General features: G+C 39.9%; 13 protein-coding genes across 19 annotated transcripts; 8 read left to right on the top strand and 5 right to left on the bottom strand.

The window, feature by feature from the left end:
• Window positions 1–9096: 9096 nt before the first annotated feature.
• Window positions 9097–10880, top strand: LOC111946698 (vascular cell adhesion protein 1-like; the record flags this gene model as incomplete). The annotated part of the gene is made up of 3 exons (XM_023950432.1): window positions 9097–9415; window positions 9481–9741; window positions 10867–10880. Coding segments are annotated over 3 exons (594 nt in total), but the record flags the coding sequence as incomplete, so codon positions are not given.
• An 8594-nt stretch (window positions 10881–19474) lies between these two features.
• Window positions 19475–22228, top strand: LOC105356725 (vascular cell adhesion protein 1-like). Its single transcript, XM_023950383.1, has 5 exons — window positions 19475–19746; window positions 19812–20072; window positions 20155–20233; window positions 20364–20421; window positions 21321–22228. The coding sequence occupies exons 1-5, from the start codon at window positions 19503–19505 to the stop codon at window positions 21474–21476; spliced, it is 798 nt and encodes a 265-aa protein (XP_023806151.1). The 5' UTR covers window positions 19475–19502; the 3' UTR covers window positions 21477–22228.
• Window positions 22229–27302: 5074 nt separating this feature from the next.
• On the top strand, window positions 27303–28971 carry LOC101158146 (myeloid cell surface antigen CD33-like). Its single transcript, XM_023950384.1, has 2 exons — window positions 27303–27884; window positions 28541–28971. Exons 1-2 carry the CDS (start codon window positions 27437–27439, stop codon window positions 28852–28854), a joined length of 762 nt encoding a protein of 253 aa, XP_023806152.1. The 5' UTR covers window positions 27303–27436; the 3' UTR covers window positions 28855–28971.
• A 6774-nt stretch (window positions 28972–35745) lies between these two features.
• pck2 (phosphoenolpyruvate carboxykinase 2, mitochondrial) lies at window positions 35746–43934 on the bottom strand. Its single transcript, XM_004080957.3, has 11 exons — window positions 43903–43934; window positions 40220–40426; window positions 39959–40143; window positions 38902–38972; window positions 38639–38774; window positions 38381–38568; window positions 38137–38299; window positions 37844–38059; window positions 37262–37399; window positions 36985–37080; window positions 35746–36884 (listed from the first exon to the last, which is right to left on the bottom strand). Exons 1-11 carry the CDS (start codon window positions 43932–43934, stop codon window positions 36415–36417), a joined length of 1902 nt encoding a protein of 633 aa, XP_004081005.1. The 3' UTR covers window positions 35746–36414.
• Window positions 43935–48964: 5030 nt separating this feature from the next.
• On the top strand, window positions 48965–52779 carry psme1 (proteasome activator subunit 1). Its single transcript, XM_004080955.3, has 11 exons — window positions 48965–49216; window positions 49505–49537; window positions 49621–49683; window positions 49779–49880; window positions 50693–50750; window positions 50884–50981; window positions 51074–51142; window positions 51719–51786; window positions 51921–51975; window positions 52101–52187; window positions 52553–52779. The coding sequence occupies exons 1-11, from the start codon at window positions 49178–49180 to the stop codon at window positions 52631–52633; spliced, it is 753 nt and encodes a 250-aa protein (XP_004081003.1). The 5' UTR covers window positions 48965–49177; the 3' UTR covers window positions 52634–52779.
• A 7-nt stretch (window positions 52780–52786) lies between these two features.
• LOC101157894 (fat storage-inducing transmembrane protein 1) lies at window positions 52787–55203 on the bottom strand. The gene is made up of 2 exons (XM_004081211.4): window positions 54788–55203; window positions 52787–53490 (listed from the first exon to the last, which is right to left on the bottom strand). The coding sequence occupies exons 1-2, from the start codon at window positions 55066–55068 to the stop codon at window positions 52812–52814; spliced, it is 960 nt and encodes a 319-aa protein (XP_004081259.1). The 5' UTR covers window positions 55069–55203; the 3' UTR covers window positions 52787–52811.
• Window positions 55204–55845: 642 nt separating this feature from the next.
• Window positions 55846–67409, bottom strand: dcaf11 (DDB1 and CUL4 associated factor 11). Of its 2 annotated transcripts, none has more exons than XM_004080954.4 (15): window positions 67216–67409; window positions 66722–66937; window positions 65449–65576; window positions 64784–64902; window positions 64599–64663; window positions 64357–64457; window positions 63490–63636; window positions 61360–61414; window positions 60981–61049; window positions 60775–60832; window positions 59247–59432; window positions 58936–59089; window positions 57964–58116; window positions 57768–57874; window positions 55846–56788 (listed from the first exon to the last, which is right to left on the bottom strand). In XM_004080954.4, the coding sequence occupies exons 2-15, from the start codon at window positions 66922–66924 to the stop codon at window positions 56705–56707; spliced, it is 1629 nt and encodes a 542-aa protein (XP_004081002.1). In that variant the 5' UTR covers window positions 66925–66937; window positions 67216–67409; the 3' UTR covers window positions 55846–56704. The 2 variants fall into 2 exon arrangements, with proteins under 2 accessions (XP_004081002.1, XP_011487106.1); XM_011488804.3 differs by having other exon boundaries at window positions 67072–67222.
• Window positions 67410–71522: 4113 nt separating this feature from the next.
• thtpa (thiamine triphosphatase) lies at window positions 71523–74548 on the bottom strand. Its single transcript, XM_011488802.3, has 4 exons — window positions 74422–74548; window positions 72742–72811; window positions 72012–72494; window positions 71523–71902 (listed from the first exon to the last, which is right to left on the bottom strand). The coding sequence occupies exons 2-4, from the start codon at window positions 72809–72811 to the stop codon at window positions 71802–71804; spliced, it is 654 nt and encodes a 217-aa protein (XP_011487104.1). The 5' UTR covers window positions 74422–74548; the 3' UTR covers window positions 71523–71801.
• Window positions 74549–74652: 104 nt separating this feature from the next.
• On the top strand, window positions 74653–88626 carry LOC101157653 (zinc finger homeobox protein 4). Of its 3 annotated transcripts, none has more exons than XM_011488801.3 (5): window positions 74653–75205; window positions 77938–78096; window positions 80319–80379; window positions 80536–84563; window positions 85673–88626. In XM_011488801.3, the coding sequence occupies exons 1-5, from the start codon at window positions 75200–75202 to the stop codon at window positions 86105–86107; spliced, it is 4689 nt and encodes a 1562-aa protein (XP_011487103.1). In that variant the 5' UTR covers window positions 74653–75199; the 3' UTR covers window positions 86108–88626. The 3 variants fall into 3 exon arrangements, with proteins under 3 accessions (XP_011487103.1, XP_011487102.1, XP_004081258.1); XM_011488800.3 differs by lacking the exon at window positions 74653–75205 and adding an exon at window positions 75222–75780; XM_004081210.4 differs by lacking the exon at window positions 74653–75205 and adding an exon at window positions 75803–76107.
• Window positions 88627–90544: 1918 nt separating this feature from the next.
• On the top strand, window positions 90545–103064 carry pabpn1 (poly(A) binding protein nuclear 1). 3 transcript variants are annotated; one of them, XM_023950076.1, is made up of 7 exons: window positions 90545–91041; window positions 93953–94061; window positions 96122–96189; window positions 96499–96605; window positions 96794–96881; window positions 96993–97144; window positions 102379–103064. In XM_023950076.1, the coding sequence occupies exons 1-7, from the start codon at window positions 90907–90909 to the stop codon at window positions 102572–102574; spliced, it is 855 nt and encodes a 284-aa protein (XP_023805844.1). In that variant the 5' UTR covers window positions 90545–90906; the 3' UTR covers window positions 102575–103064. The 3 variants fall into 3 exon arrangements, with proteins under 3 accessions (XP_023805844.1, XP_023805845.1, XP_023805846.1); XM_023950077.1 differs by having other exon boundaries at window positions 101423–102949; XM_023950078.1 differs by lacking the exon at window positions 90545–91041 and adding an exon at window positions 91327–91474.
• Window positions 103065–104361: 1297 nt separating this feature from the next.
• Window positions 104362–106592, bottom strand: ngdn (neuroguidin). Its single transcript, XM_004080952.4, has 11 exons — window positions 106526–106592; window positions 106213–106272; window positions 106017–106088; window positions 105757–105894; window positions 105588–105672; window positions 105460–105512; window positions 105270–105384; window positions 105020–105194; window positions 104706–104859; window positions 104573–104636; window positions 104362–104494 (listed from the first exon to the last, which is right to left on the bottom strand). The coding sequence occupies exons 1-11, from the start codon at window positions 106544–106546 to the stop codon at window positions 104475–104477; spliced, it is 957 nt and encodes a 318-aa protein (XP_004081000.1). The 5' UTR covers window positions 106547–106592; the 3' UTR covers window positions 104362–104474.
• A 677-nt stretch (window positions 106593–107269) lies between these two features.
• Window positions 107270–110210, top strand: LOC101156536 (CCAAT/enhancer-binding protein beta). The gene is made up of 3 exons (XM_004080951.4): window positions 107270–107414; window positions 108872–109165; window positions 109250–110210. Exons 1-3 carry the CDS (start codon window positions 107343–107345, stop codon window positions 109553–109555), a joined length of 672 nt encoding a protein of 223 aa, XP_004080999.2. The 5' UTR covers window positions 107270–107342; the 3' UTR covers window positions 109556–110210.
• A 5591-nt stretch (window positions 110211–115801) lies between these two features.
• Window positions 115802–133551, top strand: slc22a17 (solute carrier family 22 member 17). 2 transcript variants are annotated; one of them, XM_004081209.4, is made up of 10 exons: window positions 115802–116271; window positions 119192–119692; window positions 124945–125048; window positions 126223–126377; window positions 126867–127032; window positions 128347–128471; window positions 128807–128912; window positions 129049–129272; window positions 130389–130500; window positions 131907–133551. In XM_004081209.4, exons 2-10 carry the CDS (start codon window positions 119222–119224, stop codon window positions 132181–132183), a joined length of 1740 nt encoding a protein of 579 aa, XP_004081257.1. In that variant the 5' UTR covers window positions 115802–116271; window positions 119192–119221; the 3' UTR covers window positions 132184–133551. The 2 variants fall into 2 exon arrangements, with proteins under 2 accessions (XP_004081257.1, XP_011487099.1); XM_011488797.3 differs by having other exon boundaries at window positions 119189–119692.
• Window positions 133552–140181: the final 6630 nt, after the last annotated feature.

The raw sequence follows: 140181 nt of genomic DNA, 5'->3' as shown, positions 1-140181 counted from the left end.
TCCTTAGGTATCAATGAATCACATGACAAAGATGAACTTCTTAATAATTATGTAAAAATAGACATAAGTATTTTAGAAATGGATGGATGGATGATGACTTTATTAATCCCACAATGGGGAAATTTCATATATCTGTGGCAGCAAAAAAACGACATTCAGAAATAATCTATATAACATCAAAAAAAGGACATAAAAAATGACATTCATATTAAAGTATTAAGAATATTAAATTATCAAAAATTATAATTACAACTATTATTGAGATTATTATCGAAAATGAGATTCATAATAAATAAATAAATAAATAAATATTCAATACTACTACTACTAATAATAATAATAATCACAATAATAAAAATAAAATATATACAAAAAATATGTGGTCAACTGCAAATGCTCGATTCCTTATGCAACCCGACGTCAATTTTTTTTTTTTTAATTGTAAATTGTACAAATTGTAAAAACAGCAACAACTGCAACAAAAGTAAATGAATCAATGAGTAAAAGAAAGAAATACACCCCTGGGACTGTGGAGTCACTTTGACACGGTGTTGTACAGTCTGATGGCTGTGGGGAGGAATGACCTGCGGTAGCGCTCCTTCTTACACTGAGGGTGCAACATTCTTGTGCTGAAGGAGCTGGTCAGCGCCTCTAGAGTTTGGTGTAGGGGTTGGGAGGGGTTGTCCACCACCTCCTCGATGGACTCAAGTGTGCAGCCCAGGACAGAGCCGGCCTTCTTTTTTTTTAACCCAAGGTATTTTTATTGAGTTTTACATTATACAAACACAATTACAGAGTTCTGTAAGTCTGAAAGACAAATTACTAAAAGAAGTGTTTATAATAAAGCTAAGGAAAGGGAACAAAAAAACAAAACAAAAAAACCAAACATAATAATACGTAAAAATAATAAATAAAATTAACAAAATACCCCATACCATTCCCTGTCACTGCCACCGTCAAGCCATCACTCCATCACGCACGACCAGGACTATATACTACCACATGCAGCTAAGCTGCTGTAGGCTTCTATGACTAAAAAACTGGAAATGTTCTCAAAAAGGGACCCCATAAATCTTCAAATATGTCAAGAGACTTTTGGAGTGAACATCTAATTTTCTCCAGTTTTAAACAGGACATGATATCCTGTAGCCACTGTGAATGAGACGGGGGAGAGGCATCTTTCCATTTAAGCAGTATAGCACGTCGTGCCAGGAGTGATGCAAAGGCTATACAGTGTTTTTTGGCAGTACCTGAAACAGCTTGGTCCATCACAACCCCAAAAATGGCTGTTAATGGATTTGGTTTTAAATCAGTGTTAAATACACGAGACATTGTGTCAAAAATTGTCCTCCAATATACATTCAAATGTGGGCATGAAAAGAACATATGATGCAGAGAGGCATCTGTAAGATTACATCTTGTGCATAGTGAACTAACTGTGGGGTACATAGAGGCCAGCTTTACCCTGGAAATATGGACCCGATGTACCACGTTGAACTGAATTAGTTGGTGTCGAGCACAAAATGAAGATGAGTTTACCAGTTTAAGAGCAGAAACCCAAGTATCATCTGAGATAGGGAGGCCCATATCTTTTTCCCAAGCCATCTTAAATTTATCCACAGAGGAATATTTAAGGTTCAACATAATGTTATATAGTTTAGAAATATGACCCCTCCTGGATGGATCTAGTGAAAAAATGTTGTCAGTTATTTCTGTTTCTGTGGTAGTTGAGAATTGTGGTAGTTGTGAAACAAAGAAATTACGTACTTGAAGGTAACGAAAGAAATCGGAGTTTAAAAGATCAAATTTCTCTTTCAGTTGAGCAAATGAGGCAAAGGTATCCTCTATAAGTAGATCTTTAAAGCGAGTGATACCGCTGTGATGCCACCGCAGGAAACCTGAATCCATAGTAGATGGCTTAAAAAGGTGATTCATGGCAATAGGACTCCAAATGGAGAAACTGTGCAGGCCAAACTGTTTTCTAAATTGAGACCATATCTTCAGTGTGTGTTTAACTACAGGGTTGTTAAGAGATGCAATAAAACGTAAAGGCAAACTAGAGCCAACAAAGGTCAGAGGCGAGAGATTGTTGTCTTGGCAGAGCTCGAGCGCTATCCAGTTAGGACAATCCGAGTGGTCATGGTAGAAAGACCAATTCACATTGTTTCTTATATTGGATGCCCAGTAATAGAAGCGAAAATTCGGCAGGGCAAGCCCCCCTTCTATTTTAGTTTTTGGAGGTAGATTTTATTTAGACGAGGTCGTTTACCCTGCCATATATAGGAAGATATAAGAGAGTCTAGTTGCTGGAAAAAAAGAGCCAGGAATGCATATTGGAAGAGTTTGGAAAAGATACAGAAGTTTAGGCAGTATAACCATTTTAAAAGAGTTCACTCGTCCAACTAAGGACATTGATAGGGAAGACCACTGCCGGACTATCAGTTTGATTTGGTTTAAATAAATTGCAAAATTTTCTTTGAATAAATCTTTATATTTTTGGGTAACTGTGACTCCAAGGTAAGTAAATCTACTGCGCACGACTTTCAGAGTGAAACCATTAAAGTCTAGGTTCCGTGCTGCTTCGTTAACTGGAAAGAGCTCACTCTTATTAATAATCACCTTATAGCCTGAAAAACTGCCAAAATGACTGAGCAATGCCAGGGCAGAGGGAAGGGACTGAGCTGGATTGGAGACATAGAGCAACAGGTCATCTGCATATAAGGAGACTCTGTGCTCCACACCTCTTCTCTTGATACCGGATAGGTCTTTACAACTGCGAAGTGCTATGGCAAGAGGTCAATTGCTAAGTTGAAGAGCATAGGGCTCAAAGGGCAGCCCTGTCTGGTCCCACGGTACAGGTTGAAAGGGGTTGATATTTGGGAGTTAGTGCGAATCCTTGCAGTGGGCTCAGAATAAAGTAACTTGATCCATAGATTAAAGGCAGGCCCAAAACCAAATTTTTCCAGTACAGCCAGCAGATAAGGCCACTCGACCCGATCGAATGCCTTTTCTGCATCAATAGTAATCACACATTCAGGTACGTCTTCAGGGGCAGAATAAATTATGTTAAAGAGCTATCTAATATTATAATATGCCTGTCTTCCTTTGATGAAGCCAGTCTGATCCTTGGAAATAATGGTAGCGAGGACGCTCTCCAATCTATGAGCTAGGACTTTTGCTAAGATATTAGCGTCCGTATTCAAAAGTGAGATGGGTCTATATGATGTGCAATCTGTAGGATCCTTGTCTTTCTTTGCAATAAGTGTAATGCAGGCCTCAGTAAAGGACTGGGGTAATCGATCCAATTTGCAAGATTCTAAAAAGACTGAACAGAGTATCGGTGAGAATAACCTGGAAAACCTTTTAAAAAATTCTGTAGGGAAGCCATCTGGACCAGGGCACTTGTTTGACTGCATTGACTTGATGGCCGCAACTATTTCTGCCTCCAATATGGGCTCTTCCAATTTTTTCCGTGACTCCTCTGAAATAGCAGGAATATCAAGATTGCTGAAAAAGTTATGGATGTCACTGGCATCCCCATGGGACTCTGAGGTGTACAGTTTAGTGTAGAATTCTTTAAACGTCGCATTGATTTCTGAAAGGTCAGTTGTAGTTCGGCCAGCACCTACTTGTATTTTGGAGATAGCCTGCTTTGCTTTAAAGCCTTTGAGTTGGTTGGCTAGTACTTTGTCAGACTTATCTCCATAGCTATAAAACATGGTCCTGTTTTTTAGAAGCAGACGCTCAGTATGGTGAGTAGTTAGCAAGTCAAATCTGGATTTCAGTTCAACTCGTTTCTTGTACAGTGCTGGGCACTTGCTTTGGGCATATTGACTATCGATTAGTCCAATTTGTATGGAGTTAATTCAGTCTCAATAATCAGAAATGCACACAACCGGTTTTACAAATACACACGCTCCGATTCCCAAATGTCATTTAACCCCATAAATTTGGTGAATGAGCTCATTTCTTTCTCTATTTGTTTTGCGCTTCAGGCGAGCAGTATACGAAATAATCTGTCCCGGTAGGTAAGCTTTGAGGGCATCCCACAGAATAAGATAGGATATCTGTGGATCAACATTAGTGTCTATAAAAAAAGTAATTTCCTTTTCAATAAACTTAGTAAAATTAGTGTCCGATAGAAGAACAGAATTAAATCGCCACTGCCTGCTTCCAGAGATAGATAGATAGATGACTTTATTAATCCCACAATGGGGAAATTTCATTTCTGTGGCAGCAACACGACATTCAGAAATAATCTATATAATATAACATCAATAAAGGACATCACAAATGACATTTATATTAGATAATTAAAAATATTACTAAAATTATTATGAAAAATTATTATCAAAAATGAGATTCTTATTAAATAAAGAAATAAATATTAAATATTAAATAAATACAGCTGCAAAAGTGTAAAAAACATGCGGTCTGCAAAACATGTAAACTGTAAAAAAACATTACAAATTTTTTCAAAATACAGAAATAACTAATGAAGTTCACACCAAAAACAAAATCAAACAACTGTTGAGGAATAAAAAAACAATTTAAAATTGAAAAACAACAACTACAACAAAAGTAAATGAATCAATGACTAAACAGAAAAACACCCTGGGACCGTGGAGTGTCACTTTGACACGGTGTTGTACAGTCTGATGGCTGTGGGCAGGAATGACCTGCGGTAGCGCTCCTTCTTACACTGAGGGTGCAACAGTCTTGTGCTGAAGGAGCTGGTCAGCGCCTCTACAGTTTGGTGTAGGGGGTGGGAGGGGTTATCCATGATGGATGTCAGCTTAGCTAACATCCTCCTGTCCGCCTCCTCCTCGATGGACTCAAGTGTGCAGCCCAGGACAGAGCCGGCCTTCCTAACCAGTTTGTTAAGCCTCTTCAAGTCTCTGCCTGCACTGCCCCCCGCCCAGCACACAACTCCATAAAGGACCACTGAGGCCACCACAGTGTCGTAAAAGGTCCTCAGCAGCTGTCTGCACACGCCAAAGGACCTCAGTCTCCTCAGCAGGTGAAGGCGACTCTGGCCCCTCCTGTACAGAGCATCCGTGTTGTTGGACCAGTCCAGTCTGTTGTTCAGGTGAACACCCAGGTTTTTAAAAGTGTCCACAACCTCAATGTCTGAACCCTGGATGTTCACCAGTGAGTGTGGTGTAGGGGACCTCCTGAAGTCCAGGATCAGCTCCTTTGTCTTGCTGGTGTTTAGCAGCAGGTGGTTAATTTCACACCAGCCAACAAAGTCGGAGATGACCCCCCTGTACTCCTGCTCGTCCCCCCCTTATTCACAGCCCACAATGGCACTGTCATCTGAGAACTTCTGCAGATTACAGTGGTGGGAGTCGTAGATGAAGTCTGATGTGTACAGGGTAAACAGGAATGGGGAGAGCACAGTCCCTTGAGGTGCCCCCGTGCTGCAGACCACCATATCAGACACACAGTCACACAGCCTCACAAACTGTGGCCTGTCTGTGAGGTAGTTGATGGTGCAGCCAGATGTTTGTCCACACCTGCAACCTCCAGCTTCCTCCTCAGCAGTGATGGCTGAATTGTGTTGAAAGCACTGGAGAAATCAAAAAACATGACTCTCACAGTGCTCCCAGGGGCCTCCAGGTGAGACAGGGCCCGATGCTGCAGGTAGATGATGGCGTCATCCACCCCGATGCCTGTTCGACATGCAAACTGCAGCGGGTCCAGTGCTGAGCTCACCTGGGTGCGGAGATGGCTGAGGATGATCCTCTCCATAGTCTTCATCAGGTGGGAGGTTAAGGCGACAGGTCTGAAGTGGTTCGGTTCCGTAGGACGAGGTACCTTTGGAACCGGAACCAGGCAGGAAGTCCTCCAGAGGACTGGTACCTTCTCCAGTCTGAGTCTCATATTAAATATGAACAGCATCACCACACAGAGCTGGTCTGCACACTCCCTGAGGAGCCTGGAGGTGATGCTGTCAGGGCCTGTTGCCTTCCTGGCCTTTGTTCTCCTTAACTCCATCCTAACCTGATTCAGGGTGAGGCAGAGGGGGGTTGGAGGATGGGTGGGCGGTGGCTGGTCTGGTGCTATGAGTCGTTGGGGGGGTCTGGGAGGAGACGCCTGAGCTGGAAAGGTGTGAAGAGGGGGCCGTGTGGATGGAGACTGGTGGCTGAGCAGAATCAAATCTGTTGAAGAACAGATTCAGTTCATTTGCCCAGGCTTGGTCACCTGTGACCTGGCGACCATTTCCAGCCTCACCGTGGCCCGTGATGTGTTTCAGACCTCTCCACACATCACGGATGTTGTTCTGTTCCAGGCGCTGCTCCAGCTTCTTCCTGTAGCAGTCCTTGCACCTCCTGATCTTGTATTTCAGGTCCCTCTGTACTCTGCGTAGCTCCTCCTTGTCCCCAGAGAGAAAAGCCCTCTTCTTTTCATTTAGGAGGGTCTTCAGCTGAGGAGTGACCCAGGGCTTATTGTTGGAAAAACACTGCACTGATTTTGTTTGCGCTGTGTTTTCCACACAAAAATTGACATGGTAAATGGCGTATACTTACATAGCGCCTCTCTTCCTACAAGGACAAAGCGCTTTACAGTCACAGACCCATTCACCCAGTCACACACACATTCACACACTGGTGGCGGCTCCGCTGCCAAACACAGGCGCCCGCCTACCACCAGAGGCAAGGTGGGGTTCAAGGACACTTCGACTCATGGGCATGCAAGGCGGGAATCGAACCTGCAATACTACGATCATGGGTCGACCGCCCCACCAATTCACCACGGCCGCCCCGGACATAGTCTGTGATGAAGTCAGGCAGACTGTCAATGTCCTTCCTGTGTGGACTGCAGAGAACGTCCCAGTCTGTGGTGCTAAAACAGTCCCTAAGTCGCTCTGTTACCTCTTCAGTCCAGATCTTCACTGTTTTAACCTGTGGTTTATGCTGTTTCACCCCTGGAGTCAACTGGAATCAACACGGCAAATGTAGATCAGTTATCTAAAACATATACAGATTATATTCATTAGAAAAATCATGTACATGATTAAAAAAATAATACTATATCAGAAAAATAGACATAACACTGTTTCAAAAATCTTCATAGCATAAATTGATCAAGTATCAAAAGTTAAAAATTTGTGCAAATTAAGTTTCATTAGGAAAAATCATGAATTAAATTTGTAGCAAATGAAATAATATCATTAGAAATCATTAATTTTAACCATCTTTTTAACTTTATTTTCTTTATAATTTTTTCATAATAAGTTAGTGCTGTGAAATGAAATAAAAAAAATAAGAAAAAAGTGTCCATATTCTGTCGAGTGACCAAGATTGGAATTCCATCTTCTGCTCATTGACAGCTGTCCATCTGAGTTTATAGTTCACTTCACTGTAAAAATTAGATAATGGTCCGTGTTTTAGAGAAAGAATAGTACTCAATATGTGCATTAATCCAGGCCTCTACCACATCACTGAAATGGAGGGAATTTAACTGGAAAAATCTTGTGCGCTTCTTTATTACACCTTCAATTAAAAGCAAACAATCAGCAGATCCACAGACATGTTGGAGACAGTGTGATACAGTAAATGCAAATCATTCTCATATCTTCTGGAGCTGTTCGCGAATAGGATCATTTTGGCATCCCATTCATCGTGTTTTAACAAATTTTCTGCGCTACACGATCCCCTTCACTCGGGTAGTGTTACATCTGGGTAAAATTTCTGAAACAGTCATAGCTCAAGATCAGTACCTGGTGAAAACATTGCTAATTGCAGCAAGGAAAGCAACAACCAGAAGATGGCTTAAGCCAGAACCACCAAACCTTACAGATTGGACTGAAATAGTGGAGGAAATCTACATCATGGAAAGTATGACTTCTGTTTTAAGATTGACAGAAGGAAAATTTAAGAAAAAATGGGACTGATGGACTGTATACAAAAACTCTCTGGCCATTGCATGACTTGTTAACATTTCTGGAACGGCGGCTGTCATGCCTTATTTTTCTACTTTTATTTATTTATTTATTTTACCTCCTCACTTGTTTTTGTACATTTCTTCCTTTTGTTTGTGAGACTTATTTTGTTTGATGTCATGTACATTTGTGTTATGTCTTGCTTAAAAAATGAAAAATAAAATTTAAGTTAAAAAAATAGATAAAGGTCCGTATCCTTCTGCTGCTGTTGTCAGTGGCGCTGAAAGTTGAGGTCAAGTTGTCTGCAGTTAAGAACTTCAAAAATCAGGGTCACTTCAGACTTAGAGAAAGCGATGAATCCAGGCGCCATATTTCTTGAAATAATACTTGACTCTTGATTTAAACTGCATGTTGGTTCAGACGTCCGTGATCAAACACTTCTCAAAATCCTTCATGGTGTTCACAACCTTGGCATATTTTATTATGAATACTGTCAAGACCTATTTTCTTTATTATGAGCCCCTTAATTATTGAATTTATTTCCAGCTAATAAAAGGAAAAAAATTCAATTATGTTTTTGCTTTTGAATAGATCCTACATTTAGGTCATCTTAGAGCCGAAGTGGTTTGTTGCATTTTTGGCGACAACAGGGTTTAAGGTGTTAGTCCATAGACTTCCTGATCTTGTTTGTTCAGGGTTCCACTGGAGGAACTGGGTGGGTGGAGTGAGGAATCTGGTGAGGGAGGGGTCCCATCTGTGTGTGATTGTCCTGTGTTTTCTATTTTTAATCATTTTCATTTTTTTCTTTGATTTTATCTGCTGTTATGTTAAGCGCTTTGTGTTTTTAACTGAAATGAAATGCGCTATATAAATAAATAAAGTTTGAGTTTTAATTTGAATAAAAATGTTCTCTTCCTGCATGTAGTCATTCATAACAGCTCCTCCTCTTCCTCAGCAGTCATACCTTTGAGCACCATCACTACAAAAAACACAATTGTGCCTGTGTCAAATTCATAAATGATTAAAAATATATGTTTCCATCTTAAAAAAATAAAAATGGTTAATCTGCAGTCATTTTTAGTCATGTAAATAATAGTCATTTGTGCTACAATCCAATCCAGGGGAATTTCTGTGTTGCATTTAACTCACAGGAATGAGGATTTAGTTTGACAATCTTTCCTTATATATTTAAACATGTTTGAACTGTTTGATGTGAAACCACAGATTCTGCTTGGAGTCCCACCGTTGAAATTCCAGCTGATCTGAAGGAGGAGGAGTCTGTCACTGTCACCTGCTCAGCTCTCACTCCCTGCCCTCAATATCCTCCTGAACTCACCTGGAATCTTTCAAAATACTCTCAAAGACAAATTGAGGAAAACACAAATGGAAGCTTTACAACTAAAATCCAGAAGAACATCACTTTGTCAGACTCTGACGATGGATTCACCATCAACTGCTCTGTCAGATATCCTGTGAACAAAGGAGAAAATGTGAAGACAGCAGAGACACAACAAACTCTCAGTGTTTCACGTAAGTGATCATCTTCATCACGGTTCAGCTTTTCTGATCAAATAATCAGAGTTTCCATTCCTCAGATTCTCCTAAGAACACCTCAGTGTCCATCAGTCCGTCAGGTTTGGTGTCAGTAGGTAGCTGGGTGAACCTGACCTGCTCCAGCAGAGCCAAACCTCCTGTCAGCAGCTTCAGCTGGTTCAGGATCAGCAAAGATGGAGACATCAAAGTAGCTGATGGAGACTTTTACAGCTTTAATGTGACAGAAAATGCAGAGTATCGCTGCACTGCAACAAACCGTATGGGAAATCAGACATCAGAAGTTATAGTTCTTCGTATAAAAGGTAAATCCTTAATAATACAGAAACACCAAGCCATAGCACTTGCTATTTTAGCTCAGTTCTACACAATGTTTGTGTCACTAAGGTCCATCTGATGGGTCTTTACCCTGGGAGGCAATTCTTGGAGGAGGAGTTGTTCTCATTTGTCTGATTATATGCTCTTTGTAAGTATAAAATGAATTGAGCTTCTGTGTTGTTTATGCCACTTAAACATTGATTACAAGTGTATTTTTGCATAAACTTCTCTGGCACAAATGCTAATTCTGGCTCATCTATGATAACAAATCCCCACAGAGCTCTGTTGTGCTGGACACGGAAGAACTCTACAAACTCAGCTGCACAACAACACGAGGTCAGCGGAACGCCAAACTGTGCAAATTTAAAAATGCATCCATTCATTTTTACAGATTTGAATCTTAGCAAATGTCTACTTGGAAAATGTCTGTCAGACCACATGAAATTAATCTACATAACCTTAAAAAAGCCTTTTTTCATTTCTGTCAAGCTATGGACACTCAGAGCATGTGACACGTGTTCAGGAAAACACTAAACAAGGGTTCTTGAACACACCCTAAGCCCATGACGTTTACTCTGGACAAGCAAGGCGGGGCTTCTTCTTCTTTTGCTACGGTTTACTGGCGTATGTCCACCACCTACAGTTGGGAGAAGCTTGGTGCAAAATGTCAGAGTGGTGCAAATCTCACAAATAATGCTGCAGGCTTTTTATGACATGATATATGATGAAAGACTTTGCGTCATAGAATTCCAAAAAGTGCAATTATTAATTTCTCCTCCATGATCAATTTTCAAACAGTTGGCACTTCTAGAAATGAAAGGAGATGCCATCCGTATGTCATTAATAAATACCAGTTCCTAATTGGTTAAAGTTCAACCTAGTTTAACCTTTGATGCATGTACAACGTTTTGTACTTACAGCCCAAAAATTATCTCTAAATGTGTGTAGCTACACGAGTTTTCAATGTGGAAGCCCGAATCACGTGTTACACAGAGACCCTGCATTGGAAGAGGTCGCTGGGATGTGCGTTGCTAAGGGTGATGTGAATGTAGTTTCACTGTTGAGGTGATCCTAAAGAATATTTTTGTTTAAAGAGATTTTTGTGTTTTCAGGCTCAAACAAGTGAAAGTGTTACCACTGAACCCGAATCAACAACAGAAGAAAACATCCATTATGTGGAAATAAAATTCACCAAGAAGGCGTCAACTAGCTCGGCACAGACATGATGGCACAACGGGGGGGAGGTGGATACTATATATGCACTGGTTAAGGTGTGAGCCAACACACACACAAAGAGCCTTTTTACTTTTAAACATTTAAAATGTTAATCAGCTCTCTCAAAACTGAACTCTTTTTGCTTTAAGGCCTAAATTTGTTGAAAAAAATTGTTTTTTATCCATTGATACTTGAAGGTAAAAAAAAAATTGATTCACATCTGAATGTTTGACTTCTTGTATAAAGATTATACAAGTTATGTAAGTCAGAGATCTGACTTTACTGCAATAAAATGAAATACTAAATAATAAATAAAACTAAATCATTTTAACTTCAAGGGGTAAAATTTAGATGTTTCTAGGGCAGCATGTGGCCTTTGGACTGGAATTGGTCTGTGCTTGGATTAGGGTTCACCGTAGATATATAACCAGTAGATCAATAATTTAACAAATTGAAAATCAAACTGAACTGATTGGAACAGCATAGTTTTGAAAAACATCTATAATATTGCTCAAATTAAAGCTCTAATGAAAGAAGAACAGCTGCTTTTAACAGCCCCTACCTCAAAGCATTGAATTAATAGAAGCACAAAGGATTTTGGTCTAGATTTGGACTTTTTAACATGGAAGTTAATGGGAATGTACTCCCTTTGAAACCAGCCTGTAGTGGTCGATTAAGGAACTGCAGCCTTTGTTAAAACAAACATTCTACATAGAAGATTGAGAGGATTTCATGGGTCCAAAGAAAATTTTCTCTGTATTTAAAAGGTTTAGGCTAAAGATCAGCTCAAATATTTCCCACGTGTGTGTTTTCATTGTGTAACATTTACTATAGTCTCTATATCAACCTTTAAGATTATATCACATTTTTGATAAATGTAGTTTCTTTTGTTTGTGTAAAGACCCCAAACATCACAGAAATGAGATTCTTTACTGAAGATTAGCCTTATGGACAGCATTAAGAGGTTTTTATTATATTAACATTCATAAGATGGTAAAGTGAAACTTGCCTTTGTAGTTTCTGTTTTGGATTATTAAAAGAAAGAAAGAATTTATGAAGATCTATAATTTCTCAGACCATTTCAGAATTCAGAAAACTGTTAAATTAATTCACAAATTCTTATATTGTACCCTTTGTAGAACATAAATTTGTAACTGTTTTGCTACACATCTAAACATGGATGAATTAAATACTCACTTTTGGTTTTTAATTAAGTTCAATTTTTATCATTTTCTGTATTTGTAAAAAAATAATTCTGATCAGCGCTGACTGGACACAAGCTGGATCATTCAATTACGAGTTACATTCATTAACGATGTTAAACACAGTTCATTTTTATTTCATATTCTTGTGTCATTTAGACGTTTGGTTTCCCAGCATGCTTTACTGATCACTATAAATAAAATGTGATTTTTTTTTTTACCCACCTTTCCCATTTAAGTTATTACTTCTTATTTATACATATTTATGGTTTTTACTGGAAAATAAGTAAAATTTGGCGAATGCACCAACAGTCAAACTAGTACGGGCTAAGATTTTTAAGCAGACAAATAAAACACATGAAAGGTTCTTTTTTAGCCCATAGAAAAGAAAGAAAGAAACATTTACACGGTGGAGTCGTGGTTTCAAGTCATTATGTTGTTCTTCGTGCTGTTGTATTTGAATGAATTGATGAAGATGAAGAAACAATCAATTCTAGAATATGTGTGATGAACTTGTGAGAAGAATGAATAGTCTCTGCCTGTGAGATGCAAAATTCTCCAAATATCATTAATACCAAACTCAGCAAGAAAGTCACAAACCAGACTGGCCGACCTACTAGCCACGCTGGGGTTGTTAGAAGAGCGAAACCCAATGGGATCTAGCCAACAGTTAAGGTCCCCACCTAGAAAAAGGCAGGATGTATTTACATACAGAATCTACAGAATCTACAGAATGAAGAAACTTGTGAGGAATTTAGGCAGAAGTTGAGGCAGGTCCTGGGTGGTCAGGATGAGCTTCCAGAGGACTGGGAAACTACAGCAGAGATTATCAGGGAAACAGGTAGGAAGGTGCTAGGTGTGTCATCTGGAAAGAGGAAAGACGGTAAAGAGACTTGGTGGTGGAATGAGGAAGTACAGGAATGCGTCCAGAGGAAGAGGTTGGCTAAAAGGAAGTGGGATGTAGAAAGGACTGAGGAAGGTAGACAGGAGTACAAGGAAGCGCAGCGTAGAGTGAAGAGAGAGGTGGCAAAGGCCAAACAGAAAGCTTACGATGAGCTTTATGACAGGTTAGACACAAAGGAAGGAGAGAAGGACTTGTACAGGCTAGCCAGACAGAGAGACAGAGATGGGAAGGACGTGCAACAGATAAGGGTGATTAAGGACAGAGATGGAAAGGTGCTAACAACCCAGGAGAGTGTACAGAAAAGATGGAAGGAGTATTTTGAGGAGCTGATGAACGAGGAAAATGACAGGGAAAGAAGGGAGGAAGATGTGGTTGTTGTGGAGCAGGAAGTAGCAGAGATTGGAAAGGATGAGGTTAGGAAGGCTCTGAAAAGGATGAAGAGCGGAAAGGCCGTTGGTCCTGATGACGTACCTGTGGAGGTATGGAAGTGCCTAGGAGAGACAGCAGTGGAATTTCTAACAAGGTTGTTCAATAGGATTTTAGAGAGTGAGAAGATGCCTGAGGAATGGAGGAGAAGCGTTCTGGTCCCGATCTTTAAAAACAAGGGTGACATGCAGAACTGCAGCAACTATAGAGGAATAAAGTTGATGAGCCACACAATGAAGCTGTGGGAAAGAGTAGTGGAAGCCAGGCTTAGGAAGAAGGTGGAGATCTGTGAGCAGCAGTATGGTTTCATGCCCCGTAAGAGCACCACTGATGCCATTTTTGCTTTGAGAATGTTGATGGAAAAGTACAGAGAAGGTCAGAAGGAGCTGCATTGTGTGTTCGTAGATTTAGAGAAGGCGTATGACAGGGTGCCGAGGGAGGAGCTGTGGTACTGTATGAGGTCGTCTGGAGTGGCAGAGAAGTATGTCAGAGTAGTTCAGGACATGTATGAGAGAAGTATGACGGTGGTGAGATGTGCTGTAGGTCAGACAGAGGAGTTCAAGGTGGAGGTGGGACTACACCAAGGATCAGCTTTGAGTCCTTTTTTGTTTGCTATGCTGATGGACAGGCTGACAGACGAGGTAAGACAGGAATCTCCCTGGACAATGATGTTTGCGGATGACATTGTAATTTGCAGTGAGAGTAGAGAGCAGGTGGAGGAACAGCTAGAGAGGTGGAGGTTTGCTCTGGAAAGAAGAGGCATGAAGGTCAGTCGTAGTAAGACAGAATACATGTGTCTGAACGAGAGGGATCAAGGTAGAAGCGTTAGGTTACAGGGGGCTGAGGTGAAGAAGGTGCAGGATTTTAAGTACTTGGGGTCAACAGTTCAGTGTGATGGGGATTGTGGAAAAGAGGTGAAGAGGCGAGTGCAGGCAGGTTGGAGCGGTTGGAGGAAAGTGTCAGGAGTGTTGTGTGACAGAAAAGTGCCAGCAAGACTCAAAGGAAAGGTGTACAAGACAGTGGTGAGACCAGCTCTGCTCTATGGGTTAGAGACGGTAGCAGTGAGACAGAGACAAGAGGCTGAGATGGAGGTAGCAGAGATGAAGATGTTGAGGTTCTCCTTAGGAGTGACCAGGTTAGACAGGATAAGGAACGAGTACATCAGAGGGACGGCTCATGTTGCCTGTGTTAGCGACAAAGTCAGAGAAGCCAGACTGAGATGGTTTGGACATGTTCAGAGGAGGGATAGTGGATATATTGGTAGAAGGATGTTGGAGATGGAGCTGCCTGGCAGGAGGGCAAGAGGACGGCCAAAGAGGAGATACATGGATGTCTTAACAGAGGACATGAAGTTGGCTAACGTTAGGGTAGAAGATGTTCATGATAGAGTGAGGTGGAAAAGGATGATTCGCTGTGGCGACCCCTGATGGGAAAAGCCGAAAGAGAAAGAAGAAGTATTTAAATCAGGCTGTAAAGAAAATAGCCTTTTAAAAATTTCTGCATCATCCACGTTTGGACTAAAACAACTAGGGTATTGTATAATCTGCCAGAAACAATCACATACTGTCCACATTTATCTGAAACCACAATACGAAACTCAGATGGGACATCATGACTAATAAACATTGAGACCCCTCGTGCCTTCCCATCAAAACCTGAATGAAAGCGTCGACCAGACCAACGTGACAAAAGCCGATTGGAATCCGTGCCACGAACAAGGGTTCATTGTAAAAAAAAAATCCATTTTGGCCTTGAGGTGTTTGAGATGGGAGGAAACCTTTCTCCTCTTGACAGGATGGTTTAAACCATTAACGGTCCAGCTTGTAAAGTTGAGATAGTTAGTTATACTGCATAATTAGAAAGGTGTTGTTACGGCTGTGGCCGTAATATTGTTTTGTTTGCACTTTTGGAGAGTTTCTCTGCATCTGTTTTCTGTTTTCTGTTGCAGTGGGAAGTTCTGTCTTTCCTTTTATTCCCCTCCTACAGTTGTGTGCAGATTGGATCCCAGAGCACCTTATTGGGTGTAGACATCCAGCATGGGTTTAAATACTGCAACATCATGTGTTGGACCACCCCCGACCAAAACACATACACGCACACACTCGCACACACAGCTGGCAGCAGCAGAGCTTACTGTACTTTGATTGATTCTGTTTGAGGCTTTGGTCCTTGTATCTAGGTTTTGTGTTTTTTGTGTAGTTTTGAGTTTTTCCCTGTAAACAAATACTCAGCCTGGGTGTTTGTGAGAGTTTTTGAGTCGTTGGTGTATTTAGTTTTTCCTTTTACCTTTATCTGACATCCTATTACAAGCCCCTACACAGGGGCTGTTGCAGGTGTGGTGAAGAGATAACTAAATAAATAAATCGCGAAGACCCAGTAAGTGGAGCAACAGGATCATGTAATCTGGTATTTTTTCCCCCAGACTATTAAAGATCACTGTGGCATTATAAATCCATCCTCCCCACCCTCCCCAACCAAGACAGCTAAACCAAACAGCAGCAAACTCTGTAGAATAACCATCTCACAACAAGTCCTCTTCCGAGTTACCAGAAAAATAAAAACAACAAACCATTAAAAGCCAATGTCCAGGCCCATAGGAAGAAAGACAGCACCTCAAAAAGAAAAGAAAAATCCCCCTGAATGGCGCTGATGGCAGAAGAGGCAGCAGTCATTATTGCAGAAGTAATCCTTGACCCGCCTTATGTCAACACATCCTTCAAACAGGACCAAATAGTTCAGGATGCTCATTGATATATTTTTGTGCTTCTTCAATAGTGTTGATCCACTTTCTGGCTCCACTGGGTAATGTCATGTGGAGACGGGCTGGGCACAGCAGAGCCAGCTTTCCAGTGGTCGGCTAGCGATCTGCGGTCTTTGTCTATTTCAGGGATTGATGGAAGCATTTCCTTCCTGTATAAATGTTGAAGTAGTTGGGAGAAAAACGCAGTGAGATTACAGCTCTTAGTAACTTCTACCAATGCGCACATTTTGACGGCGACTAAGATTCTCCAGATTAGCAGCCTTAGCCTTTAGCTTAACCATCTCATCCTGGAGAAAAGAGCTATTCTCCAAATCCATAACACGTTGGCTTAGATGATCAGTGGCTAGCTCCAGTAAAGAGATGCACTGGTCATGATCATCTAATACAACTTTATTTTGGTCTGATTTGGAGTCAGTCGTATCAAAGAACGACATGAATTCTGCGGACAGCTTTTCAGTGTTCTTCAAGTAGCGCTTTAATGACGTGAAAATGACAGTTTTTCATGAATAATAGTGATGTTCCTACCAGTCTCAGCCATTAGACCTTAGCTCTATCTTACACTAAGCTGTGAGTACGTCATCTTAATAATTTACCATAGATTTTAACACCCTGCTGTTCTTTGACCAAAAATAGGAAATGGGTTGCAGGGTGGAAATCACCTATAGGGTCCAAAGACTTCCTGCCTCTCGTGTTCAGCTGCTGATCAACGTTTTCAAAAACGAACAGATCTCCTTGAGATTGTTGTTTTATTCACAGCTGATGCTTTTGGTGAGAAATATTTAAACTGACCATATTTTGAAGATTTTCATAGATTTTCAAAACATTTTGAATCTAATTGTAGTATCTAGTGAAATAAATACTCTTTGTTTCTCAGCTGATTGCAGGAATCTGATGGCAGCTCTGTATTTGAACCTGCTGACAGTCAACAGTTTCTTCTTTCTTTCAGGTGAGCAGCTTTTTCTGATTCAGCACTTAAAACATTTAAAATATTTGGTTATGATAAAATTTAAATAAAAACATTTGTTCAAGTTGCAAACAAATTCAAGCTGAGCTGTAGGCAAAGAGTACAACAGTGTCAGCTGGTTCTATGTGTTGCTCTCTAAATGAAAGGGGATGCTGTGGTGGGATACCCAAAAGGACAAAAGGAGATAAAAGCAAGACTAGAATTTTCTGAAACTTTAATGATTTGGTTTTGGAATTGGTTTAATTGAAGCAATTAAACAAAACATACAAAAAAAGAGACATGTACACTCACTGGGCGCCCTAAAGACACACCTGTCAAACTGCTCGTTATTGCAAACCAACCAATCACAGCGACTCAGTGCATTTAGGCATGTACACATTGTCAAGATGACCTGCTGCAGTTCATACCGAGCATCAGAATGGAGAAGAAAGGTGGTTTAAGTGACTTTGAAAGTGGCATGGTTGATGGTGCTGGTCTAAAGATTTCAGAAACTGCTGATCTACTGGGATTTTCACCCACAACCATCTCCAGGGTTTACAAAGAATGGTCAGAAAAAGAGAAAATATCCAGTGAGCAGCAGTTCTGTGGGTGGAAATGCCTTGTTGATGCTACAGGTCAGGGGAGAATGGCCATACTGGTTCCAGCTGAGAGAAAGACAACAGGAACTCAAATAACCACTGGTTACAACCGAGGTCTGCAGAAGAGCATCTCTGAACACACAACACATCCAACCTTGAGGCAGATGGACTACAGCAGCAGAAGACCACACCAGGTGCCACTGCTGTCAGCTAAGAACAGAAACTGAGACTCACCAAAACTGGACAATAGAAGATTGGAAAAACAATGCCTGGTCTGATGAGTCTCTATTTCTGCTGCAACATTCAGACGGATGGCTCAGAATTCACATCAACAGCATGAAAGCATGAATTCTTCCTGCATTGTATCAATGGTTCAAGCTGGTGGTGGTGGTGTAATGGTGTGGGGGAAATTTTCTTGGGCCTCTTTGTACCACATTAGCATTGATTTCTCAAGTTTTTTGCAGTGCAAAATAATAATAATAATAATAATATTCCAATGCAATTGCAATCATTTTCCAACAAACTTGCAAGGAAGCCAATATTTTGGGCTGTGGATGTAGATGCAAAATAGACTTTTGAAATAGTTGCAACTGGAATAATTTTCCGACACCCTTGCAAGGGAGCTGTGATTGTAGATGCAAAATACATTGCTTGATTTACGGTTATACAAAAGGTAATAAAACAGCACAAACTGCAACATTTACCATCATGTATAACCTTATTATATACTTGGATTTAAGAGCATGTTTCCTTTTATTCATTATTACAGGGCTCTGTAATAATGAACCACATCTCTACATCACTGCACCAGAGACGATGGAAGCGCTGAGTGGATCCTGTTTGCAAATTCCATGCAGCTTCACACCCCGTGAAAGTAAAGAAAAGTTTGATGAAAGACAAGAAATATATGAAGTGTGGATCAAGAGTTCTGCTGGATTTTCCAATAATCCAAACAATGTTGTTTTCAACAGAAGTAAACCTGTGAACCTTTATGAAATTAGATTGATTGGAAACCTAACACAGAAAAACTGCACCACTGTGTTCAATAATTTACACAGAAATCACACAAACAAGTACTTTTTCAGAATTGAGAATGGACTATTTAAGGCAACTGCTCATTGTAATCCCATTCAAATAACAGTACAAGGTAAGAAAGGGTTGTTTTTATTATAATTATAATAAGCACTAAGGTTTTTAAGTTGAAATGGTTCAAAAACTGGGGCTAAAATTAATATTTACTGTCCAACAGTGCAGTGAAGTGGGGGACGGCACCCCCCCTTCAGATGTGTGTCTATCAGAAAGTCAGCCTGTTGGTACTATCTTTCAGCCTTTGAATTATTGATATTATTCATTAGTTTTTTGTGTGATTATTTGACCTATAATTAGAAATATATTGTAGCTGCTTTGACAATCTTGTCATTTGCAGCCTCTAATCTGGAGTCATTTTTAGTCATGTAAATAATAGTCATTTGTGCTACAATCCAATCCAGGGGAATTTCTGTGTTGCATTTAACTCACAGGAATGAGGTTATAGTTTGATAATCTTTCTTTATATATTTAAACATGTTTTAACTATTTGATGTGAAACCACAGATTCTGCTTGGAGTCCCACCGTTGAAATTCCAGCTGATCTGAAGGAGGAGGAGTCTGTCACTGTCACCTCAGCGCTTCCATCGTCTCTGGTGCAGTGATGTAGGGATGTGGTTCATTATTACAGAGCCCTGCCCTCAATCTCCTCCTGAACTCACCTGGAATCTCCAAACAGACTCTCAAAGACACATTGAGGAAAACACAAATGGAAACTTTACAACTAAAATCCAGAAGAACATCACTTTGTCAGACTCTGATGATGGATTCACTATCAACTGCTCCGTCAGATATCCTGTGAACAAAGGAGAAAATGTGAAGACAGCAGAGACACAACAAACTCTCAGAGTTTCATGTAAGTGATCATCTTCATCACGGTTCAGCTTTTCTGATCAAATAATCAGAGTTTCCATTCCTCAGATTCTCCTAAGAACACCTCAGTGTCCATCAGTCCATCAGGTTTGGTGTCAGTAGGTAGCTGGGTGAACCTGACCTGCTCCAGCAGAGCCAAACCTCCTGTCAGCAGCTTCAGCTGGTTCAGGATCAGCAAAGATGGAGACATCAAAGTAGCTGATGGAGACTTTTACAGCTTTAATGTGACAGAAAATGCAGAGTATCGCTGCACTGCAACAAATCGTATTGGAAATCAGACATCAGAAGTTATAGTTCTTCGTATAAAAGGTAAATCCTTAATAATACAGAAACACCAAGCCAAAGCACTTGCTATTTTAGCTCAGTTCTACACGATGTTTGTGTCACTAAGGTCCATCTGATGGGTCTTTACCCTGGGAGGCAATTCTTGGAGGAGGAGTTGTTCTCATCTGTCTGATTATATGCTCTTTGTAAGTATAAAATGAATTGAGCCTCTGTGTTGTTTATGCCACTTAAACATTGATTACAAGTGTATTTCTGCATAAACTTCTCTGGCACAAATGCTAATTCTGGCTCATCTTTGATAACATATCCCCACAGAGCTCTGTTGTGCTGGAGACGGAAGAACTCTACAAACTCAACTGTACATCAAAACCAGGTAAACGAAACAGCAAACTGTGATAGTAAATTTTACGTTGATTATTTCTATGATGTATTTTGATTTTAATGTATTTTTCTGTTTTGTGAAGCACCTTGAATTACTTTGTGTACGAATTGTGCTATACAAATAAACTTGCCTTGCCTTGATAGAGATTTAAAAATGGATCCATTTATTTTTGCAGATTTTAAAAATACCAAATACTTGGAAAATGTCTATCAGACCACATCCCATTAATCTACAGAACCTTTAAAAAAGCCTTTTTTCATTTCTGTCAAGCTATGGACACTCCGAGCATGTGACACGTGTTCAGGAAAACGCTAAACAAGGGTTCTTGAACGCACCTTAAACCCATGACGTTTATTCTGGACAAGCAGGGCGGGGCTTCTTCTTCTTTTGCTATGGTTTACTGGCGTATGTCCACCACCTACAGTAGGGAGAAGCTTGGTGCAAAATGTCAGAGTGGTGCAAATCTCACAAATCTTTCTCCAGGCTTTTCTTTCACAGCTCTATTCTGATATATGAAAGACTTTGTGTTATAGCATTCTACAAACTGCAATTATTATATATTTTCTCCATGATCAATTTTCAAACAGTTGGCACTTCCAGGAATGAAAGGAGATGCCATCCGCATGTCATTAATAAATATGAGTCCCTAATTGGTCAAAGTTTAAGCTAGAGTAACTTTTGATGTGTTCAAAAACGTTTTGTACTTACAGCCCAAAAATCCTCTTTAAATGTGCGTAGCTACAAGTGAAGCCTGAAACGCGTGTTATACATAGACCTTTCATGGAAGAGGTTGCTGGGATGTGCGTTGCCAAGGGTGATGTTAACGTAGCTTCACTGTTGAGGTGATCCTAAAGGTGATTTTAGTTTAAAGAGATTTTTTGTGTTTTCAGGCTCAAACAATTGAAAGTCTCAGCACTGAACCAGAATCAACAACAGAAGAAAACATCCATTACGGAGAAATAAAATTCACCAAGAAGGCGTCAACTAGCTCGGCACAGATCAACGGGGGGGAGGTGGATACCGTATATGCACCGGTTAAGATGTGAGCCAACACACACTATTCTGCGGAAGACAGTGGGACAGCACATGACCTGGTTTCTAATGTTATTATTGTTCATAAGACAGTAAACTAAACTTTGCCTTTAAAGTTTTTTTTTGCATTAATAAAAGAAAGAAAGAATTTATCAAGATCTATGATTTCTCAGAATTCAGAAATCTGTCAAAGGAAGTCCCTAATTCTTTTTTTGGTTTTCTTACTAGAACATAAACGCCCCATCAAAGGGTTAAAAAAGGTTTGGTTTGTGTTTTGGTGAGATTGGTTTTAAGTTGATTACACCATAAATAAAAGTGTTTATACAGCAGTAAATATTGAATCAATGTAACATTTCTGCTACACGTCAAAACATGGATGAATCAAATACTCTTTTTTTTATTAAGTTTTTAAATTTATCATTTTCTGTATTCATTAAAAAAAATGTTTAAAAAAATTCTTATTAGCACTGACTGGACCCAAGCTGGATCATTCACTTATGAATTACTCCAGGTTTGATGACTGTGTGCCATTGATGTCAAACTATTTTACTTCTTTTTTATTTTTTATTTTTGTGTCATTTAGATGTTTGGTTTCCCAGCATGCTTTACTGATTACTGTAAATAAAATATTATGTTTTTCCCCCCTGTCCCATTTGAGATATGAGCTCTTATATATACATATGTACCATTTTTTCTGGATTATAAATGACTCCGGAGTAGACTATAAATTGCAGGATCTTAAAAAAAACATAATAAAGAAGAAAAACCATAAGTAAGTTATTTTGAAAAAGTTTTTGAAAAAGTTTGATTTACATTTAAAAATGATGGATTCAAATTATTGTTTTTTTTAGATAAAACATGATGCTACTCATAAAAGACTGCAATTACAAAGGAGACTGGCTCTGCTCTGCTGTGAGGAAACAGTATATTGTTAATCTATATCTACTTGGAGCCAGCTAAGCCACAGGAGCATTGCCACAGCGCCCATCCAGACTGAGACAGCTATGGGGTCTATTCCCTTGCTGTAAAACTGCAATACTGAACCCCAGCTGCCCCAGCAAGGTCGGACATCACGGCAACAACCCCAGACCAAACCAACCCTGGTCACAAAGGATCTCCACAGAAAAGACTGGAGATAAAATCATTCAAATATAATTAGATACATAAATTGTATTAAAATATGGGAAATAAAAATGTATAAAATAAATACATTAAAATGAATTAAACAAATATATATATTTTTTCAAATAACCAGATAAGATGATCATGGTAAATAGGTGGGACTTCTTAAAAAGCACTACAGTCTCTGCAGCCCTGAAGCTCTACAGCACTCTGTTCCAGAGGCGAGGACTGTAACGGCAGAACGAAAGGTCCCCAGAAGTTTTGGTCCTCACCAACTAAAAGGTCAGAGCTGGGACTTCAGTTTTCACAAGGGTTCATACTTTATCACTGAAATAAGAAAGCCCAAGACCATTAAAACGTTTATAAACCATTTGAAAAGAATCTTAAAAATAAATCCTGAAATGCACAGGGAGCCAGTGCAGCCACTTTAAAACTGAAATGCAGTTGGGGACCGTGCATTACACACCAAGGCCTTCACCAGAACTACGTCTGAATCACTCAACCCCTCATTAACATTTTTACGATGCAGAAACCAGCTTTGAATTGCATATTAAAAAATTCCTGTAGCCACAATAAATGCCTCTAAAAAAACGGAATAAACAAAACAATTAACAAATCTTGTTATGCAACTACAGCCAGCAAAAAGCATCGAAAATAGCCACATCAATTTGGAAAATTGTTTATTATGTTATTTATCATTTAACTAATAAAAAAATCAGATTATTTGAAGACTAAATCCCTCCTCTCTTTCCTCTCTTTCTGGATCAATCTGTCATGTAGATTGTTGCACTTCAGTTCAGTCAAGAAGTCCTTTTCTATTCCATTAAGGCCAGTGCTGAGAGCAGTCTGTCCAGTTGTGTTTCTGCGTAAGTTTTAGACGCAGTGGACACAGGGATGGTCAGCGCCAAACACACAAATCCAGCTGCTGTCACTCAGATTTTTCTGATGGAGGAAGTCAAGGAGATCAGTGGTGTACATCACTCTGCTTTTAACTGAAACAGATCAAAAAGTGCTCTCTTTCTATGTCAAACTGTCAAGGCTGCATGTGGGAAATGTTTCCTGTATTCCTGAAACTTCTGTCCAATCAGAAGGTCTGAATACTTTGACGTTGCCTAAGCCTGCTAGAAGGCCTGCTGACACACACTCCAAATCTGATTGGTTGAAAGAAATTAATGCCCAACATTGATTTTATATTAGAGGGCCTGCACAATGGATAGTAAAGGCCTCTTTAGCTCTGACCCTGCCTGGCAACAATGGACAGCTCAAATGTGATTGGTTAAATGCTCCAACATGAAAATAAGTCTGTCTGGGAGCAGCACAACCATCATAAACACAATAAAAGGGAATGGACAGAATATTTGGAATGATTTAACGAGTATGCATGGACAAAATATAATTAACATATGATTCAGATATTTTTTAGGCCTTCAGAGAAGGCCTTGAAGCCCCTGAAGGCCCTGACGGCCCACCACTAGGGTAATGTGACCAGGGTCTGTTGGTCGTTAAGAGATCCCGGTTAAAAACTAGAGGTGAAACAGCCTTTGCAGCAGTGGCTGCATCCCTCTGGAACTCCCTTCCTCTTAGTCTCAGATCTGCAGACTCATTGTTTTCTTTCAAAAAGCACCAATTTTTAAAATTGCTTTTTCTTAATTCTTTTTTATGCGCTGTTTTACTGTGTTTTACTGCAAAGCACTTGATTATTATCTTGAAATGCGCTATACAAATACATTTATTAGAGTTCTGTAATAGTTGTAGTAGGCTATCAAGGATTTTTTGGGTAAACCAGAAGGCAGGGCATGACAATAACCTGCTAAAAATAAAAGCATGCATCACTGGTGTGCTGGCAAGAGAGAGAGGAAAGGGTGGACTCTGGCAACCCCGTGACCTGAAAGGGATTAACCCTTGTGCTGTCCTAGGCACTTTAACATTGGGAGTTGGGTCATCTAGACCCACTAGACAGTGCTCTGAACCTTTTTTCTTCAAGGATTTGTAAACTTCACTGGTGTCCATGGATTACATGAAATTCTCCACATTTGTCATAGTCGGGAAAACATGTCAATGTAAAGGTGGGGTCATGGGATAGTTCAAGGGTTAAGCGGGTTTAGAAGATGGATGGATGTTAATAAAACCTTCATAGACAGTACTTTTCATTCTTTTGCAGTGTAAACTCCACATTTTACAACAGAAACACAGAGAATTGCAGGTGTTTCTGTTAAATTGTTATATCCTGTCCACACAAGCAGCACGGTTTGGTTTGGCCGGTCCCTGTCCCTCTGTCTCCCTCTCCTGGCCATGTTCTAGTGCTGCCCTGTGGCCTCTTTCTGCTGGCTTCAGTTTTGGCTCCACGGGTGAGCTGGATTACTGACAGGGACTCCTGACATCCCTGCAAACCCTCTACATTCACCCTGACTGAATTTTAGGTTGTTTTGTACCGGCCCTCCCCCCACCAGCCCATCAGCTAATGAGTTCACGTACCTTAACCCTTGTGCTATCTCAGATGACCCCACCCTTACATTTACGTGTTCTCCCTACCATGACAAAGGTGGATAAAGGTGGAAAGATTTCATGTAATCCATGGACACCAGTGAAGATCACAAATCATTGAAGAAAAAAGGGTCAGCGCATTGTCTAGTGGGTCTAGATGACCCAGCTCCCAATGTTAAAATGCCTAGAATAGTACGAGGGTTACGATGGTTACCCTGACTTTTTCCTGGTTCCTTATTCTAGTCATCTTATTCTTCCAGCCTGATCAACCCCTTTGATAGTCTTCACTTTTTAGACCACCATCTATCCCAGTCTCTGGATTTCTGATTTTTCTTAATCAGGTAGTTTCTTCCTCCTTCAGTTAGTGAAAAGTTCAATTTTTAAGGATATTACAAGCATACTTAGTCTACACTGAAAGTGAGGCAGTATACTTGAAAGGTTTTTTTATATACTATCTATGCATTGTAAACTAAAAAAGGTTAATATTTAATCTGAATAAGTATTCAATAGTGTACAAAGACATGGAGACAAAGACTATTTAAAGACTGAAGCACTCTTGACTTTACACTCCTCAACTAAAAATTTGACAACTCTATTTAAAAAATCTGGTGATAAATCCATAGTTTGAGAAACAAATGAGACTTTTGTGTTTTAAAGATCCACTGAGAGACTTTAAGTGCAGAATAAGAATCAACTGTTAAAGCTCAAGCTAAAATGAGTCCTTATCATTTTATAATAAATAACAGTTTTTCATGAATGATAGTGATGTTCCTCCCAGTCTCAGCCATTAGACCATAGCTCTTACTTAAGATGTGAGTACGTCATCTTAATTAATTTACCATAAACTTTAACACTCTGCTGTTCTTTGACAAATAATAGGAAATGGGTTGCAGGGTGACAATCGTCTAACACCTATAGGGTCCAAAGACTTCCTGCTTCTCGTGTTCAGCTGCTGATCGACGTTTTCAAAAAGGAACAGATCTCCTTGAGATTGTTGTTTTATTCACAGCTGATGCTTTTGGTGAGAAATATTAAAACTGACTCTATTTTGAAGATTTTCAGACATTTTCAAAACATTTTGAATCTAACTGTAGTATCTAGTGAAATATATTACTCTTTGTTTCTCAGCTGATTGCAGGAATCTGATGGCAACTCTGTATTTGAACCTGCTGACAGTCAACAGTTTCTTCTTTCTTTCAGGTGAGCAGCTTTTTCTGATTCAGCACTTAAAACATTTAAAATATTTGGTTATGAAATAATTCAAATGTTCCTCATGTGGCAGATGAATTCCAGTTTATAAATCAGGAACTTTCCTGAAGGATGATTGTTATTGCATGAGGCTTAAATGTGAGATTATAGTCTTTGATTTAAAGATTATCTTCAGCAGCTATGAAGTTATTTAACTGATGTATTCTCATTAGAATGTAATGCAAACAACAGATAATAGACAACAGACAACAGTCGTAGTGCTCTTTAATTGATAAAAGGTATTAGAAAAAAATCTCTTTGCTCCACAGAAAACATCTCTGTCCTGCTTGTGTTCGACTTGTAGTCATGGCCAGAAATATCATCCCGCTTGCAATTTTGTAACACGGAAGAAAAAAAAGAATGAACATTTCCAGAAGGATTTGCAACAAAGGATTGTTTAAATTATATATAATAAAAACATTTGTCCAAGTTAAAAACAAATTCAAGCTGAGCTGTGGGAAAAGAGTACAACAGTGTCAGCTGGTGCTATGTGCTGCACTATAAATGAAAGGGGATGCTGTCATGGGATACACAGGAGGACAAAGGCAGAAAAAGGCAAGCCTACAGTTTGCTGAAACTTTGTTCATTTGGTTTTGGAATTGGTTTAATTTCAAGCCATTAAAAAAAAAAACGTACAAAAAAAGAGACATGTACACTCCCTGGCCTCTCTACAGACACACCTGCCCAACTGCTCATTATTGCAAACCAGCCAATCACAGCGACTCAGTCCATTTAGGCATGTAGACATTGTCAAGATGATCTGCTGTGTTTCAAACCGAGCATCAGAATGGAGAAGAAAGGTGGTTTAAGTTACTTTGAATGTGTCATGGTTGATGGTGTTGGTCTATTCTTCCTACCTCGTATCAATGGTTCAAGCTGGTGGTGGTGGTGTAATGGTGTGGAGGAAATTTTCTTGGGCCTCTTAGAACCACATTAGAATTGAGTTCTCAATTTATTTGCAGTGCAAAAAACAATAAACACACGACTTTTAAATAGCTGCAACTGGAATAATTTTCCCACACACTTGCAAGGGAGCTGTGATTGTAGATGCAAAATACAATGCTTGATTTACTGTTATACAAGAGGTTATAAAACAGCGTAAACTGCAACATTTACCATCATGTATAATCTTACTATATACTTGGATTTAAGAGCATGTTTCCTTTTATACATTATTGCAGGCGTCATGGCAGTCTGTAATAGGGAATCACATCTCTACATCACTGCACCAGAGATGATGGAAGCGCTGAGTGGATCCTGTTTGCAAATTCCATGCAGCTTCACACCCAATGAAATTAAAGAAATGTTTGATGAAAGACGAGAAATATATGAAGTGTGGATCAAGAGTTCTGCTGAATTTTCCAATAATCCAAACAATGTTGTTTTCAACAGAAGTAAACCTGTGAACCTTTATGAAATTAGATTGATTGGAAACCTAACACAGAAAAACTGCACCACTGTGTTCAATAATTTACACAGAAATCACACAAACAAGTACTTTTTCAGAATTGAGAATGGACCATTTAAGGCAACTGCTGCTTGTAATCCCATTCAAATAACAGTACAAGGTAAGAAAGTGTTCTTTTTATTATAATTATAATAAGCACTAAGGTCTTTAAGTTGAAATGGTTCAAAAACTGAGGCTAAAATTAATATTTACTGTCCGTCAGAGCAGTGAAGTGGGGGAACCCCCCCCCCTTCAGATGTGTTTCTATCAGAAAGTCAGCCTGTTGTTACTGTCTTTCAGCCTTTGGTTTTTCCAATTCACTAATGTTTTGCTTTTGAATAGATGCTACATTTAGCTAATTTTAGAGCAGAAGTGGTTTGTTGCATTTTTGGCCACAACAGGCTTTAAGGGGTTAGTCCATAGACTTCCTGATTTTAAATACAAATGTTCTCTTCCTGCATGTAGTCCTTCATAACAGTTCCTCCTCTTCCTCAGCAGTCATAACTTTGAGCACCATCACCACAAAAAAAGCACAACTGTGCCTGTGACAAATTCATTGATGATTAAAAACATCTGCTTCCATCTTAAAAGGATCCAATTGGTTAATTGGGAGTCATTTTTAGTCATGTAAAAATAGATCTGCTGTCATTTCTGAAGCAACAATCCCAATCTAGTGAAATTTCTGTGTTGCATTTAACCCACAGGAATGAGGTTTTAGTTTGACGATCTTTCTTTATATATTTAAACATGTTTGAACTGTTTGATGTGAAACCACAGATTCTGCTTGGAGTCCCAGCATTGAAATTCCAGCTGATCTGAAGGAGGAGGAGTCTGTCACTGTCACCTGCTCAGCTCTCACTCCCTGCCCTCAATATCCTCCTGAACTCACCTGGAATCTCCAAACAGACTCTCAAAGACAAATTGAGGAAAACACAAATGGAAGCTTTATAACTAAAATCCAGAAGAACATCACTCTGTCAGACTCTGACGATGGATTCACCATCAGCTGCTCCGTCAGATATCCTGTGAACAAAGGAGAAAATGTGAAGACAGCAGAGACACAACAAACTCTGAGTGTTTCATGTAAGTGATCATCTTCATCACGGTTCAGCTTTTCTGATCAATCAAATAATCAGAGTTTCCATTCCTCAGATTCTCCTAAGAACACCTCAGTGTCCATCAGTGCATCAGGTTTGGTGTCAGTAGGTAGCTGGGTGAACCTGACCTGCTCCAGCAGAGCCAAACCTCCTGTCAGCAGCTTCAGCTGGTTCAGGATCTGCAAAGATGGAGACATCAAAGTAGCTGATGGAGACTTTTACAGCTTTAGTGTGGCAGAAAATGCAGAGTATCGTTGCACTGCAAAAAATCGTATGGGAAATCAGACATCAGAAGTTATAGCTCTTCGTATAAAAGGTAAATCCTTAATAATACAAACACACTGTTGTTGGTCGTTGTTCCGGTCTGTTGTGGTGAGGAGAGAGCTGAGCCAGACAGCAAAGCTCTCAATGTCCCTGTTGATTTTTGTTCCAATACTCACCTATGGTCATGAAAGATCGAGGTCCCAAATACAAGAGGCTAAAATGAGCTTCCTCGGTAGAGTAGCTGGGCACTGCCCTAGAGATAGAGTGATAAGCTGGGTCACCTGGAGAGAGCTCGGAGTAGAACCACTTCTCCTTCACATCCTGAAGACTCAGTTGAGGTGGCTGGGGCGTCTGGTCCGGATGCCTCCTGGACGCCTCCCCGGGCATGTCCTAGGCGGAGGCTCCAGGAAAGACCCAGGACACGCTGGAGAGGCTACGCTTCTTAGCTGGCCAATGAAACGCTGGACACCTTTGCTTAGATTGCTGCCCCGACGACCCGGTTCCAGATGAGCCGAAGAAGGTCATGGATGGATGGACAAAGATTTGTTAACATGGCTCTTGGAGGTTGAGGGTTGAAAATTAATGGATGAAAAGCACAAAAATAATTCATTACAGTATCAGTCACTGACCTAGACCAAAACATGAGTGATCAACAATTCAGTCCCTGGAATAACATGCGTGAGGTAGTTCAGATGACCCAAGGGCTTAAAGTCCCACTCCGATCATCTTTTGGTCTATTGTAAAAGCGTTCCCAGTGGTATTTAATTCTATTTTGTTGTTTTTAGCCAAAACCAAAAAACTTGTGTCATTGTCGAGGGCATAGTTTCTGCAGAGCGGCAGTAGTTCATTATAAATATTTCCTCTGAGTTGTGGGTGGGACCATTGATGTTGAGTAACCCCACCCCCACCTCCTCTCCCTTTTGTAAAGTGAAGCCTGTGGCCTGCCCAACGTTTTTTCAACATTACAAATACTATTTTTTTTTAGTCTGCTCCGGATTTACAAGGATCAGGATAAACAAATACTCAGAAATGTAATTTGAATCTTAAATTTCTCAAATACATGTCCTCCATCATCAGAAAAAGGCCACAGGAACATCTCAAAAACACCAAAAAACAAAATTTTTGGCAGTGTGTCCTTAAGATTCAAACTCAAGAGGTGGAGGGCTTTAAGCTTGACATTTGAGCTTTTAGTAAATTTGTTGGTTTCCCTCAAGAGGATGTGGTCAAAACAACGCCACACTTAGAATCTGCAGAAGAAAAGCGTGGCTCCTTTCTCTGCAAACTATTGTCACAACATGGATGTTTGAGGGATATTACCTACATTATACTGTGGGTCGTCAAATTTCAAATTTTAGCGTACAACTACTGTGTAGGGGGTCACGATTTGTCTCAGAGAAAAAGCATGACAGGTAAAGTCACGTCTAACAAAACATGGTGTTAATTTATTTCCCAACTGCTTTCATTTGCTCAGTTTGAATCGTTTTGATTAGTCTAAACCACCAAATGGTTACCCAGGGCGGATGTGGCTGCAGCTCACCATTCCTTTTGAAAGAGGGGCCGTTCCGAGAGAAAATGTCACACTGTTGTGTGACAAAGAGTGGAACTTCATGTTTGACTTCCACACTGGTTTCCTGTGGTTCACTTACAAACCAGTACAGACGTGTCTCCTACAAAGACGTTTCCACATGAATCAAATGTATCAGAAAATATCTTTTTCTAGTCCATTTTTACACCAGCAACATGCCATTAAATAAATCTGGAGTGTACTGTACTTTGTCACAATTATAGTTTAAATCTTGACCCCCAAACAATAATAAAGGTATAGAAATATCCAAAGTGAAAACTTTCCTACAAAAGTGATCCCCCTTTTCTTCCACAGACTCTAATGGGGTCAGTGGTGTTGCAGCTATTATTATTGGGATCCTCTTGGGAGCTGCTGTGCTCTGCCTTGCCATCATCATTTACTGGTTAGTACAACATATTTTCTTAGTGCTATTTGGTTTGCCACAATCTTGTTCTTTTTTATGTTTTAACTCTCAGATGTTCTTTTTTTTCAAGCTGCCAAAGATCGAAATGTTCAGATAAATTCAAGGAGGTAAGTTGAAATTTGAGGGTTTGTCTTTCTAAATATCATGAAATTGTTATTGGTTGCTTGCATGGACAAGAAAATCCTATATAAGTAGGACAAAGGCATAGAAGTGGGATGACGTTGACCATGGAATCCAGATCATCAAGGTGTGGGGATCAGAAAAAGGGCCAAGAAGGAAGAGGAAAGAAATCGGACCCTATTTTAGAGAAGCAGCTTGTGTATCATCTGTGCAAGTTACTGACAACAACTAGCCCTGAAGTTGTTGCAAATTATTAATGAGGAGGGATTAAACCGGCAATAGACTAGTAATTTAGTGACCTCGTGGTAGAGTGTCCACCCTGAGATTGGAAGGTTGTGAATTTAAATCCACCGTAAAGTCATCTCAAAACGGGACCCAATGCCTCCCTCTTTGACACTCAGCATTAAGGGGTTGGATTGGGGGGTTAAACCCCCAAATTATTTCCGAGCGTGGCTGTGTCTGCAGCTCACCGCTTCCCCAGGGGATGGGTCAAATGTGGGGAACGGGTTTCACAAACCTGAGACTTAAAGGTCTTCTAATAAAGGTTACGCCACAAAAGAGCTTGCTTTAATTGACAACCTTCTGGTGACTGTTCCTGAAGCCTGAGTCACTAGCACCCATTCAGGGGGGTTGATTTGCACCACTGCTTTTTGGGTTCTTTGAGCTTGTGGGGGATCTTAGGGAGGTGGGGCTGCATCTTAAGGTGTGTCTTGCAGTTTCCTTGAGCTTCGTATGAACAGCTCAAAGGACATTGTTGAAAATGAAACAAATTTTGAGTACGATGATTTTCTTTTTTTTTTATCATTGCATCAAGAGTATAATGATAAAGATCATTTTTACCACCTTGCGGATAATACGCTTCCTTTTACTGTGTTTTTTTTGTTAGTTTCTCTCTGCTCGCTATTTGCTGTTGACGAAGTAATTTCAAAGAGTTAAATAATACTGGGTGTGGAAATTATTTTAGATATTTTTTTTAAGTGTTCAGCCCCAAGGTGTTGGGGGCCCAGGTGATCTTTGCCTAACGGTAACCCCGCCTCTGCTCTAGTTATTGGTGTGGTGCAAGTACTCACTCCTTTCCAAAATGCCACATAAACGGGGTGCATGTGATATTTAAGGGCCTGTAGGATGAGCACACAAACTACCCCCTGATTTGCTCAATTTTTACTTTCTAAAAGTCAGGCTGCATGCAAGGATTTCACACTTAACAGCTATAATGGGCCCCTTGTTCAGTGTGTGGGATTTGGAAGGGGTTCCGGTTAGAATCACAAATCCGTTATTACTTTAACCTTGCAGTTTCTAATTCGCTCGCTAGCATGCCTAAAAAAAATACTGGACATGAACATTTTTACTCTACTCACTGTAAATTCAACCTAGCTTTGTCGTGCGGGCCACCTGCAGGTTTACCCATTTTTCACGGCACTTCACACTGTATGCACCTGTAAGGGCAGTCGTGACTAAATCTTAATGAAGGTGATGGTGGACTGTAGTAGACATTTACCAGGCAGGTCAAAGCTCTCTGCCTGCAAGTATTTGTTTGTTTCTATTACTTGATGAAAAGTCCATAACAAGGAGAAAGCAATGTCTTATGTGACAGCTGATATGTGCTTCATTTGAGACACAATACTAACGCTGAGTTGTGAGATCTATGAACTCTGCAGTCTTCCCTAAGTCTTTGTGTGTTGATCCAGATTTTTTTGTTTTGTTTGAGGATTCTATGCTGCTTTGAATGTGACAAAAAGCTGCAGAGGATCAACTTTTCGTCTGTCTCCCTTCCACAGGAAGAGCCCATCTATGTCAACATGATGAATTTCAAATCAGCAAAGAAGGAGAAAACGTCAAGAGGAAACCACTAATGTAATCTAATATTGAAATGATGATTTTCTTTATGACAAATTCCAGTAGGACTGCAGTGGTGTAGTGGGTAGCACTCTTGCCTTACAGCAACAAGGCAGTAGTTCAAATCCCAGTCGTGTTCTTTTCATATGAAGCTTGCATGTTCTCCCTGTGCATGTGTGGGTTTTCTTTAAGCACTTCCTCCCACAGTCCAAAAACATGCTTGACGGATTAATTGGTGACTCTTAACTGTCCCCAGGTGTTAAGGTGAGTGTGTGGCCGTGTGGCAGACTGGTGACCCATCCAGTGTGTACCTCTTCCTTATCTGACAGTAGCTGGGAAGGCTCCGGCAGTCCAATGATAAGAAATTGAATGGATGGACTGGAGTTGAAGAGGGCTGCATGGTGATGTAACATTTGCACTGTGACTCAACAGGGAAATATCTGTGGTTTAAATTCCAGCTCGCACATCTGTGAGGCTACTTCAGCTTACTTCCAGGCAAAAAAACACAACTTTAGGTTGATTTGTCTCTCTAAATTTGCGCTTTTTAATGTCTTCTTGCTTTTCAGAGGCAAAGTTCTTAAAGTAAAATTGCAAATCTACTGTAGCGAGATCTTATTTGACACAGAATGTATCTTATTTTGACAGGAACTTATATGTGCTACTGTCAAAAGTAATTTCATATAAAATAATACTGTTAGATTTAAATTATTCTAAATATTTAAAGCTACAGTTTACAAATGAATGGTTAATGGCCACAAAAACATTAAAAAGTGTATCTTTTTTCATGTTGAGGTGAAAGTTTGCAGCTTTTGCTGACTGAGTTGATTACCAAATGTTGCAGACCCCTGACCTAAAGGTACAAGAAAATTGCCAACATTTAATGTTCTAAAATTAATCTAATGATCCTGTTGTATCATCATTAACTTGTAAATATCATCTGAAAATCCTGCTTTATGATGAGACCATGTGTTCCTTTTTGCTTCTGTTACAGACAAGGACTAAATGTCTATTTAACCTCCCTGGCTGAAACAATAAGCTTTAATTGGTCAGCACAGGAAAACACAGAAATGATGCAAGCTCTCTGCATTTATTGTTCAACTTTTTTCTTTTTGGTACCTGTACATTACCTTCATGGTGATGCTACGAGGGGCATCGGTGTGATTTATAGTGCCATGCTGGAATACTGTATCCATATTATCACTGTAGGATCTGAGTTCTGATAATAAATATTTATTTTTATCTTGCATGAGTAAAGAGTGTTTCTTTACAGAGGAAAGAACTGTTTCTTCTCAGATGAAAAGAACATCTCAGCCTTTCTGGATTTACCTGTGTTCTGATCCAATTTGTATCAAAAAGAAAGCGTTCTGCTTAAAGAATGTCCATTTCCATCTAAATGTAAAATGCTCTGTGGAACATCTGTTGCTTTTATTACTATATTATATTTTTTTGGATGAGATAATAAGGTTATAGGTTAATAATACATTAGTTTCGGATAAAAACTGTGATGTGTAATGCATTACAGTTGGAAAGTTGCACATATCTCTACAACACTGACGTTTATTTGCATTTTTTTCAAATTACAAAAAAAGTCTAATTTGCTTACATCAAAATGTGTTGATTTCAAAATTGCACATGCTGTCAAATCTTTTGATTAGAAAACTAAGGTTTCTGTTGTTTTTTTTTCCGTTCAGAGAAGTATCATTTTATTCATTAATAGTGACTTCATCAACATGTGTCTTTAGGCCTGACAGTGAGTTTTGACACCTTCAGATTAAAGGATCGGTTATCGACATATTGCACAGCACAGTTTGCCAAATTCTTGAAACATTTCTGCACTTTACAATATTAAGTGCAACAAATGTTCTTGGATTAAAACTGCTAGTATGAACTTGATGAGTTTGCTCCTCCGCCATGTGGACGCCAGTCCTCGTCTTTGTCCCTCCTCCTCCTGTGCAATCGTGCCCATTCTCCTCACCAAACTGAATTATTTTTTAAGTAATCATTTCTGTTTAATTCCTGATGTTAAAACCTGAAACAGATCTATGTTTTAAAAACATTGAGAAATTTCCTCAAAAACAGTGTTTATGACTTCTGGTCATGGATTTTTGGATCAGCTTAGGAAGTTGTGAGCAGGAGGCTCACTTTCCCTCCTATAGTTGACGATTGTTGTCAATACGGAAAAGCTAAATTAGAGAGCTTTTAAAATGATGCATAGTTTCTTAGAAACATGTTTATAAACGTATTTTTCCCCTAGTTTTCACAATAATAACCGGAGTAACCATTGTTACAATAATTTAATTTCCAACGCAAAAAAAGTTTCAAATGTCATCCTAAATTACAAAATAACAATTATATATCACCAAAAAAAGGTTTACAAAAACTGATTGGTTGTTTTTCGTTCTTAGGATTTTAACTTAATTTAAAAAAAGGATCCCACATGCTCTCTGAACCTTCATTTTGTGATTTTTTTTAGGAACTTTTGGCTGTCATTGTTTTTCCTGCCAGCAGCTTCTGCATTTTACCACTTTCTCTTATACATTTTTCTGTCCTTTTAGTCTTAAGCTTCTAATTACTTTTAGGACCAAGTTTTGGTCCTAAAAAACTGAATTATTGCCAAAAATATTCACTCAGCTCTCAGTTCTATTTGTAATTTCAGAAATGAAGACACCACAACACCCACATTTAAAATGGTTTATTCTTTGCACTGGTAAAAACGTTATGAAAACACCTGAGAACCTCAGGGGCAGATTTGGTTCAGCATTTCACATTGTGTGTGTAAACATCAGCTAAAATCAGACGGTTGAATCACAAATGTTACAGAGGTCGTTGTATAAATAATTTCTTAAGCTTCTGTAATGAATTTCTGACAGATGTCTCGTCACCGTGGTAACATCAGAGGATTTAGCGTTGGAATTCATCACCGTAAAACCTTTATGTTGGTTTATTGCACTGCAGCGCTTTGGGCTTCAGCCTTAGAAGTCGAGCCGCCCGGAAGCGGGATTGTTAAATTCTAAAAGGCACTTAAACTTCATGATGAGTTGAATCTTCAGCTTATCAAGTCAGCTCCAGTTCAAGTATTGAGACAATAATGCAAAGTGAAGACTCCAAAAAGTGTTGTAGCTGCATTGTTTCCCCAATAAATTTCCCTTCGGGTAGAATTCTGACTGTCTGCGTGTACAGAGATGACCCGAAATGCTTTTCTGCTTTTCCCTGATTCAGCACAATTTTTGCCCAAAAAGTTGCTCTACTACAAACCTTTTTTCAGAATTCCCTGTGTATGTGAACCCGATCAGAGGCTCCGACCAGGAGTCAGGATGACCTGAATCCAGTTTCCTGTCAGTTTCCTTTATTTGTGGACTCTGTCCTCCAGCGCCTTCAGCTCAGCCTTCATCTGAGCGGGCAGATCTGCTCCAACTTGCTGGGTGAAGTACGCTTGCAGCTCCTTGGTCTCTTTCTGCCAGAAAGACTTAGGCACGTCAAACAGGGCCCCCATATCCACCTTGCTGCCCAGACCCTCGGTGTTGATGGCGCCCTCCTGTGGCAGCCAGCCGATGATGCTTTTCTTTGCCGCCTCGTCCTCCCGCTCTCTGCCGCAGCGCTTGAAGATCCACTCCAGGACTCGGGCGTTTTCACCAAATCCGGGCCAGAGGAAGGCTCCGGTTGCCGGGTCCTTCCTGAACCAGTTGACGTGGAAGATCCTCGGCAGCTGAGTGGGGGCCTTTCGGCTCTGCATGCTCAGCCAGTGAGTGAGGTAGTCCCCGAAGTTGTAGCCGAAGAACGGCCGCATGGCAAAGGGGTCGTGCATGATCATCTTACCTGGAGGGAAAGAAGTCAACCTCAAAGAATGAGCCCCAAGCCTTTGAGCACCTTAAAAGTTTGTCGTTAAATATAGAAATGACGCGAAAGAGTTCCTCACCTTTGTGCTCTGCAGCTGCTGTGGCCTCTGACCTCATTGCAGCTCCAACAAAAACCCCATGCTGCCAGTTGAAAGACTCATAAACCAAAGGAACTCCTGGAAACATCAACATTTAGCACGAGAAAATCAGATTTGGAAAAATCTTCAAAAAATATGAAAGAAGAAGAAAAAAACATTCTTTTCCTGCTGTTTTTGGCTTAAAGAAGCCCAAAGAAACTAAGGTTTAGATCAAACACATCAATCTGCTTTCTGTATCAGGAATCAGAGGGATGTGAACCTTCTGGCCTCCTGCCACCGAAGATGATGGCGTCGATGGGAACCCCCTCCTCGCTCTCCCACTGAGGGTCGATGATGGGACACTGCCCAGCGGGGGCACAGAAACGTGAGTTGGGGTGAGCACAAGGTGTTGAGCTCCCTGCGTACAAACAAAGGTTTTATTGTTAAAGACCTTCTCAGATTAAAATCGGGTTTTTGATGTTTTTAACATGTTCTTGTGGCATTTTTCTAATGATGGAGGACAAATATAAAGACAGACAAATCAGAGATTAATTTCTAAATACCTACTGCAACAATGTCCAAGAAAACAATCTGTTTTTTTGTTTGTTTTGTTTTTTGGCATAAATCTGCCAATTCATGTTTAAAAGAAACACCTTTAAAATAGATCAAAAGATGATCAAAATGGGACTTTAGCTTCCTTTCTCAGTGTTTAAAAAAAGCAAAATATTTATTAGAGGAAAACAGACTTTTTTGACTAATATTAATCCAATAACTGAATATTTAACATCTGGAAGAAATAATAATAATTTTAAATGTTTTATTGTTTTGGTTTGAACAGGAAGTGATGTCATCCTGGTGTTACCTGGCTTCCAGCTTTTTCCATGCCAGTCTGTCAGTGTGATCCCTGCAGGAGGGGGGTCGAGTCCCTCCCACCAAACTCCCCCGTCACTGGTCTCACCCACATTGGTGAACACTGTGTTCTTGACGATGGTCGCCATGGCGTAGGGGTTGGTCTTGTTAGAGGTGCCCGGAGCCACGCCAAAGAAGCCGTTTTCCGGGTTGATGGCCCGCAGCTTACCTGCAGAGAGGAGGACAGTGCTGTCTGAAGCCCCCATGTGCTGAGTTCAGGAGCTGCTGCGGGAGCTCAGCTGTCACCTTGACTGTCAAACTTCATCCAGGCGATGTCGTCGCCCACACACTCCACCTTCCAGCCGGGTAGAGACGGCTTCATCATGGCCAAGTTGGTTTTTCCACAGGCGCTGGGAAAAGCCGCCGCTACGTATCGCTTTACCCCCTGAGGGTTGGTGATGCCCAGGATCTGAGAGGACACAGATGACATTGTGTGGCGTACAGAGATGCATCAGCTTTCACAACCTCCCAGTTTTACTGTATATCTCACCAGCATATGCTCAGCCAGCCAGCCCTCATCCTTAGCGATACGGGAGGCAATGCGGAGGGCAAAGCACTTCTTCCCAAGCAGAGAGTTGCCTCCGTAGCCGCTGCCGAAGGACAGGATCTGCCTGGTGTCTGGCAGGTGTGATATCAACACCTTCTCTGGGTTACAGGGCCACGAGTTGTTGAGAGGAGCTGGAAGGCAGGAGGAGAGGATGAGTGTTTAAAGGGAAACATGATTTCCAATCAGGATGAGGGAATCTACCTGTGAGAGGTAAAGGCCGACCCACTGAGTGCTGGCAGCGGACAAACTCCACACCCTCTGTAAGTTTCTGCAGAACCGGACTTCCCATTCGTGTCATGATGCCCATACTGGCCACCACATACGGCGAGTCTGTCACCTGGCAAACACGAGAAGTTCACCACAAAGTTCAGACATTCAGAGGACAACCAACATAAAAAAACAACAGATTTCTAATTACAAACACAGAACAGCAACTCTGAAAGTTTGACATTGACTGCAGTTACCTGTACACCATATTTACTGAGCGTGGAGCCTACAGGGCCCATGCTGAAGGGAATCACATACATGGTCCGACCTGAAAGTAAACAGCAGCTTAACCCAATTTCTTTTTAACATTTCTTTTTTTTTTTAAAGGCCAAATAAAAAGTTTGCAATGAATTGTGTCTAATATCAGTTTTAAAGTATGGGAGCATGCTCCCATATATATGAATATATGAAATTGTCAAAAAATACAGTAATGCATTTCCATCCATGCATCTATTTTCTTAACCTTCTGTATCCTTTTGAGGTCACAGGGCTGCTTAATCTGTCATTTTTATTACTTTGAATGGAGATGTTTCAGGTAACCAAGAGGTTTCAGTTATACTAAGTTTCTTTGGATTTAAGTCCCAGTTTGATCATCTTTTGATCAGTTTTTAAAGTGTTGTTTTAATTATGATTATACTATTTTAGCCAAAATAATAAAACCTCATTTTCTAGGACATAGTTTCTCCAGAGCGCCAGTAGTTTATTGAAAAATCACCTCTGAGTTGTGGGTGGGACCATTGGCACGTAGCAACCCCACCTCCCTTTCCCATCACCCATAACTAAGAAGAATCTGTTTAGTGTTAAAACAATACTTTATGCTTTTTTTTCCCCAACAGGCAATTCTGTTTGTTCAAGACAAGTTGGTTTAGTTTTTGTGTTGCTGTACTTTTAGCTGATTTGGGAACAGTTTGTTCCATATGAAGAGCACTCAACCAAAACAGGTTAACAGTGAAAGACTCAAGGTATGCCATGAATCGCACTTTAGAAAAACAAGTTTTACACACCTACACATTATTAAACGAGCCTGAAAGGAAATATTTATCTCTGACAGCCTTTCCGTCACATCTCCCTTTTTATGCTGAGTCACTTTCAAAGAAGTCTTGGAGGGACACAAATGGGTTTTTATTTACCTTTTTTCCCTCTTCTTAAACATTTTTATTCGTAGTGATGTCTCATCTTTGTCAAGTTTAATCAGTTAACCCTTTAAATCTTTTTACAGAGTCATGACACACGAGTGGCATCTTGTCAGAGTACCTGCCATGCTGCCGGGAAAACGGTCCCGTCTGGCTCTTTCCCAGTCCGACTCACTCATCCAGCTCCCCAGCTGGCTCTTCACCCCCCCAGCAGGAATTGGGACAGTGTCTCGCTGGTTCTTGGTCACGATTACGGTCTTGCTCTCGACTCTGGCCACGTCCTTTGGGTCTGTGCGCGCAAGCCAGCTGCCGAGCAGAGAAACCGTCAGTGCGGTGCAGAAAATGGGGTTGCAGACGTGCTGCTCAAACCAACCAGACTCACCAGTTTTCATATTTGGGAAGCCTCTTGACCATGCCGTCCCGCTCCAAACCTGCCAGGATGTTGGCCGTTTCCTCCGGGGTGCCGGTCACCACGTGGACATTGGCGGGTTTGCACTCGTCCGCAGCTCCCTTCACAAAATCCGCCACCGCTGGCGGTAGTGAGGGAATGGAGGCCAAGGATCGAACATTTACCCCGACACTTCCCTGCCTGAGAGACGAGGAAAACAAAGTCTTACAGATTTTAACGTTCAAACCAAGATTAGACAGCATCTGTGTGTGTTTTCGGATTTCCCTCTCCAACAAAACATACCCCATAATCTAAAAGTAAGGAAAAATCACACAGTACAGGAGGAGAGCCGTATGCAAAGCACCATGAAGATTTCTTTGCATGCTGGGAAGCCTGCAGGATGCTGAGCTAATGCCATCCATGTAATATTGTAGAAACACCAGTCAAAGAGCTGTTGCTGTGTTTACTTGTAAGCACAGACGTGTGCGGGTGTGGCACGCAAGCAACTGCCAGACGCCTCAATGTGCCATGCGGGAGCTGTGGGAGGTTAAGCCTGGAATTTGACATTAGGGCTGCACGATATGAGGAAAACTCACGATATGCGATATTAGTGATCAATATTGCAATGATGATATAACCTGCGGTACATGAACAAATAGCAAAACAACCAAAAACACACAATTTCCATTTCACCACAACAGTTTAAAAATTAAACTCCAAATAACCCTTGTCTACATAGGAGGTGAACATCTAACAATAAAGAGCTCCATCAGGTTGGTCAAACATAAATAGATTTATATTTTTCGTTTGTTTTAGCACATTTAAGGTTACCATTTATTGCTACATTCGCCGTCTTCTGCGATATGCGTATTGCACAGCTTGATTTTGCGATAACGACAAATGTGTGATTTATCGTGCAGGCCTAATGGACATATTACACCAATAAACACCAATAAAAATCTGAGCTCTTACATACTGCAAACAGCTGGTTTACAAAACAAAATTAAGAATCCGCTCCCTTCTGAAACCAGAATTTGGTGGTCACTTGAGAAACTGCAACATCTGACAACTCTGGGATGGCTTCAAATTTGAGTGCAGAATGTTTGGACTTTAGCTTTCATCTAAGCAACCACAACAATTTTGTTCGAAACCGGACTTTGTTGTCAGGTAATCGGAATTTGCAATTACACGTAAATCATATTCACTCATGTAAACGCGTAAATCTGGTCTGAAAGTACCAGTGAATTTGTAACCGGCAGCACGTTCAGAAAACAGCTTACAGTGAGTTACTTTTGCTGTCAAAAACTAAATAGAAGTTCTGACCCAAGTGGGGTTTCTGCCTCATGTGAGGCAAACGAGTACAGTCTGTGACTGCCCACAGCTGTGGAAGGCTTTAAACGCTGACGTCAGCACACAATCACTCACAATGAAAGTGCTGACATGACAATGAGTTGTGTGCACCTACCTTTAGCATGTCAGCATGTGTTTACATGACTTTCCTTTGGACTCCACTGTGGTGAAATTAACAGATAAGTGACTTTCTCTAGTATTGGGCCATAAATCGTTCCAATAGTTGCTGAGCTGTTTCACTAGAGGTGGAGGCTTTATTTCATTCCAGGAAACTATAAATGAACTTAGTTTGTGGAGTGGAGAATCATTTATTGACCTTAGCAAAGAAATGAAGCAGAAAATAGAAGAAAATTATGAAAGAGTCTCACTGCTGTCGTCTCATGGACCCTACAGAATGCCATAAAAAAATCTACTAAATAATAAAGTGATAAAAACACAATAATCTAAGAAAAAAAAACTAACATGACAAAAAGAAATGCTTAAAATTGAAACTCAAAACACTCATTTTTTTACTTTATTGAATATCAACTAAAAATTTTATGACATATAACAAATATTACAAAGCATGTTTGTTTCAGGCGATGGTCAATAAAGTTTTTAAGAATTGACTTGGAGTTTTCCATTGGCTGTGTGTGATAACTGGAATGAGTGACTCCTCCCCTCTCACATTCTGAACAGGAAGTACCCTCTGGTTCCAAAAGCCAAAATCCCTTCTCCTAGACTTCTATAGAGAAATCAACAGCCGTCACTCAGTCATTCTATTCGTCAAATTAACTGTTCTTCATCTACTACCCTTTTTTAACTGCTTTTACTACCTTTTTGTTGCTAATCCTATTTGTTTTTCAAGATGCGTTTTCTTTAGTGCAAGTTATTCAAATTGGCCAATCAGATGCCTTAATAAAAGTAGGTGGCCTCATGTCGAACATTCAAACTGTTTGATTGACAGATTTGATGTAGCCTTCTTTCAAGTGGTAGGGGTGTGGATTTCCAACAAGCTCATTCCTGATTGGTGAGAGTGGTTGCCACAGAAACATTGACTGCTTCGTGACATTGTCTGGCAACTTCCATATCATAAAAAAATGGCAACTGAATTGTTCCAAGGGTGGCGTCACACTCACTCGGTCCAGTTCTAATATACAGTCCATGATTTTTTTTTCATAGTTAAGAGGGAAGCTTTTAAAGGGATCGAAACCATAAATTATTTTTTTATTTTTTGAAAAAAAAAAATTCAAAAAATACATTTATAAAAACTGGTAAATGTTTCCGACTCTGCGTTTGTGATGCCGTGTTTGTGGTACGCATGTCATTCTAGCTGACCTTTGCCCCTCATACGTTATGAAGAAAGTGTTTGTGTCCTCTGTCCCGTGACACGATTCTTCGTTTCCATGAATCGGTCTGCTTTTACCACATGAAATAAATCAGTCAAACCCCCCAAACCCCAGACTGTCACGTTTGAGCATAACCAGCAGGGTGGTGCTCAGTATTACTGGGATTAGGAAAGGGACGGGTTGAATCAGGATTAAGGAGAAAGATGCACTGCTGCTGATTTAAGACGTGATGAAGACAAGGCCAGTGGGCTTCCTACTGCTTTTTCTCAGCTTTGCTGTTTTTCCTCTTCCTATATGCTGTCAAGGCAACCGGAATGCTATTATTCAGCAGCGGCCACGTCACAGTGCACACGCCTAAAGGCATCTGTCAGATGAGAAAAGTTGATCTTAAAACACACCTCCAAGTCAGTGAGCCAATCCTAACACAACACAGGTCCTCAGTGCAAACACTCCCCGACACATCCTGCTCGTCTGGGACAGAGTCTACCTGTGCTGCCATGCACGCGTCATGGTGAGGTGAGCACACACGGAGAGCACACACAAGCACATGCGCCGGGACATTCAGTGACAACTCCAGCAATGAACAATCCCTCAGGCAGAAAGCAAACAAAACGTAGAGACCCACCTAAGACTTCAGACACGTGTGTGCAGAAAAGTATAGGCATAAAAATCCATGCAACAACTTCATGGCATCAACATAAAACCAGAAGGGCGGTGGTTGCAAAATTAAATTGGACCTTTATTTTGAAATCTGAGCTGATTTCAATTAAATAGTCAACAGGAGGATATATAGTTTAGGGATACTGGAAGTCAAGTTTGACAAGTTTCTAGTACAAGTTAACACAACGGCAGACACACAAAACACACACACCCTCAGTGTTCAAACTAAAAATAAAAGAACAACTCTGAAATTGAAAACAAAAGCTACATTGAGAGCATTTTTACTAAATAATTTGAATTTCCACTTGATTCCAAACATAAACATGTGTGATAACTCACCTCCTTATAACTCCTAATAGAAGGCACGACATCTTTGGTGGAACAACTCAACAAAAAGTGTAAAAATGAAAGAGGTCTCTGCTGTCAGTAACAAGCTGCTCCAGGCTCATATCTGTGCTCCAAAGGGGACCTTGCACTTTGGATCCAGTCAACTAGATGCTGCCCTGGCCCCGCTCCACAGCTCCAGCGGACGGAGGACCCCGCACGCAGCGCACGCACGGCTTTATGGGCTAAAGTTCAAAGGCTGCCTCCGCCTCTGCGTTTGCGTCTGCTCACGTCACCATGCAGATGCCGGGACGGAGCTCACATCTGGCCGAAAGGAAACCGGAAGTCGGGACCAAAACGCGGAAATGGATTCCGGAGAACACACAAAGCAAAACAAAAAACAAAAAACTCACTGAACTAAATATTTTCTATTCGCTTTGTCTTTATAAATGTAACATATTCTTAAAATAAAACAAATACAGTTCTTTTCTTGTTATTTTTCAACTTTAACTTCATTTTAACACTACAACTCACACATTATTTGTTGTTTTGTCGTGTTTCTTTTTCTAAAACACTATTTTAAAAAAATCTAGTTTAAAAAAGGAAAAATTAAGTGTAAAAATAAATATATTTGTTATCCTGCTTTACTTTCACATTGAATTTATGGCTAAATTAAAATAAAAGCTGTAGCTTTTACAACTCAAATTTATAATAGTTAATTTACAGGCATCAGTTCAAACAACTCCCCAAAAAGTGAGAAAAAAGCTTACTCACATGCAATTTATTTAAAAAATGCTAGTTTTAAAATAAGTTTGGATTTTTGCCTCAGCTGCCTCATTTGTTTTTTTCCCTATAATGTCAATGTTCAAATATACATTAACAAATCAAACAAACAAACATTAACGAGGAAGAAATATTAATACAAGAAATAGCAGTAACAAACCGTCTCAATGATAATAACAACAAATACCAAATAGAATACATATAAAAAATGTAAAAAACAAACAAACTTTAAACTATAGATCCACAAGCCCAACAAATTCTAATATATCACAAGTCTGGACAGCTTTACAGTCTAAAGAAAATTTCACAGATTATAGCTTTAATTCGAATTAACAAGAGATTGAAAATGTTTTTTTAGATTAAAATTTACATTTGACTGTTTGCTTGATTTCAAGCATTGTGGTCAAAGCAATAAAGAATTCACACAGATTTATCAAACTCATTACAAAAATCATGAAATGCATGGATTAAAAAAAAGGGAATAATAAAGACATGCTGAGCTTGATTTATTGCTTGAAAAGGTAAACATTTGTGGATACGAAATTTTGCTGTATTTTTAATAGATTAATTAAATGAAACAGTTTTTTGTGAGAGCTGTTAACAATGTAAAAATTTTGTCAGACCAACCTGCAAGGCTTTCTGGAAACAGCGTCTGTCAAACTGCACTTTCAGTTTTTAAGTGAGCTCACCAAAGCAATCTTCAGGGTTGCACAGACACATCAAGAGTGACATTTTATGGCATAGATTTAACTGTAAGTTTAGTCTGTTTACCTTTTTTTGACTTTTTCTGAACATATTTCCATGTGTGCCCATTTTTTATTCCCCTTAATGTCCAATATAACATTCTCATTCGGTTCATTGGTGTCCTATAAGAATCATGAATGGGAGTCATCTGGATTTAACTGCGTGATAGGAGCTTCCTTGCAACATGCATCCAAAACAGGTGACAATGAAATAAATAGAGCAGAAAAGGAAACTGTAGTAAATATTACACAAAAAAGAACCTACAGTAAAAGTAACCAACTTTTATTGCCAAAATTCTGAAACACTTTAACTGAAAACTGCCCTTCCATTGATTAAATAAGAAAATAATAATCTCTATGAGATTTGTGATTTTTATTTAAAACATCAAACCCTGAATAATTGAAATGTTATTGTTTGTTTGATAAAGTAAGAAGTTTTTGGAATGCTGCCTGACACTTTATAGACAGTTTTCCAGGTGAACATTGTTTTTGTAATTGTTGTCACAGTGCTGATAAGCCTGTTGAATCAGTGACAGAGGGTTGGCTGCTTTTTTTGGCGCTTCAAAGTCTTACAGGCCTATAAAATGTGTTTAACAGCTCCTAATTAATTTCCTGTTTTCTTTGTTTTATCTGTGCCAATGTGACCCTTTATTTTTTTCTTGATAGGCAATATAGGGATGGGGAGAGCTGGCATTGTTCTGGGGATCGTTTTGAAGAGAAAAAGAACTGCAGAGTGGGAGCGGATGAAGATTTGACCGTCGAAAGCTCTGAGTTAAACTTCACCCATCTCTTTGGTGATAATGCCTGCAGAGTCAGCAGTTGTCACTCCAGGAGAACATGCACAACACGTACACATAATGATTATAAATGATTATGAGTCATGGCACCCCAAGAGCCAGACAGAGTTCTTGAGAAGAAATAATCAAACGGACAACAGTTCAAACAAATCAAAGCCTTTACAAGGCTACTATAAAGCCACTATCAAGCATGGTGGTGGAGGATTGGTGATGTGGGCTTGTTCTGGAACAAGATTTCTTGTGGCAGGGTAATTATGAATTTTTATGTTTTCAAACTAAGGTTCCTTTTCTCCAACTACTCTTTCCCAGAACTGTAGAGTAAATTATTCAAATAAAAACAAATCCCTATGGTGCCAGTTAGAGCTTACCGCGTTTGTGATTGACAACTTCAACATGTGGCGCTTCTGCATCCAGCTCTTTATATTCCTGTTTGTGTAGTTTTAGTTCAACAATTTGCAAACTGCACCTTGAGTCATAAATGTAACTGCATAATACAAAACAGATTTAAAATCAAAGAATAGTTATACTAAATACAGTTATTATACACAATTCTTAAAGGTTGTGCATGTTTTTCATTAAATGCCTAATAACAAGCTAAAATTTGACGGGCAATGAATTTATTCCCCTTACCGTATAAATAATTTCTCAGTTAATCATTTTACTGTTACCATGAGCTAATCAAAGCTAAGATAAACAGTAAATGACTTTTAGTGACAATAAAATCATATGTCTAAAACAGTATCAAGTCCAAGGATTTCTATGTACAAAGAAGAACTGATGCACAATCACAACTGAAAACATTCATCACCTGATAAAGAAGGAAAATACACAATGTCCTAATATGCCTAGTCTTCGTCTGTGTCTGCCAAACATTTGCTCGGATACCCGACCTTTGTCCAGACTATTTCTCAACGGCTGAAAAACACCCCACTGCCTTTCAATCACTTATCCAGTCAAAGCGTTCACAAACGGTCATCCTCACGTCAACAAGTGCAGCCTTTGCCCTTTGCATCCAACCCTGAATATTAAATAACACTGCAGTGGTTAAGATAGACATAAAAGGCTCAAAAAATTTCTCAAAGGTCTTCGTAAACCTATACATCAATGGAGGAGAGATTATACACAAATGGGGTAAAAAAAACAACCTGTGACCATATGAAGCACTGCAGCTGAATCATGATAAGGACTCTGACCTGTGTCCACTTTCTTCCCTTTTTTTTAAAACTATATTCTTTGACCCAGAAAGATTGGATTTAACTCTGTTTAACTACATGGTGATGAAGTTCCCCTTATGATGAAAGACAGCAGATCCATTGAAAACAGGAACAAAGGTTGTCCTCTCCTCAAACCAAGGTCTTGACTCATTTTTCCCTTTTAATAATTTTCTTCCTTCATATTTTTATGCATGTATATTTGTTTCTGTTGCTTGGGTGTTCCTTATTTTTTGCATAACATTTTAATAAATCTCTATGACACGACGACGAGCGGATATGAGCTGAAAATGAACGGTGTGGTTTGGATTGAAATGAACCACAAAGCAAACAACAATGTTCCCGTTGTGTTAGTTCAGTAGCTGTTCATCTTTTTCTTTAACCAGTGGATCGTGGTAAACTTTCCTGGACATGCAATACAACAGCACCCTCTAGTGGTCATGACAGAACTAGACCTTTTTTTTCTAACCTGGGTCATACGTATGCATACGACGGAGTTTTAGGGCCACGGTGAGGAAAAAAAATTCTGGCCAACGTGGCGAGATTAAAGTCGTATATGCAACCACATGACATTAAAACAAGAATAAATTGTTTCTTCAAATTAATAATTTGTGGCCACAACTAATATTTTGTGCACACAGATTTTTACTTTAGTGTATACTACTACAAGTTTGTGGCTACAAAATACATATATTTTTATGTACCAAATACTAACTTGTGGCCACAATATATTAATTTGTGCAAACAACATACTAATTTGTGTCCAAATATAGTACAAAATTGTTGCCCACAAAGTGCAAATAAAATGCTAATATGTTGCCACAAAACAATAATTTTTGCACACAAAACACAAATTCATAATCACATTATAAATTTGAGGAAACAATTTGTATGTTTTTTTCGAGCCTAGGTGATAAAGAGCCACATGACACCAAAAAAAAAGGATACATTGTTTCCTCAAATTAATATTGTGTGGCCACAACTAGTATCTTGTGCATACTGATATGTATTTTACTATAATAAATTTCTACTGCAAGTCTGTGGCTACAAAATACACATTTTTGTTCACCAAATACTAACTTGTGGCCACAATATATGTGTCCAAATATTATACAAATTTATTCCCACAAAAGGCTAACTTGGGCTCTGTAAAGTCATAGCTGTAAAGTCATAGCTAAAGTCATAGCTTTTATTATGGCAGGTCCTTTTTATAGCATGGCACAAGTTTAAAAATAATAATATCATTTGGAATTAATATTGCCATTTATAAATTAAAGGAACCAAAGATGTAATATTTAGAAATACTTTTTTAAACTTTTATTTTGAAAATCTGTGCAAACGTTATGTACATAAGGCGTTTAAAGTTCTTAGTTGCTTTCTTTGTTTACTGAATAGTTCAAACGCCTATTTCCTTGGTTTGCTTTTACTTAATAAAAGTATTTAAATAAAAATATTTAAAATAAACGTTTCTACGTGGGTTTGTTTAGGCTTAGTTTAAGTAATTGTGAATATGAGAAAGATACTACAAGTCCCAGAATGCAACACTGTGGAGTAGTGATGTGGGAAAGCACGGATATTACAGGAAAAACACTTTCATTTTCGATTTTTATGCTGAGTAACTGCAAGTAATCAATCCGCCGTCTCTTTGGCGTCGAATTACTCAGTAAAAACCGCGTTTTTTTGTACTTGATTATTATTTAGATCGAAGCCAAAACTCTTGAACAAGTTTAGCTAACTTTTCTTTTGCAGAAACAAGATGACTTCTCTTGATATTCGCCATGAATCTAAGAAGCAGGTGGGTGTCTGCTAGCATAAAGTGTCGAGTAGCAGCAGGTTCAAGACGCTTTCCCCTCCTAAAATACCTGACAGGTGTATGTCGGGGGTGCAAAACAGTAGAGCCAGAGCTCAGGTCAGCGTCGGCTTTCAAACACAGACAGCCAGCTGCAGCTCTGGGGTGAAATAAGGTGAAGGTTCGGCTGATCGGCCTGTTGCGTTTAGTGAATCGGAAAATTTGTTTAAAGCAGTTTCCCAATGGCGACACATTCAAAACAAAAGATTTCTAAAGTTTTGGTTATTCTTACAGGTTGATGAATTCTGCCAGACTCTCTCCAAGGAGGTAATTCTATTTTATTTACACCTATTTTTGTCCGTTTTAATCCCATGTGTGTGAGCCGAGTTGTTGTTTTTTTCTTCAAACAGGCAGAAGAACTGCTTTCCAAATTTTTCCCGGAGAAGATTGAGCAGCTGCAGATGTTGCTGAAGGTATGAGGAGTGGTGACCTATACTGACTTTTATAAGGAAATGGACCCAAAAAAAACGCTTTTTAAATATTAAAAATTTCATGTTTGTGATTTCAGACGTCTTTTAACTGTGACGACCTAGCGTCCTTGAAGGCCCCACTGGACATCCCAATACCAGATCCAGCAAAAGAGGAGGAAAAACGGAAGAAGAAGGAGGAAGTATGTCTTTTTTTTATTTTTATTTTTATTTTTTTTATCTTTATTTTTTATTTTTAGGAAGTAGGTCTTTGTTTCAGATTTCTTAAGATCCAGTATGGCTACCCCTGGAGTTTCACATTTTTTTTGTTTTTTATGTCAATATATATTATTATTTTTCCCGGTGTGTATTCTTTTGCATATGGTGCCTTAATTTTCCTCTCATATTCAGCCAAACAATGAATGAAGCTCTACTTATCTGATGTAACAGGTTTCAAAGCAAAAACCCTGGATTCAGTTCCTTTAACCTTCTTCCTGATTGTTGAATAGAGCTTCTCAGCAGGGATCCTCAGATCCGGGTTTATATTTAGTAAAGTGAAGTCGAAACACTCGAGCTGAGTCCCTGATTACCGTGGCAACCAGTCATGTGCAGTTTCTAAGGTTTTTTTTCCACCCATTAATCGGCCTTTTATGCTGTGACATTTAAAGCAACAGCAGTCCTTCATCTGGAAAAATGAATAATTATTCCAGAACTGCTACTGATTTTTTTAAAGCCGAAAAAAATTAGAATTTAGATGGTGACTGTTTCTTTTCACACCTATAATTTGAACAAAAGCCTTCAGGCGTTGTTGCAATTAAGGGTTTAAACAAATAAAATGGAATAAACTTGTCAATAGAATAGTTCTGAAATAATAACAGAGGATTTTTTAAAATATGTTTTTATTCTGTGAAGGTAAATAAATGCCACTAATGACATTTATTACAATTTCCAGAGACTATTAAGAAATCAGCACTTAAAACTGAAATTCTTTTGACGTTATGTTTTTTTGTTTTAGAAAGATGCAAAAGAGGGTAAAAAAGACAAGGACAGCGATAAAGAGGATGAAGATGCAGGTAAATTAGTAGATGGGGGGAAAAAAAGGAGCTTAAGAAAACTTCAATGGGTCTTCAACATAAGGACTTTTTTTTCACAAATACACAAAATGATGTAGAATTTCTGGCAAATATGGATCTTTTTACCCTTCAGGTCCTCCTTGCGGTCCCATCTATAGCAACGAGCGAGTTGAGAGCCTCCTGCAGGAGGTCAAGCCGGAGATCCAGACGCTGAAGGAGAAGCTCAACACGGTCAGCCTTCACCTTCAGAAATTTGGTTTGAAGCTACATTATAAATATTTGCATAACTGCATAATGTGATCTTTTTTTTAAATTACCAACAGGTATCAATGTGGGTGCAGCTCCAGATCCCTAGAATTGAGGACGGCAACAACTTTGGAGTAGCTGTACAGGTGGGTGGAAGGATGTGACGTTTCTGAGACGTTGCAGCTTTTTTTTACAATTGGTAACTGCATCTTTAAGTTAAACAATGTGTTTACTCTATTTATAATATAAACTTTAGAGGTGACTCTATATTTTCCACAACTTGACAGTAATCTACCTAAAATGCTTGATTTAAAAAAAGTTTTTAATATTGAAAAGTAATTTAAAATGAATATTTTAACATGACGGTTTTTTTTTAAATAGCGTTTTCTTTTTAATATTTTGTTTTTTCTAATATGACAAATCTCAGTTTTTCTTGTGGAACAAAATCTGAATGAATTAAAAGCCCACTCCAATCATGGTGAGCAATTTTGGAGCTATCCAGCCGAACAGTTTTAGCTCAGTTTTCTTAACATGTCTTCTATCATGAGAAAAATGTCACAATTACATGTCAAAAACGGCAAAAACACCATTTTTATCATTTTTTAATGAGCTACAGTCGTAGAAAGGTACTCGTCGGAAAATTTCTTCCAATATTTTCATAAGAAGCTCTTGGATAAAAGCAACGTGAAGCGTGAAACAAATCACCCTCTCATATCCTACAGGAGAAAGTGTTCGAGCTGCTGACCAGCACACGCACCAAGATTGAGGCAATCCAGACTCAGATTTCAAAGTAAGAGCAGGATTAATCCAGTTTTAATATGCATTTAATTCATAAAGAGAAAAAGATGCTAGGTTGGTTTATGCTTAGCTATTTTAGCACATAAATGGAAAAAAAATGATGCAACCTATCTCGTTTCCTTCCAGATATTACAGTGAGAGAGGTGACGCTGTAGCCAAGGCCTCCAAACAACCCCACGTGGTGTGTATCTGTTGTTGTGTAATTGTAATAAATGTGTGTAATTGCAAGGTCGACTGCTGCAGCATCTCTGTTTGCACATATCAGATGCAAGCCTGTTTGTAAAACGTGTGGTCCTTCTGCTGCAGGGCGACTACCGACAGTTGGTTCACGAGCTGGACCAATACCAGTACTGCGAGCTGCGACTTCACATCCTGGACATCCGCAACACATATGTAAGACTGCGTGTTGAGCTGAGCGTCCGTTGTGCATTTTCAGATGGATGCCGTGTTTAGAGCCCCAGCTGTGTCCAAGCAGCAGGATGATGGCTCTATTTCTGCTTAATAGGAGGGTAATTAAACTAATTGCCGTGGTTGTTTTAAACGGATTGGGGCTCAGCGTGCAGTCCATTAATCAGATTGTCTCTTTGGCCATTGTCCTCCTGCGTTTGATGCTGCTGATGAGCAAAGCCGTACGTTTTATCTGATGAAAGGGGCCGTTGAATAGTGGCTCTGGTACCTGAGCGCCTATCTTTAAGTTATTTCTTGATGTAACCGTCCCATCTCTGCTTCTTCATCACTGAGTGTGTTTCTGTCTCCAGGCTGTGCTGTTTGACATCATTAACAAGAACTACGACAAGATCAAGAGGCCCAGAGGAGATGGGAAAGCTCTCATCTACTGAGACTGGCTTTTACACAACAAGTGTAGCATGACACTGTTATAACAATCCCCAATCTCTTACAAGAAAAAAAAAGAAAGTTTTCATTTTCTCCCTGTGCTAGCATTTTGGTTTGGATTACAAAATAAAGCAACATAATCCCTCTTGAATGTCTGGCACGTCTTACTTTGAAAAACATCCTTCAGAGCCGTTTGGGCTCCTTCACAGAGCCAGAGGTGATAAAAAGTTCCTCTCCTGGTAAGCCGGGGCAGCACCATCTCAGGTTCAGCCGGTACCATCCCTGATAGAGTCCTCTCCAGCCAAGGTAGCCCAGCGCTCCTCCCAGCTGTTGGGACGGCCAGTTGGGGAAGTTTGCAAGCAAGCAGAGAAGCAAGAACATCCACATGATGAGCAGGACCACACAGAGAAGGAAGAGGATTCTTATCGGAGCTCCAGGTGACCTCTGCTGGCGTTTCTCGTGGGATAAGTGTCGGCCGAAGACGGAAATCTCCTCCAGGAGGAGCAAGCAGCACAAACAGAGAATCAGCACGTTCTGGGACACTTCATAACCCCTCCAAAGTAGATTTGCTCTAAGGCAGGAGGCTTTGGTTTGGTCTTCATGCAGCAGCAGGGGAGGCTGTGCTGCTGCAGCAGGGCTCTGGACATCCTGGGCGGGGGGCATGGGTTCATAACAGCTCCCCGCTGCGTCCTCCAGCAGGGTGAGGAGGCGTCGAGTCCCCCACCAGAGCAAACCTGCCAGCCCTATCCGAGAGAAGTGGCGGAGGGAAACCGGGACGGATCGACAAGCAGAGAAGGAGAGGAGGAGGACGAAGGAGCCGGTAAGGATGCAGGTCCAGCCCCAAGTGGATCTGAGGAACTTCCTGGAGAGGGGAGGGAGGTGACCAGACATTTTTATATTTATATTTCAGACGTAGTCAAAAATACAAAAACTTTTCAATGTTATTCAATTCTTTTAAACGGCTTGTTGCAATCATCTATCTGGTTATGAAATATGATGCGGGTGTTCTGTCACGTTAGAGGATTGTCCGCTCATTTGCTCCACAAGTGATTATCAGCAGCCGGCATCTCCAGGAATAAAAAAACAAAGACAATATTTTAGTATGTCTGTTTATGGTAATGATAAATATGTGCCATGATTAGTAAGGGCACACAAATGCATTAAATTAAAAATGAATTAATCTGCTCCTATAATCTGTAAATCCAATAATTTCCTGTTAGAGTTGAGTATGAGTGGGAGTATCCAGGCTACTAAATCAGGTTTGATTCAGGTCAATACATCTGTACATTTAATTTACAGTCAGACACAATTCCATAAAATATTGATGGATTTTTCCTATTTTTACTTTAAGATAAATTTCTTTGGTTATGAAGAACAGTTTTCCATAATTAATAGGGGTGTAATGATTTAATAGATTAATCTCTTTCTATTCCCATGAACCAACCAGATCGATCTGTCTGAGTCAAAACCTAAAGACGACCAAGTGCATCACAGTGGATAACATATGACTGACTATGAATGACTATGTCTGACTGCAAAAAATGATGGGTCCATCATTCCAGTCCAATGTGTGGAAACACTTCGAATTTAGCAAAGACGTGACCATACAATGTGCTAGAATGTTCAGATAATGTTCCCTTTGGATTATTTTAATATGGAAAAACAACAGTGGGCTGAGCTTTATGAAACTAAATTGTGAATGGATTTGTCATTAATTCTTGTTAACCTGTTTGTGTACATATTTAATTTATACTTGATTATGTTAAAGAAATCCAAGGAATGGGGAAAACGTCACCTTTCCTGTTCAGTAGCAGGTTTTTATCTCTGAGTCACACTGGTTGAAGTTTTGGCTAAAGATGTCCAGGATCCATTTTAGGTCAGTGAATCATATCGTCAACCACAAATTGATATATATATGGTATCATTGCTAAAATGATTCGTTACACCTCTATTTCAAACAGGATACATTGTTTTTGTTTGATACATTGCATTTCCCAAATAAAGGTTTATTGAAATAATTGGCTTTTTATAATTAAAAACATTGATTATATTCTATTTAAAAGAAAAATTTAATGCCGTAAATTAACATAAATTATATAACATTACTAAACTTTTATGTGGTTTTCTTTAATCAGAACTCAGTAACAAACAGGCCTCACCTGTAAAGGAAATGGTTGCTGTTCGCAAAGATGTTGTGCTTGGATACCCAGAAACTCAGCAAAGGTCCAAAGAGGACCAGGCCAGACAGCACCAGGTGGAAATGTCTTCGGACCAGGTTGCTCCCTAAAATCCTGGCTAGTAGGTTGGTAAGCATCTGCAGAGCTGCATCCAGAGGTCTGAGGAGGAATCTGCCTGACACCTTCAGCTCTGTAGCTATCATGTGAAACCTTTCCAGCTCTGAGACGAGGCCCTTCCAGGAGTTTCCAGTCTTTGGATCCATTTTTTTTTTTTTAAATAATCTGTGTTTTTAGCTAGAGAGCCCTGCTAATGTTTGCCCTCCTGCCTTTTGTCTGCCAAAAGGCACATGAGCTCCACTCCCAGAGGCAGGCATGCAGCAGAGCGCATAGTTTTTAAAAATACTCCCCCCTCTGTCCCCTTTACCCTCAAACCCCCTCCTTGTTCACAACAGGCTGAAAGAGGAAACCGACTGTTTCAGCAAATGAGCTCATTATGTTTGAATGATCCAAATGTAATTATCAATGACTTCCATTGACAGTCTAGCTCAAATCTATGAATTTAAATTTAGATCGAAGCCTCCTTCACACATTTATGTTTATTCACCCCTTCACAATAAAAGTCTTTCATGTAAAGAGAAATTGTTCCGACAGAACCTTTGGCTTCCCTCCTGATAGCAGCTGCTGGAGCCAAACCGAATTTAACTTGGAAACTGCTGCCAGGCTACATTTGGATCTGAACAGCTGCTTTTCTCGCAGCACTTCTCATTTCCAGGTTCTTTCCTCCTCTCCTAACTTCATCTGACTCAAACATAACCGGGTCTTAAAGCAGCAGGTTTTCTTGATAATCAGGTTTAGAGTCAGTGAGACCAGCAGGTGTAAAGGGAATTTCAGTGTAATTTTAGAGCCTTTGCTGCAGTGTCTACGATGCCCTTCAAACCACCTTGCTGTAGCTGTAGCCAATTGTCTGAACTACAGCGACCATAAGTCATGTTTTAACCTTGGTGTGTGTGCTTAACATCTGAAAAACACACAGAGATTTGTCATTGTGACGCATTCGGAGAAAGATTCCTTTTATTGTTACTGTAAAACAGCAGTCAGAAAGAGAATCATTAGAAACACCTGAAAATTGCATACAGATGTCTTCATTGCGCACATCTGCAGTCCTGAACTGAACGTGTTAATATACAAATCTTTAAAACAGATCATTGGCTTTCATTGGCCAACACAAAACAAAAAATATATAATAAAGTTTTTTTCAGAATCAAAAATACAACCAGCAGGTACATTTTCCAGCAGTGAGCTGTCGGACACACTGTGAGTTTAAGTTGAATGGGGCATTGCCGTTGGGGAATTAGACAACCAGAAAACAAAATTCTATTATACTTTGTCTCAAAGTGGGAGTTTAAAATAAGAGAGCACCTAAAATAGGGCACTTTTTTGTCTTACTTATAACAGCAGAGTCAAAACTGATCCACTGACAACTACCTAAACACACTCCCTGACGCACATACCATTAAAAGGCTAAACATGTGTACAGATTTCTCTCAGGATCCCCGCACTTTCTGACATTTACTGGATCTAACGAAGCGTTTAATTTCCACAGCTTTCAGCATGAAGCATTTTAGGCCAGAGGCTGCGGTTGGGTTGAGCTGCGAGGGACAACCTGGAGTTTCCCTCAGTGCTCTCCTCTGCGCTGGACAAAGAGCCACACTGTCCAAATGAATACTTCACAGCCATGCTTAACGTGGACTGGACTTAATAATACCCAGAATTACATTTTAAAAAGTATTATACATCTCTCACGGTCGCTCTGAGCTTAAAAGCGTCAGAAAACCGACTTAAGCTTCGTCCCCGTCTATTGTGATGTCACATCCCCTTCTTCGTCTCGTTGCTCCTCTTCTACTGTCGGTTGTGCTCCCGCTCTCGGTCCTCCTCTAGGGGATGGGTCTGCCTGTGCTCCCACATTCGCACCGCGCCGTCCCACTGCAGACGACCATTACAGACAGTGAGTCATGGGAACTGACCTGCAGCTGAACCTTCCTTAACTCAGAAATACCTCTTATTTTGAAAATATTTGCAGCTACTTAAATAATTTACTGTCTAATGTTCAGTCTGTGCACCGAGGCGTTTGAAATGGTGCCGGTTGATGCTGCATGTAATGTTTAACACGAAGAAAAGACTAAGATTTAAAACATAAAAGACTAAAATTAGGTTTTCTATTATTTTGAAAGTGCATCTATCCAGAAACGCCATGCGTAGAGATCACTCAATCCCCCAAATTTAACACACACAGCTTACTTATAGTTTTTATTTTGAAATGTCAAGGATAATAATTAGACACTTGAAATACTAATTATTTTGCTAATTGGGGCAGTCAAACAGCAAATAGCTAATCTAAATATGGAACTAAATTCATCCAAATATTAAAAGAAATAAAAAAATTACAATTACCATGTGATCAATACCAATCTTTTACTTTTTTTTTTAAATAAAGTGATTCTATTTGTGAAAAGCACTTTTTAAATAATATTACTAACTGTTTAAAAAGCTTAAAACCCATAATTTATATTTTATTATTAAAATGAAATTTATTTTCCTTTTTATTCCTTATTTTTTCCTTTTTACTTTCTGGAATTTTTGTTTTTTGAGATGATTTCCTGCAGAAGCCTCATACTTATAGACAAGATCTGAAAAAAATCCAGTTTAATTGAACGTTTTTTTATTTTTTGACTGAATTAAGGGCCACTGAAGCTCAGTGCTGCCCCGATGTAATGTAATTTGTACTTTTTTTCCTTCTGTGTTGTGTTTTAACTTGCCCTAAATGGACTATGACATTCTATTATGTTGTTTACTTTTTTCTGAATATGCGACTGAAATGACACTTTCTGGAATTTTGTTGTGCATGTAACATGTGACAATGACAGGAACGCTTATTCTATTCCATTTCTTAAAAGATACTCACAGAGCTGCTGATGATGCTGGCCTCATACGGGTGCCAGCTGACGTCCCGCACGCACGCGTCATGACCCAACAGCCTGGAAACCACGGCTCCGCTCAGCACGTCATAAACTGGACACACACCAGCGTTCAAACACTTTCAACTCTTCAAAATAAAAGCATCCGGTCTACACGTACAGTATTTACATTTAGAGACTTACTGATGATTTTGCCGGTGGAGCAGCCCGAGTAAATGTATCTCTGACCGGTGCTGAACTCCGGAGAGAAGCGGCAGCGGATGAGGGTGTGGAGAACGCCGTGTCCACGGTACGTCATCACCGAAGTGTCACCTGTCAGTTTGTGCTTCTTTAGAGCTGTGAGAAAAAGCAAATACAAAAAACACGACAATGTTCAAGGACGATGGGGGGAAACACATTTAAGAAAACAATTCCAGTCATTAAGACAGGTTTTCTCACACTAAGATCATTTTTCTGTTGAATAAAATTCTAGGTTAGACAAAAAAAAGACAATGTTTCTTGAAAAAGGGTCTTTTTACTTTCTTAAGATTCAGTTTTTGTAGTGCCGGCTGCAAGAACAAGACCCTCTTTAAAGGTGGAAGAATTCAAGCAGATGTTTGAAGGAGAAAACCCCCAAAACAAGCTGCTAAAAACACATGAAACTAGCTGACACTCGCTTGCTAGCAGTCACTGCACATGGACAGTTACCTACTACTGGTAGGTAAAATTTGCATTTTGTTCAAAAGATTTTATTGCATCAGAAAGGAACGTCTGGCCCACTGATTGTAGCACCTACATTACAGCTACAGGCTTTTTCCAGCTGCATTTTTTCAACTGCTCCCCATTCACAGCAATTTTAAACAAGAAATACTCAGTAATGCAGAGTTTAGCTTATTCTTATTATATGTCCTCCATCAGAAAAATGCCACCAGAACATGTTAAAAATGTTATTTTCATTGGAGTGAGCCTTTAAAATATCTCTAATTAGTGTATAGACTGTGACTGTGCTGTGACTCATGCATGCTCTAAAAACACAACATAATTAGTGTTTGCAGCCACAGTAACAAACGAGAAGCATGGGTACGTTATATGCAGCCTGAAAGCCATGTCATCAGGAGGGCTGCTTCAACTCCAATCCCTCTGCTTCAACTCCAATCCCTCCGTCTCCCTCCTCACCTCTCTGGGGAACCTGCTGCCAGCGGTAATCCCAGTTCTGCTGGGTGACGGCCAGGCGGGAGGCAGCCAGCCCCTCTTTGGGTGAGAACTTCCTGACATCCCACAGCTTGATGGACTGGTCCTTGGAGTTGCTGATTAGATAGCGCGCATCCCCCTGGCACAACCGGGAGGAAAGAATAATAAAGAAAACGAAGCGCACTTTCACACCGACATTCCAGACGAATTGCGCTCGGCTAAAAATACACACTCCTCAACCGATCGCTTTGTGAGAGGAAATTTCTCACAGATGGATTAAACCAAAACACGCATACCTTGCTGTGGATGAAGGTGATGCCATCTCGATGGCCAGCCAGCTGTCCGACGGGCTGCGGTCGGTCTTCTCGTAGCGTCCTCCTGTCCCACACCTTGCACAGAGCGTCGTCGCTGCCAGAGAAGAGCAGCTGGGACGAAGAGTCGGCGAACGCCACCGCATTCACGTCGTCTTCGTGGGCGTCAATCTAAGAGCGGCAGGTGCAAAACACAGGGAGGTCTGTGGTAATGAATTTCTTTCTTGCTTTGTCTAGTCAGACATGCGCAAACACACATGCAAAATGGGAGGGAGAGAGTCTGAAAGACAGTAGGACAAATATGAAGCAGATGGTGGAGATCAATGGCTGACTGGTACACAGAGGGTGGCTGAGGGGGGAGGAGGAGGAGGAGGAGAGGCGGGTTTAAACATGACTGCCTCTCTGCAGGGTGGGGCTGCTCCCTTTGATGCTACGCTTTAAACAAAACTCCACATCAGCGTCCTCTTTCTAATTTAGCTAAAGGTGCCACTAAGCCCAATAATTGAAGCTTCTGTGAGGATTATGGAGACCAGGGTTCATCTAAGGACAACATACCTTTATCGCATCGGATTTCAGCTCCAATAATCCTGTACGTCACACTCCTTTTTTCCTTTTTAATTTGTTACATTTGACAAACGAAGGCTACGTTTTTCTGTTTGATTAACCCAATCAACAAAAAAAAGGCTGCAAATTTCTAATCCAAGGGGTGAGTTTTTAAACAATCGTCCGGTACCGTTCCATAGCGGAGGACAAAAAACCACGACCTACATTTTTCCCATTTTATGCAGTTTTATTTGGGAAAACGACTGGATGCCCCACTACATCAGACTCATTCTTGACCCAGGTTAAGTCGCTAGGTCATGTTTCGAAAATACATTCACTACTTTCTTAAATCGGCTGTGTGGACCGCTAGATTGAAATCCCCAAGATGGCAATGTAAAAAAGAATCGAACGTGTTCTTTTTACAGAAAGGAGCCAGTGAAGAAACAGAAGAAATCTGCATTTAACGTTAAAAACGAAGAGTCTTTGCTCCAAATATGGATAGTTGTTCCCACACACTATAATAATAATAATTAATAATATTCAGCAACCAACTGTCTGAAGTCATGAGGAACAGTGGGTTCATGTTTATTATTATTTTTAGTAAAACTGACACTGTTGGGTTTTTTTTTTTGCTTCCATTTTGTCAGTAATCTGTATCACATTTGAAAAGTTCCTACTTGAAATCTAGTGTTCAATTAAAGTTTAAAACAAATGCAGATATTTCCCAGAGGATGAAGACAAACTTTACCTCGAAAGTTTAGAGAAACTGGGAGCTAAATTAAAGACAGGCCATGAAAATATTGTCTGACATGTAAGTAATCGTGGCCTGAAAAAGGTTGTAGACCTCGTCTCTATGAGCTCAACAAATGTGAATTTTCTCGAGTTGTATTGAAAAGTAGGAAGTACTACGGGGCCAAAACACACTGATTTTTGAAGAAAAAAGATGGGAAACTATGCACAAGAATCCAACCTTCAGCGTCCGTCTGTTCTGTTCCAGATCAAAAACGTAAAGGCAGCCATCATTTGCTCTGGAAAAAGGAAGGAAACAAATCCAGAATGAAAACATTGGCGTTAAAAATGTTCAGCGTTTCTATTAAATAACCTGTTTGACTTGTGCGAACAGAAAGCGTTGGAAGCCTTCGGTCCTTGTCAATCATAAAAGCAAATGCTACTCACCCGCCCAGAATCTCTTTGCCATCTGTTGACGCTGTCAGTGAGAACACACAGAACCTCCTCTCATCTGGACTACAAAGCACAAACACACAAAATCTGATGATGCAGTAAAAGCACAGTCAGTGACTCACAACCACACTGCCTATGATACACCACCCAAGGTTAAGAAGCTGCACGCGGACACATCACCTCCCTAGCAGTTACTCTTAGGAATGCTGTGAGTTTGGTGGTGGTGCACATATTGTTTTTGAGACAAACACAGCATGAATGACGGCATCAAACATCCATGTGGGAATGAAAAGGTGGGAGGAGGGATGGCTGGTAAGGAATGATAGATTACCTGCTCCACAATTTTATAAGTTACTATGAGGGAAATACTAACTTGAGGTCCAGGGCGGTGTGGTTTTCACTGTCTCCATCTATACTGCACAAATGAACTGTGGGAGGAAGAAACAAACCAGAGAGAACTCATCAGAAACAGGTCATTGGTTCAGCCTTAGTCAACTCTAAATGTGTTTGTTTTTTTGCCTTTCTTCTCTCCTGAGAAGTTAATCTAAACCTTAGACACATCACTGCTATTTTAATGGCATATTTGTGTCTTAAAAAGCAATATTCCCATATTTTTACTTGTTATTGATTCTCTTCACAGCAACACCCAATGTCTTCCACACTCAACAGGTCTACAGATGGCTGCAAACTATGCAACAAAGACTTCAAATGAGCTCTCAGAACATGTGAAGGAGGCTCCAAGAAAACATAAAAACTTTAATAAAACACCAAAAAAAAAAGGATAAATGCACAAAAATCATTCTACAGAAGATCCTTGTTGAAGAAATCAAACTCCTTCACATCATCCAGCTGAGTGGGCAGCTGAGCTGAGTACTCATTACTGTGGAGTCTCCACCTGGAAGAAGGTCTTACGTATGCAACACCATCTATAAACATAGAATAAAAACCTGCTAATTGCCCTTCAGGAGGCAATCAAGATTTCCTGATGAAAGCTTTGGGATTTTTAAATTTCCACTCCAATCATCTTTTGATCTATTTTCAAAGTCCCAGTAGTCTTTTAATTATGATTTGGATGTTTTTAGCCTAAACCAATAAACCGTGTCGTATTCGAGGACAAAGTTTCTACTGAGCAGCATAGATCATTAGAAATTTGCCTCTGAGTTGTAGCCAGGACTGTTGGCACGGACCAATCCCGCCCCCCTTCCCATCACCTACAATTGAGCTCTCTGTTTACACGCTGTCCTCTTACATGCTCTGCTAGCTTACAGCCCCTCACAACCCCAACCTAACATTACTGGCACAGAAAAATGGCGAGCAATATTGGCGCTATCCAGCCTCACAGTTTTGAGCCAGCTCATACGAGAAAAACAAAGACGTCCGTGGTTCTGCATTGATCTATTTGTCTGCAAGTAGATGCATCAGAATCCAGTGGAGCAGGAAGCTTGAGGCCCATTCATATTTTCTACCTCACTAATAGGAGGTTTTTCAAGTCTGTTCCAGATTCAAACTTTTTGAATACAGAAATACATATAAATGCCATTTTAAGCTTAATGTTCTTAACACATCATGAGAAAAAAGACACAAGAACATTTTAAAAACAACAAAAACACAATTTTTATCAGATTGGCTCTTTAAACCGTTTAGATTAAGTAAACTAAACGGTTCAGAATCAGGCTGACGTTTTTTAAATATATTTTTATAAACCCTTCCTACTGTTTATTTTTGTACTTGATCCCAGATTGATTTCTGACCATTTATGACTTAAAAAAAACATCTGTAAGGCTTGAAAGAGCTCACAAAGCTAAAACCTTCCAGTTATTTTATTTAATTTCTTTACCCCATTTGTCAATGAACCGATAGTTTATACTTTTGTACTTTCTAAAATGTTGTGCATAGCAAGAACAGAGCTGTGTGTGTAAATGTTCTTTTCTGACCCACTCTCATCTCAGCCGAGTGTAAATGTGCCAGACTTTTCCTGCTGTTCTGCGTTTACCGTGTCACAAGGTCAAGAGAAACGGTTTGTGCAAAGAGATTTTAATGATTTGCATGTTTTAGTACCGCTCTGTCTAGCTTCCCGTTAGCTCCATCTGCTCTGTGCAGACCGACAAAGCGAGACCTCGACTGAACGCCAAAACATGCTCGGTTGGTATCTTGAGCAAAGTAGACGGCTGCTTCTGGGACGTTTTTGAAATACACTACTTCTGGTGAAACCATGCTGATCAGCTAGATAGGAGCAGTTCCTAAAAAGAATCGGATAAATGACCCATGCTTCACCAGTTTTTAAAGATCTGCCTCATTTGAACATTTAGTGAAAATCCAGTGACGGAGACCAAAGACTGCAGCAGAAAGCACTTTTACCGAACTCTAACAGATGTGTGGCGACATGTTGGGAGAAGGTAAATAATCTAAACAAACAATCCGCACATTTCTGTGCCCTGAGAATCAGTTGCACATGAAGAAGCCTTTTTCAACGTGAGGTATTTTATAGGTTTGCGGGTCTTACTGTAGTCAGACCAGCTGGAGTACAGCACATGTCGAGCATCGGGAGTGAAGCAGACGTCCAGTACGCTCCAACCCACGTCCCGCGCCCTCACCGTCCGCTGAAGATGGAAGCGGCCTTTGCTTGTGTCGTACAAACGAATGACCTGGTCTGCAAAAAAAAGTCAACAAAACAAGTCAATTCAACAAAGGATTTTTTTAACAAAGAAAAAATAACTTTTAGTAATTCATTTAAAAACTTTGATCATTTCTTACTTTAAATCCTTTGCTAACATTCAATTATCAACACTCACAAATGGTAAATAATTGGAATTTAAACACAGGGTTTGTCTCTTCTCATCTCTTTTGAAAGCAGAGTGTCAGCAAACTTTGTTGTGCAGATATAAAAAACAACAACAAAGTTTTCCTAATCTCCACCCTTTAAAGTTAATTTCCAATCGTCTTTTGATCTAATTTAAAAGCATTTCCAGTGTTTTTTTAATTATGATTTTGACGTTTTGAGCCAAAATTTAAAAAATTGTATTGTTTTCTTGGACATAGTTTCTGCAGAGCGGCAGGAGTTCATTAGAAATTCGCCCGTTACAAACTTTTTCAAACTGCTTTTTTCCCCCATCTGCTCCTGATTCACAACGATTTGAATAAATAACTCAAAATTGCAATTTTAAGTTTAATTTCTTTATATATATTTGTCCTCAATCATCAGATAAATGCCACAAAAACATGGTAAAAACACCAAACAAACTATTTTCATCTGAGTGTGTCTTTAAGTAGGAAAGCAGGATTACCAACAAGCATGTTTTGCCCCATTTGTCATTATAAGGTGAAAAATAACAGTAAAAAGAGGCAATAAGTTGGATGCCATGAGTTTTACCTTGGCAGGCAGAGAGGAACAGGTTGCCATCTTCACTGTAAACTCCACAAAAGGCTTTCTGCTGGTACGTATCCTTATGGGACACGTGGTTTGGCAGGAAACTATGAGGAATCAAAAAGGTCACAATCATCATATCGTCAGAAGGAACTGAACTGTCTAACAAGAAAGTGCATGACAGAAAATGGTGATTCAAGCTCTAATTTGCCCAGTTTACTTGCATGTTAGCTGTAAAATATACTTACTGTGTTCGTATACGGCTGCACTCTCCATGAGAAAAACTAGAACCTCGACAACGGCCTTGTTCCCTCTGTGCACAGAAACGATTAACTAATATTGGTTTCAAACCAGAATAAAACTATATCAACATGTCATCTGGAATATGGAGGAAATCAAAGTTGTGACAAAAAAAGACAAAAGCTCTTAAAACCTCTGTTAGCATGTAGGTGAAGCTGTGACGGCTTTTCAAGGACGACGAGGCAGTAGCAAGCAGGATCTGTGTTCGGATCTCGCTGCTGTCGATTTCATGTGTGTCCGGCTGGGTGTCCACTATCAGGAAAGAACCAACAAACTGAAGTAGGTGCACAAATATGACCCCAAACTCTTCAAACGGACTATTAACAGACAATAACTACCAAAGAAAAGACAATGTTAGAAAAGACATGTTAACAACCATACAAACTACACAAAAACATGACTTTTCTTGTGATCAAGTTTTTACACTGATCCTTAAAATACTGCAATTGCCTTACAAAATGTAAAAGCATGGAACAGCACACGTTTATGATTAGACTTCAAAAACATTTTAATTAAAATGGCATATGACACACAAGTTAAAAACATTTTTTTCAACGTTTTTAATTTAAAAAAGTTATATTATATTATATTGGATTATCACTTGAAGCTATGTTTATATTAATATAATCTAGTCCAAAATAAATGTAGACAATAATAATTTTGGAGCAACACAATTTTGCTAGAAGACTAGCAAAAATTGAACTTCTAGTCAGTCTATCTGGTTGACTTTTACATAGAATGTCCATTGTCACAAACATATGCAGGTTTAGGATAATCAAAACGCCAGGAGAAAGTTACCTGGTGGATTGTAGCGGTCACCCAGACGTCCATCCCAGGCCCCTTCGCTTTCATCGTCAGAGTCCGAGTGTGACTGGACCAACTGAAGCCCTGTGGCTCCGCTGCCATGGACCAGCCTAACCTGGCCCCTGCACACACCAAACAAATCCTCACTAAAAAGCCAAAAATCTCAACCGTATACTGTATTTAGACCGTCTAACGTTGCTACAGCCAGGCTGCTATCAAAAATTTGTGTCAGCAAAAAAGATAAACTAAAGTAAAGAGAACTGTGGCTGAGGTCAAAGAGTCAAAAAGTCAAACAGCAGTGAGTGTAATGTTGATTTTAGTGCAACCACCTTCTTTTGACTTGCTGCAAGCAGACGGACGAACACTAGCTTGCTCAAAAGGATTTTGAATTAACCGAAGTATTTATTCAATGCGCGATTCTCATGGATGAATTATGGAATTACTGAGAGGCGTCACATCACATAATGCTCAAAGTATTTGCTGACTTGGAAAAAACATAACGACAGTAGAAGCTTTCCCTGCTCCGGCAGCCGTTGTACATGAGTTAGGAACCCCTTATAAGCACAAACATTCCAGGAAATTCCTTTCCATGCCGCTCATAATGAATTTTAACAACTCCAGAGGAACCAACTCCAAAAAATTACAACAAAATACACAAGGATTGTGCATTGTTATTGTATTTACACAAAAACAGTTTGGTCTGATTTGGAAGAAATTATAATTGCATAATTAAATGTAAAATCTGAATTAATATTTTTGATGTCATTTAATGCTTTTTGGTATGTCAAAAAGTGTATTTTTTTTGTTCTGTTGTTTATTATTTGGGAGAAATTCCAAATCCACAAGTGTAAATGGTCCAATTCCCAACCTTGTTTTTATGTATCCCATCATATTACAGAATGATAGATCACATGCAAATTATGAAGGCTGCGAGAACATTTTATTTTTTAAGGGAAGTGTATTTTTGTGTATATATTGAATAAGATATTGTAAATATCAGAACTGTAGATGTTGATAGCTGATGTGCAGGTAGCACAGTATGTGCAGTGTTTTCTTTAACCAATTGTCTTGTATCTAGTACCTAATAAAGTTCGTTTAAAAAAAGAATTTCGTTTTTGTTGTTTGTTCACAATTTGAATCCAAACCTTTATTATCCAGGGAAATGTTTACATATTCACGCGACCTTACAAAACTGATTAGAAGGGGTAAAAGTGTACAATTGTTGTTTAAATTAATGAGAACTAGCTCAGAATGATTAAAATGTCACCTTCTCAATAGATAAGCCAGCACTTCAGCTAAATCGACGTCCTCCTCCGAAGCAGACTGTCCTTCTTCTCCCTGTTGCCTGTCGGCCGTCCTGCGGCCTCGGCTGCTGCTCTGATTCGGTTCTGCTGCTTCGGACTGCTCTGCTGGGTTGCCACTGGAAGAACCTCTTCCACCAGACATCCCAGAACTAGACTGAGAGCCCATAAACCCCGAGGGCCTAGCACAGAAAAATACAATAGGGAGAAGAGGCGGTATTTTTTACCTCACCTGAGCCTCAGCCAGGTGAGGCGTTAAAGGAAGATTCAGTGAAAATACTAAACTAACAACGTAACTGACTTCATATTTACTCACGTATACGTAGTTTGTGACTTTTACAACAAAATGTGTGGTCTATCAAACAAAGTGAGGAGCGTATTGGTGCTGTGCGTTCTTCATCGCGGTTAGGCTGTGTTGAGCTAGCTGAACTGCTAACATTCTGACGAAAACATTAGCTACCTTTGACAGTCTTCGTGACAGCTCGGTTCTCAGTCGTATCGACCCGAACTGGACGGTTTACTATTTCTAAGAAGTCAGCCTGGTCTGTCACACATGACTTGTAAGACTGGAAGTTGCTCTACACAGGTTTCGATCAGTTGACTAGCAGGGCTAGTCCGTGAATCGCCATGTTGTTTACTAAAGTGTGAAAAAAAACTGCGCGTGCCCCCTAGACTTTCACCGTCACGTGATTCGCTCGCAGAGATTTGCTCTGACCTACATTCAGGTTGACAGTTAAAGACATTTATTTCTACTTTAAAAACGTAGAGCCATATGTTTTAGCCTATGTTGAAATGTGTGTTTATTTGAAGCATATATGAGACATATCTTTATTTAAAATGTCAACCAAACAAAATATGTTCTGTCTAGGATTCCCGTATTTCTAAGGGGTACTTTGCTCAACTTCATTTGTCTTAATGTAAAAAACATAAAAATAAATATAATATAGAATAGAAAACGTCTTTAAAATATGTTTTAAACGATATTTCCTTACAGTTCAATAAAAAATGTTTTTTAATTTTTTTAATTTCCTGTTCTAAATCTTAAGAAAACAATGGAGAAAAGTTTGCTCTCTGTAAACTCATTCCTTCTTATTTTTATGTTTTCATTTTTTTCCCACTTCCAAAAAAAAAAAAAAACAAGCAAGCAAAAAAAACAACAACAAATAAATACTAGCACAACCATACTTGACAGCTTTTGAGAAGTTCACTAATTAGGATTGGTACAGTATTTTGCTATAGAATTTAAATTCATTTTCATTGTTTTTTAACCAAAATCCCCTTTATTACTCTGTTTCAATTACCTGAACACTTACTGATGTATAAATACTGCCAAAACCTTCTATATCTCCTAAAGCTTTCAGAACTACCTCTGTATATAAATATAATGTGCAAATAAAGATAACTTGTTCTGGTTGGACAAGAAAAATTCTGAAGCTAAATGTTTAACATTGGGTGCATTAAAAAGTAAAGTGGAAAAACTGTACATGGCATTTGTAAAATTACAAATGTTACGTGTCTTTTAAGGTTTTTTTGTTTGTTCGTTTTTTATGTCTGTTTTAGATTAAACGAATCCACAAAAAAGAAATCACAATATAAAACACAATATTTAGAAATCGGAAAGAATTGTTCAATCATTGACGCATAAAGAAAGTTCAAGATCAGCAAAAAATAAACAAAAAGTGGCATATGTGGACGACATATTTTTTCACAAAAGCTGGATTCTGCAGATAAACAAAGTGTCTTGCTTCACAATTTCACATACACAAATGTTACTTACACATGTTCTTTAATTACACAGCTTTATTTGACTGTTTTGCTCTATTTGAACGTAGGTTTTGGTTTACAAAAATAATAAATCAAATCAATCTTAGAAAAGCCATTTTAGTTAATCAAATTCATACATTTATCTTTTAATGCACCTTTTTTCAGAAGTTTCTAATGAAAGTTTACTTTTTTACTGTTTAAATCTCTGGTTAATCAAAAATATTTTGTTGATGTCAAAACTTTTTTTTCCTTTAAAATCGATTGATGTCCGTGCAAAATGTGTTGGGTGGTAAATTAAATTGACACACAAACTTGTGACTTTCTTCTAAAGATCAATTTAATCTAAATGGTCTTTAACTTTCTGTTTGGAAAATGATAAAATAATTTTCAAACTGAGAGGGTTTAAAACAATTTAGTATTTTGGCAGAAATACCCAGCTTTAGTAGCAAATTACTACATTTAAAAAATATTAACTTCCGTCAAAATCTGTTGATGTACGCGTCCATGAAAACAAAATAGTGAAACGGGCAATGCAAAGTGAGTTTTGTAAAATAATAATATCATGCAAAAGTAGAACAACAAAGCTAATTTTAAATTCTAATTGAAAAAAATGCGTACCATTTCTGTACATTTTCATTTCCTGGTCTGAAGGGGACATACAAAAAATGCAAAGCTGCAACAATATTAGCTTTTTATAAAGGGATTAGCTTTTTATAAAGGGATTAGCTGTATTCTGCTTAACCAGAACCCTCTAGATAAGCTGTGTTGGTATTGAATCAATGGTTTTGTCTGACTTGAGGTTTAGTCATCCTGATATCTAGAGAAAATTAAAAAATATAAAAAGTCACACAGGTGTTTGTCCTTTTAATGATAGGTTAGCCAGCTCAAGTGGTGAAAATGCTGAGATATGTAAAAATGTAGCTATGTCGAGTGTAATCTGTGTCACTTCTCCCTGCCAGTCACCTTCACCTGACATTCAAAGCTTAAAACTTACGTTTTTTTCATTTGTGCGTCTTACAAATCAATAAATATAGGATAGGCACAAAACTGGTAAACTTAACTTAGTGTACTTGCGCCATAAGGCAAAAACTTCTGATGTGATACAACACTTTGGTTAACTAAAATGACTATTACTGCATTCTAAATTAAGCTACAGTTTATCATATATGTTGTTGCAGTTTTCCCGTCATCTTGGATTTCACTCGCCCTCATGTAGCTACCAAAAGTTTCTCTTCTCTCTCCCACTATCTATGAAAGAATTTCACAGTTTGTGAGGTTTTCAAAGTAAGATTTTGTGCTAAGATGCTGTGGAAATGACTAATGTTGATTCGCTACAAATTGTGTCTATTTTAATCTGAAGTGGTGTCAAACCATGTATAAATGGTACAAATTCAGGTATTACTCAACATGAACACAAGCCAGAAACACTGTCACATTGTTTTTTTGGTCAAGTATATCAAGTATCTTTTTGGTTCCAGGAATAATTGCTGTAAATGCAACAAAACAAAATTTTATTAGGATTCATTTAGTTCCACACCAATTACAAGTCATTTATAGTAGTTCTAAACACTAAATGGGAGAATTGATAAATGAAAATTTAAAGCTGAATGAAATCTAACATTGGTGAGTAAATGTTTACCAATATCATACATATTTAATGTACACTTTAAATATAAATTAAGATAATGCTTTATTGATCCCTTATTGTGGAAATTCACTCTCACTTCTCAGGTTTTAAGATGCATGGGGAAAAAGTGTTTTAAATAAAAACGAAAATATTAAATTTTTAACAGAAGTACAAAAAAAATCAAATACATAGAGATCAACGGTATATAGACCAGATAAATTGTAATTATAGGAGGTAATATGGAGTCTGACTGTCTGAATACCTTTAAATTCTTAATATTGTTGGCCTTGGCTTCTATCAAAGATCGACCATCATAAACGGTGCTACTCTTCGTTATACTTCATGCACACACAAATAAACACAGAGTAGGAACAAGTTACATTTACTCAGTTGTATTTAAGTAACTTTAGGTAAAAATTGTATTCTTAAGAGGAAGTTTTCTGCAGCATAATTGCTTTTCGACTCATAGATGTATGATGATAAACAGTGGGCTGTTTCTGTCTTGTAATTTATTTTGCATGAAACACTAAAACCATTTATTTCAAGGGTGCATGACAATATCAGTAATGGCATATAGCTGGACTAAGAGGTAAACATTTGCACAAACCAGGAAAAAGTAATTCTGCTTTGGCCGTACAACCAAACTGAACACAGCAGTGAAACAAACTTGTTGGAAAGAGGTCACCTTGTTTGTAATGTTTGCAAAGCAGCAGCAAAATGTCCCAAATGTTTTATCACTGCATTTCACCGCAAGCCTATATCTGTTTTAGTAAGTCAAATATTGCAGAAAGTTCTTTTTTTATTATTTACTTGTTTTAAAAGTTCTAATAAAGTTCAATTTAAACTATAAACTTTTACTCAGTATTTAAGTATTTTTGTTCCTAGATACTTTTGTATTCTTACTCAGAATTATTTGAATGACTAATTTTAACTTCTATTTGAGTTTTTTTTTTTCTTTTTAATTAATGTTACTTTTACTACAGAACCCTTTTTGGATCAACTACCTGCCTCTAAAGCTAAGTTTAAATATGTATTTTCCATCTGGAAAGAAAGCCAGATCTCCGTATTGTGTCACACAACATTTGTACAAGTTCCATTTCAAATACTCACTAAGAGAAAGAAACTGTTCCTGGCACATATCCCAAAAATTACACTTGATAACTTTACTGCATCCACTTTTAAATCTACTGCAGAGGTTGCATGAAATCCTTTACATAACTGGGCTCAAATTCACTGTTAGGAGCCTACATCATATCATTTCTGTGAGTCCGGTTGCAGATACATTTTTTGTACTTGCCTACCTTTAAGAAAAGTACAGTTAAATATAATAAAATAAACACGAGAACACATTTAAAGGAGCAATAACTGAAACAATAAACAGTCAGAAACACAGGTTTATTAATTAGAATTTTGTTCATCTTAAAGTGACCAGACAACCCACAGTGATGCACAGTAAGATGTCGTTTAACACCAAGTTAAACAGTCATAACAGCTTGAATCTTATTCCTGAGGAATCACTATATCAGATTAACTGAGATGTTCTTTCCCATAGAAGAGTTTTCAAATTCAGTTATCTTAGGTTAATTTATTTACCAAACATACATTTCACATTTTTAATGATTAACCAAAGCTAATAATTATTTAGTGCATAATGTTTACAAAACATGTGCACTTAGAAGCTTTGCGTAGTGCTCTGGGTGATATCTTTTAAGATAAACATTCATTTTTCCTTCCACTCGCTCATCCCCATTAAGGCCTGCAAAAAAAGAAGAAGACACAAGTCACTAGTTAGGAGAACATCATATCACAGATAACCACGGTGGAACTGGTGAGCGTCATGATCAGTTTGAAGGCCATGAGCTCACCCAGTTTTTGAGCGGCATTTCTGATCTTCTCTTGAGCAGAATGCACATCACCTCCTTCTGGTATGAGGACCTCTATCTCTCCCACGTGATAACCAAAGTCAGCCTGGTCCAGATCTATCTGCACCCCCTCCTCTAAAGTGAATGACCGGCGCACTGTTGTAAACTCTGCAAAGCATACCAGATTGAGTTGTCTCAGCCACAGCTCATCTTCCTGTAAGGAGGCGGTCTCTGTGTCTCGGTCTCCACATGTGCCTTTTATGACCTTCTTCACTCTCTGCTGAATTTCAGGCAGATTGGTTATCTCCTTGTACTGGGTACACAGCTTTGCTGCCAGAGATTGCTCTTCGCTCGGCTCTCCTGTTGAGATCGGGCACTTCAACTCCCAGCATCCTTTCCGTTTGCGCAGCCAGAAATCTCTCAAAGTCAGCTCAAACCCAGGAGAGTCAAAATACTGGTCCTGAAACTCACGCTGGCCAATGCAAACTGTGGAAAAATGAAAATAATTACACGCAAAAAAGCATAAATGGAAAAAATACTGATAAGACAAAAAAATTATAAAATGTCCTCATTTACAATTGACAGATAAGTTGTTTTACTGTAGTTACACAGCTGTTAGTATCTTTAAGCATTGGAAAAGATTCCATGTCTAAGAGGTAATTAATCGATTTTCAAAACCATTTTTTAAACAGAAAATAAATGTAGTAATTATTACTATTAAAAGAGTACAAACCTCCAATCTTCTCAAGTATTTTTAGGGTGTCTTCACTGCATAAAAATTTTCTTTCCACTTCCACACTCATCTGAAATCACAAGATCAGTAATAAGAAAAGTAATCTGATAAAAATTACACACATGATGACTTCAAACAAGCAGGGCTTACAGTGAAGATTTATAAAAAAAAATACAGCTTATTTATAAAGATATAAAAAAATGTAATATGTTCTTGGAGCATTTTCTCATCACTGTTATATTTTATGAAAAGAACATATTATGTTGTGAAAATTAAGATTAAAACTAAGCTTTTGAGTATTTCTTTATTCAAATCGTGAATCGGGAGCAGACCCAAACAGTTTGAAAAAGCTTGTAGTGGTTCCATACAAACCACAATCATCAGGCCAAAATCTCCCTGCACCATTCCAATGAATCCACTTGCAGACAAATAGATCCATGTACGTCTTTGTTTTTCTCGTCTGAGCTGGAATCTGGCTCAAAACTGTAAGGCTGGATGGCTCCAATATTGTTCACACATTTTTTTTTTTTTTTTGCACCGCTAATGCTAGGTTGTGGTGGTGAGGGGCTGTAAGCTTGTGGTAGAGAGAGTAAACACAGGATTAATGTGTAGGCTTACTCCACACCAACAGTCCCGCCCCCAGCTGAGGCATATTTCTAATGAACGACTGCCGGTCTGCAGAAACTATGTCCTAGAAAGCAACACAGGTTTTTTGATTTTGGTTAAAAATGGCATAATCATAATTAAAAGACCACTAAGAACGCTTTTCCATTAGATCAAAAGATGACTGGAGTGACACTTTAAAGTACTGTACTTTGATGTGTGTCACTAATTTAAACTAAGATTAGCGGTACACCCAAGTGTGGTAATTGTTGTTCAAAACCAAGAAATAAAAAGGAAAAAAACAACAACAGGTTCTGCAACCCTTGAGAGGCACAGATGCAATGAAGCCCATAGATTCTTATTTCTATAGTTTGAATATGCAAGAACTAAATACATCCAGGTAGCAACATAGCTATGCATGAATTGATCCTAATAAACCCATTTGATCTATTTACCCAGTTTAAACACATAAACATAGCAAAGAAAGCTGAGGGACTTTGTGTTTTTATAAATAAACTATTTATTATAGATAAAATCTTTGATTTTACATGTCATATTTGTAGGTAACATGTATTTATGGTTTAGCAGCATGGCTGACTGTGTAAGTTTGGCATATTTTTTTTGTATCTATTTCTTCTAAGAGGTTTTTTTTTTACTATGTCACAACAGTTCAATGTATTGCTTGATATTTTACACTACTTCAGTTTCAATTAGCAATAAACCGAAACTGACAACAAATGAATCTGTATCTGCAACTGAGTGGGTGCGCATTTTCTCTTTACCGAACTAGCTTTTAAATAAAATACAAATAGGAAATAATAGCGGTTTTTATCTGTGTTCTTCGATCGGCAGAAATCGCTATTAATTTGGCGAATAAATTAACAAATCACTGCTTTTTTTAACAGAACCTAAAATTTAAGATGTGAAATATAAAGTGTTGTGCACAAATTATAAAAAGCTTGAGCCTTACGAGACTTACGTTGTGTCGCATGAGGCTTGAACGTAAAGTAAATAAACAAAAAAACGAGATTTGAGCAAAATAAACATTTTGAAATTATTATCTATTTTTGCACATACCTTCACATTTGATGCCTTTATTTGTTTTAATCCAATTTATTAAGTATTAAACTTTAAAAACTGAGCGACAGGATGAAACACCGAGCTGCTCCCACGGCAGGAACTTTAATTTTGAACAGGCATAATGAAGGGGCACCTATAAGGGCATTCGGGATAATCACTTCCTGCCCTAGCAACGCAGAAGCCTACAGATGGTGCAATTCTAATCCGCACCGCTTCATAAATATGTATTCCACACACTCTGGAGTTCGCCACACCTATTACTTGATTGAAAACATCTCATAATTTATATGGAGGGGATTGAGCAGAGCTTTTTTTCCCTGTAATAAATACATTATTTATCTCTAACTGAGCCGTCTTACTCTTTAGTTCAATCCAAATAGGCAGAATGAGGACTCATTTATTATTCACCTCTAATGTGAACACGAGGAAGTGTTTCAACATTTAAGGAATTACCAATCTGGGATGTATTTTTTTAAATAATTATGTTACTTAATTAGCCATTTTTATGTGTATTAATAATATGTAATATCTGCGAGGTTACATAAGTGATCCGATAGCCAAGTATGTCCCCTCTGAATGTCAGCAATCAGCCTTGGGGGGAGCTGTGGTCTGTTTACTAGAGGGAAGAGGGGAAGGAGAGAAGGCGAATGAAGGGAGGGGGAGAACAGGAGAGGAGGAGGGCAGGCAAGCAAGAAAACTTTTCACTTGTGAGGAGCCACAGTGGAAGCGTGCGTGTGTGTGTGTGTGGGCGCGCGTGTGTGCTGGAGCGGAGACCATGCAGGTAAAAAAAAAAAAAAAAACATTAGCTAATTGCTCCGAACTTCATTAATTGTCGTTCGTGACCGGTTAATTGCACCGATTGAAGCGGAGCCACGGACTCTTCTTCCTGCTGGTGGAAAAACAACGAGCAAGCGAAAGCCTCGCGTTTACCCGATCCATAACAGAAATCCAAAATTAAATCCTAAACTTTTTCTGCCTCTCGTCGTTTCTATCGCCTGCTCTTCCTACGCCACCCCCATCGTCGAGGCGAACACACGTCGTCCGCTTCAAGTCGCTTTGTATCGCTTAATTCCTACTCCAATTGCGACTCGAAGCTGCAAATTAATACTTTAAATGACCATGTGTTGCCACGCGAGTGTTTAGGACGTAGATTTGAGCGCTGGGACGCATGAAAACGGGGCTCTACTTGACGGATAGGGAGGAGGGGGTGCGAGCGTTCTTAACACATCTGTAAGCGGAGCCCACGTTCATTAATTAAATGGCTTTAGTCCGGCTAGGCCTCAATTTGCGCTGTTGAGCAGCAGGAGGCGGGCAGTGCAACACTAGATGCCCGATTGGCAGCCCACAATCAGAGGGGTAAGGAAATAACTCGAGGCCGAGGTTTGTTTTATTTTTATTTTTTTTTGGATCTCCACCTCGGCGAGTGTGGGTTATTTTTTTCTATCCTGGATGAACTCGGTCGATGGCTTGGAGCTGCTGCTTCTATCGTGTACAGGCGGAGTTTGTCAGGAGTGGAGGGCAGCCAGTTGGAGACAGTTTGACGAGCCGTTAATTATCTCTGCCTGCTAACAGGCTAGCTAGCAAAGTGACACGACTGTTAACAGTCCCAGTCCTTTTGTTTATTAATTTACTGATGGCCCAGCGTTAACCGAGAGCCAAGGGAAGATTATGCTGACGTATGCCGTGAGTTTTCAGTTTGCTTTTTACTGTGCCCCTTCGTAGAATTAATATTAGTATTTCTTATTTTAGCAAAATGCTACCACAGATTTACAAACACCGCTGTAATGCGACGTTATTTGGGGGGGGGGGGGGGGGATTCACAACCTAGCTTGCTAGCTAATTGATTTGTCTCTCGTTGGTACAGCTAATTAGACTAACTCGTAATTAGCCTATTAGGATTAGAAGACACAGGACGTGTTGTATTTTTATCTTTTATTGGTTTACAGTGATAAGCTTACGAAACTTGGTATTTTTATTTAGAGATGTCCACTCGTCGTAATAATAATCTGGTCATATAACCCCGCTAGCTTGCTAATTGGCATGACGAGGAAGTGAGGGTGGAATCTGTGTTGGTATTTCTCCTCGTAGTCATGGATGGTCTACTGGATTGTTGCTGGGGTGATCGATTCTATAGTTAAACCCATAAAAAAAACACCACTCGCCACTTACGGTCTTCGTCGTTCCCGCAAAGTATGAGTTTTATGTATTACTGTAGTACGCTAATGCAGCATGAACCAGGAATGCGCCTCTCAAGGCTGCAGTACCTGCCAAAAGTAGAAGAAATGCGCTCACGTCGAGGTTTTTGGGGGGGGGGGGGGGGGGGGGGGGGGGTTGGTGTAGAGCTATTTTTGTTTTTTTAAACACATTTCACCTGTAATTAAAAGAAATGTATATGAAAAGCATATCATTTAAAACCTGTTGCAAACTTTGCACAACTCTCCCTTTTTACTTGAACTGATCTGGTCGTAGCAAAAAATAAAATAGAATGAGTTTAACTTTCATAATAAAACTAACGTAATTTTCCTAAAATAACATGTTAAAAACAAGTAAGGTATTTGGATAATTCTAAAGTGGATTGAAAATGGCTATTTTTAATAGCTTAAAGTTGTTTTTTGAGGTGATTTGTGATCTTTGCTCATTATTTGAAGTGGTAAACAAGCAACAGTTTATAGAAGTGGTATCTTTATCGAAGTTGCACATTTTTATGTGAAGCTGGTAAATAACAAGCTAAATTTACTTTGTAAACAAGAAAGTTTTTTTTCTGTCTCTCATACCCGAAACCAAAAATATGTTTGTGACGTGCTGCTTTTACCTTTGAACTTAAATTGTATCACAATTGTACCAATTAATTCCCATCAATTCAGTTTCATAATACTGCTATAATCATCTTTTGATCTATTGTAAAAGCGTCCACAACAGTCCTTTAATTAGTATTATGCCTTTTTTAAAAACTTTTTTTTTTCTTTTTTTTAGCCAAAATCCAAAAACCTGTGTTGTTTTCTAGGACCAAGTTTCTGCAGGGTGGGAGTCGCTCATCAGAAATTGCCAGGCCTCATTTCACATCACCCATCTGTTTACACACTCTCCCGCTAGTTTGCAGGCCCTCACAACCCCAATCTAACATTACCAGTGCAACAAAAATAGTGAGCAATATGGGAGCAATCCAGCCGTACAGTTTGGAGCCAGGTTCCAGCTCAGACGAGGAAAACAAAGACGTTCATGAGTCTATTTGTCTGCAAGTGGATGCAGCAGAATGGAGCGGAGCAGGAGGCTTGTGGCCTGCCAATTGTTGCTTCTGCGTCACACTTACAAGCTTTTTCAAACAACATTATAAAGACATACTCAAAAACACAGTTTTAACCTTAATTTTCTTTATATATGTCCTCATCTGAAAGATGCCACAGTAACATGTTAAAAACAACAAAAATGGATTGTTTTTTTTTGGGGGGGGGGGGGTGGTCTTTGAGTTTTTTTCCCCTCATTTATTCAAATGCCTTTTACTTTTTTTGTTAGGAGGAGTCTGGAGAGCTGGTGCGCAGTCAAAGGAATGGAGTGGCAAAGTGGGTCTGCCCCCTCTGCCAACAAGGGCAATCGAACAGATCTTCCTTGTCTTTACATCTCAATGAGCAACACAGCGTACTTCCATCGTGTGTCAACCGGCTGCTGGACATTGTAAGTCTGTTCATGGACAAATTACATTGTATGATGGCAATAACTTTATTTCTTTTGGTCATACTTTGAGCAATATTTTTTTTTCCTGTATATTTAACTGTTCATATGGTTAGATTTCAGGTTTTACACAAGTTGCATTTCTTTGGCCAACTCTAGGGTTACTTTTTTGGCAGCAAAGTTTCAAAACCTTGACATTTGATCCATGTTACAGGAGTTGTCCTCTATAATAAAGGGACATGGTAGAGAGAGAACTTTGAACGTTCATTATTTTAAGAGCAAAAGCATAGCAAACTTGGTCCACTTCAACCTAAAATAACTGAAACCTTAGATAAGCATGACAGGATGGTCGATCAGTGCTGAGGTATTATGATGTGAAGTTGGCAGCGTGTCCTCCCGCTGCATTTAATGTTACGGCATAAGAAAACTTGCTTGCACATCATTTGTCATTTCTTCTTAGATCATCAGTTAAGAGTGACGTTATCGAAACATTGTAAAGGAGTTGGAATGTAAACCAAAGGGTGAAAGGACATGATACGTTTTCATTTTTGTCACTCGATGTATTTTCTTGTGTTGCTGTGTTTCTTCAAATAAAAGAGGTGTAGATCTGGTATTACGAAGAGATTTAAAAGTTTGTGTGTCTCACCCTTCAGGTCAGCAATATACCATATTTCACCCTGCATCCTTAAAAATGTTTAAATGAACAATTTACTTTGAATTAAAAGTCTGCTTGCTTAGTCAGGTTACTTTGTATGGACAGTACCACAACCTTGTTTGTCTTTGTAATACCATTTCTACTTGTTCTGCAAAGTGTAGGATATGTCATTAAAGGAAAAAGTACTCATGTTTGTACATTGTCTGGCTCACTACATTTTCCAGTGTGTTTATTCTGATTTGAAAGTTTGTAGAAGATAAACATCCACCAGCAAGTATTGCTGCCATTTATTTTCTTGTTCATAGCACCAATTGTTTTGCGCTTTTTTAGGTTTCCTCTTTAAATGGCATTGGTAGCACCTTGATTAGCATTTTTGAAGTCAATCAATTGCAGATTTGCTGACTTGTAATGGTTGTGTTGTATGACCCAGTTTTGTTCAAGCTGTGACACAGATGGCCTCACATTTGAGGATCCTGACCCACAGATGAGCTCTAGTTTGATTCATGTGTCTAGAACTGCCATGTTTTTGTCTTCTTCATAGTCTCTGCGATTTAGAAGATTTCTTCATAGCAACCATTAAGAGCAAGGTAACAAAAGTGTTCAGGCATTTTAGAGTTACTTTGTAATGAGCTCCATTTAACATGCCAGCTGAGGCCTGTTGAGTCAGAGTTGAAGAACTTAAGTGGTCGGCAGTTTTTTCTTTTCTTCTGGGCATTGTACAGTTTGACCTTGAGCTGAGCACATAGTTCAGAGAGGATTTGCAACTTTCTTGAATGATTTGCTTGTGGGAGTTAACTTTTTGTCGCTGTAGACCAGACTCTTTGGTTTTTAGGAAAGAGCTTTTTTTATTGCCATTTTCAAGTTAAGGGCAGTTGTTTTTTCACCCTTTTTTAAGAAACTATTTTCTTTTTTGATGTTTCTAATGTTAAAACTGTTGAAACCCCTAGTTTTGTAGAAATGTGTAACATTATTTAACTAACCTGCTTCGATGCAAGAAGGGGGTTTAGATGTGCACACGCTGCTTTTAGAGAATTTTTTTCCCCCTATTTTTACTTGAACTGCTGCAATCTGAATCTTTTTCCTCTCATCTACACCTTAAGAGTTTCTGATTATAGACTGAATTAGACGTTAAAATGATCATTTTAATTCATTATTGCAGAAAAATGTCATGTTACAAATATTTTTAAAGATGTAGATTTTTAAACTTGCTTGTTGCAAAATGATTTAAAGTTTTTTGAATCGATTCTTAGATTTACAAAATCATGACAACCCAATGATTAACTTTTTTTTTATACCCAAAATAATCCGAAGTTGCACAGTTGTCTGTTTTGCAAACTCTAAAAATGCTCCAATTCATAAAGCACAACTTTTATTTTCCTCATGTCTCTTTTAAGAATACTGAAGTGTTGCTCCAGCTGTTAAATTGGAGTTTAATTTATGCTGTTGAGCTAAAAAACAAATAAAAGGCCATTTAAGCTGCACTGCAAAGCGATGTTCTGCTCCTCAGGAATGTGACGTTGTAAATTAAAGCCTGACTTAAAAATGTAACCAACTTCATTTCTTTATACAGATTGTTTTAAAACAAAGTTCGAGTCAAGAAGAAGAAGAAAATCAAGCTCCACAGTCAACAGGTGAGCTTTCTTTCATATTGAAACTGTTTCCTGTTTCCTGACTTGTAAAGGTCAAAACAATCTCAATAGTTAAGATCTTAAGTGAAATCAAAAAAGGGTTTATTGTTTTCTGTTCAACCATTTAATCTTCAATCTATTGCATTTTTATATTTTCAGATACTGAATCTTTACAAGTGAGGCACACTGAAGACGGCAGTTCAGAGCCCCAACAGTCTCGTGAGAGTTCCGACCCTACCCAGATGCTCGGAGACAAGGACATGGATGAAAAGAGAGTAATGGAGCAGGAAGGAGGTAAAGTTCAGCAAGAGCTAGAAGAGGAGGAAACTCCAATCGCAGGAGCCAAACAACGAAATGCAACCGAAAGCACAGAAATGTCAAACACAAGTGAAAAGTTGCTCTGTAAAAATGGTGTGCCAGCTGAAAATAATACGCGGTCATTCAAATGCAATGCTTGCCAGGAAAGTTTTTCCAGCAGAACTGCCTTGAGTGTTCATTACACTTGTACTTCCCACATTCAGAGAATGACGACAGGTTCTGCAAAGCAAGGTGCAGAAAGTAATCCTCAGTCTCCCTCAGTTTCAGCCCGGCCATTTACATTAAACAAGCCCTACCAGTGCGCTGTATGCAGAGTCTCTTACAATCATGCCATCACCCTTGAGAGCCATATGAAATCTGTCTTACACCAGACTCGCAGTAGAAATGCTGGAATGGTCGCACAAACTGTAAACAGCGCGACGGCTGCTGCTAATCTGAGAGGTAACGCCGCCAGCGCCTCAACTATTGTAGTGACTTCTGGAAGTGAAACGGGTCATTTAGTCACTTCCAGCAACAGCGCTGCTCCTGGGTCACTAATGCCAAGCTCTGCTGAAGAGGGAGAGCAGATTCCAACTTCACAAGTGGCTCAATCCCTTCTCGCCTCCCCGGTGGCCTCAGCTCAAGCGGTCTCAGCCTTTCTCACCCTTCTCACTTCGAGTCCCAACACCCTCTCGCACTCCCTGCTCCCCTCCCTGTTCACGGCCAGCGCTGCTCCCGGTGCTGCTGCGCCTCAGCTCGTGCCTCAGCCTCAAATGATAATGCCCTTGATCCTGAATGGGCTTCAAGCCCAAACCCAGCAGCATCAGGAGAACCAGCAAGGCCAGCTCCTCACCCAGTGTGTGCCATTTGTAGGCCTCGGTGCAGCCCAACAAGCCCTCCTAACCCAAAGACTTAACAGCTTACAGAACCAGTGGCCCTCTGCCGGACTCCTAAACATACAGCCTTCTCAGGAAGACCCAAAGCAAACTGTACTGTCTGAGGGAGAGATCAGTGAAGAACTTGACCAATGTGCAAGTAAAGAGGTGAAAGTTGAAAGCAATGAAGGCAGTAGGAAGGAACGTCGCAGCAGCTCAGACGGAAACAGTGCCACAAATCAGCTGGAGTCGGGCGGTGATAAAGCAGCCGTGTTAAATCTCTCCCCGGCGGCCACAGAGAAGAGCCTCTGCAATAACATTTCACCTTCTGCATCGATGCCCAGCAATGCAAGCCTCAGTCCTGTAAATATAAACCTTACACTCAGCCCCGATCCTACCCCTCAAAAACCCCTCATGGACACAAGCCCCAGTGATTCCCCAAAGTCCAGCCCAAGTTCCAATGCCTTAACTACAAACCAAACTCGTCTCCACTCTAAACCAGTGAGATCCAGTTATCCAGACCTTCCGGTGCTATCAGAGTTCCAGTCAGAGGTGCTCTGGGCGTTCTTTGAGTCGCGTAGTGAAGCAGATGCTGCCAGTCCTCCTCACGAGGACTGTGAAGCTCTGGGCAGAGAGGTCGGTCTGTCTGAAGAAGAGGTACGAAAGTGGTTGACCCAAGCCTGTCATGCAAAGCAAAGACAGAGGGCGATGGAGCTTGAACGACAATGCCAAGGCTCTGACGACTACGATGATGATGAGGAAAGCATGCTAGTCATAGCAGAGGCTGAGTCTGAGAGTGATGTTCAGACTTCAAGTGGGCGGGCCATAGACCTGTCCAATAATAGAAGGAAGCACAAGCCCCGAGTTGTGGGAAGGAAGGGTCAAGAAGATTCGTGTCTAACCTCTGACTCAGAAAATGAGGCATACACCTCAATTATCGTTTCTGATGAGGAAAGTCGCGTCGATTTGGTCAAAGAGAGCTGTGAAAGTCCTGCTAAAGATGAAACCCAACAAGATGCTCAGAATGGGTCAGCTGGTGGGAAGGTACTACGCTCCACTACTGTGTTTCTGTCTGACGCAGAGGACGAGTATGAAGATGATGAAGGTGGGGGTAGCCAGGGGGCCAAGAGGAAAAAAAGGAAAGGCGAGTTTGAGCGGGATGAGGTGGAGGTGAAGAGAGAGAGGCCGGATCCAGACGTGGATCTAGAGTTGGAGGCTCAGGGGGATCCTCCAAGTTCACACGCCTCAGTGACTGATGTTGCTGGGATTGTGCCTGCTGCTCTACACTCATTTCCATTGTCGCTTGGTCCTTTTTCTGCACAGTTTCTTAACCCTTATGTTCTCTCTCTTCCTCCCTCAATGCTCACCGATGGGAGCAAGATGCCGCTTTTTTCGAATCCCCAAAACCTTACACGCTTTTCCAACTCCCTTCTGTCGCAGTCTCTTTCTTCTCACAGCCCATTGTCCCCCTACCTGTCCAACGGGGATGATTGCGAGTCGGCTTTGGATCTCAGTATGGGGAAAAACAACTCCAAACCCACTTCTTCATCCTCGTCTCTTGCTGACAGTATTGCAGCACAGAAGGGACAGTTGTTGGATGGGCTTGGCTTGCGGCCTACATCCAAAGGTTTGGTTGTTGTGCAGGTTAAACCAGAATCCATTGCCACCATGTCCCCGTCAAGCAGCCCGATAAATCTGGTCAACTGTAGCAATGTGGCAACACCCCACATGAATGCACGAGCAGCAGCAAAAATGAATGCCATGCTAATGGAGAGGGAACGAGAGAAAGACCGGGAGCAGCAGCAGAGGAAGTCCAAAGGAAAGAGGTATCGAGATATGCGACGCTCAAGGACCATCATTCAGGCTGAACAACTTGACATTCTGTACGGCTGCTATTTCAAAGACCCAAATCCCGGGAAGCATGAGTTTGAACAGATATCTGAGTGGGTTCACCTTCCAAAGAAAGTTGTGCAGATTTGGTTCCAGAACATGAGAGCAAGGGAAAGAAAAGGAGAGGTCCGTTTCATCAGCGATGGGACTCTGGCAGCTGTTGGAAAGCCTCTCATCAAATTCACTTGGCCTCTCTCCAAGCCGATCTTCTCCAACAAGTCTGCTTCAAACAACACAGGGGGCATCACTGCCACTCCAATTGTGCGCACCCTCATAAAAACAGAGAGAGAGTCTGGAAAAGAGCTAGACAAAGCAGTCATGGTGAAAAAAATAGCTCCTGTTCCGATCAAGCCCAAGGAGATGAGTTCCACTGCTGTGGGATCACCTGTCAGCAGCAGCGCTTCATCTATGCCAAAGACGCATCCTGAAACCACCAGCAATGTCACAATGGTTAAAGTTGCACCCAAAGTCAATACCCCGGTGCTCTTAGCAGCACCCAGGGACCTCATTCCAATTGCCCCTAGACCGCCTCATCCACAAAAAGCAGAAGAAAGTGAAGAGGAAAAGACTGATGAGGAAAAAGACGATGGGACTGAAATGACATCTGGACCGGGAATAGCAAACCGCATGGTACCAAAGCTGGCCACAACTCCCATCAATAACAGGTCTTCACTGACAGCAGTGGTGCCGCAAAAGCAGAACGGGCTGAACTACTGGACCCCCAAGGTCCCCATTAAAATCAACACGCTGTCAAGAGAACAATTGGCTCTTCCCACTCACAGCGCCCGTACCATCCCGCCTCCTCCCACGCCCAACATTGCACCAGTAAGCCCAAATACCCAGAGCTCGGCCAAAGCGGCCAGCCCCTCCACTCCAGCTGTGGCTAAATCAAGCCCAGGAGACGGCGGCTTTCTGTCTCACTCATCCAGCCGTCGACCACGTACTCATTTGTCATGCCTACAGCTGTCCATCCTACAGTCATGCTATGAGACCTGTGCCCACCCTAATGCCATGGAGTGTGAGGCCATCGGAAGCGAACTGAACCTTCCTTTGAAGGTGGTTCAGATCTGGTTCCAGAACACAAGAGCAAAGGAGAAGCGCTGGAGGCTGCAGCAGGAAAAATTGGTAAGTTGACAACAAACGGCAGCAATTAGATCAGGGCTGCCCAACCCTGGACCTCCAGATCTACCAGCCTGCCTGTTTCCCAGCTCTCCCTGCACTTCCTGCTGCTCATTAACTGAATCAGGCGTGCTCAGTCAATCAGAACATAAACACCTGAATCAACTAATCAACAGCAGGGGGAGGATGAAAACAGGTCATGTCCGAATTCCTTCCCTACTTTCTAACAACTAAAAAACTATAACTAAACGGGACTATCGAGTGCTCTGGATTTTGAGAACAATTCAGACACCATGCTCAGTACTTTTTTTAATTATTATTATTAAACCGCAAATATGACAAAGTAAAAACCTAATAATTGGCAACATTTTACAAAGACCATTTATAAATCTACGTTATGAAAATGAAAACTTGGATCGTTTTTGAAAAAATAAATTAAAACATTTTTTTCACATGAAAAATCATTCAAACCCAAAGCATTGTGGTCTTTTTTTGTTGCCAATTTTTTGTTTGTTTTTATTTGCAGAAGCTTCTGGGAAATTTCTAGGGCATTGGATTTTGGAATTGTAGATTTGAACAGCACCTCAAAATGGTGAACACACTATAGCACTCTAGGTAGTGAGTAGAGAAGGAATTTGGACACAAGCACAGAGTGTCTTGAGGACCAGCATTGAGGAGACCTTGATTAGATGTTTGTTCTGCTAAAACGTGTTTTTCTTCTGTTTACCCCTTGAACACCAGAGCTTTTGCGCCAGTGTTGACATTCTTTTAACTACCGTAACTCTTCAACGTTTACTCAATGTAATTACAGCAGATTCAGACGTGGAGAAAAGCGGCGTTGTAAATGCTTTTCGTTAATAATGTGATGCGTTTTGTGATGCTGTTTTTCTTTGTGTCAGAATCAGCTGATTCACTTTAATCACCTTAAACAGTCAAGGGGTTGACTTAGGTCAAAAAGCGTGTGTTATTTAGGTGTTGCCAGTGACATCTCTGGTGTTGAGGGGCTCATTTGGAACATCCAGGGAATTATACATGTTGATAATCTGTTGAAAAAACTGTAAAAACGTCTAAAACATTTTTTTTCTTCCGGTTTCATCTCTGAACTTGGACCTCAGTCTCCTCTGACAGGTGGAAAGGTGGACATGAGCTCAGGAGGCTACCTGCAGTACAGTGCTCTGAAGGCAAATCGGCCCATTCTACCCAAGCCCGTTCAGTTAACAGTCACTGAACCTCTAGCCTCTCCAGTGCCAGGCCAACCAGTGCCAAAGGAGGCCCTAACGGGGCACTGCGACACCTGCAAAGTCTCCTTTGAGTCACGAGCTGCTGCAAGGGCCCATGTTTTCTCCCCCCGTCATCTGGCTACCCTGAGAACCACTAACTTTGGCCAGCCGACAGCGCTCGTCAAAAGTGGAAGCAGTACCAACGGATCGGGCAGTATATTGCCAAGCTCACAAGTATCTCTTCCCACTCCTGTAACCAGCTCTGGATCTGGTTCTGAGGGCGAGATAGTCATTGAGCTGCCTCTGACGACGGCAACCAGCAGCAGTTAGACTCAGATCATGAGTGGTCTGCAAAATGACAATTGTTGGACCCATTTGGGCTCCTCAGATTTAAAAACAAAAACAAATTAGAGCACTAATCCTCTAAAGCTAATACTCTTTTGAAATGACATTTGCTATCCCTTTGCCCGCTGTTCTTTGCTCAACCTTCACTCAACTTGATATTCGTTAACCTAAAGATTACACCCGGAATGAAACACCAACGCTTTCCTTGCTGCTTGTCACACTGTGGCCATCGGGGAAACTTTTAAACTTCTCAATTTTCTTGAGCCCTCACACACTTTATACTGATGTTTTTGGTCCTGACCCTGTGGTATGTATTAACCTTACTTCCTATTGTTTGTAAAGCCCATAACTTTCTATGCTTAAATCCTACCCTAAAGACTGAAAATGTTTTTGTTTTTTAAACCCCTTTCTCTTTTGCAATGGGCCCAGCAACTCTGTTTTTTGGGATGATGACATAAAATGTTGATAATAGAAGACTTCCTGTTTGCTCCTGTGGAATTGTATTTCTCATGCCTGCTATCACTTTTGGGGCAAAGGTTATTTGGTTATACAAAAAGACTGAAGCAGTGGGAAAGGAAAAGCTGACACTTCTTTTTCTTTTTTAAACTTTTGGAGTGATCTAAAGTGTCTGCTCATTTGGGATATAAAAAGGTACTAATGAGAGAATAGGGCTGTTGAATTGTTCCTTAAATACATCTTCATAATTTCATGACAATCCAAATAGACTGCGCTTTGAAAGGTTTAGGAAAGTAGAATTTTTTTTGGCATACTGCACTTTGACAGATTTTACGTATTCAGAAAATATTTTAAACCTTCTAATACTGGTGTCTTTTTACTAAAAGATGCATGTTGGACACCATAATATGAAAAATTGCCCCCCCCCCTCTAATTAAACATGCTTTAGGTGTCGGCATATTCTTGTCCAAAAATTAGACCTGGGTATTTTAACAGAAGAGCTTTGTTCCAAATGACATTTATATCCATGTCTGAAGGTATATAACAATTTCCTGCCTGTACAGTTGTCAGCATTCTCTTTGCCAACAGCTGCAGTTATTACATTTTTTGCTTTTACTTTAAATTTTGACAATACTTTATTCCCCCCCCCCCCCCCCCATGTCATTTTGGAAAATAGCTCTTCAGTCAGGAATAACGGATCTTCTGACATTTCCTGTTGGTGTGTCTAGAAATGACAAATGGGGAAACGCCACCAGGTTAATTCAAGTCCAGATAATCGTGGTATAATCTGTTTAAAATTCATTTAAATCTGGAAGGTAAATACCAATTTTTCTGTATTTAGGATTCTCATTAAATGCTTTGTAATGTTTTTCTTTTTTAATTTTATTTGAGTGTTCAACAAATGATAATGGCATTGACAGATTTGAGGTCAAAAGCCAATCCTGCTAAATGGTGAATGCAAGGTTTGCAAAATAAACTGTTTTTCTGTACTTTCTTGCCTTGTTTAAATCGGTTTAAAAGAAGATGAATTCTGTTTGTGCCCTAAAATCAGCCATCTAATAACTACACAGGAGACAGTAGGGTACAACAAGTATCCTCAAGAGACTAATGGATACTCACACCTAGGAAGCAAATTAGGAAACTAAATTAGTTGACCGAGCTAACAAGATGGTGCTGTTTTTGAAGGATCTTCAACAAACTAAAGGTGTTTTTGTTTTTTTGTTTTTCCTTCAAATTACATTGTATATTAATGTTGCTATTGATAGTTTTAACAAAAATGCAAAACTAAAACAAACTTTTGTAAAGAAATATATAAAAAAAAATAACTGATATTCCAAAGTGATCCTCCCTGTGCTGTCATTCAAAAACCAAAAAGCAATCTTTAGGTCGACAGAGCAGGAGGGGTGTAATGCAAACTGTAAATGACATCCCACGGCTTGGCACTTGCACTAGTCCACAATTTTTTGCACAAGCTACAGAACACAGCCATTACCACAGCATCGAATCACTTGGTGTTTTTCTTTTTTTTTTTTCAAACAAAGCCGGTAACCATGTCCTTCAATGAGTAATAAGTTGTACATCTGTTGGAAACTGTATCTTGTGTGTAAAGCAAAGGACTGGAATGCTTGAATCTCAAGACTGGGATTACACACACATCCACACACACGCACACACATTCAAACACGGTGTTGCACTGTCCAAACTAAATTCATTTTTATGGAGATCTGCTTTTTACTCTTTTTGTTTATTGTCACTTTATCGCTATTGTTATAACTGTACTACTACTTATACGATTTATTATTACTGCTCATCACTGTTTTGGATTATTGATTCATAATTGGTTTTAAAATGCCACCTCTGCTCAAAAAGAGTAATACTTCCTTGAATATTGAACAATAATCGTGGCAGTGTTGTTAAGAATTGTTAGACTTTTGATTAAGATTAAGCTTATCTTTTGTTTTTCTCATCTGTACCTGCCTTTTGTGTTTGGTCTCCATTATGCTTTCTTTGATATTCAGTAAAAGAAATAAAACTTATTGAACAACAAAGGTCTGCAGCATTTTTGTTTTAATGAGTTTTTTTAGGAGCTGTTGGCTGTTCACAATGCCTCCATCTTCTCCCCCTTATACAGAGGGCAGTGGTCCTCTTCGCCAAAGCTTCCTCCAGTTATGGGATGCTCCTGTGTGTATCCTAGGTCTTCCCTGGGGGGCTTCTCCTTGTGGGACAATCCAGATATACCGGTACCTCATCAGGGAGGTGTCAAGGAGGCACATATAAGAGATTCCCGAGCCACCTCAACTGGCCTTTCCCAAAGTGGAGGAGTATTGGCCCCAATCTAAGCTCCTCCTGGGTGACTGAGCTCCGCGCCCTGCTTATGAGGGGGCACCCAGCCATGACCAGAGCTCATGACCATAGGAGACTGAAGGAAGATAAAACAAGAAAATCCAGAGCTTTGCATTTTGACACAACTCGTTCTTCCCAACAACAGTCCGATAGTGACCGCATTACTGTAACCGCTGCATCTATGCACCTGTCAATCTCACTAAATCATTCTCTCACTTGTAAACAAAATAACCTTGGAAAACGTTTCCATTTGAGCTCTGCATCTAACCCCGAAAGAGCAAATACCCTTTTTACTGGTCCATGACCTCAGACTTAGTGGTAGTAATTTAATTTTCATTCCGGCGGCTTCATGATCAACTGCAAACTGCTCCACTGAAGATCCTAGTTTGGTAAAGGCATCAGAACATTATTTGTTAAAAGAGGTCAAATCCTGTGGTCCTCAAACCAAACTTCTACAAGACCCAGGACACCAAATTCCCAAAGCATCTCCCTCTGCACCCTGAAGGAGACCAGATAAAAACACTTTATGCAAATCCACATAGTACAGGTGGATTGGATGAAGAAATCCCATCATTCTGTGTAGTGTAGAGCTGATCCGCTGTTCCATGACCAGGACAAAAACAGCAATTTACTTGATCAAACATTCAACAGTGGACTGGGGGAAATTTCTTCACTTCAGAAAAATGTGAGTAATTTTGAGAAAAAAAGGTGAAATAAACCCTAACACAAGAAATACTTTTAAATTAAAACTCACAAGAAAGTCACAATGGGAAAAAGGTTTGTGCACTTTATTGTCATTTTCTTTATTTCTTTACTCGTAAACCAGGTTTAACAGGCTAAAACTGATAACAGATTGTTTAGGGAGAAATAAAGGATTTCTTTGACGTTCATTATTACATTTAAAAATTTAAATTTGTACTGATGATGACATACAATGTTGATAATTGAAGAGTTCCTGTTTGCTCCTGTGGAATTGTATTTCTCATGCCTGCTATCACTTTTAGGGGAAATGGTATTTGGTTATACAAAAAGACTGAAGCAGTGAGAAAGCTGACATTTCTTTTTCTTTTTAAACTTTTGGAGTGATCTAAAGTGTCTGCTCATTTGGGATATAAAAAGGTACTAATGAGAGAATAGGGCTGTTGAATTGTTCCTTAAATGCATCATCATAATTTCGTGACAATCCAAATAGACTGCGCTTTGAAAGGTTTAGGAAAGTGGAATTCTTTTGGCACACTCACTGCACTTTGTCAGATTTTACGTATTCAGAAAATATTTTAAACCTTCTAATACTGGTGTATTTTTACTAAAAGATGCATGTTGGACACCATACACACACTGAAACTTAAATTTGTACTGAATTGTGTACAATATTGTGAAACAAGTGCAGCTGACAGGAACATCCATGTGAGTATGGTTTTCTTTCTGAATTGGTTTTACTAGTTTCAATGGAACTGCCATGGCTGTGATTGATGGAAATATAGTCCAATCAAATCCAAACAAAGCTATTCGCAAACCGGAAAATCCTGCTCGATCATCCAATAAGAACTTGTCATGCGCCGAAAGGGGTGGTCTAAGATCTCATACTGACCAATAGGATGTGGCGTTTTACGCCTGCAGTGATACATGACTCCGCCCCTGGCTTCCATTTCTGAACTGAGGAGACGGCGCCGCTCTAGCTTATAGTCCTCGCTTTTTATATACACACTTAGCTAAAACTAGGTTCTTTATTGTAAATTTCGACTTTTCCAAAGGTAGCAAGAGTAGTGTACTTTTTTTTTTAATTTGGCGTTCCGTGCTGTCTGAGTTGTGACTAGCTCTTAAGCCACAATTTTTATTATCCGTTTTAACTTTACTAAGCGGCGCTTTCCGCCGTTTTTTTCGGTTTTCTTTTCGCCGCCCCGCTCACTACCCCCTTGCGTGTGAGTAGGGGCCTGCAACGTTGGTTTAGCCACGAGGCACGTCGGTACAGTAGAAACAGAACGATGGCGGAGTTTGGTAACGGTCTGGCAGATGAATCTTTACTAGATTCAGACTCCGGACATCCCGAGCTGGAGGACCCGGGTGTCGGCGACGAAGAGCCCGGTTTAGAAGAAGGAGAGGCCGCTATTGAAGATCCGGTAAGTGAAGGGCATTGTTTCAGCGAGGAGACCACCAACAGATTTCAGAGGGAAAATCACGAGTTGAGGAAAATGCATTTTCCCCCTCACAAACTCCCTCACATTTCTTGAGTCACATGCCGTGGACGTGTCTGTTACCGCCAGGTCGGCATTAACCGCCATTGTGGTTCACGCAGTGCAGTAGACTTGGGTGGTGACATGCGTGGTGTCCGCTGCCATCTTGGCGCAAGAGCAACGCCAGTTTCTCTGCGCTAGTGAGCGGTTGGGGGGAGAGTAGGAAGAAGGGGGGGTTTCCTCGTCGCGCAAAGGAAGAAAAAAAGGGGGAAAATGCGAGACGGATATTCAGGAGAGCTTTAGGGGCGAGCGTTGGACAGGCCGCCGCCATTAGCCGCTGCTGTTCTACATCATTTTTTTAAGAAGCCGAGCATCGACGGTAACGTTGTGTTTTTATTGTCTTTATGACTGCCCGCCAGCCCCCTGCTTGCAGCTCGAGCGCCGGCGCGTGCCCCTGCAAATGACCTAGCTGTAGCAGGCTAGCATTAGCATTGTGTGCAGGACCTATATTGACCAGTCGAAGCTCGCAGCCGTCATCGCCGGTCACGGGATAAACTGCGGCACTGCATCTTAACCGCTGTCAGCCGGCACCCCATTCATCGTAGCATCGCAATTTCAGATTGACCATCAAGCTAGTACTAGTATAGTAGCAGTCGGTACGGCTAGGGGCGGATATCGTTCAGTTGACCCCCATTTTTTCGTTCATTTAGGTGAAACGCACGACAGGGCGATGGGGGGGTTGCAGCACACTCTCGCATATTTTTGCGCGTTTTAATCGTGGGTATTCCAAGGTAATTAATTGCACGTGCAGGTGCGGTAGTCTGGTGGTGAGCGGAGCGCGTGTACTAACGCAGAAGATGAGGATCGAGTCTGCGGTACTTGCGGGGCTGGGTTTGCATCTTCGCTGTTATCCTAGAGCTGTGAGGAGGAGGCGGGAGGGAAAGAGCTGCTCTTAATATGCGACAAAAAAAATCAGTCATGGTCTGTCTGTGAGCGAAATTACTGATATTACATGCCCTTGAATTATCTTTTTAACGTTTGTTTTCCTCAATTGTCTAAAGCTCTGACTGGTGACTCCTAATATTATTTGATGCTGTTCACTGCTGTGTCTTGGTATTGATGTGGCTTAAAAATAAAATGACATAGTTTGTGTGGTAGCTGCAAAGCCCACTATCAGTGTAGCATTTATAGCTGAAGGAATAGCCCTGGGTTAAACTGGGAGAACTCCTGCTGCACTGCACCACCACCAGAGCCTCTGCATATACAAATGACAAAATCATGTCTCACCTAGGATTTTATACCATGAAACAAAATATTATAAAGACTTACTTGTTGTAAACATAGCCATTTGCACCCCTTTTAATGCTCCAAATGATTTCATATATAAAGTCTTAAAATTAGCAGCAACTATTTTATTTTTCTTAAAAACAGACAATTTCAAAAGTTTTACTTGACTAATTTTAGGATGGACTCCAAAACAATTATGCTTTCTGTGTTTTTATGGCCTTTCTGTCAAAATTGAGGTCTTTCTTGTATTAAAAAAAATTCTGTGAATTTCTTAATACTAATCCTTGGGAATCAGAAGCGAAAGAGCGAATTTGAGTCAGAGAAAGCATTGAGTGGACAACAAGCTCCCTGCTTTGCTCCATTCTGATGCATTCACTTGCAAATAGATCCGTGTACGTCTGTTTTCCTCGTCTGAGCTGGTATTTGGCTGAAAACTGTACAGCGGGTTGCTCGCCATGTTTGTTGCACCAGTAATGTTTGGTTGGGGGTGTGGAGATCTGTAAGCTAGTTGGAGAGAGTAAACAGATTAATGATGGGAAGTGGGGGCTCTACTACTGTGAGCCAAATTTCTAATAAACTACTGTCTCTCTGCCGCAACTATATCCTGGAAAAGGATGGTTTTTGTTTTTATGGCTAAAAACTGCATAATCTCGATGAAGACCACTTGGAACTCTTTTACAAAAGATGATCAAAGTGGGACTTTAAAATGGAATTAAATTAAATGCTTGATGTCATTGTGACATGTGAACTGCTTTTAGATTAAGCACAAGATATAATTGACAAACAAGTTTCTGCTTTCCAGTTTAAGTAAATGACTTTAAGGAAAAGCTGGTATATGAATTGGTAATATTTAACTCCCTGGAACCAGTCAACTGAGAAACAATAAAATATTAAGGGGGAAAATAACCATCATCGTTATTCCTGGCCACCTAATGGCAATAACTCAAGACTCGGCAGCATTTCACCACTGAGAAGAACTAAGAGTCAGGTTAGACGGAGTAGAAGCAGAGCACAGACCCTGGAAGTCTGAAGTCCTTATGGTAGCTTTTTTCCGCTCAAAGAAGAGAAAATTGGCATAGTGAGTAAAATCAGATTGCATTGCTGCAAAGTTGGATGCCACCAGATGCAACAACACAGAAACCAAGACTGTTGAATAAATAAATGAAAACAAAACAAAGAACTGGAAGAAGACGTTTTAAATTTTTGGTTGGACTTTTTACATTTTTTTTCCCTTTGCTCTCCTTTAATGATTTCTTTTTTTCTTAGAAGCTCTAGCTATTCAATAGTGTACACTAACTACATTTATATTTTTCCAAAATAATAGACGTTTTTGAAATTGTTAGATCTAAAGAACTTGTTGTTAGATAAAACTAGCCTAAATATTCTGTTATTGGAAAATAAATTCTAATCAGTGCAATACAAAAGTAATAGGTGGAAGTCTGTCAAATTCGTAAAACATACATTTTTTTTGCAGAGATTTGTTTGTGCTGCTGCTCTGTGTCACTTTCTAGTAGACCACTGACCCAATGTTGATGTTAAAGCTGCACTGTAACTTGTGTTCTGTTTGCAGGAGCTGGAGGCGATTAAAGCACGGGTGCGAGAGATGGAGGAAGAGGCAGAGAAGCTGAAGGAACTACAGAACGAAGTGGAAAAACAGATGAATCTCAGCCCCCCACCAGGTACAGGCCTTTAAACTGGGACACATTTGGTGACACACGAGACCATCCATTAAACACATTTTCATACTGAAATAAATGCATCACCAGCGTGTCCATTCAGAGGCAACTGATGAACAGCAATTTAAGGAAAAAATCACCTGTGCTAAACTGTGGTGTTAACTACCATGTGACTGAAACTGTGGGTGCTCCCAACCTTTGTGCTGGTGCACCAAGCAAAGTGCGCCCTACATTGGCCTGGCGCCCTCTCTCGTTCTTTCCACTTTAAGCGTGTTACAGTCGAATACAGTTTAAATTCTGCTTTGGCTGAACAATAGTTATTGGATGTATTATACAGCATGGTCTATGCCTATAAAAGAAGCAGGTTTTTGTGTTTTTACATAGACATTTTTAGCAACATGATGGGGCAGGTGGGTAAACGGATAAAAAAAAAATAACTTAACCCCAAACACTTCGTTTAGATGTTGATCTTTACTCCCTGTGCAAGTATAGAATAGGAAAAAGATGAGACTGGGTTATTTTCATGACACTATTTGTATAAATATTTTTTATAATCAAATGTAGTTTAAAAGAAATTCAGCATGTATTTAATTTGATTCAACATTTAAACCCAATTTTGAGGTCATTTGAAATCAAATTAATTCAGCAATTTGACTGTGATGGTCTGCTCAACTAAATACAAAGTTCAAATTAATCCTAATTTAGAAAAAAATAACAAGTAATGAAATCCAAAAGTCAAATATTCTTTAACAATTGTATTTGTCGTATAATGTAATACTGTACAATTTATTTATGTCTTTACTGTACGTTGGACCTATGTTTAGTTTAGATTTCTGTCTTTGTGAGAGCAGATTAGCATAAATGAACACGTTTAGTTTTAGATTAGAATTTGATCAAATGATGTATATTTGAATCATGTTAGGAAGAAAATCAAGTGAACTTTTGAACTAGTTGTTGTAATTTGCCTGTGAAATCCAGTGCTATTCACCGGTTCCATAAATGTTCATCTACAACATCTAAACGAATTTTGATTGTGAACCAACCTTTTGGGTTGTGATTAACTCAGAATCCAGCCCTAAAGTTGGGCGGGTTTGTCGTGCAGCAACACCATCTTGTTTTTTGTTGTCTCTCACATAGCATTAGAGAACATCAAGGCAGTGGTAGTGCTGCTGTGTTACATTTTCTTACATCTTAAATTAAAAATAGATGGATATAAACTTTATTAATCTCCCAAAGGAGAAATTCAGGTGTCTGGCAGCAAAACACATACAACCACACACAATAAACAGTAAAATGACAGTTCAAAAGGTGTAAAATCAAATAGTTAAAGACTACAGAGACCCGTCTTCATGGCCTTTGGGTTATTTCTTACAGCAATTAAGGAAACCAAAACAGATGAATGGATACGAGCGATTGTAATCCGCCTTTTTTGGAGGGAAAACATTCAGTTATGATCCTCCAGACTACTACTACTTCCATCAGCACCCTGGAGTCTGGTTATCCAGCCTTAGTCAGCCTTAGTTGGGACCAAAACTTTAAGTGTTCTTAAAACGGAAACGCCATAAATCAGCATAGAATTAAGATGTGCAAGACAGATTAGGGCTCATGGGAAAATGGCTGTGGTATAAGTCCTTAAGCAGCTCACGCTGTCTGTTGTTCTGCCTTTTCCTAACTTTAACCTAAATTTCATCACATCATTGATTGTACTGTGTATTTTGTGTAGCAATGGATGGATATGCAAGTTCCCTCAGAGTACTAATAAAGTACTCTCTATCTATCTATCCATCAGTGGTTGAGAATGTCCTCCCCTTTAAGTGTCAAAGCAGTCATGCATACATCCACTAATGTTGCCCATTTGTTTTCCATCACAAACTATTTCCCTCATAGGAACCAAAAACAACATAGTCTTTTGGTATAACATGCACTGCTTTTGGAACTTCAACAATATTCTTGTATCTTCAACTTTGGATACACATGGCTGACTTGAAGCTAGTTAAGAGGTTGGCGATTAAAGTATGAAAACATTAAACATTTGTATATTTAATTGTTCTTTTTCTTTGTAGTTGGCCCTGTCATCATGTCCATCGAGGAAAAGATGGAGGCAGACGGCAGATCTATTTATGTTGGCAATGTGAGTCACTGTCTTCATTTATAGACTGCTCTGTGAATACCTGGTATTGCTAAGAGGTGCTGCACTTTATTGTGATGGTTCAATGTCTTTGCATAAAATAAGAACTTAGGGTCGCATGAACTACAACAAGGTGTTGATGTTGAGAGTTGGCTCTTTTTGTTTAGCTGGCCCAAAGCAGTCCAGTCATGAGATACTTATCCACTAACACAATACTGTAATGTGCTGCATCTACAACAAGAGTAAAGTTTGGGTCTGAATGCATGTGCTCATGTATCTAGAATTGACCTTTTTTTCTATGCATTGCTTTAGGTGGACTATGGTGCCACAGCAGAAGAACTTGAGGCACATTTCCATGGCTGTGGTTCAGTAAACAGAGTCACCATCCTATGTGACAAATACACAGGGCATCCCAAAGGGTATTAAACTATATTGTTGCACCATTTTCAGGCACTGTATGTGGGTAGATGCATATTAAGATGAAATGGGTCATGAAAAATAAATCCTTTTTATAAGTAGTAGTTAATACAAATACGGTTAAATAACTTTGACCTTTTCTAAGTGTTGTAAAACACGTCTTTATAAGATTGGTTGTTCTGTTCTACAGGTTTGCTTATATTGAGTTTGCAGACAAAGAATCTGTTAGGACGGCCATGGCCTTGGATGAGTCCCTTTTCAGAGGCAGGCAGATAAAGGTAAGAGGTTTCACACATGGCCAGTCCTGCTTAAATAAAGAGGGATTTCCTCTCAGAAATGCATCTTAAACGTAATTTGCGTGATTCAAAAATTATTTCTTTTCTTCTTAGGTGGGAGCCAAGAGAACAAACAGACCAGGCATCAGCACCACAGACCGCGGTTTCCCACGGGCTCGGTTCAGGTCACGGGGAGGCAATTTCTCCTCACGTGCACGCTACTACAGTGGATACACCCCACCCAGAGGCAGAGGACGGGCCTTCAGGTGAGCAGACGCCACTCATTTTCAGGACATACCACCCCTCGCCATCCCATTCACCCTTTTAATTGATGACGTAGGGGGGATAGCAACTACAGTTACAGTGAATTTTACACCAAATTAAAAATCATTTAATAATTGCTAAAGTGTAGCAGTGGTTGGAAAAACATTTTTATTGAGCCTCTTGACGATGAGTGTGAAGGTAGCAAACAAGATTCCTTTCAAAATAGAATAGCTTTAATGTAAAACATGAAAATACCGGTAGTGCTTGAAAGAGTATAGGGAATCAAATGCAGACATATTAAAAACAGCTCCTTTTACTGCTTATTGGGAAGTTACCTTTTGCTTTGTCTAAGAAAGATATTAGAGAACATTAACTAAAAGTCAGATCCTTTCCACTGCAGCATCAGTCACAGGAAAACAGTAATAAATCTAGCCTGATTAGAGAAGGTAAACATATGAGCAACAAACAAACCACTTTGCTAAGACAGAAGTTATCAAAGAGATTGGTTTGGATGTTTTCAGGCATAAATAATTTAAACCATAGAGAATAAAGAGATCGGTTTTATTTTCCAGTCAATGACATTAGTTAGGCAATTCATACATCAGTTACCTATTTGTCCAGTTAAACAGGATGCGAAACTTCATCCTTTTGACATAGTGTGGCTGAAAACTTCATAGAAAATCAGAATAAAGGCCCGTACACACCGGGACGAATATTCGCCAGGCATTTTTCGCCACGTTTTTTGTGTTCACACCCAGGCGATTTTCGCTGACGATGAGCCGAGTGAACATACAATTTCATTCCCTGACATTAGATGGCGCTTAATGTAAACAGAAATACTCCTGTACACAAGGTGGCGCTGCGCAACTTTACGCTTCTTAAAGTTGCTTTTCGCTCAGAAGAAGAGAGGAAGTATTTACGCGCTTGTCAGAATCACACAAAGAAAACATGAATATTTCAAGCACCAGTTGCTCCAACTGGTGCTTGAAATATTTTAGATTTAGAATATTTATATTTTAGAATGTCCATCATTATTTCTTTGCGGCTGTGTAGATGCAACCCGGCGTCTATCTTCTTCGCTGGTATGTGTGCTCAGCAAGGCAGTTTTGTGTTTGAGCGCCCCCAAGTTGTGTTTTACTGTAACTTCAGAGGCTCCAGACACGTGTGCAAAAGCGCCGTTCTCATTGGTCGAATAGATTTCGACGCGGCGCGTCGAACCAAAAAAACGAACCCGAGGTGTTTTTTAAAAAGTGACGCTTTGACGCGTGGCGTTTTTTCGCGTCGGTGTGCACACTCACATTGGTGCCCTTTGTTTAGTCACGAGGCGTTAAACGTCGGCGAATATCGAGGGCAAAATTCGCCCCGGTGTGAACAGGCCTTTAAACAGGAAAAATGTTTTTCATCATAGTTGGAATAGAATAAATAAGGTAAGTGGAGGGAGAAGAAATCAAAGTTATAATTGTATTTATCCAAATGCACGTCTCAAAGTGGTTTTTAGAGTACTATGCTAAAAAAGCTAATAGTACGGTGGTGCATTATGGTTCCTTGGACTCGTGTTTTCCCCAGAAAATATCAGTATTCATTTACATAGATTGAATTTAGACAGCACACCTGTTGAACTGTGGGGGCTGAGAACTTCACTGCATGCACATCAGATCTTTCTTTCCCCCAGCCTGTATGTGCCTGCACAAAAAAAACGAGCTTGTCTTTGTGTTGGTGCTAAACCTGCCTGTGCCAGTAGAGGGATACCAGAGATTAGCCTGCACCCTTTATCCTTCTTTCAGTGTTCTAACAAGATCTGCTTCCCATGATTCCTGCAGCTGTGCCACCTGACAGTAGCATCTGCAGCTCAACCTCATTAGAGATGTGATTAGAATCTACCACTGCTATGTGACAGGGTAGTTGTGGAGTTTTGATTGACAGTTTTTGTCTTGCCAAAATATTTAGTGTGAAAAAGCCTGCCGGAGTTCAAAGAATGCCCTGGAAAACTGAAGTTCCTTTGCATCACTTGAGAGCTTTGGGGTCTTTGCTGTCATTTGAACATTTTGAAGGACTCAGGAATGCTCACATTTTACCTTCTTTATTTTTCCTACATTCAGTTAAGTTATTCTATTTATGCCACAGCTGGAAGTTTCATTGATATGTAGAGAAATACTCTGCATCACAGCCTTGATATTTGTTGCTGATTTGTTCTGATGTAGCTATCCAAATAGTTTTGTTCTGTTTTTTAATTACTTTTTGCGTGTTGCATATTAATACATTGAATCAACATTGTCCTAATCTAATCAAGGTCAGTTTCTGTTAGCAGTTGCGCCTGAGCAGAGCAGTCCTGTCAGCCGAGCTGCTTTGCAGGAAAAGGGAGTCAATGACATTGAGAGAAACTTGGTATCTGAATATATATCAGTTTCACAGACTACTTATGGAAGGAAGCTGATGTGGAGTCAAAGTAATAAATAAAAAAAAGCGTGGGCTCCAAAGCGACTCTAAAGTACTGCAAATGACAATGAATGGAAGTTTTCTTTCATTTAACAAAGATTTGTTTTGCTTCGTTTATGTCAAACTTGTTCAGTTTTGACTAAACTCACTTGATTTGCATTAATAACTGCAGTGTTTTCAATGGTGTCTGTTAATCTGCATAAAATTCACCCACAGAGACGCTGCATGCAGAGCTTTTTCTGTTGAATTGACCCTGATGACTTCTTGGGGAGGAGCAGGAATTCATCACTAGTCTATGTAGGACTTCACTGTGGGACAGAATCGGGGTGAAATTTAGTCCACATTTCACTGCAGTCTTCTCTTTGGAAAATCATCCAATCTTTGTGCAGGCTTGGGAACGTTTCAGTTTTTTCTGTCATTAGCTTTGATTTAAAAAGAAATGAATAAAAAAGGAGGTGTGGCGATTTGATCCATATCATAATTTGTGGTTGATTTTTCGATTTAATGATCTAAAATTGATTCAGGACATGTTTAGCTCAAACTTCAGCCAGTGTGACTCCGATAAATACCTGCTACTGAACAGAGCAGCAGAAGTTTTCTAGATTCCCTGGACAAACAAGTAAACAAGACGTAATGGCAAATCCATTCACACCCTAGATTCCTAAAGTTCATATGTTAAAAATATGTCTGCTGTGTTGCACTTGGTCATTTTTACGTTATAGTAAAAGAAACCTACAGGCCAAATGGGATTTTCCAAGATCAATATAATCAATTTATTTCATTTGGAAACAATTTTATAATTGTATAGGTCGATTTGACTAACGAATTGACCCAGATCGATCTGGATGGATCTTAGGAATATAAATCATTTTATTAAATAATCGTTGCACCTTTAAAAAAAAAAAGAATCTTTTAACGTGAAACTTTATTTTTGATGGATCGTCACATCCATCTTCTCCGTTGGCCGTTTCCCAAGTCTGTGTGAAAGCAAAGATGTTGAAATGAGCTGGTAGAAGAGTAAACTTTGTTCTTTTTGTTTCTTGTGTAATGTTTCCTTGCATGAAAGCAACGCGCAGCGCCTCCATCTTTGAATTCCGTTCCAGCTTTCACTCCCAGAAACGAGGTTTCATTACTGCAGCCTGACCTCAGCATCTCACCTTCAAACTGTCGGGACGACAGCGTCCACTGTGACCTTTTTGTGTTGCCACTGAGTGATGCACATGTGTGTGTGTGTGTGTATGTGGGTGGGGGGGAGCAGAAGCTGTCTTTGATTTATCTTCTCCCGCCGCTAAATTCTGACTGTGTGTGACTGAGTCCTCAGTGTGTGTTGGGTTTCCTTGTGTGTGTGTGTGGGGGGGGGGGGGGGGGGGGGGTGCATGTGTGGTGCTGTTTGTCCTCAAGGTCTTCTTCCACAGTGACGCCCCCACCCCCAGAGGCGGCTCTCGCATTGAGACAGAGAGAGAGAAAGAGGGAGGGTGCCTTTGCTGTCCCCTCACATCCACACACACACACTAATCTGTTGATCTGAAATTTAAACACTTTCCTCTCTGAAAAGCTGCTTTCAGCTTCTTTCACCGCTTGAGTCTGACTATTTTCCACATTGGTTTGTTCAAAAAAAAAAAAAAAAACAACTTCATGCAATCTCTTGACCCACGAGAGAACTGTTACTGATTTTGCTATATCCACCTACTTTGTCCCTATTCAGATTACTCCTGGGATTAAATTCAACCCGTCCCTCAAGTCACACCCCTCCACATTTAGAGATTATATCACACCAGGAAATTGGTGTCCATATTCAAGCCAAACAGAAAAAAACTCACCCTCTTTTTCTCTCTCTTTTCCAGGGGCCGAGGGCGAACAACATCGTGGTATTCCCCTTACTAAACACCCCCCCATACCCCCTCCCACCCCCAAATACTCCCTTACTATCAACCCCTTTCCTCATCTTTGTTCCATTAAAAATAAACACACATGCACACACAATGTGGTTCTCCCCTCTCCCCCCCCCAACAATAAAAGAAGAAACCCACAGACGAGAGGAAAAAAAAGACAAAAAAAAGTGTGGGGGGGGGTGCCGGACGATGGCGTCTGGCCGTGCAGTGAGGTTGTGTGAGAGCGTGTGTGTACAGGTTGGTGCGATCACCCCTGGTAAGGTATACGTTGGCCATTGGGAGGGGTACAGTGGCTGTTTTGTTTTTTTGTTTTGTTTTTGTTTTGAAGGGAGGGGTGGGGGGGGGAGAGACAAAAAGAAAGATGACATCTCAGGCTGCAGATGTGTCTCCTTTGGTCTGGCTGTGACCTCCTGCTTTCACACCATCACCAACACAGCCCACCCACTCACCCTCCACTACTGTCAAAAGGAAGGTAGAAAAAAGAGGGAGGGATGAATTTCTGTTGTTCTCATGGAGTGTACAAATGTCCACTAGCCGTGGAGTATTGTTGTTGTTTGTAGTATTTCATTACCTCCACCCTCGTGTGTCTGCTGTTGTGTGCCTCTCTCTCCCCCCGCCCTCCTTTACTGCTTATTCCCTTTTTTTTTTTGGCTTTCCAGGCCAAATGATTTATTTTTTGTTCTTTTATTTTGAAAAATATTGGAAGTTTTTTTTTTCTTCCCACCACCATTGCATCCTGCAGCTCATCAGGTCATCCTGCAGCTCCACCTCTTTTTCTTTGACAGAGTTTGCTCCTCCATGTTTGCCCCCACCCCTCCCTCTTACCCCTTGTGCACCTTGTCTCCAGTCTCTCCACCCCCCCGCCCCCCTCCTCTCTCTGTATATTAGACCACTTCTTGTCGTTTCAGGTTTCAGGACCAGTGGAGGCTGACAACTCCTCCCCAGGTGGCGCCGGCCCCCCCCACTGTCTCAGCAGCATCTCTCTCTCTCTCTGCTCCCACTATGCACACTCACCCCATCCTGTCGGTGTGGGGGGGTGGGGGTGGGGGTCAGAGCGACCACAGGCCTGCTGCAGGAGGCATTTACTACAACAGCAAACGCTGACGCTTTTAGTCCTTTACATACTTTGAATCTCTCCTACACACAAACACACACACTCTTGCGCACACACACCCACACAACAGCACACACATACTGCAGTGGCACGTAACCGGTTGCCAACCCAACACACCATTTAAACGGCTGAAACAAAGCTTGAGTGTCAGGCAAGTTTGCGTGAGTGAGGAAGGCAGGAGCAGGGATGGGGGTGATCTTTGGGGTGTGCAGCACTAACCTGGAGGCCCCCCCTTTCTCTGACTACGCAGAGTGCAGAAAGACTGAACTAACAGCAGTGATCAATAATTCAAAGGAGTGGGCTGGAGCTGTTTTAGGATGGGGAAAGTCAGGGGGTGGGGTTTGAGCAGGTTTTTGTTTCTTTTCTTTTTTTTTTTTGTTTTTGAAAAGAGGGGGAGTGGGTTTGAAAAGATGTTTGCTTTTTTATTTTATTTTTAACCCATGAGTCTGTAATTAGAAAAAAAAAAAATAAAGACATTGTGTAAAAATAAGCCAGTCTGTGTGAGTTTCTCGAGTTCGCAGCAGTTAACTTTGACGTGTTTCACACGCGGATATAGAAATTCTTGTCCCCATAAAGCACGATTGTTTATAATTAACTGAGATTCTGAAAAACGGAAGAGCTAAAACCTTTTTTTAATAAATACTTAAATCCTTGCATGGATGTGAATTTTATAAGCAACATGCCAAAACCAGATTCACTCCTTGCTGGGTGGGCATGTGTGAAGCACTGTAGATGTCACCCAGGAAACTAACTACTGTTTTCGTGTGGTGGGTGCAGGAAGCCTCTTTAAGCTGGAGGTCCAGGTGTCTGCAACCTGAAGCTCTTTTTCCCCCCTCTTTGGCTCTTAAGAAAATTCAAACAATCTGAATAAATAAGTTTGTACGTTAGGGTTTGTTAATTATGTTTAGATTTTTGAAGTCGGGCGATCTTATATTAAAAGATACTATGTACCACTGCAGACATTACATGAAATCAAGAGAGCTTGTGTGCTTTACCGCTCCTCCAAAATGCTAGTCAAAGGTTTAATTCATTAGAATAAGATCAATCTCATATTCTGAATTTAGTCGCTGGTTCAAGGCAAAGTTTTGAATGTGTAGAAATGTTCATAGATTCAAAAGAATTTGATTCTAAACCAGTGGTGTCATGTTTCTGTTAGTGAAAGAAGAAACGGGATGAAGGCACACCAAAGACAATAGAAATGATCACATCTGACTTTGCTCTCTTTCATTTTTTAATTTAAATTAATCTGCTGCAACAGGGGTAATAAGACCCCCCCCCCCCCCCCCCGGGTCTTATTTGACACATGGTGTATTTTATTTTGAAAGAACCTTTTATTTAAGGTACCACTTTCAAAATTTGAATTGTTTTAACTATGAAACCATAAAACTTATTCAATTAATGCCAATATTTAACAGCAACTTTTTTTTTTATAAATGAATGGCCACAAGGCTTTTGCAGCTCTCTGGGTTTTGGTTGGTAAGAAACTGGATCAAACAGCTCTTACTAGTGTTACTGGTTGCAGACCCCTGCTGTAACCCATTTGGAAAAGATATTGCCCAATTTCTGCTCAAATTTTACCTTGAAAGGTGTTTCATCACAAATGCAAAAATGATCGATTTTTAGTTATTTTCCCCTTCAATAATCTAACTCAACATCATTTTGTTTCCCTTACAAAGATCTGGTATGCTTTGCCTGTGGGGCAATGAACACACTGAGCGAGGTGATGTTAGTAAACATTACTGCCCTCTAGTGGTGATGAAAACACATGACATACAAATAAAACTTCAAACGTTTATTTCACGATTCACTATGAAAAGCTGGTTTAAATTGATCCAGTCAAAGAATTGGAAGCTGTTATGAAAAGTCCTTGGTATTGAGACATCGCGGCGTCTATCTGTGCTTCTTGAAGGCTGCAGAAGAGAAAATTGTACATTTTAATTCCATAAGGAAGGCGTAATTGTGTCTTTTTTTTTTTATTAGACTTTCACCTTTTCTTTTAGTTTTCTTCTTCATGAGCTTCTTCTTTTTCTTTGGTCGCGAGCCGTCCCCATCCTAAGGAACAAACAAAAAAGTATAGTAAGTTTGGGTATAAGTTGGGAGGGGGGTGTATGAAGACCGCACCTGTCCGCCTTCACCGCCAGTCAAAGCCGTGATGTCTCCAAAGTGTGTGATCCTGCTCAGCTGGCCGGACATTCCCATCATGCCTCTCTTCTTGGAATTCCTATGACTCTTTGGCATGGTGAGGCGCACCATCATGGACTCTTCATAATTTTTCCTGTGCAGGACAAAGTATTTAGAAAGCTTCCAAAAAAAACTGGAGCTTACCCTTTAATGCTACACACCTAACAAGCTTTTCAATTATTATTAAAGGAGACAAGCTCGTGAAAACAGTTGTAGTTATGTGTCAGGATTGGATAAAGCAAACACTTGGGTACCTGTGGAGCTCCTCGTGGCTCTGCCGTTCGCTCTGGAAGTCGCGCTTCTCCCTGATCTCCTCTGGAGCGTCGCTGTACTGCTGCCGGAGCTCCTGGATCACAGAGCTCCTGAGGGCAGCTCGCCGCTGCCGCTCCATCTGGGCCTTCTTCTTGTCTGCCTCCGTCAAGTCACCGTCTACAAGAAGAAAGCATTCTTACGGCAAACCTAAACACACATTTAAACATTGTCACCGGGAGCAGCGGGTCTTACCATAATGCATCGGGGCAATCTTTGGAGGAACATATTTCTTGCTATGGGTGGCTGGTTTCTTCGCCGAAGATGCTTTGTCTTCATCTTCATCGTCAGAGTCCTCAGATTCACTTAACTAAATAAAACAATTAAAAATATGTTGTTTTTCATACAAAAAAAAAGTAGACAGTCCTGATTATGTGATATTTACCTTGCTTATGAGATTCTCAGGGTTGGGGCGCAGTTGCAACGGGTCATTTACCGCTAAAACCACCCAAAAATACGGCATTTTAATCAACCAACAACAAAGTCCACAAGCAGAATTATGTTAAAGTTTACCTAAACTGCCCGTCACGGCTGTGCGCACCAGTTTATCAATCTGGTATTTCAGCTTATGATCCAGAGGTCGCATCTTCTCCAGCACCTTCACAGAGAAAAGAAACAGATCCGATGCATGATGGGCTCTGTCCCTGACGACCAACACGAAGGAATCCTCAGTTCATCTTACTGTTCTGACTGTGACAATTCTGTCCAAGGCTTCACTTTCTTTGATTTTGCCTCCTGCTGTCTTGATGCTGATCAGGTGAGTCAGGTCCTGGAGGTAGAAGAGCATCAGCTGGTAGCGAAGGTCCAGGAAAGATAAACCCTGCACAGGGAGACAATACACAAAAAAAGTTTTCTTCACAACTTTAGTAAAACATTAAAAAAAAGTATTCTGGTTACTAAGAAAAGCTGATCATTAAAGAGGTTTGAAATATCCACACTCACCTTTGAGGTCTTAAACGCACCATCTTTGACTTTGGTGAGCAGTTCACGTACATATCTGGTGACAGAGGCTACCTAAAATAAAAGACTTTAAGTAAACTAAATGCATTCGGAATGAATAAAGTTATTAATAAACAAATTTATAGTCCTTTACAACAAAACACAAAACTACGAGAAATGTAAGGCAAATAAAAGATACCTGCTCCGTGAGAGTGTTCAGCAACTCGACTGCTTTAGGTAAATCTCTTTCGATTAAATCCTGTAAGAAAACGTATTTATCTGTCAGAACAAATTAAGTGTTTGTTTTTGTCTATAACCCACAAAACAAATCAATGCTAGCTGAGTAGCTTTAGCTAACTCCGGTTTGTAAACATCCCCAGTATTATTCCGTTTGATTTATGTTCCGTATGGGTATTTACAAAAAAATTATATATGTTACATACAAAAACGCCAACGTGTCTGCCAAGACAACTTAAATAATTATAAAAGAAAAACGTTTCAGTTGAACTCACGTTGTCTACCGTGGCAGCCATTTTAATTCCAGATAACTACGGAAACCAGTGTAGGACAAACTTAAAATTTTCGCGCGGAGAGTATTCCTAGCTTGTACTAGTAGATATAAATATCTCAAGCGAATATTCCTTTTGTACATTTGTTTAACAAACAATAAAACAATAATAGTGCAGTGTATTCAAAAGAATAAAAATATTTTTTTTAAATTTTGAAACCAATTCCTCTCTGCTATAAGTAGTTAACTTAAGTGTACCAGGAGTACAGTATGTCTATACTTAAAGTGAAGCAGTGTTTCTAAAGTTTACTTTTTAGATATTTTAAACTTAAAATGCTCCAATTTAGTCAGAATAAGTATTCAGTTAGTATTCTTACAACACTACTCAAAAGTATACTTGTACTCAAGTATACTTCATCAAATAAACTCCATGTGTATTCCTTTTTTCTAAGGGTCAACTATCTTTCTTTTTTTGAAATCACAATAAAAAAAAATCTTAAAACAAAAATGAAAAAGAATTTTTCCATCAATAGGAATTTAATTGAAGGGCATGTTGAATTTGCAAAAACGCCTTAAATGAAATCCTCTGATAGTGATCAGAGGAGCAGTCAGAGTTGGGAGCAAGGTTGTGACAGTTAGGTTTAAGCATTTCAACAGTTGTGATCCTGATCTTAGAAGGTCAGGAAGAGCTGAAAGTCATGACTACACCATCCTAATAAGGATGGCTGCTCAGGCTTTCGTGTGTTTGTGAGAAAGAGAGACAGAGAGGAAGTGATGGTGTGATAATCAGAGGGGTACCTGTCTATCTGTCTGTCAGTCCCATGTCCTTCTTGTCATTTTCAGTCAGAGCTTCTTCAGAGAACACAGGAGACTCTTTGGAGCAAAAAGCCATGGTGAGTCACATTTGAATCCTCCTAGAATTCAATTAAAGGAGTCCGAACCTAAGTGTAATTTATTGATTTCATTGATTTTTACTCAAACCAGGATGTTATCGATTTCATGTTTTTTAATAGAGGTGTAACCAATCATTTCGACAACGATTCGATTCATATCATAATTTGTGGTTGATGATAGGATTCATAGTCGGTTCATTTTGAACAATCCAATTTGATCTGATTCACTGATCCAAAACTTCAACCTCAGAGATAAATACCTGCTACTGAACAGTGCAGGGGAAGTTTCCCAGATTCCTTGTATGTCTTGCAAGATAATTAAGTGTAAATTAAATATGTGTACAAAAAAACATGTGAACAAGAATCAATGACAAATCCATTCACATTTTAGTTTCCCAAAGTTCAGTCCACTGTTGTTTTTCCACATAAAAAAATACAAACATTAATAGAACTTTTTAGCACACTGTATGGTCACGTCTTTGCTAAATTCAAAGTGTTCATTATGATTTATTATAAACTCTATTGAGGCGACAATTGTTGTAATATTGGGCTATATAAATCAAATTGAATTGGAGTGTTTCACCACATTGGACTGGAATAATACATTGATCATTTTTTGCTGCCGTCACGTGTGTTCTCCGCTGTGATGATGTTGGTTGTTTTTTATGACATAGTAAAATAAACCTACTGTACCTCAATCCAACTGGCATTTTCCACGATCGATTTTTGATGTTTTGCAATTTGAAACCATTTTTCACATTTTTTATTATTAACTCTTTCAAAGATTTTCTGTTTATCTTTTCCCTTTTTTCTGCGTTCTAATAACTCTAGATGTCCGATTCAAACTAGGTGTAAAGAAAAGTAAAAACAACTTCATAGCTCAGCTTGGCGTTTTAACAAGAAGCATTGGATGATATTTTTCCTTTTTCAACATGAATAATCCAACTTAAAAACATCGCACGAATCCAAAACACAATTTACATTTCTCCTAAAAATAGATAATTTCCAAACTATGTCATCCACGCTAAATAACTTTTGGCGTTACAATAACTACATCTAAAGGATTTCAGTGATAACATTATAGTCAGGGTTGACATACCAGGGTTCTGATGGCTTGTTTTAGTCTTTTTTAATGTTTCATAAAAAAAAGTTTCTTAATTTGTGGCTAATTTCAATTATTTATTGCAGAATTCTGATTTTAGACATCTGTAACATCACACTAGTCACCCACATTGATGAAGATTTTCAGTAAGAATTGCGTTACAGAGGATTTAGGGAATTCAAAGTGTGATGATGACAATAATATTTTGGACATGTACTTTAAAAGGTAAAATGGTACTAGATTAAAATAAATGACAAGAAATACTTCAAATATTATTGACATCTGAATTTATTGGGGTTAAAGGACTTGTGAGGCCCAAATTGAATTCATTTTTCTGCTTCCCAATGCCCCTCAGATGTCTGATTCCAGGGCGTCGTCTGTCATCCAGGAATGGGTCAGCTCGTACTCAGGCCCGGCCCACACATGCTCCCAAAGCTCCGTCACCCCCAGCCAAGCTGTGCCGACCAGCCAGATGTCCCAAATGGAAATGATGTCCTACAACCAGTCTCAAGGGATGTTGAGGGTTGATGACAGAATGGCTGAGCAGATGATGGGACTGCCCTATCTGTCCTATGGAACCACCTGCATCGGCAACACGCCGCATTTAGGGAGCTCCAACCAACACCAGAACCAGAGCAACTCTCAGCAGGTGGGGGCAGAAGATAAATGTGTGTGCCACTGTCACCCTCCTCGTCCTGCTCTAATTAACTTCATGAACCTGTGACCCCCCCAGGACTTCCCCTCCTGTCTAATGCCGTCTCTGCGGCCCCCAGTGACCAAAAGGAGCATCAGCAAGGACAGCGTGGAGTACCGGCTGAGACGGGAGAGGAACAACATCGCCGTGAGGAAGAGTCGGGACAAAGCCCGCAGGAGGATCCTGCTGACCCAGCAGAGAGCCCTGCAGCTGCAGGAGGAAAACCAAAAGCTGCAGATGAGGATAGGGCAGCTCACACAGGAGCTGGACACTCTGAAGCACATCCTGTCACAGCGCCACCTGCAGGGCAGTGAACAGGCAGCAACAGGGGAGTCCAGCATCTGAAATTTTACACATATTTTGTTTTTTTACATCATTGATTGGCCTTAGATTTAATTTCTTTAACACTTTAAGCATGCTGTAATTTTGCACAGACAGTTTTTTATATTGGTTTAACCCGTCAATTTACAATTCAGCAACTGCTGGTCTGAGAAGGAAACATTTTTAGTTAACTTCCAAATAATAATAAATGCATTCTTTGTTGTAAAATTATGTTTGCTCTAGCTGACTTTACAGCTTCTTATTACAAATTTGTAGTCAATGCAGTTCTGGTCAAGTGTTTACAGCATTAGGAAGAAAACAAAATTAGTCTTCTCATTTTAGGTCATTCCAAAAAATAAGAAACGTCTTACATTTTATGGGTTTAACCTAACATTAAAACCCACCTATGCTTCATTTCAGTTATTTATTGACAACTGCCTGAAGGAAACAGCCTCTCCAGACCTTTATTATCAGCACACTGGGCCTCAAAGAACAAAAGATGAATATCTTTAGACTGAATTTCACAGAAAATGCTCCATTGATGCAGTCTTTATCCTCTCTCAAAGACAAACATGTGCTAAGTTCTCTTATTGACATACACAAATGCAGATGTTGCATCATTTCATGTGAGTAAAGTAACCTTTTTTTAAATAAAACAAGAACCTATTTTTGTTTTGCATCTTTGCCAATTTCTTATACTGACATCCATGATTTATTTCTACTTTACAATTTCCCCCAATAAGTTATATTTTAAATATTTTTTGTGGCAATTCTTGACATCTATCTTCTAAGTAAAACTCCAGCTTACTTAAAAAAATAAATAAAAGATTTTTCCTTATATTTCTGTCACACAATAATTCCACAATGAACCTGAAACAGTCCAAAAAATTTAATTTTAGGTGATAAATTTGGTCTTTTTTTTTATCGGGGTTTGAGATCAAACTGTTTCTATGTTTTATAACAAAATATCAAACAGTTAGAGAAAAAAATGACAATGTTTAAATCCTAATACAATACAAAGACAAGGTCAGAACTATTTAAAAACAAAAAGGCTAAAAAAATAAGTAAAGCTCCACTAAACTGTACAATAATCCAAGGATTTATTCCAAGGTGCGTCACTATTTTGTGTCGTTATTCTTGTTATGATTCATTCAAATTTCAAAGCTAAGAACTTGTTCAAACTTTCATGCTCAATTTTGAAGGAAAACAATGCTAATTAGGGGGTCGGTTTAATTTCTGCAACACTGTAAACAGCTGGTATGATTGGAAAACTAACCGGTGAGTTCAGAGACTAAACAGTGTTAAGACAAACGCGTTTTTTTATTTTAATATTTCACCATTTCACAGAGTAATGCAGCCTTTAAAAGACATATAGAAAGCATCAAATGTGAGACTAATGTTGCATAAAAAAAACGAGAACAGAGCTTTTTCTGAAATACCATACATGGTAAAATATGCTGAATATCAATGTTTTAATATTCCAGTCTACTGTGTAAAGGTGGGAAGGATATGTTAAAACCGAGTGCAAAGAGTTTTGAGAAGCAGCTCTACTTTTAAACCATTTAAAACAAGCTGATCTAGCTTGACGGTGGATTTCTGAATTCTCAGTTTGCCACTCATTGTCTTCTTTAGAGGTTAAAGTCAGCCTTCTTGCTCAACCAGACTTACACAATTTCTGCTGAAATCGAAGCTTCTCTCTTTAAATAGGTGATCTGTCACCAAACGGCGTTCACTTGAAGCAATTTTCTTGTGCACATGTACCTATAAATGTTGGAAAATAATCATTATTCGACAGTAATTCTTCAAAAAAGCAAGACTTTCTCCTCACAGGCAACCGTATCTGCTAATTACTCCATCAGGCAGACAGAAGAGGGTCAGTGCTGATCCACTTCTGCGGCATTATTTACCAAAAGTCCTCCACCCACAGAAACAGACGTCATGCCATGGGCCGTTGTGCACCAGCGGTTTCCCTTTGTGGGATGGGTAAGATTTCAACACAGCGGAGGATGGAGATGAGGAGCACAGAGATCATATCAGTGTTTGGGGCTGCCAGGGCCTTCCTGTGGCTGTGATGGCAGTGAAGGGACACAGAGATAGGGGACCGAAGGAAGAGGGTGGGGGCAGCAGGCCAGACCCTCTTCTTTCAGTGTTCTTAGTCTCAGATTACTGTCAGGAAAAAAAAAAAAAAACATCCTTTCAGTTACAGTTGAAAACTTTTTTTTCTTTTTGTTTCTGGGACCAAACATTGCATAAGATTTTAAGGCGCAATCTCAGACTTGCTTTTTATCATAAGTCAGAAATTGCATTTTCTTTATATTTTTGCCTAATTATATTTTCAAAAATGTTAGGAATTGCCACTATAAACCAGTCTTCAAATGTTTGCTGTGGAGCTATAAAAGTGCCTGCAAATGACGAAAAAAAAGGAATAAAAGTTGGGTTTTAACCGATTCTCCTCTGCACACAAGTGATGGATCTAAAACTGGCGTCAACGGTTGAAAGGGGATGATCATGATGCTCCTCACAAAGGAGAATGAAAGTGTAACAAAAAGGATAATTCGGGCTAAAGTGTCTCAAAAGGCAAATAAAGATTTGTTGGCCGTGTGACTGTCTGTTGAAATGTCCCGCGTTGTTGTGTGGGGTAATCTGTGGTCCCAGGACTGCAACATCTCCACAAAGTGAAGAAAGACCGTATTTCACCTAATCCCTATACCGAGTTACTCAATAGCAGCAGCAGAAGACCATAGGACCCCCCACCCCACACACACAAAAGCACAACCCTTCCACTCTGAGGATTAAAGATGGTTCACTTTCAGGAGTTGAAGGCGGTTGCCCTGCGGCAGATCGAGTGGTTTTATGAGGATTATAAACATTTTAGGATGCCACTTTCAATGACAGAGGAAGCGGTTTAGTCTCAGGGAACTGAAAGAGGTGTTTGATGCTTTTATTCAAGCTCTGAAGAAAGACAGAGTCGGAAAGTTCTCATTAAATGACCACAACCTGTACATGTCAGTGTCTCCAGGAAGAAGTACCACACACCCTTTTTAAGTTGGTGAGAAAACAAATAAATTATTTTAATCTGGAAAAGAAAAGGAAAAAAAAGAAAAGATTCTGTTTTTTTCCATCAGTCAAATAAATATTCCTTTAATGGCAATGAAGGAACTTTTAGGATTGCCTATAAGATTGAAGAACATTTTGAGTTCTTTCATTAGAAAAGTGTGATCATGCAATGCAAATGTTTAATGTTCCTTTACATCAATTAATAGAGAAACTGACAGGTGAGTGATGTCATCCACCTTAGCTGGGGTACTGATGGAGCAAACAGGGACCAGCTTGAATCTGATGCGCGGAGGTGCAACACCAGTTCTGCACCTGTCGCCTGCAGGCTACAGGTCCATGATTCATGGCTCCACCATGCGGCAGGCTGCTCCTAGAGGTCCACACTCACAGAGATCGCTCACAGACAGACGTCTCACTTTGACACTGATTCTGACACTTACTGGTCATGGTCCAAGAAATCTCTTTTTCTGATTTTTTAATCTTTTTGTTCAAACTTAGATGTTTTTAAATATATCGACCCTGGTTATTATTGAAGTCAGGAAGGATTTATGAGAAGCTGAAACAGACTCAGAGTAAAAGTAACTTTTAAACGTGCTTCAAAATACCTAAAAAAAACTCAATTGCGTGTCTCCATCTATGAACTGTAGAAAAAGCTTTGATAAACTGTAGAGCTAAGATACTGCAATGCCTGCAAGGTGATTAAATTGCCATTTAGTTCATTCAAATGAACTGCAAAAAAATATTTTTTTTACTCTGAGATCTTTGTGAAACAAATGTTTTCGCTGTTTCTAATGAATATTCCAGCAAACTTCTTAATTTCTCAAACTAAAAGTAGCTCTGATAAAATTCTCATTTTTAAAACTACTGACTTTTATAGGATCTTCTGATAAAGTTGGCGATGCTCTCTGAGGGTTGAGTCCATTCAACTGAGTTTATTCCTTTATAATAATAATAATGGATTGGATTAATCTGTGCTTTTCCAGACGCTCAAAGCGCTAACAGTGTGTCCATTATTCATTCACTCCTCATTCACACTTTTAAAGTTCTTTTATAGTTTTTATGATCTGCTTTTGTGTGAGGAACCAGGTTTCACTCTCTTCTCAGGCATTGTAAAACAGATTTACTTATCTCAAATGTGGTCACATGGTTTAAATAAAGATTTGTTGTTCTTTGTCATCTGTCTTTTTTAGCCTAACTCAATTGCTTTCTAAAACCTCATCGGAAGATGTGCTGCAGGCTACTTTGTAATCTTTAGTCTTCCAGAAATCACTGTAACTAATAGGTTCTGGGATCACTTTATATGCTTTTAATCAAAATGCCTTTAATTCGTGGTGCTCCCAGTGTGCTGCTGCAACTTCATCCAGATGTTTATTTGAATATTTTCAGTCAATGCAAATTCAAAATGAAAAATAAAAAATCACATTTATCCACAAGTAATTGGAAAATACAGTGCCTGCAAATAGCTTTGCAACCAAATAGTTACAATTTCTTTCAGTATTTTTACTTAAAAGCTGTTATTTTGAATCCTGATCCATCAAGACCTTCTTCAAATAACTGATTTGCAGAGGTGATGAGCTACATCTGATGCGAGGAAGGGTTACCTAAAAGGGAAAACTGCTTCAAAGGGTAAAATTAGTTATGTAATATTTTAAAATATGCTTCTCATTTTCCTACTAAGTTTTATTCTTTGGAATCACTGGCTTTCTTGTTTGTATTTTGGCTGCTCCCAGGGGTCGCCAGAGCAAATCATCTGCCTCCATCCTCTGCATCCTCAGACACCCTTATGTCCTCCTTGACTTACATCCATGAACCTCCTCTTTGGTCTTCTTTTAGGGCGTCTGTTTTTGTGCGATTTCCAGGTAGCCCCAACCTCACCATCTTTTACCAACCATCTGTTTCCATACCATCCCAATCTGCTTCCATCTCCGAAACACCTAACATGAGCTGTTCCTTTGATGTTCTCCCTCCTGCAAATCTGATGGTCTCACCACAGTCTTCTACACCTTTCTTTTCATTCTTGTTGATAGTATTTTGTCACACATCACACCTCAAACCTTCCACCACCCATTCCAACCTGGTCTGTTCCTCTGGACTGTTAACCCTAAGTACTTTAAGTCCCCCACCCTCTTTTCCTCTGCTCCCTTTTATCCACTCGAAGATGTAAACTTTCCACTATATCATATGTATGTGTGTATTTGCGTTCCTGTTGTTTTTCTTTTTATGATATAATCTATACCAATTACTTTATGGAGACATTTAGGCAGATCTGTGCTACAGGACGGACAGACTGTGAGGGAGGGAAAGAAAGCATGTGACATCATGTATTTGGTTTAAATTGGGTTGGTTTGAGGCCATATTTTCATCTTAATCAGACATGTCATCACTAAAACCAGTACCTTTGTGAAAATGGGAAAAAAAAAAACAGGACAACATGTTTGTTTTTGCAAAAAATGGAGGATTCAACAATAAAAAGCCTACATCTCTATTTGGGTGATATTTCAATCTCAAAAGTAAATTTAAATTAGAGGATTGTCTTTTAATGACTTTAAATGGATGTGAATCCTTCAAGAGGTGTAGGAAAACCAGTTTTGGAGCCACAGTGTCAGTCCTTTTTCAACCTGTTGTAAATTTGGGCTTATATTGTAACAGTGAAGTGAATTGGGAAAGATTTGGCTGTAAATTCAGCCATAGGGGTCACTAGATGTACAGATCTGGCTCTAATCATCTTCAAACAGGAAGCGAAAGAGTTTCCAACTGAGTGGACATCCGTTTCTATGTTCCTGCTTATGTTTAACTGTAAAGTGTAAAACAAGAAGCAACAATAGACCACTTTCCGTTTGTGGCAATAACAAAAAGGAAACAAAACCAAACCTGTTCACCAAGTAATTACTACATAAGCAAATTTTCCATATTTACTCTACATTACTTTACAATAGATACAAATAAAACACACCTAATTGCTGGTTCAAGTTACTTAATTTTCTCTCTGTTTTTTTTTTATTGACCTTATAACAGGTGAATTATTAGCTCCATGAAAAGCCTCCGACTTAAAAAAAAATATTCTCTGAAGTCTATCTAGCAAAATGTGCTTAAAAGCTTATTTTAAATATGATATTTTGGTCGAGAAGACGATTAATTATTTCTCGCAGAGTGATTAGTGGAACTTTCCCACACGATCTTTGTCAGCAGCCGTTTTTTTACGACTCCTTCCGATGTTTCCCGAAGTGCTCCGCCGTCGCCGCTGTCGAGCTGCTCCCAATAAACACGCAGCAGTTTTCTCAGCCGGTCTTTGTCCACGAACCGCCTCCTTACGACGCGTTTCTTTTCCGCGTAGTGCTGGACGCAGACATGGGTGACTTTGCCGCTTTGCGTCATAGCGGAAGTCAAAACTTGGACTAAAACTGTGACATTGACGAGGTGTTGAGTCCGGGCAAAGCATCCCTTCCCAGCGCGCGGGCAGCATCACATGTGTGGCGGAGGGCTAGCTACGCTCGAGAAGTCCTTTACGAAAACAGCGTCCGGCGGAGACCGCAGCTCTTCCTCGAGCTAAAGATGCTATTCGGTGTGTCACACCGCGCAGGGGCTGAGGTGACCCGGTAACCGCGGCGGAACCACTACAATGTTCTGGACGTTTGGAACTAACGCGCCGGCTCACATCTAACCACGCAAACAAACGAAGAAGGGTGAGTTCCTGTTTTATTTTCTTAAATAACTCAACAGTTATTTTAAGACCCCCCCCCATGTCTCTATACCGCCGCTGGTCTCGCGCTCCCTCCCCGGCGTCTGTTCCCATTCCTCACACGTCCTTTCCTCCTTCATGTTCTTATGTAACCCGGCTGTGAACCCCCCCCCCCGCCCTGAAAACAAACCCTTATAAGTGTACAGGCAGACCACTACACTCCAGCCCAAAACTCGACCTGATTCCTTCAGTGTTCAGACTATTTCAGATGTCTCTGTTTTGATGACCGCAACCGGATGTGGAGAAATCCGATTTCCACCTTAATAATCGGACTTCTTCCTACCTGTATGATATTATTTTACACCTGAATAAAATAAAGAAAAAAAAACCACAGTAAAAGTAATGTAATAAATCTACTAAATTTAGTCATAGAAGACCACAAAAAAAAAAACAAGAAAAAGTTTATTATTTTGTATTTGTTTATTGAGGAAAAACCAGCAACAGGGGGGATTCAATGCTCAGACGCTGCTGACCTTTCTGCGTTACAGGTCATGATGTTTGCAGACGATATTGTGATTTTAGCGAGAGCAGGGAACAGGTGGAGAAGAAGCTAGAGAGGTGGAAGTTTGCCCCGGAAGCTGCAGGAAGACTGAGTACACGAGTGAGAGGGACCTCAGTGGAAGAGCGAGGTTACAGGCAAAAGAGATAAAGACAGTGGAGGATTGTAGGCATCTCGGGTCAACCACTCCAGAGAAATGGAGAGTGAGTAAAAGAAGTGAAGAAGCGAGTGCAGGCAGGTTGGAATGGGTGGAGAAAAGTGTCAGGAGTGATAGAGTTTCAGCTCAAATAAAAGGAAAGTTGTAGAAAACTGTGGTGAGAACAGCCATGATGTTGGACCTAGAGACACTCAGGAAAAGACAGGAGGCAGCAGAGAAGAAGATGCTGCCGTTCTCTTTGGGAGGGACCAGGATGGATAGGGTCAGGAATGAGGACATCAGAGGGACAGAACATGTTAGAGGGTTTGGAGATAAAGGGCTGAGATGGTTCGGACACGTCCAGAGAGACGGTAGTGGAGGAAGACCAAAAAGGAGGCTTATGGATGCAAAAAAAAAAAAAAGTTCTCCGAAACCTTTTTTCCCCAAGATTCCTCAGAGTCTTAACGGTAACCTCAGATATTTTTACAGTTTTCAGAGAAGGGGGCAGTTTAAAGTTTAAGGCAGATGATGAAAATCCTTCGTTCCTTGATGCCATTATTAATTTCTTTGCTTTGCTATAAACCTCCTTCTTTTCCCTCCAGGTATAATGATCAGGTTAGTTATAGTCTTGAAAGGCCAGCAGTGAGATTTATCATAAAGATTTAAGATCAGAAATGTATGGAAGTCCTGATGTCTAAGCACTTATGCAAGAAAAATGCATCATGGGAAATGTAGGAATACATGTTTTGAGTTAAAACCATCCAGAACAGCAGATGTCATCAGTATTTACATTATTATACATTAATACAGATCTGAAAATACATTCAAGTCATATATATTTCTCCCTTTATTCATACGAAAATATTAATACAATATTTTACAAGAATAAAGTCAGAATTATGAGCAAAAAGACAATATTTTACGAGAATAAAGTCATAGAATTATTTCATTTATTCGTTTATTTAACAGGTACAGTGCACATTAAAAGCATGGCTGCAATGTGCCAGAATAAGCCCAAAGGCTATTTTTTATCTGTAGTCCCCGGTAAAAAAGTCAGTATTTTACTGCAGTAAAATTATAAATTAAGAATTTATGAGATTAAAGTCATAAATTTATAAGGCTAAAGGCTGTTTGCTAAGAAAATTGCAAAAGGCAACAACCAAAAAACAAACTAATGTCATGTTTCAGTATAAGCTTATTGCCGTCACTTTAGCTTTGGTTTCTTAAATAAAGAAATACTAAATCTTTTAGCAAGCATATATCATATTATTATAAGGACACTAAAAAGAATTAGCAGGAAACCGGGCCTCTTCAGAAGATTCTTGACCCTCCAGTAGTGGATTTGTGGCGGCTGCACCGTTTACGTCGTTGGCAGTAGAGGTCCAAATGCGTTATGGCTCAAAGATTCCTATGATAGACTAAAACCTCAGAGCATTGCTATGAATGGCTGTGTTGATGGATTTAGTCAGTATGTAATGTGGATGGAGGTTTACACCAACAACTTAATAAAAAGGCCTTTTCTTTGTAAAATTACGACTTTATTTCTGTATAATAATTTCATTTTTTCCTTTTATAGTGGCCCTAATAGTCTGGCGTAATATAAAGATATTTCTAATTTACAGTCTGCTTATTTTAGATGGAGAGAAAATTAATTTATTCATCTTCCCAGGTCTTCAGAGTCAAATAAACGTTCAGATATTCTTTCCTATTCTCTGAATGACTTGCTGGAGGCTGGAGATGTAAATACATGTTTATAAAGTAAAAGTTATAAAGAAGCTAATTTTAATGTAAGATTAAAAAAACCCCAAAATCTTATGGTTTTTGTTAACTAATGTAAGGTAAAGGCTGTGGGAGATGATGCTCTTATTTTTTTGTTCTGTCTACCATCACTGATGAGAACAGTTAGCGGAGGAGCTGCGAAAACCGAGCTGGTCTACAAAATAATAATAATAATAATAATAATAATAACTATTATTTATAATCATGGCTCATAGTGAAAAGCAATTCTAAGTCTAACATTTAAATATAGTATTATTAAAAGTTATGAATCAAAAGACTATTTTTGAAATCTGGTTTGTTTTGGTAAGAAATAGAGAAACAGAAATCATTGTATTTTGGGGGGGGGGGGGGGGTTAAATGGGGGGTTAGTGTAGCCCCCCTCCATCATGAATATGATAACATGCGTGTTCCACGTTTGCATTGATTCATGTTGTGTTTGATTCCCAGCAGCTCTCCTTCTGTCAGGAGCTCAAACCAGCGATGACGTCCCCAGACTCGCCCCCTTTGGTCTCTCCATCGCCATGCCCCCCTCCCCCTCCATCGATCCCCTCCTCACCCATGCGGTCCTCCCCGGCCCCGTCCTCCTCCTCCATCCCCGGCCCGCCCTCGCTGCCTCCAACGGGGGAGGTGATGGTGCTGGCTCTGGGCAGGAAGAAGCAGAGGGTGCTGATTGCGCTTTCCATCCTTCCCAACCTCTTTCTGGCCTTCCTGCTGTCCTCCGACCCCCTACTTACCCTCTCTCCTAAACACCACTGCCACCTGCCCGGGCCCCCGCCTTCCCTGGAGATGCTGAATGCCACCCTGCCCTGGGAGAAGGGGCAGAAGTCCAAAGAAGGAGGCGTGTCCCAGTGTAAGCAGTACACCAACCGCAGCCAGACAGCTGTGACGGACTGTGAGGGGGGGTGGGACTACAACGTCACGGAGGGCCTGAAGAACAACATTGTTACTGAGGTAACGCAGCACGTGCACACACGAAACTGCACCTTTCACTGTCCGTCATACATTCAGGTCCACGTAGCAGCAGCTTCATGCCACCTTGGGTTTGTGGTGTTGCAGAAGATTGTTCAGATGGTGATGCCTGTTTGAATGAGCGGCCCCCACATTCTGCATGTGTGCGTCCCCTGATCATCAGCAAACCTGAATAATTCAGGATGAAGGCTGCGCATGACTCCCCCACCCCGATGCTCACACGTTTGGTGTTTTATTTAACCATTTCTTGACCTACTCCAAATCAATCCACTTCTCATTTTAAGTCCCACACACTTTCCCTGTGGTTTTTTATTTCTGGTTAACCCGTTTTTACTGTTTTGAGAAATTCACCTCTGAGTTGTGGGCAGGACTGTTGGCGCCCCCTTCCCCACCATTAATCTGTTTATACCCTCTCCCGCTAGCTTACAGCCCCTCAACCTAATATTAGCGGTGTAACAAAAATGGCGTGCAATATAAGGATTATCCCGACGTACAGTTTTGAGCCAGATTCCAGCTGAGACGAGGAAAACAAGGACGTACAAGTATCTATTTGTCTGCAAGTGGTTTAGGGAGCTTGAGGCCCGTCTTCTACGTCAGTGTTTTTCAACCTTTTCTGAGCCACGGCACACTTTAACCTTAAAAAAAATCCCGCGGCACACCAGCATCCAAAAAGTAAAAAAAAAAAGGAGAAACTCATAGTCTGTATTGATCCACAGCCCCTCCACAATCTCACATGCATTTTTGAGATATTGTTTGATTGTTGCAGAAAAAGCTGGAAACTGCAGCTGTTTTTTTTCTAAAAGATGCCATGAAAGTTAAGTTAGAAGATTTAAAAGCAGTTTGATGTGTGTTCGTTGGTGTCAAGACGTTTAACAACAGATCTCCTTGTGCGCTGTCACTCTCACAACCCAATGCATCATGGGAGATGTAGTGCATAAATCGGCCGGAGATCGGTTTTCGGAGCTTCATTGTTTTGTTCACTTGTTCCACGGTCTGATACCGGATTCTGTGGAAATCTACACCGCTAAAGACGAGCTTTAGCTGCTATTTTTGGTAGAACTGAGAGACTTAAATCGGGACAAGGAAGTGAAGACTTTAACCACTTCTGATTGGTCAGACTGATGACATGTGATTAAGCCCCCCAAGAATGATTGGTGGAGACAGTTAAAGGGACGGGACTTTTCCAAAATACAGCCGAAGGTGCAGCTGAATCGCGGTACCGTCATTCTTATCAAAATGTCTTTAATAAAATAAAATAAATGCAAAGAAAAAGTATTTTACGATCTTTTATATTCCTAACTCCTCAGTGTTTTATCAGGGTCTGTTTGGATGAACACAGAGCTGAAATCCTGGAGATGGGAAATGTTTTTAGATCAGTTAATGAGGGCAATTTCCCACGGCACACTAGTGTGCCACGGCACACTGGTTGAAAAACACTTTTCTACGTCACACAAGCTTGTTCAAACAGCATTTCATTTGCTCCTGAGTCACAACGGTTTAATTAAAGAAATACTCAGAAATGCAGTTTTAAGATTAAGTTTCTTTATAATATATATCAGGAAAATGCCACAAGAGCATGTTAAAAAAACACCTCTCATCAAAATAGGTCTTTAAGAACTAAATTATTCATTCATTTTTCTTCCGTTTATCCCTTTCGGGGTCACGGGGCTGCTGGAGCCTATCCCGGCCACTTATGGGCAAAGGCAGGGGACACCCTGGGCAGGTCGCCAGTCTGTCGCAGGGTCACACATATCACACACCCATGCACACTCACATTCACACCTATAGACAATTTGGAGTGACCAATTAACCTATGAAGCATGTTTTTGGACGGTGGGAGCCGGAGACCCCAGAGACAACCCATGCATACACGGAGAGAACATGCAGACTCCACACAGAAAGGTCCCCCATTGTTGTTCTGTTTCAGGTCCCCCAGCCGGGACTTGAACTTGAACCAGGGTCCTTCTTGCTGTGAGGCAGGAGCGCTAACCACTGCGCCGACTACTAAATTAATTAAATTATTAAATTAACTAAATTAATAAGCAAAATATTTTCTACACTTCTAACCCTTTCCTTTTTTAAAATGAACTTCTGCATCCCTCTGTTGCTGATTATAACTAATATATTATCCCAAATGCTTCCATAAGTTGGCGTTCTATCTCTACGACCCTCTGGTACTTTTTGCTTTGTTTTTTTTTTTAAATCCTGCATCTGCAGTGGATTCTTGCTGAGCACACAGTCTCGTTTGTGAAGCACGACTCTAAAGCGTGACTCAGCTGGATGTTCCTCAGAATGAACAAATAATCTCCTGGTGGCCACTTAGCAGCTCCTCTGTGCCTTTTTCTAACGCTTTCATATTCCACAATCCAAATATTAACCCTTAGCTGTACAATCATGGCTGTTCATTCATCTGTGAATGAGGAAGAAATGGTCACCTGAGGACGGAGTTGTCTTTATGTTTGACTTTAGTGATGATGGAAGAATCAAAGGCTGAAGTGGTGACTGAGCATCAGTTTCCCTTTTTATATGTTGAACATGAGTGAAATGACATTCTGTCACAATAAAAGCACCGGTTAGATGTTAGGCTCCAATGCTGCTTCACACACATTCCTCCAGAACAACAGTGATGCTCACAACATTGTTGACATTCATTTCTTATCTGCTTTAGTATACGGAACAGGTAATCTGGTGGATCACCTTGGTTAAGGAGCCTTTTTTATTTACTGTGAAAAAGTTGTAAAGACAGATTTATTTATCCTCCTTGAGTCGTGTAAAAATAACACTCCGCCTTCTATTTATTCTGAAATGATGTGCCTCAGGTGACATGAATGAAATCAGCCAGTTTGGCTTGATCTTTACTTGCTTCTCTTTGATTTATGGTTGTGCCTAATTAGCAGTTTGCTGCTTAGTTTAAGAACATTTTAGAAATGTTCATCAGGGGGTTGAGCCCAATGTAAAGATCCTGGAGTCGGGGTGAACAGTGAGTCTTTCTGAAAGGACTCTTTCTGAACGTCAGCGTGTCGGCCTGAAAGACAGGAAGTTCAGAGAGGAATGTTTGGAATGTTGAGAGTTTCCTTCAACTGAAAAACTTCAACAGTCTCTGCCCAAAATCAAGATCACATTAGTGACAGAAGGAGAAAACGTGGAAATGACGCAACAGCTGTCTGGTCTGTCAGCTAGTTCTGTTTTGACTTCAGGAGCACAGATTTAAAACTGTGTTCATTAAATCCAACTGCATGTTTACCTGCTGCAGAGGAGGTGAAGATTAGCCACTCTTATATACCCACAATGACAAAAACAGTATTTCTGGTGTTTTTAACATGTTTTTTGTGGTATTTTTATGATGATGGAGGACATATGTAGAGAAAATTATGCATAAAATTCATTTTCTGGGTATTTTTATATTCAAATTGTTGGGAATCAGGAGCATATTTGTTATTTAAAAAAATACAAGCTCCCTGCTCCGCTCCATTCTGCTGCATCCACTCGCAGACAAATGGATCCATGAACGTCTTTGTTTTCCTCGTCTGAGCTGGAATCTGGATCCAAACTGTACGCATAGATAGCTTTGATATTGCTCGCCATTTTTGTTGCACTGGTAATGTTAGATTGAGGTGAGAGAGTAAACGGAGAACTGAGAGGAAGGGGGCGGTCTTAGTCGTCCCGCCCACAACTCAGAGGTGAATATCTGCTGTTGGTCTGCAGAAACTATGTCCTGAAAACCAACTGAGTTTTTTTTTTTATTTCGGTTTAAATCAGCATTATCATAATTAAAGACCACTGGGGGACATTTTTACAATAGATCTAAAGATGATTGTAATTAGGCCTGCACAATATACCGCAAATTTATCGTTATCGCAATATCCAGCTCTGCAATATGCATATCGCAAAAGACGGCGAATATCGCAATAAATCGCAAACCCAAAATGTGTTAAAACAATCTTCTAGCAGCTTGAAGCATTTAACGAATCAAATAAATCCCTTTATGCTTTGACCAATCAGATGGACGCCTTCCCATTGTTGACCAATCAGATGGAGGCCTATTATGTTAACCCTGGTCCTGAAGAGTCTCAACCCTGCCTGTTTTCCAGCTCTCCTTAACCAGCTTGCTGTTGATTGGCTGACTCGAGTGATTTCACATCCTGATTGACTGAACACACCGGATTTTGGTTATCATTATCGAGCAGTCTAGGGAGAATTGGAAAACAGACAGGGTTGAGGCTCTTGAGGACCAGGGTTAGCCACCCTGACGTTTGTCCCCCATGTCGATGAGGGTCATTTGGAGTATAATTTTTAAACTGTTGCAATGAAATGGGAATTATGTTTTTGTTTATTTTTCTATTTGTTTATTTACCGCAAATTTATCGTTATCGCAATATTGATCACTAATATCGCATATCGCAAGTTTTCCTCATATCGTGCAGCCCTAACTGTAATGGAAATTTAAGAGAAACGCTTCTTGTCATAACACCCTTTTGTGAACACGCTTCAGTGTGGAGCCTTTCTTTCTTCCTGAGGATGCTCGTCTTGGGTGGGGGGAACAACTTTGCGCTAATCCACCTGCAGCGCTGCATCGAGCTGACGGCGCTCGGGAACTGCCAGGGAAGCATTTAGGCAGAGCCTGTTTGAAAAATGCATCAGTGTTGTGAAAGCACCTCATCAGCATGAACAGTGCAGAGATGCATGAGCGTGCACGCTTGACTGTGTCAGGTAGCAACAGAGATCCCATCTCAGCAACACGCTATTAAAAAAAAGATCCTGTTTGTTTGACTGTAGGAAGTTTGTGCTAAAGCCTCTCTTTATAAAACTTTGTTTTTCTGAAATCATCACTTATCAAACCAGTTTGACCACTTTTAGCAACTTGTTTGTGTTCATTCCTGCTTAGTGCCTGCAGGGACTGCTGGGACATTGTCTCCAACCAGTGGGACGGCTGGTATTGTTTGACGGCGTTTCAACTCTTCCTGCACACCTACCGTCATGCTTTTTTTTTTCTAGCTGCCGTCCCGCTTCACATGGGTTCTTTAAAACTAATTTCTGTTGATCTAACACACCCAGGAGATCAGCTTGAAACTCTGATCTAACAGCAGTTATAGTTTTTCTAGGTGCTTTTGCAACCTGTCACAGATATTTGACTCTTTAATCCAAGTAATTACTTATCAGTAGAGCAAATTGCAGCCTGGACTCATCTGTCACATGTTGAGTGACAGACTCTCTCTCTGCTTGTGTGTGTCCAGTGGGATCTGGTGTGTGCTCGGTACTGGCTGGTCCCGGTGGAGGAGGTGTGCTTCATCCTGGGTGTCCTCACCGGCTGCCTGGCCTTGGGCTTCACAGCTGACCGGTAACACACCCACACACACACACACACACACACATTGTGCTACGTATACACTCCGGGCAGGTGATGCCTGTTCAAGAACGCACCCTTGAAAACGCATCACATGCGTATTGTGCACAGCCTACAGTTGGAAGAGGGTTAGTGCGAAATGTCAAAGTGGTGCAAATGTGGTGAATTTTGCCCCAGGCTTTTTCTTTCACAGCTCGATTCCGATAAATTAAAGACTTTGTGTCATAGAATTCCATCCGGGAACAAGCCGGAATTATTAACTTCTCCTCCATGATCAGTTTTTAAACGGCCATGCGTCATTAGCAAAGCCTAGTCCCTGATTGGTCAAAGTTCAAATGGTTTCGCTTTCAATATGTGTTCAATGGACGCACATTTCATACTAGAGCCTGAAAAGGGGACTTGAAAACTGGCATCGCTATGCGTAGACGTGAGAGTTTTGAATGTGGAAGCCCCAAACACACATTTACATCCATTTGTGTTCAATAGAAGTGGTCGATCGAACGTGTGTTGCAGAGGGCGTTGTGAACGTAGCATAAGGCTCCTGCGTTTTACAATTTCCAGTTATTTTTACAATCCCAGAAACATGACAGAGATGAGGATTAAAAAAGCGAGGATGAAGATTGGAGTTTGCAGTCTGCTGCTGCTGCTGTGCACTTCAGGGAGCAGCTGGCGTTTTGGGGTAACAGTCAGGGAGAGGATGCCGTTGTAATCAGCTAACAGCACTCTGCTGACCAATTGAGCGTAGAGTCTGTTTGTGAACACCAGCGAGTTAATGCCGCCTCCCAGGGTTTCACGATGAAGAAACTGCAGGGAAAGAGAGGAAAAGAAGCACTGCTATGCCTACATGCAGCTAAGAGGGGCTAATTATTCCTGGCGTTAACTGTAATTATTGATCAGTAATGCTTTAAGCAGTTCCCAAGATTCATTTTTCATTTTCTGTTAGGCTTCGGGGAAGCAGATTGTCTTTTTTAGACCTTATAATAGTCAGCATTAGCATGGGGTTTTTGAAATAAAGAGGAAAAAAGGCAGGATTGTATTTCTTTGTAATTCTTTCCTATCCTGCTAATCCTCCTATCCTATGCAGCTACTTTTTATGAAACATACAAAAAGGTTAAAGTATTGTGTGTTCTCTGCCTCTGTGTTTTAAGCTGGTTGTGTTTCCCGGCAGGTTGGGCAGGTCCAAGGCCCTGCTGATCTCCCTGACTCTGTCGGTGGTGTTTGGAGTGCTGGTGTGCGTCTCCCCCTACCCCTCTGTCTTCATTGTGATGCGTTTCTGCCTGGCAGCTACAAGTGCCGGAGTTTATGTTACTCTTTATGTCTCCCGTAAGTATTGAACAGGTCACACACAAAAGGAAAAGAGATCAATTAAGTCTGTTTTTGTCTGAGTACTTTGCTGCATCTCACTTCATTCACATCAGGTTCTGAGTGTGAGAGTTGATTTATTGTAGAAAAAGACTTTATGCATTGGTCAAACTTGTTCATCAGGGTGCAGCTAAGGTAAACAGCAGCACACTTGTATGCACACTCACTATGGACACTTCTAGTTATCAATTCTTTGCTCTGAGTCTTGAGGAAAACCAGGTTTCTTCTTTGCTATCACATTAGAAGCAAAAGCACAACATGTATGCATTGTTTCTGTTTTTCAGTGCATCTTTATTATTTTGCTTTGAAAGTTGACACTTTGTTTTTTTACACTTGAAAATGCTCTAAATGTGTGGATATATCCACACAGAAATATGAGAACTATTTGTTTTTCTGTTTTCGTTTAGGTTTTGAGTTACAGGCTTGAATGATGATGTACTTGTGTGTCAGGTCTGGAGCTGTGTGAGCCGTCTGCCCGGCTCGTGGCCACCATGCTAGCTGGACTGATGACGTGGGCTGGAGAGCTGCTGCTGCTGGCTGTGGCCCTCGGCTGTCGGTCCTGGAGGGGCCTGCTTGGAGTCGGAGTCGCCCCCTTAACACTGTTTCTCAGCTACGGGTACAAACATGTGCTTTTTGCTGTACATACATTTTGTTTATGACTTCAACAAGTTTTTTAAATATGCCACTTAGTTTAGTTTAATAGTTTAGTTTATTCCCCAAAAATGATATATAACTTGATTCATTATATCTATGTGGGAAATAAATGCTATGTTGCTAAAAATGTTTGTGCTCATCTTAAAAATGCTGCAAAGTCAGTGAAAGAATTTGCAGATGCGGAACAAACTGTTAGAAACCCAATCAAACCAAAATGCTAAGAAAAAGTTTAAATGCTTGAATAGATAAACAGTGGTAAAAAAAAAGTCAGATTTTACTCCATAACTTGAAATGACGAAAACTGGAAAACAGGGAAAACGCCAAAATGACTCAAATTAGCCTAATGCTAAGTTTAAAATCTATGGAAATGCTGAATTAGCTTAATTACCTTGAACAGTGCTAACGTAAAGACTAAATCCCAAAAAAAGAGTCCAAAATAAATTCAGTTCATGTGGACGATGCTAATGTAGAAAAATGCAAACAACAATTAGCTTTAAGAAATGTGTAAATAAAAAAAATATTTAAATAACCTTAGAAAATACTAACATAAAAGATAAATGTTAAAATTACTTAGAAACCAGAAGTAATGCTAGCTTAAACGGCTCAATGGTAAATTGTTGTTAAAATGCTGATTTGGCCTGATGACACTGAATAAAACAAATACAAAAGGTAAATGCTAAATCGCCCTAAAATCTGCAAAAGTTATTTAAATAATGTCAAGCAGGAATGGTAAATTGGATTGACAAACCTGTAAGATGAACTTCTCCCTTTGAGCAAAACCGTCTGGGCTGATTAGTATTTCAACCTCAAGATTCAGAGTTGAAGATTTACAGACTTACAGAGTAATCCCTACAGGTCTGTAAAAAACATTTATCACGGTTTCCCACAGACCTGAACTTCATCTTGATTTGAATATGCCTCATAATGCCTGATTGGTCATTGAACGGCCTGTCAGATCGCATTGATCCAGTGTTTTCTAACACCTTCAGTCAGCTGTGTTACAAACTCCCTGCCATATCTTCAAGCCTTCATTAATGTTGCAAAACCAAATTAAAGGAGATTTTAGGCAGATTACTCTCAGTAAACTGGAGTCTTAAATAAAAGGATTAGAGAATTCTTTTACTTTGTGGTCCAAATTGCTTATTTTCATGCTGAAGGGGCAAATCTGGGCCACAGCAGGTAAATCGTCTTAATAACCGAGGTTCTCGGTAAAGGTTACCTCAGATCAAAGTGCGACTCTAAGCTGGCTTTACGTTTTGCTTCCCTCCTCCTGCAGCGTTCCTGGTGTATTTCCAGAGTCTCCTCGCTGGCTCCTCCTATCAGAAAGGTCTGCAGACATGAACTCCTTCAGCGAGAGAAGAAACTCCAGTAGAGACGTGAGGGAGGATGAGAGCTTCACAGGTGCGCTCAGGCGGTCGGATGTTCACATTACCATCCCTGCATTATTAATGTCTTTTGTACTGCAGGGGAAGAAAAAAAGCACAAAAAGACTAGATTTGAGTTCTAGTTGATTAAAAAACAGGATCGCAGCGTGCTAGATTAGAGAACAATGTTTTTGGAGACTGTTTAGGTGCAAATGAACTAAATTCCGAGACTGAACGACATGTATGGCTTTAGGACAACTCAAAAACATGCTGGGTCTGCACAAAGATCTGCTTGAACACACGTTTTATTCTTTGTTTTTGTGTTTTGGAACCTTCTTCTAAGTCTTTGCCACTCTTATTTGTCCACTGCAGAGCTGGATTCAGAGCCCGCCCCCTTAGCGCGCCCTCACCTGTCCCTCCCCGAGCTCTTCCACAGCAGGAACATCTGGAAAAACTTATGTGTGCTTGGCTTCACCTCGTAAGTCAGCCCTCACTTTTGGCACCAATGCCGTCCTTTTCTCCGCATACTTGCCGCATCTTTCGTCTTCTGGAATGACGTTCACCTTTACCGTCAAACCTGCTTAAAGGATCTCTGTGTGCCTTTTTCCCTCCAGATTCATCTCTCACGGCATTAGTCACTGTTACAGCTCATTCCGAGGTGATGTCAGAGGCACTGCCTCCAGCTTCTACTGGACCTACCTGCTGTCTGTGTGTGCAGGGGGAGGGGCTTGGCTGTTGCTCTGGGCGACCGTAGACAGGTGCGGTCGCCGTGGCATCTTGCTGCTGTCCATGACGATGACGGGTTTGGCTTCTTTGATCCTCCTCGGCCTCATGGAGTGTGAGTGTTTTCACAGCACGGATCAGGGATGAAATGGGCAAAGTCTGCTTGTTTTCTCAAACACCCCTACAGTGAAAGAAGATATTTGGTGACGGTTAAGCTGGGGTTGGATGAGCCGGTCTGCCGGTTTTTCATGCATTATTAAGTGGGTCAAATGTAAGCACAGCAGCTGTGTTTATGGAAAAATCCACCGGCCTTTTTGTTTTCTGAAGCATTGTCTCCTCAAACACATCCGCTCTTTCCCCGGCCTACGGCTCCCCCTTGTGGCCGAAAAAGATCTGTGTTAATGTAGGCCACTGCAGTGACGGAGGAGTCTGAGCTCATCGATGGTCTCCAACCTTTTTTAGGCCACGGACCGGTTTAATGTCTGACAATATTTGTCATGGACCGGCCTGTTCGAGGCTGAAGTGGGCGTTGGAATTTTTTGTCCAGTTTCCCTTAAGTTTTGAGGGTAAAGTTAATCTTCATTAAACATCTGCATAGGTTTAAGGTTTATATGTACACTAGATTTCTTGTAGGAAGCATTAAATGTGATCTACATTTTCCCTTAACTTATGCCTGTAAAGTAGATGCTAAAAAACAAGCAATCACTAAAACTCATATTTTATAAATACAATAATAAACAGGAATCTACCATTTGAACAACTTTATTAGCAGCAGCATCTTAACATTAGGCAGCCAGTTGCCCCATATTTTGCATTATTATCATTGGATGTCGAAACAATTACTGCAATAAATCCATATCTGGAGTAAAGGCTCCTGGTTTTTGTTTTTTAAATACAGATGTCTTTTATTTTGAAGTCAAATGCTCTAATTCTGTGAAAAGAAACTTTACTAATATACTTATAGCTTTGGGGTTTAAATTTCAAGTCGCTTTAAGAAAGTAGCAGATGGATTTTCACAACTTGACTGAGCGTCGAGAATGAGTCGGATGAGGCGGAGAGAAGTTGTTTTCCAATTTAAAACTTCTTTCAGAATCAGATTATAAAGAAAACTGAAAAAATGTGTGTTTTTTTATCCCCTCTATTTATTATTATCACTGTCCCACAGATGGGTGCTGGTCCGCGGCCCACAGATCCTATTGAGGTTAACCTACTTTTGTTTTGTTTTTTTTAGATCTGAGTGAGATGGCCATCACCATCTTCTCGGTGCTGGGGCTCTTCTCTTCACAAGCCACAGCCTCTGTGTGCATCCTCTTCACTGCAGAGATCATGCCCACCATCATCAGGTATCCCAACAACACTCCCCACTCTGAGGTTCCTTAGAAGGTCAGGTCAGGTGAGGAGCCTCTGGAGGCCCTTAAGTCAGTCATCTCACTACAGAGACCTATCCACATCAAAAATAAAGACACTTCCATCTGTGGCTGCTAGTTAACCAGAGGATCAGATTCAGAAAAATCCACAAATAAGTGAAGCTGCTTTAAAACAGCTGAATACTTTCCTGATGCTGTATGTCAGAATTAAAATGATGCTGATTTACCTGCACAGTTTATATGGATGCACAGTAAAGCAATTACTGAAAATAAAAATGAAAATAAACACACCAAATCCTTACATATTTATTCTCAGATGCAACCAGTTGGTTTAAACACAGAGCAAAACTATAAGCTAAAAAGAAAGTTAAGAGTTATAAACTATAATTTTGTTGTTGTATACCCCTTTAAGGCACAGTGCTTGCACAAATAAAGTTGGATGTTTTTAATTAAAATAACTTTATTAAAACGGATTGAACATTAATTTATTCATGTGTTTATTTTGGCAGTGTCAGAGTAAACATCTCCTTGCCCTAAAGACCTTGGCTCTTTTTTTCTTCAATGCGTTTTTCTGATGCAAGGCTTTTTTTGGGTTTTTTAACCTTTTTAAGGAACAGCGTGTTTGTAGCTTCACAGTTTGTTTTTAATGATAAACAAATTAAGATGGAATTATTTGACTTAAAAACGAAATAATTTGGTTACTCTTTTTATTAATAGAGACACTGTTTATATAAAACACCTTTTAACTTGAACTTGAAAGAAAGCAGACAAAATGGCACCACCTAGTGGTCAAATATAATAACAGCACCCCCTAACAGAGCAGCTGTTTTTCATGTGCGTCATTGTAAATTAACCTGATATAAAGATGTTTTTGCTTTGTTTTATATAGGAAAGCTTTAGGATTTTTAAGTATATATGTTATGCCGATTTAAATAACTATTGGGAATGTGAGCAATATTAAAGCCTAGTTGTTTTTAGTATTCATAAATTATTGTATTAATTTTCTAATTATTTAGAGTTTAATAATAATTGGTACTTTATTGATCCCACAACGGGGAAATTCTTCTCCGCATTTGACCCATCCCCTGGGGGAGCGGTGAGCTGCAGCCTAACTGCGCTCGGGAGGCAGTAGCGCTAAGGGTCTTGCCTAAGGACCCTCACTGGGTGATGTTCATTGCTCAATTGATATGGTAATTGACTCAGTACCATTGTTTATTCCCCTACGGGAATCGAACCCTGGATTCCTGCGTAGGTAGCCGCTCACCTTACCAACCGAGCCACCCAGCCGCCGTATTAGTTGTAATTTTAACACTACAGACATATTAGTTGATGTTGCTTTAACAACAAAAACAAGGTGAAAGTAACAAACGGTGTGTTTGCAGGGGCAGCGGCGTCGGCGTCGTCCTGGCTCTGGGTTGCGTGGGCCGCCTGAGCTCACCCATCATGGACCTGCGAAACCACTACGGCTACTTCCTGCATCACGTCATCTACTCCTCTCTGGCACTGCTGGCCGTGCTCTCCATCCTGCTCCTGCCCGAGAGCAAAAGGAAGCCGCTGCCCCAGACGCTGGCCGACGGGGAGCAGTACAGGCGGCCGCCGCTGGGCAGGAGGCGGAGGGACAATGTGCCGCTGCTGGCCACCCCGAACCCGGAGACCTGAAGGAGCCTGCGGCGCTGCGACGGCACAGGTCGTCCTCTGCCTGAACCTGCAACATCTTCATGCCGGGAGAGACTTAAAACAGAAGAAAAGGGCTCAGACAAACGCCAAGCTTCTTACATATCATCCTCCAGTCTTTCCAGAGGCAGATTGCGCCACTGATGAACAGACTAGTCTAACTTTCACAAAACCTTCATCTCACTGTGGTCTCTTGTTACGACACCAGCATCCTCTGCTGCCCTCCATCCTGTCTGCTGTGGAGATTAGAGATCCCGGAGTTTCTTAGCATTTGTCTTGACTTACATTAGAGCATATTTTGCTGTTCTACTGTGGGCATCTACTCAAAAAGTGCTACGACAAGAGCAAACTAGAATTTTTGTATAGTTTTCTGTACCTTTTAGTAACAACTTGTTGTGCACAGGCAGGAGGAAGCATTTCACTGACATGTAACTCTGGAGCTAATCATCAGATGTCCTATAAGTGACGTAAACTCTAGTTTCTTTTATTTTTTTTAGCATCTGAGGTTTATTTAAGCAGACGTCGAGGCTCAACCCACATAGACAAGTATGCTAAGCAGTTTGGGGAGGGGGTGTAAGGCCCTTTTTCATTTTCTCTTGACGGTAGAAGCATGTTTGACCAAAGGCTTAAAATTAAAGGGAAATAATTTTAAACTTTAATCAGTCAGAAAAGCTCAACATTTTAGCATTTCCACTGTGTCAGTCCAGTTCCCTGAAGCTGGCCTGGAGTCAGCAGTATTTATAATCCTATTTATGTTGTTATTAATCACTAATTTATCCCGAGTGCTGACGTTTTTAAGATCGACTTAGATTAGAGGGTTTTGTCTCCGTTCTCCATGTCTCTGTAGATCAGGAGTGTCAAACTCCATGTTGGACAGCATGGCCTGGATTCTGACACCCCTGCTGTGGATGCAGTCTCGTAAAACCCCGCGGGTTGTGCTAAAGAGCAGATTTCAGACATATTTGTGCTTAATGTTGGTGGGCGGGGCCTGATGAGTTTGCTCTCTAACCATGAGCTAAAGAGGGGCCCCGAGCTCCTCTGCCTCACACTACAATATTTGCTTTATTGATCCAGATCTTTTATGTTTCAAAATAAAAGCATGGGTGAGTTGGAATGTGTTGCAGCCATTGGGTTGTGTTCACTACTTTTTTAATGCTAATAGGAAACGTCTGATGGAAGCTAACATGAAAGATGATCATCTTTGCTGACGACTTTAGTTTATTCTGGATAAATGTAATCACTGATTACGTCTTATTATTGTCTGATAACACCAAGCATCTGTTGAATGACGAGTTCAATGCAGTTGAATGTTATAGCCTGATTTCTTGTACAATAAAAGTGGGACACTTAAGAGGAGGTAAGTGTTTTTATTTGGGGAAAATTATGGGATGGATCATGTCAGAATTAATTAAAAGACAGCCGTTTTTGCAGTAACAAATAGGGATATGTTGCCATTTATCAGGTTTATTGTTATTTGTAATTTAAAGGTAATTTTTTAAAGAAAAATGTAAGCAAATTTCATGTCTAAAACATGTTTATGAAGAAAAGCTTAGATTATCTGGAGCGTTTGACCAAACTAAAGACCAGAAAAGATATTCAGTAGAATCACTAGAGTTTATTTCTGTTGCTGCTCAGCTCTTCTGTCAAACATCCATCAATCTCAATAGTGATGTTTCCTGTTAGAACCCTAAAAACTCAATAACATGTTTGTGCTCAATCATTAGTACATTAACTGATAGTTATGATCATAACCAGGTCAGAAGAACGTAAAACATCCTGATTAGGAAAAATCTAGCAGCAGGAACGGCTTTAAAAAATGGACCTGCAGGGGATTCAGGACACATTTAGTGATGAAATGAAGCGTCTCATCTTTATTACATCATTTCTAGACCCTCTAGAAATGTAATGTAAAAATGTAAATGTAAAAATGTAAATGTAAGAGAAGTGTAACAAACTGGGGGCTCGTCCGGGATGAATTTGGTTTTTGTGATGGATTGTTTTTGGTGGGTAGTTTTCATTTTTGTTTTATGACATATAGCTTGCAAGTTGGCTCTTTGTCAGGGTTCTATGAGTAATATGGTTGATAGTTTTTGTTTTGAGAGTCCTTGTTGTTATGGCTTTTGATTTGGAGGATTTGGTTTTGGCTCTGTCTTTGGAGAAATAAAAGCTGACTAAATAAATAAAGCCGACTATAATAAAATGCTGCCCTGGAGGTCCTCGCCCATTCTGGTGCTCTGAATAATCTGTAAACAAAGATGGCAGAAGAAAAGAAAGAGACAGAAAAACCTCCCATTCCAGTGGAAAATATAAAAAAAAGACAGAAAATATAATTCAGAAGTAGAAAAAACACTAAATTACAGTCTCAGCCTTAATAGTTGTGGAAACCTGCTTTCAAGTTATAAATCTGCCAAAATAAAAGAATTTAGATTGAATTTTAAACCAAAAGATTTTTTCATAGAGTTGGATAAAATAAAAGTTTTTTTTTTGGTAAAGTTTCTACTAAGAATAGGCTATAGAAACCCTTTAAAGTGTTACTTTTTAAAATCTGTTACGTTCATCTTCAAAGTAAAAAAAGGAGATCAAATCTTCCTGCACTCCTTAGCTGAGTCCAGCCATCCATTAGTCTGCAGAGCATAAAAACTGCATGAACCATCTTCTTAGATTAGTTAGTATTTCTGGGAAGGTACTGGGCCATAAACTTCCAGGAATCATTATATAAAACATTGAACAGGTGTGCAACGTCTGAGTTCATTAGAGGACAGAAAGTATTCATGTTTGGGATTTTCTGCTTTGGGAAAATCCCAAAGATATCACAGAGAAAAGGTCTTTCCTAACAGCAAACATCAGGTTTCTTCTTGGTGAGTTGCATATGTGATTCAATTTTACTGCCTGGAAACGAAAAGACTTTCAAATCAGAGATTCAGTCTGTCAGATCAGTATTTCGGGCCTCATATATGATCACTTTGTGAGCCTCAATTTTAAGCTGCTTAATGTCATTTTTTCCACCTGAACAGTTATTCTTGCTGTTATTCATCATAAATGAGTTACTCTATTAATCAGAGGTTTTTAAGATATTTTAGAAACTGATGCCAGCCTGTCACCTAATGCCCAACTAACTACGACTAACTAGTCAAACACATATTGTATGTTTAGAACATTTGTGTGAGAAATCAGGGAAACTTTTGTTTTCTTGTTACAGTTAAGTCTAGTTTTATAGTATTTATTTTATTTCAATGGCCCAACCATTATCCCTACCTCCCCTCCTCTGCTTGAATATCTTGAATTGAATTATAATATGATCTTTTTACGTTTGACAGCAGCACATCCAAGTCCTTTTCAAAATAAAACACATCCTGTAAAAAAAAGATCATTCTGCTGCAGCAGATTTGATTGATTTAAAAAGGTACCTTCATCCTTTTTCTATTTTTACCATCAAATATGAATATGACATTATGACATACTGAATAGTTTTAAGAGACTGTTGTGCAGCAAAGGATGAAAACTACCAGCTTTTAGCTTATTCTAATAGAAATACTAAACCACTCGAATCCATCATTTAACTGACATGATAAAAATCTAAACATAGAATGAACTAAAACTACATATCTATAATTTATTTAGTATTTTTCTTCATAGCCAAAGAGCCACAATGGAGGGATAAAGGAGCCCCATGTGGCTCCAAAACCTCCACAGACCCTCTACAGATGATTTTTGATTTCTCAAAGGAAAATCAAATTCTTTGGATGTGAACTTCTGCTGTAACCTTTCCCAGGTTTCAGGCTTTCGAGAGTTACTGTGACCATACACCTGACGGAGTTCATCACAAAAAGGTGGACAAGATGAAAATTTAAAATCTGTGAAACCTTAAAAATGCTGCTTTTTTTCACAGTTTTACAACAAAAACTGAACCTCAAGAAAGTCAAATAAAAAAGAATCTTATCAAGTAAGTTGTTCAATAACAAAATAATCTTAGTATGACAAAACATGTCTTACTGACTAAAAGGCTTTTTGTTAAAATCAGAATTCTTGGTAAGACCATTGTCCAGACTTTTTTTGCTTATTTAAAGAAACTCTGCTAATTGGATAAGAACGTTTTACTTATTTCCGGTCATTTCTGTCTTTGCGATGCAAAAACCTTCATTTTGTAAATAATTTGGTGCTGATTTGAACTCCCTGCTCATGCGCTGCAGCTCATCATCCTGCAGTGATCACGCCTTGACGTGTGGAGGAGCTGCAGCAGAGCGGACAGCTGAGCATGGCGGTGGGCCTCCTGCGAGGTGACAGCCCAAGCCGAGGTGTGAATACCTGACATAAGGAGCTTCTCAAGTGGCGCGTGGAGACCCCTCCAGAGGAATCCCCCCAACATGAATCACAATTAGCACCTTGAAGTGAAAACGGTCTTCAGACAGCAGAGGCCTGACAGCTATCTTAACCTGCTCAAAGGTTACTCAGCAGCTGGTTTCACCTCCGGGATCAGTTTCAGTCTCGTCTATAATTTAATCACTTTATGCTGTAATAAACAATAATTTGATCATCCTATGTAGACAGTTATTTATAAGAAGACTGAAGTTTATTAAAAATGACTGATTCTGAAGTGGATCAAGTAAAAACTTTAATTGTAATTAAACTTAAAAGTAACCCTTGTGCTATCCTTGGCACTTTAACATTGGGAGTTGGGTCATCTAGACCCACTAGACAGTGCGCTGAACCTTTTTTCTTCAATGATTTGTGATCTTCACTGGTGTCCATGGATTACATGAAATCTTTCCACCTTTATCCACCTTTGTCATGGTAGGGAGAACACGTCAATGTAAGGGTGGGGTCATAGGATAGCACAAGGTGCAAGATGCACTCGGTTCCCAAAAGGAGCTACAAGTTGGCACTGATACAATCAACACAACCACTTCTCAGAATGGTATGAAGTAAACATCCATCCATTTTCCTAACTTGTTATCTCCCTTTTGGGGTCACAGGGATGCTGTTGGGTGAAGGCAGGGAACACCCTGGATGGGTCATCAGTCTGTCGCAGGGCACTCTATCACGCCCACACACACTTTAGAGAAGCGATCACCAAGCTGAGGGCTATTTTATGGGGTCTGAGCCGGACGATGGGAACAAAACCACAAACTAGTATAGCAATAGTGATGATTAATTATAGTAATCATAATTAGCAGCAGTTATTTATACACTATGAATTGATTGTCAAAAGTAATTATTTACGACAATCCTAATCAATGATTTACGCAAGAGTAACAACAAGAAAAACATGAATCATTGATTTATTTCTGTTTATCTGCTCAAACATTTGTAAGTCAGGAGGGACACTACGAAATAATAAATGTTTTTTGAACAGTTAATAATTGAAAATCTAACATTTTGGGCAACAATTTCAGCTTAGTAGTGTTTATATTTTCAATAGATTTGTCTGCTCATTTACTATGTCGGTGGAAGGCCTGCATTAGAGGCCTGACTGACTGTCTTTCTTGTTCTTTATCGGTGCAGCTCTAGACGAAGCTTCAGCTGCTTTCTGGGATTCTTTCTTTCTCAGGCCTTGTGAAAAAAGGCCGTAATGCAATGAGACATGGCATCTTGAAAAAAAACAACAACAAAATACTAATTTAAAAAGTAAGAGAATCAGGGAATGTTAGAATTTACTACCTTACAGTCTTTTACTGTGTCCCCTGCTGACAGAAAGCCCTTCCCACTAGTTAAAGAGGAGCAGCAGCTAAATAAACCGAGTCTCTCATCTTTTGCGTCCTCTGTGATGACGTGGAGGAAAGCTTTTAACTAACTTTGGGTTGAGACACTTTTGAGCAAGCATCAAGCAGCAACTTAGATGTACGTTAAAACAAAGACAGTGAATGGGAATTTGACGCGCAAATTGCGCTTGGTGTGAACAGTGAGTTCATTTAACCCTTGTGCTATCCTAGGCACTTTACCATTGGGAGTAGGGTCATCTAGACCCACTAGACAGTGCGCTGAACCTTTTTTCTTCAATGATTTGTGATCTTCACTGGTGTCCATGGATGACATGAAATCCTCTTCATCTTTATCCACCTTTGTCATGGTAGGAAGAACACGTCAATGTAAGGGTGGGGTCATAGGATGGCACAAGGGTTAAGTAATAAACGTGCGAGTCGTGGGTAATTCGCGGTACTCGTGTGCCTGAACTGTGGCTAGTGATCCGTTGCACTCCAAATTTGTTCCAAACAAGAATAAAACTTTAAAAAATTTGATTAAATTCCATTGTGATCTGTGATTATTTTAGAGCATCCCTTTAAGTGGTGCTCGTGGGTCACCTTGCGCCTGCGGGCACTGCGTTGGTGACCCCTGCTTTAGAGTAACCAATTAACCCATCAAGCATTTTTTTTTTTTGACTGTGGGAAGAAGCCAGCATGCCCAGAGAAAATCCCCACATGTACAGGAAAAACAAACTCTGCACCGAAACATTCCAGCTGGGATTTGAACCAGTGAATTCTGGTTTGTAGCAAGAGCGCTAACCACTAAAAAAACATATTTATGATTAACATCAAGCTAAAACAGTGCAGCATCGAAACGGGACATCTTTTCTTCTTTCCTTTTGTTTCTGTTTCAAAAAGTTTGAAATATATCCATGTTTCATGGCGTTCATCACAAAATCTGGGCCGGGGGGGTGGACGGTGGGGTTGGGGGGGGGTAACCGCTGGACGTTGCAGTACAGACCAGCTAACCTGCTCTGTCTTTTAAGACAAGAGATGTGTGATGACAGCTGAGAATGAGGTCGCTGTGGTTCATGAGGTGTGAAGTCAGAAGGAACGCAGGGCAAGAAGGTGATCGTACTTTTTCCAGCAACACTGGATCCCGTCATCACCTCCTGGAGAGACTGCCGGGTCTGAAGTCTAACTGCTAATAGCTCCTCCATCTCAACTGTATGTCTCCACATTCTGGACTAAATGTCATCCAATTTTTTTACCATTTCCACAACTCCCCCCCATCTTCCCTTGAGTTCAACCATCTGCCAGTGGAAGCTGATGGAAGTTGCTCACTGCAGACAATCATCGTGAAGCTGTCAAAAGCTGTGCTTTTTTGGTTCACAGTGGGTGCAAGACGGCTGAGGACGACAGTGAGGAAGTGAGAAAAAAATAAGAGGAATCTTGGAGTTGACAAGTGCTGCAAGAGCCTTCAGGGACAAGATCCTTCCCAATAGTCAGCTGGCAGGAGCCCAATATTTGACAGATTTTTTACGCTTGACACATTTTTTAAACGATGAAATGGGTTAAATTTAGCAGTTATTTATGGTTTAGCTTGTTTTTTTTCAAAAGTACAATTTGGAACTATTTATACTATGTTTGTGATTTAATTTTGTAAAACTGCATAAATAACAAAACAAAAAAACCAACATTAGTTTTGTGACTTAGATCAAGATAAATGTAAAATCATCCTTTGTGTTTCTCTCCTATAATAGTTTTAATTTTCAAAGATGGGACCCGCTCTGCTGTCCATGCACACAGTCTTACGCAGGTAGAAATTTGTAAGATACAGAAGGAAACTGCTTTGCAGCTTCAGGTGAAACTATTCAATCTTTGTGAACCCTGTAATCACATTTACAGTAAAGAAAGCTCTCGGCCCACTGCCCCACATCAGCGTTACAAAAGAAAAACTGAAAGCCAGCGTTTATCGTGTTTATTTGTCTGTTGTGATACATCGGGAATATCAAGCAACGGTGGCTTTGTGGAATTGAAGAGACTGTTTTGTTTGAGCTTATTGTAACTTTAGTAACTCGTCAAAATGTAAATATGTGTTAAGATACAATCTAGTATGGACGTAGAACATTTGTGATCCGACACACAATTGTTTCCTCAAAACAAACTCTTGTTACACCCAAAACTCTGCTCACACATCATGAAAGCAAATTCATTATTTTCAGCAGACTGCTGGCCAATTTAACCCTTTAACATCAGAGATAAATCCTTCCAACCAACACTCACTGCGCATGTGCAGACT

Source organism: Oryzias latipes, chromosome 20 (genome assembly GCF_002234675.1).
Source record: "Oryzias latipes chromosome 20, ASM223467v1".
Taxonomy (NCBI): Eukaryota; Metazoa; Chordata; class Actinopteri; order Beloniformes; family Adrianichthyidae; genus Oryzias; species Oryzias latipes.
The sequence above is the reverse complement of the archived record's forward strand: the minus strand, read 5'-3'. Positions and strand labels throughout refer to the sequence as shown.

Coding starts and splice junctions, on each gene's coding strand:
- pck2 (XM_004080957.3), bottom strand. CDS start 43,934: ATGTCGTGCCTTCTATTAGGAGTTATAAGGAG. Junction 38,569..38,638: donor TCGGCCTTTACCTCTCACAG/GTAGATTCCCTC, acceptor CCTGCCTTCCAG/CTCCTCTCAACAACTCGTGG. Junction 37,400..37,843: donor TGGAAAAAGCTGGAAGCCAG/GTAACACCAGGA, acceptor GTTTGTACGCAG/GGAGCTCAACACCTTGTGCT.
- thtpa (XM_011488802.3), bottom strand. CDS start 72,811: ATGAGTGTGGAAGTGGAAAGAAAATTTTTATGCAGTGAAGACACCCTA. Junction 72,495..72,741: donor AATACTTGAGAAGATTGGAG/GTTTGTACTCTT, acceptor ATTTTTCCACAG/TTTGCATTGGCCAGCGTGAG. Junction 71,903..72,011: donor AAATGCCGCTCAAAAACTGG/GTGAGCTCATGG, acceptor CTTTTTTTGCAG/GCCTTAATGGGGATGAGCGA.
- slc22a17 (XM_004081209.4), top strand. CDS start 119,222: ATGACGTCCCCAGACTCGCCCCCTTTGGTCTCTCCATCGCCATGCCCC. Junction 128,913..129,048: donor TGTGTGCTTGGCTTCACCTC/GTAAGTCAGCCC, acceptor TTTTCCCTCCAG/ATTCATCTCTCACGGCATTA. Junction 129,273..130,388: donor CCTCCTCGGCCTCATGGAGT/GTGAGTGTTTTC, acceptor TGTTTTTTTTAG/ATCTGAGTGAGATGGCCATC.
- LOC101158146 (XM_023950384.1), top strand. CDS start 27,437: ATGTATAATCTTACTATATACTTGGATTTAAGAGCATGTTTCCTTTTA. Junction 27,885..28,540: donor CATTCAAATAACAGTACAAG/GTAAGAAAGTGT, acceptor GTGAAACCACAG/ATTCTGCTTGGAGTCCCAGC.
- LOC101157894 (XM_004081211.4), bottom strand. CDS start 55,068: ATGGATCCAAAGACTGGAAACTCCTGGAAGGGCCTCGTCTCAGAGCTG. Junction 53,491..54,787: donor AGCAACCATTTCCTTTACAG/GTGAGGCCTGTT, acceptor TCCCCTCTCCAG/GAAGTTCCTCAGATCCACTT.
- LOC105356725 (XM_023950383.1), top strand. CDS start 19,503: ATGTGGTTCATTATTACAGAGCCCTGCCCTCAATCTCCTCCTGAACTC. Junction 19,747..19,811: donor ACAAACTCTCAGAGTTTCAT/GTAAGTGATCAT, acceptor TCCATTCCTCAG/ATTCTCCTAAGAACACCTCA. Junction 20,234..20,363: donor TGTCTGATTATATGCTCTTT/GTAAGTATAAAA, acceptor ATATCCCCACAG/AGCTCTGTTGTGCTGGAGAC.
- pabpn1 (XM_023950076.1), top strand. CDS start 90,907: ATGGCGGAGTTTGGTAACGGTCTGGCAGATGAATCTTTACTAGATTCA. Junction 91,042..93,952: donor AGGCCGCTATTGAAGATCCG/GTAAGTGAAGGG, acceptor TTCTGTTTGCAG/GAGCTGGAGGCGATTAAAGC. Junction 94,062..96,121: donor GAATCTCAGCCCCCCACCAG/GTACAGGCCTTT, acceptor TTTTCTTTGTAG/TTGGCCCTGTCATCATGTCC.
- LOC101157653 (XM_011488800.3), top strand. CDS start 75,751: ATGCCCGATTGGCAGCCCACAATCAGAGGG. Junction 80,380..80,535: donor TCAAGCTCCACAGTCAACAG/GTGAGCTTTCTT, acceptor TTATATTTTCAG/ATACTGAATCTTTACAAGTG. Junction 84,564..85,672: donor GGCTGCAGCAGGAAAAATTG/GTAAGTTGACAA, acceptor CTTGGACCTCAG/TCTCCTCTGACAGGTGGAAA.
- psme1 (XM_004080955.3), top strand. CDS start 49,178: ATGACTTCTCTTGATATTCGCCATGAATCTAAGAAGCAG. Junction 50,751..50,883: donor TAAAGAGGATGAAGATGCAG/GTAAATTAGTAG, acceptor TTTACCCTTCAG/GTCCTCCTTGCGGTCCCATC. Junction 51,787..51,920: donor ATCCAGACTCAGATTTCAAA/GTAAGAGCAGGA, acceptor GTTTCCTTCCAG/ATATTACAGTGAGAGAGGTG.
- dcaf11 (XM_004080954.4), bottom strand. CDS start 66,924: ATGGGCTCTCAGTCTAGTTCTGGGATGTCTGGTGGAAGAGGTTCTTCC. Junction 65,577..66,721: donor CTGGCTTATCTATTGAGAAG/GTGACATTTTAA, acceptor TGGTGTGTGCAG/GGGCCAGGTTAGGCTGGTCC. Junction 64,664..64,783: donor TCACCTACATGCTAACAGAG/GTTTTAAGAGCT, acceptor TTCTGTGCACAG/AGGGAACAAGGCCGTTGTCG.
- ngdn (XM_004080952.4), bottom strand. CDS start 106,546: ATGGCTGCCACGGTAGACAAC. Junction 106,089..106,212: donor TGAACACTCTCACGGAGCAG/GTATCTTTTATT, acceptor CTTTTATTTTAG/GTAGCCTCTGTCACCAGATA. Junction 105,673..105,756: donor GAATTGTCACAGTCAGAACA/GTAAGATGAACT, acceptor TTCTCTGTGAAG/GTGCTGGAGAAGATGCGACC.
- LOC101156536 (XM_004080951.4), top strand. CDS start 107,343: ATGTCCTTCTTGTCATTTTCAGTCAGAGCTTCTTCAGAGAACACAGGA. Junction 107,415..108,871: donor CTTTGGAGCAAAAAGCCATG/GTGAGTCACATT, acceptor AATGCCCCTCAG/ATGTCTGATTCCAGGGCGTC. Junction 109,166..109,249: donor ACCAGAGCAACTCTCAGCAG/GTGGGGGCAGAA, acceptor TGACCCCCCCAG/GACTTCCCCTCCTGTCTAAT.